This window comes from Abramis brama, assembly GCF_963993115.1.
Source record: "Abramis brama genome assembly, chromosome: 14".
In the NCBI taxonomy this organism is placed as follows: domain Eukaryota; kingdom Metazoa; phylum Chordata; class Actinopteri; order Cypriniformes; family Leuciscidae; genus Abramis; species Abramis brama.
In genome coordinates, this window is record NC_139976.1 from 37248403 (window position 1) to 37392581 (window position 144179).

At 37.9% G+C, this 144179-nt stretch overlaps 2 protein-coding genes across 5 annotated transcripts in view; both read right to left on the reverse strand.

Moving 5' to 3' along the window:
- Positions 1-362: 362 nt before the first annotated feature.
- pemt (phosphatidylethanolamine N-methyltransferase) lies at positions 363-87922 on the reverse strand. Of its 3 annotated transcripts, none has more exons than XM_084134581.1 (8): positions 87901-87922; positions 87701-87810; positions 84098-84205; positions 53744-53859; positions 39930-40075; positions 31614-31725; positions 5786-5860; positions 363-832 (listed from the first exon to the last, which is right to left on the reverse strand). In XM_084134581.1, exons 3-8 carry the CDS (start codon positions 84203-84205, stop codon positions 778-780), a joined length of 612 nt encoding a protein of 203 aa, XP_083990707.1. In that variant the 5' UTR covers positions 87701-87810; positions 87901-87922; the 3' UTR covers positions 363-777. The 3 variants fall into 3 exon arrangements, with proteins under 3 accessions (XP_083990707.1, XP_083990706.1, XP_083990708.1); XM_084134580.1 differs by having other exon boundaries at positions 87701-87768; positions 87847-87918; XM_084134582.1 differs by lacking the exons at positions 84098-84205; positions 87701-87810; positions 87901-87922 and adding an exon at positions 64173-64411.
- A 40079-nt stretch (positions 87923-128001) lies between these two features.
- The window catches only part of rab26 (RAB26, member RAS oncogene family), a 93906-nt gene continuing 77728 nt past the window's right edge, over positions 128002-144179 (reverse strand). The window contains exons 5-8 of one of the 2 annotated variants that reach the window (XM_084134584.1): positions 132844-132909; positions 132608-132664; positions 131639-131715; positions 128002-130270 (exon numbers count right to left, since the gene is read on the reverse strand). In XM_084134584.1, the coding sequence (XP_083990710.1) occupies positions 130168-130270; positions 131639-131715; positions 132608-132664; positions 132844-132861 (255 nt within the window). In that variant the 5' untranslated portion in view covers positions 132862-132909 and the 3' untranslated portion in view covers positions 128002-130167. Of the gene's footprint in view, positions 130271-131638; positions 131716-132607; positions 132665-132843; positions 132910-144179 lie in introns of those variants that run through there. The other variant, XR_014608909.1, reaches the window with a different exon arrangement.

The following is a 144179-nucleotide window of genomic DNA, read 5'->3' on the forward strand; positions in this document are numbered from 1 at the left end:
ACATTATAAAGTTTAGAATTTAAGACATAAATATTAGTATTGCAACACCAGTGTGAATGTAATGTGGACATTTATCATAAATAAAAGAGGTTAGAGTCCAGCTACAAAATCAATATAAAACACTTACGAATAAAACATTAAATATTTTATTTACTTTATTAGCAATTTACTTGCATGTCATGTTACCGTTATCTGACATCAAAGAACTAAGAACATGAAAAACGTGTTGTTGAATTATTGAAGTATTTAAATTAAACTTCAATTAAAAATTTCACATCTAAACGGTTTGGCTGACAAAAAAAAATTTGGGAATCCCTGATCAGTGCCATTAGAGTAAGAAGGAAAAGGCAGAAGAGTGTGTACATACTGAAAGATAAATCAGGAAGCGTCCATTTATTTTACCTTTGGAAAGAGAAACGTGCATCCGCAAATAACACAGAACAAAGTACATTCAGTTTCTGAACATGAAACAAATGGACCCTAAAACGGCTGATTTCAGCCTGAATGTGAATTAGGAATAGATTGAGGAAATACAAACACACTTTATGGTTATGATATGTGATGTCAGTGAGGAGCAAACTACAGATTACAATTGGAAGATTGTCATTGCATTCACGGTTTGTCTTCCGTGTAACATAAAATCTTAAACATTGCGGTAGAAGTGTTGATCATCTATGTGCTGTGCATCCGTCCGTCTCCATCCATGATTCACCATGCAGGAGCACGGATCGGGAATCTGGTGTCGTCGTTACACACACACACACGTGCGCTTCATCTTTATTTGTGCTTGCAGCGCTGGCTCCTCTGCCGATAGATCTCCTCAGTGAATGGTCTGCAAACATGACACACACACACACACTGTAAATCTCAAGAAGTGCTGTAAGTGTACCACCCTGTGTGAGTGTGTGAGTGTGTGAGTGTGTGTGTGTGTGTGTGTGTGTAAGAGACGCTTTCCATAAATAGGTCAGATATAAGGCCTGCAACTCTATAGTCAATGATGACAGTAATTATCAGTGAAATGAGGTGCTTGACCTTCAGAAAACATATGAGCAGTTTTATGGTCTATTCATTATGCCATATATATATATATATATATATATATATATATATATATATATTCCACGACACAATCGGCGCAATAGCTAATGATTATGTCTCATTATAAAAGCGGAAACAATTAACCTTAAAAACCTATTGCCACACGTTAGCCTGGGAAAACCCAGACAACTTCCGGCAAATTTAGATTTGCTCTGCAAGTAGTCTGGCAAAGAGCTCATTCAAGCTCATTTCTAATCCGTTGAAATCGCGGCACCAATCAGAAACGTTGGGGCGGGCTTTACACGATGACGATCGCTCTGATTGGTTTTAGGTCTATCCAATTGCGCCCAGAGACATTTGAGCGACGTCCGTTGGTGACGCCCCTTTGGAAATGAGTTATTAATGAAGCTTTGCCAGACCATAACTCAGTTACTACCGAGAATGGTCTGGTTTTAACCAGGCTAGGTCATACAGATAAAAGTAAAACTGTAAAGGGTCTATTTTTTTTTTTTTTTGTGTAAAAAACAAATCATTGTGCTTTTGTAAAATAAAGAAAACAAACATGCTTTCTGCCGTCACGGTTTCTTTCCATTAATTTTTCGGAGCGCGTCACAAAAATGAATCTAAACTCAGCGTATCGGCTTCTAGCAAGATCTTGTGTGCTTCTGAACTCTTGTTTTGGGTTGGCGTGTAGATCGTCTCTTCTTCTTCTGCTCTTTTACATGTTGTGGCGGTTAGCAAACGGTGTTGCATTACCACACGCGCCCCCTTGTGGACTGGAGAGTGAATCGTCTGTGACTCAATGTATTCATCGACTGACTGTATGAACCGAATACAGGATGAATACATGCATCATTATACTCCTAATATATACAGTCAAACCAACATTTATTCAGACATCTTCAACATTTCTCACATTATCACAGTTTATTCGCTATAGTTTAGAAAATGGTAATAAAATATGAGCAGAACTCAGCTGATATTTGACTTGTTTTGTCCGTCCTTCTGTTAGACTGTCTCACACATGAATTATGTTGAATATCTGTCAGCTGTTAAATTTAACTACACAATTAGATAATACCAGTTTAGCTCAACCAATCACCAAGCAATGCTTCATTGTGCTCAGTCTGTGTGTAAAAAGAGCATTAGCAATTCAAGAAAACACACTTAAGAAAACATGATCAGGTCAAAGTGTCTGGATAATTTTTGGTCCCAAATGTTTATAAATTTTACTGGTATTCACTGTATGAAGAGTTTTTGGGTATAATATATCACAGTTTTCTTTTTTTTGCAATCCTCACTTACATAAATTAACTATAGTGTCCTGCACACACTAGTGAAAAAATATAAAAAATGATATCTGGTGTCTGAATCATTTTTGGTTTCACTGTGTATATATATACAGTGAGGAAAAGAAGTATTTGAACACCCTGCTATTTTGCAAGTTCTCCCACTTGGAAATCATGGAGGGGTCTGAAATTGTCATCGTAGGTGCATGTCCACTGTGAGAGACATAATCTAAAAAAAAATATCCAGAAATCACAATGTATGATTTTTTAACTATTTATTTGTATGATACAGCTGCAAATAAGTATTTGAACACCTGTCTATCAGCTAGAATTCTGACCCTCAAAGACCTGTTAGTCTGCCTTTAAAATGTCTACCTCCACTCCATTTATTATCCTAAATTAGATGCACCTGTTTGAGGTCGTTAGCTGCATAAAGACACCTATCCACCCCATACAATCAGTAAGAATCCAACTACAAACATGGCCAAGACCAAAGAGCTGTCCAAAGACACTAGAGACAAAATTGTACACCTCCACAAGGCTGGAAAGGGCTACGGGGAAATTGCCAATCAGCTTGGTGAAAAAAGGTCCACTGTTGGAGCAATCATTAGAAAATGGAAGAAGCTAAACATGACTGTCAATCTCCCTCGGACTGGGGCTCCATGCAAGATCTCACCTCGTGGGGTCTCAATGATCCTAAGAAAGGTGAGAAATCAGCCCAGAACTACACGGGAGGAGCTGGTCAATGACCTGAAAAGAGCTGGGACCACCGTTTCCAAGGTTACTGCTGGTAATACACTAAGACGTCATGGTTTGAAATCATGCATGGCACGGAAGGTTCCCCTGCTTAAACCAGCACATGTCAAGGCCCGTCTTAAGTTTGCCAATGACCATTTGGATGATCCAGAGGAGTCATGGGAGAAAGTCATGTGGTCAGATGAGACCAAAATAGAACTTTTTGGTCATAATTCCACTAAACGTGTTTGGAGGAAGAAGAATGATGAGTACCATCCCAAGAACACCATCCCTACTGTGAAGCACGGGGGTGGTAGCATCATGCTTTGGGGGTGTTTTTCTGCACATGGGACAGGGCGACTGCACTGTATTAAGGAGAGGATGACCGGGGCCATGTATTGCGAGATTTTGGGGAACAACCTCCTTCCCTCAGTTAGAGCATTGAAGATGGGTCGAGGCTGGGTCTTCCAACATGACAATGACCCGAAGCACACAGCCAGGATAACCAAGGAGTGGCTCTGTAAGAAGCATATCAAGGTTCTGGCGTGGCCTAGCCAGTCTCCAGACCTAAACCCAATAGAGAATCTTTGGAGGGAGCTCAAACTCCGTGTTTCTCAGCGACAGCCCAGAAACCTGACTGATCTAGAGAAGATCTGTGTGGAGGAGTGGGCCAAAATCCCTCCTGCAGTGTGTGCAAACCTGGTGAAAAACTACAGGAAACGTTTGACCTCTGTCATTGCAAACAAAGGCTACTGTACCAAATATTAACATTGATTTTCTCAGGTGTTCAAATACTTATTTGCAGCTGTATCATACAAATAAATAGTTAAAAAATCATACATTGTGATTTCTGGATTTTTTTTTTTAGATTATGTCTCTCACAGTGGACATGCACCTACGATGACAATTTCAGACCCCTCCATGATTTCCAAGTGGGAGAACTTGCAAAATAGCAGGGTGTTCAAATACTTATTTTCCTCACTGTATATGTGTGTGTGTGTGTGTAGAACAGAACAGTCCAGACCAGACTGTCACTTGGTGGTTTTTCTTTCACATCTGGATTAAAGTGATGTTAAAGTGATGTTGGCGCCCTGTGTTTATGCGGGAGACAGAGTTGTGTGTACTTGAGTCGGATCATCCCAGCTCTATCATCATCGGTCTGCTCGCTCAGGCCACACTGCTGAGAAGCTGTTGTTGTTTTTGATTTAGTGCTATTAAAGTTCAGTTCTCTCACGGCCACTGTCGCCATAGAGACTTTACAGTGTATGTGTGAGTATATTCCCACATTTATTCCTGTCGCTATGGAGAAAAGTGGGCAGGTTTTCTGCTTAACCCTTTATTGCCGAGATCAATCTTAGAGCGTCTCAGACTCAGAACTGATGTTTTCTGTGTCTCGGATGTAAGAAAGGAAACAAGACCATGGATGTGTGTCAATAACATACATTTCATTCCACCCCCACTACATTTTTAAAGCTATAATATGTACGATTTTTGTTATAAAATATCCCCAAATCCCCTTGCACAGTGTGATATATTTCCTGCAGTTGTGTACTTACAATATCCAAAAAGTTCCCAAAGATTTTTAATTTAAATAATGGCTCGTCCCGGTTCACTTGTCGCCTGTCAACGACGTAATTTCCGCATTATCTCTGGTTTCCGCTTGTCATAGTAACCATGGCGACAAACGTGGACAACCGCGTTACGTCTAGCGGCGCGCTCATGCTGTTGTTGTTTTGTTCAAACATTATGGACCATGGCAAGCAGACTTTGGGACAAAAGGAGAAATAAAACGAGGATCAGTATCGGTGGCGATGCCGCGCGATAAAAGGTTGTTTTCCATGTTAATCAGAGTGTTTGTCCTAACCAGCCGTGACGATTCTGTTTTAGAAACGGTTTCTATTTTTCTGCGACGTCGCGCTGGAACAACAAACACAAAGTGTGGCGATGATAATCTCAGGTGCTGTTTATGTGCTTTATTTAATGTTAAAAGCGTGTAATGTGACTCTGAATATCATTTAGTGCTCCAGCTTTGAAGCTGTAAAAGCAACAATGGATAATTCACCTCAGATCTTCAAATCAAACAAATGGAAACAAGAACGTTCAAATTGTGAACAAACAAGTGTATTCTTTGACAAAGACTGTTTTAGTAACTCAGCCTATGTATTTTAATAATGTTTAAATGGTGTAATATTTGTGAATTTGATTATGTAGCGACTTATCCATTTTCTTGCGAGTGTCGTCAAGATTACTCTCTGGTGCCGTGCACTCGCCGCGAGACTCCGCCCACACGCTGTTCTGATTGGCTGACTCCGCACACACGCTGTTCTGATTGGCTGACTCCGCCCACACATTGTTCTGATTGGCTGACTCCGCCCACACATTGTTCTGATTGGCTGTGGGTTTTGATTGATTTTGACGCATCTCACAGTCGCGTCGCGTCTAGTGTGGACAGACACATTATTTGTTGCTGGAATCTTATCGCGTCTGGTTAGGACACACATGCGCATGACATCACCGTTTTCACTAATTCGCATTTTTGTAGTTTACATGGAGACAATAATGGCATAGGTTTCAAAAACTTTCACATTGAAACCAAAAGTTTGTGTTTTCAAGCCCCCAAAATGCCATTGTCATGTAAATGAACACATCAAAAAATTTAAGTTTTCAGTTTTTAGTTGAAAATGTGTGGTGTAAACGGCCCCTGATTCTGATAACACACTTACCCTTCGCATGCAATAGCTACTCTGTAGGAAACGGCCACCACTGCGGTCAGGACCACCCCTATAGGACTGGCATTCCTAGTGCACACACACATAAAGAGACAAACACACAACATGTTCACTTAAAGGGTCATGAAACCCTGAACCAAATTTTCTAGATTTTAACAGAGGTATGTGTGTTGAACGCCATTGAAGACAATGTTAGCATCTGTTAGATTTAATAGTAGGGGGAAAATGGTTAAATATGAGTTTTTTCCGCTATTTTCATCTTCCGGGTTTAAAATCTTCATCGTGTCCACGTCACAGCCAGAGCACTATAGTACTTTGATGACTCATCGGTGTCTCATAATTATTCTTGAGACTGAGTTTTCTTATCCAATGAGAAGACACTTGCTCTTAATTATTCATGACACCACGTGGAACTTTCCAATGACAGACATGTCAAACTGTGATATCGCGTAGTAGATGAGAGAGGCAATGATGGGACGCGCGTTTGTTTTCATGGTGCAAAAGTTCCAGTGCATCTTTCCCCGCGATGCTGCCAGGGCTAGACTCTGACTGCGGGCGTTTGGTTGGCCATCAACCACGGACACATCTAAACTATGTGTGTGTAGCAACTAGGGATGTCCAGATCCGATCACGTGGTTTCAGACTCGATCGGAATCGGACGTTAACTCCCGATTAGGACTCGGATATATATGTATATATATTCTTATTATTTTTTTAACACATCTATAGTTATGCGGTGGCACAAAGTTAGACCCTTTTGACTCCACACAGAAACAGCAACGTGTGCGGCATGACATCACTTTGTTGCAGAGACGTATGATGTGTAAAACCAAGTGAAAGCGCGGGCGCGCCGCTGTCTCCTTCTTTCCACAAGCGCTTGCTCTCTGTGGCGTCTGTCGTTGCTATGCAACCATGAACTGCGCTCTCCATGATGACAAGGAAGTATCAGCAAAAGATTAATAGATTTCTAGCCCTTGCATTAGCTTTACTACTAGATATATTTATGGAGATGAAAAATAATAAGGCGCCCTGTACAGCTATGATCAGCTGTTCGGCCGAGCACTCAATGTTGTTACACTGCGAGCTGATCAGTTTCGTTGCTGCCGCGCTCTATCACTCGCACACCATAAAGAGCAAAATGGTTTTTAATGTTTCAATTTCTTAATGTTTCAGATTAAATTGACAATTTGGAAGCAGATAATTTCTTCACAAACAGCTCATTATGACTCAAAATGATAGAATGCTGCACCTACACTCGATAGTGTGAATAAGATCAGCGAACGCTAACCACTGCATTGACAGCGTGAAACATATGATCGGTCTACAGTAGGGGTGGTTAATCTGTCTGATTTCCCAATTCGATTCGATTACGATTATTGAAGTCCCGATTCGATTACAGTCGATTTTCGATTATTAACGATTCTCGATTAGTGATTATTGATTTTCCATTTCACAACAGTAAACGAAAATACACTACAAAGTGATTGAAGTATTAAAAAAAGTCAGCTGCTGAATTACTTAACTCTTTTATTGAGTAACAACAACTCAAAGCACTTTCTGTGTCGTGTAGTTATAACTTCAGAATTATTTGTATGTAGCTTATGTTCTGTAGAACACAGAAATGAATACATCACATTGTGTTGTGACTCATCAAGTTGAACTAAACAATAACAAATAAATGAAAGGCTTATTTCCTTTAGGAAGTAGATCAGAACCAACATACTGTAGAAATTGGACAATTTTCTTCTAGAAAGACAAGGTGTTCAGGTGGAGGAAGACTGCAGGTTGCAGTCGAAACATGTCAAGGTAAAGAAAAAGTTTTTTCTCCACCTGAACACCTTGTCTTTCTAGAAGAAAATTGTCCAATTTAATCATTAAGAAGACAAAATGAACATTTTTGAACAACTTACTGTAGCTTCAATTAGTAACATACAAAGCCACTCTTATACACAACTAAATAATAAAGAGTTATGACTTGAAATGTTTGCTGTATACTACAATCAAAAACAGCTTATACAAAAAAAGTGAATGAACATCTGCAGAGAGCACAGTCAAAATGTAACTTTTTGTGACTGAAATTGCACATAATTGCAGTATAACGTACGTATAACAGATCGGTTTACACAGTGTACTGATGTGAAAACTAAACAATACAGAAAACAGCTCTCAAACAAAAATACTAAATAGGTAACAATGAAATTGCCAATTTTACATGCGTTAGCTTTTAACGAAGAAGGTGCCGTTCGAATTTGGCGCTCAGCCATCATGAGTCTGTTATGTATGTGCGCGTCTCTGTTATTTGCGCGCCACAGACTGTCCGCGCACTCCACGTCCGCTTATAGTTCCGCCTTTTGCGTTCCGTCAATATTACGTTATTAGAAAATATATATATATATTTTTTTTTAGAAAATCGATTTTTTGACATTTGTGAATCGATTCAGAATCGTCCACGTCCGCATCGCGATGCATAGAAGAATCGATTTTTTCCCCCACCCCTAGTCTACAGCCAGGGCTCAGCGGAAGACAGAGAATTAAATTCGAAAATAAAAGACAGTTTGACATTTTTTCTCGCATCTGTGAATTTATTTTAATCATTTGCTCTGAGATGAAGCAAATATATTTGTGCGGGAATATCTCGCACTATAAAAGCTAACCTTGCGGGAATGGTTAATTATGCGCAATCCCCACATTCCCGCACCGAAATTCAAGCCCTGCAAAAGTGAAGAATTTATGTTATTTATTACATAAATGCTTGTTCAAGCTACCTCACAGAAGTGCTCTGTTTGTAAGATTTGTTGAATGTTAAAATGAATTAATTAAAAAATAAGGAACATACTGGATCTGTTTTTTCGCTCTTCTTTATTCTTTTTTTATGTATTATAGAAGTATCGGATCGGGACTCGGTATCGGTAGATACTCAAAATCAAATGACTCGGACTCGAGGGCAAAAAAACCTTATCGGGACATCCCTAGTAGCAACCATAGACTGTAAAAAAAAGATGGACGATGCCCCTTCGCTCTCTTCCATTGGTGAGAACTGAAGCCGCCAGTGTCCCGATATGGCGCTGACATCTTGGAACTTGAGTCTGCGCAGTAGCGATCTCGGGACCAGACTTGCACAGTAGCGATCTCGGGACCAGACCTGCGCAGTAGCGATCTCGGGACCAGACTTGTGCAGTAGAGAGCAGGAAGTAAAGCCACGAAATCAACGCTCCGCCCTCACTCTCGCAGAATGCACTCTCCCTGAGTGCACTTTTTTAAAAATTGATTGCAGTACGACAAGAGGCTTGTTAAAATAAAGTAAATACAATCTCCTCAGTCCTCCGAAGATCCTGAAAAAAATGTCCGTTGGTGCTTCAGTGACTACTTCGCTCAGAGAACCTGTCAATCACAGCTGTCAGTCATGACGTTACACCACCGCATCACGTAACTAACTAAAAAACAACTTATTTTTGAAACAGACACTTGAACTCACATCAGCGTGATAAAAACGACAGCAAATGAAAGAAACCACCTTTGGAAAAAAGATATTTGAAGTGTAATTAAATTGTTTAGTTGGTCTCACGTCCCGTTGAATAACACGGGGAGGCGGGGCTTATGACCTATACTAGGACCAGCCACCGGGGGGCGATCGAGGCGTTTTGGCTTCACTTTTCAGGGCTTGTGCGGCACGCTTGGTAGCAGCAACCATTCAACTGGAGAATGGTGGACTTCGGCCTTGTACACCAATGCAGGTTTCGTCTTGCGAGTGATGCGGTCCTGAGGACTTTTCTATCGCTTCAGAAGTGTGTGTGTGTGTCTAAAATGTAACCCTGACCGTTTTACTTGCCTTTTGTTAAATAATCACTCGTTATTAAAATTGAGATATTTAGATAATACCTCAAATTGTATGGAATGTATGCTTAATTTGTGCAAATTTCTATGTCGCCGTCCATCTTTATTATGTGGGTTTAGGGGGCGCGTAGATCTATGATCTATCTATTTATATGTTTTAAATACAATTATGATTACTGAAGGCTAATATATGTAGCAGGGCATTCAGTTACTTTTGAAAGGACAAAAATAAGGTGTCAGTGTATTTCATTAGACTTTAACTTTGTCAGCTATAAAAAATCTAGCATTTCCTCACGTTTTACCACTGATTTTTAGTGACAGTCGATATGCATGGGCCACTGGCGATGACAGTGGCCCATGCATATCGACTGCCCCCCCCCCCCCCCCGCCCACTTGAGCTGAAAGAGGGGGGTTTCATGACCCTTTAAGGCAAGACATGACAAGCTGAGCCAGAGATTCTTAACTGGTTTGGTCATGGGACCACATTTTCCCATGATGGTCATTAAAGGATTAGTTCACTTCAGAATTAAAATTTCCTGATAATTTACTATCCTCCACATCATCCAAGATATTCCTGTCTTTCTTTCTTTAGTGGAAAAGAAATGAAGGTTTCTGAGGAAAACACTCCAGGATGTTTCTCCATATAGTGTCTTCAATGGGGTCCAACGGGTCGACGGTCCAAATGTGAGTTTCAGTGCAGCTTCAAAGTCTCGACACGATCCAGCCGAGGAATAAGAGTCTTATCTAGACAAACCAGCGGACATTTTATAACAAAATAAACATTTATATACTTTTTAATCACAAATGCTCATCTTGCACGTCCACGACTTCACGTAATCACGTTGAAAGGTCACATATGTTCGCGTTCCATCTCATTTTCTCCTCCAACTTCAAAATCGCCCGACATCGTTGTTTTACCTTTTATTTTTTATTTTTGGTGAAGGGCGTTTGACTTAGTCTTTGCACATTCGCTTTGTAAACACTGTGTCTCTTCCTCCTACGTCACGCGTGACTTTTCAACGTGATTACATAATGTGTGGCGCATCACAGCTAGTGCAGGACGAGCATTTGTGTTTAAAAGTATATAAATGTTTATTTTTGTTATAAAATGGCGGATGGTTTGCCTAGATAAGACTCTTATTCCTCGGCTGGATCGTGTCGAGACTTTGAAGCTGCACTGAAACTCACATTTGGACCCCATTGAAGTCACTATATGGAGAAAAATCCTGAAGTGTTTCGACTGAGTTGACCTCTGGTTACTTAAGAGTATTTGTGTTTCAGTCTCACCCTGACCTGATTTCTACAATTGTTGAGCATAAAATACTGTCAATTCCTGCGTATATTGTTGTACTCTCCTCCCTCCATTCAGGAAAACACCTTTTGATATAAAAACGTAATTGAAAAACATTTGTAGGTCAACACAACAACTGCAGTGCTAATGTTATACAACCAGACAAAAGACAGAAAGGCCACAGCGTCACAATTTTTTGGTAACCAAAGGTGCCATAAGGAAGAATCTGAAGAAAATACATTTTAGATGTAATTATCTATATGAGGCCATAAGCAAAAATCATAAACATGATGCAGACAAAGGGTTTTACAAATCACTAGTGTTCAAAAGTTTGGATATAGGTTAGATTCTGCTCTTCTGTTCACCAAGACTGCATTTATTTGATAAGCAAAAACAATAATATTATTACAACTCAAAGTAACTGTTTTCTATGTGAATATATAGTAAAGTGTAATTTATTCCTGTGATCAAAGCTGAATTTTCAGCATCATTACTCCAGTCTTCAGTGTCACATGATCCTTCAGAAATCATTCTAATATGATGATTTGATGCTCAAGACACATTTATGATTATTATCAGTGTTGAAAACAGTTGTGCTGCTTCATATTTCTGTGGAAACTGTGATGCATTTCTTTTTTTTTAAGGATTCTTTGATGAAATTCAACAGTATTTATTTGAAACATAAATATTTGTAACATTATAAATGTTGTTATTGTCAAAATTGATTAATTTAATGCATCCTTGCTGAATTAAAGTATTAATTTCTTTTTTTAAAAACAACAGAAAACTGTGCAAATCCGAAATCTAATCAACAGACATACACAAGAAACTACCTTTAGAATAAAATGAATTGTTTAAATCGTTTACAAAGAACTATTTCAGTAGTTTGGAAGATATATCCATATCCCAAAGTCATAGAGGCTTGAATGACTTTGGTAAAGTGACTCAATTGTGAATCAGATTTTAACTTTCCCTTCACAGAGATGATCATTATGAGCTCAGCATGAGTTCTGGATCATTACACGGCATGCTCGAAGACTTTGCATGTTTAATATCTGAATTATGTCCCGAACGCTGACACTGAAAGGCAACATGCATGAAAAATGAAATCTCCATTTAATATGAATGACTATTAGCCTGAAGTAGGGCAAGAGCTGTCGTCATTCAGCGGGTCAGTGTGAAATAACACAGACTGTTATTTCATTTTGTTGATAAAGGCCAGAGATTGAGAAAGAATGAACAGCATATTGTGTTTGACGGATTGACTGATTCAAACAAGGAATCAGAATATGTGTTGCTTTTATGCAACTGTTATGCAACAGGATACACACATTAACTTATATAAACATTTTACAGAAATTATTCACCATGAACCAATAAGTTAAAACATTAATGCACACATTATTACGGAATTGTATCCAATCAGAAACCAGAAAATCTCTTTTATAATTGAATTAATTTAACATGGATCAAAAGAACAGCAAATGACAAAAACTCAAAAATGTCTGTCCTGTCAATTTATACATTTATTATTGATAAATAATCTTCAGATGGAACTAGAAGATCAGCGATAAATTCTTTACCATACAGAGAGAGAACGACAGAAATTACCTTCTGGACGATACCATGTTTCATTCATTAAACAAAAATCTTATTCTTATCTATGCAATGCAAAACAATCACATTCTTATTACTGTAATACAAATAAACAATTATCTTTTATAACTTGTAACTCTATATTACAGTAATGAACATCTAAAAAAAATAGTGCAAGAAGAGTGCAACAGTTCCAGAAGTAAAAAAATTCTCCATAGAAGAAAGGATTATTAAAGATGTCTTATAAACCTTTAAAAGACAGGCCTTCTGTGAACTACGAGGTTGTTAATTGATGGTATTTGCTTCTTTTGAAGCCGTCAGACTGTTTAGTTTTAAAATAATCATGTTTGACAGTGGAATTCTTGGTAAAAACTACATTACCCATGATGCTGTGCAGAAATCCCACCAATCAGAGAGTCGCGGCAAGCAAAATGCGCCAATGAATCACTGCGAATGATGTAATCGAGTCGATCTCCCTTCGCTCTCAAAATACTTAAATGTGTGTATGCATACTTTGCAATAAACAGTTAACATTTTTAAATGAGTAGATTTGTTTCTCCACCATTTTTAACTTGAATATGCTGTTTGCAATGCTTCATGGGATTGTAGTTCTTTGCCTCAGTAAAGCTGTTGAATTCATAGTCTTGTACCTTTGCATTTTTGTTCGACTTTTAAATTTGTTCGATTTTCCTTGAAATCAAGGTTTTTAACGTTGTTAATCTCCAAGCTGATTGGCTTGGTTCATGACTTATAATTAGGGTTGTTCCGATTCCGATACTAGTATCGGAAATGCCGCCGATACCAATAAAAATTCTGCCATCGGTATCGGCGAGTACATCTACCCATGTACCGATCCGATACCATTTTATTAAACAATACCTAGTTATGCACGCTAGCTTTGCTTTACGCTGCAAATCGGAGATCAATTCTTCTTCGCTGCTCTAAACAGTGGTTGCTTGTGGCAACACAGGAAGTTGTGCTGTTGCCACAAGCAATCACTGTTTAGAGCAGCGAAGAAGAAATGAAAACGCACATTTTCAAATGCAGGCGCGCGGCAAGCGCATAATGTAAGAGACGCTGGCGCCCAACATCAAATGGCAAACGTAATGAAAACGGAACAAAACTGCGCTACTTGTTATTTTGTGCTTCACGGACCATTAAACAGTTTGGAACAATGCAGCGCGAGCCGATCTTGATCAAGCTAACTGTTACACTGTTGCTACACAGCGCTAAGAGATCCAGTGAAGAAAGCATTTGAATTCGCCACTGAAGTAATAACATCGCTGCGAGATCTACGTTAGTGAGAAGCATTCACATTCTCCGTTATTAACGGATCAAACAGCGCTGACGTGGAAATCAGGAACATTGTGCTTTCAAGTAACGTTACGTTGGTTTTATTTTGACATTATGAATAAAATTGCTGCCCTCAAATGTTAATCTGAAATAAAATAAACCTTTGTTTATAACTTAACTACTACAATATTACATTTCATTTTTTTTTTATAAGGAGCTTATTTTTGTTTTATATGTCAATTATAGCTCCAACATTGCTCAAAGTAAAAAATGATCATACTTTATGATGTTAATAAAAAAATAAAAAATGTAAATCAAGGAAATTTCTCTGGCATTTCTTTCTTTTTGCTGTATTGAAAACGTACCGAACCGTGACACCAGTGTATGGTATCGAACCGAACCGTGACACCAGTGTATGGTATCGAACCGAACCGTGAATTTTGTGGACCCTTACACCCCTATTATTCATATATCATTTTTTAGATTCCTAGATTTATTTGTTGCACTTTTTTATACAGTTATATTGTAAAACTAAAATACCTTTTATAAAATAATTCTATCAATTCATACAGGGCTAGTATGAATTGCAGCTGTACACACACACAGGTATCGGATTAGTACTCGGTATCGGCCGATACCCTGAGTCCAGGTATCGGAATCGGTATCGGGGAGGAAAAAAGGGTATCGGAACATCTCTACTTATAAAGCTTTAATGAAGACTTTTTTTTTAAAAATCCCTATGGGAGAAATGAATGGAAAAAATACTTCCGGAACCAACGCCGCTGAAAAGTGGACGGGCGCTACAACACTCTATTGAGAATAATGGGAATTACAACAAATTAATAAACAAGTAAAGTAAAAAAAAAAACTGGTAAAACTTTCAGGCGCATTACAGTGATGACCAGGAGGGACATATAAAAAAATAAATAAAATAAAATAAAATAAAATAAAATAAAATAAAATAAAATAAAATAAAATAAAATAAAATAACAGGAAATTATACTTAATTTCATTTATGCATAACGTCCAGTTTTTTCTTTTGATTTTTCGGTGAAATGCACGATGTTATTGTGTGATTCCCTCATTTTCATAGGGTCAGGCTGACCACTCACGTTTCTGCTCCACTTCTCTGCTCTCATTCATCTTTTACTGTCTCTCCCGACAGATGTGACACTTCACATCCTCTTAATGATTAGCAGAAACTGATGAAACACACACGGTGTGACCTGGTTAACGCTCCCTCTTATAATCAGAGCACTCTTCACATTTACAGTCTGATATTCAATCTTCTTCTGCACAGTTTATGGCCCTCGAGACAAAGCTCTGGCCATTGAGAGGCTGATGCAGGAGAGCAGCGTCTAATTCACACTAGTTATTTGCAATGAAAAAAGTGATTTATTAAAGAGCAGAAAATGATTCAGCAGTGAAAACATATAAAGCATGAAAACTCGGAATTAACATGCACCAATGCTACATTTTCTAAAAGCCATAATCATTTGTTAAACAAGTATTCATTACTTCAATGAGCTCATTGTTTCTGCATTAAATTATTACATTGTTTAAATTAATGCATTTTTCGCTAACTGTGATTTGTATATGTACATTTCTGAAATACATAACTTAGACAGTCACCTCTGATAACAGATCACTGTAAATTAGTAATGTGGACTCATGCACTTACTGTAAAGCTGCTTTGAAACAATGTATATTGTGAAAAGCGCCATACAAATAAATGTGAATTGAAAACATGATTAACAAGACTCACGTGCATACTTGGCAGAATCTGTTTCACTTTAACCACATACTCTTTTAAAGCTTAACCTTACGCTTCCCATAATAGAGAGTTTACTTATTCAAAAGAACGGATATTACATTTGCACATGATTTGACCTTTTCCTTGAACTCATTTCCAGTGCAAGTGCATTTATAACCTTCTGGGAAACATTCATTTAAGCAAATACATCCCTAATAGCATTTGACTTCATGTGTCCTTTTATAAATGACCACCTACACACTTCACAAGCATCTGATTCGAGTCATTAGGCTTAATCACATCCTATTGGCCAATCAGAAAGAGAATATCGCATTAAAACAGTGATGTCAAGGTCCTTCACTTCTATGCTCATGCCGTTGGGCCCAGTAGAATGTGATATAGATATGGTTATTAACTAAACGATAGCCTTCGTTGCAATAAATGTTGATGGACAGCTCAGTCTCGACCCAATTTCAGCCTCGTATGGGGAATAAAATATTGGAGGGAAACTGGGTCAGTGTGCTTTAAGGAGATTTCTATCACCCTCATGTTGCCGGGTGACTTTTAGACAAGCTTAGTGTGAGAAGCGGATCAGTTACTGTCAATGAGTTGAACTGGATCATCAAGATTCATGAATGAATCATTTGTGAACCAATTGCACATTGTCTGTCAGTCTGTTCATCACACACAGTTATCGTAAGACTTCAGAAGAATATACAGAAGAGCATGTGTCATATAGACTGCTTTATTTTGATGTTTTTATGATACTTTTGCCTAGGAAGGCAGCAATATGAAAATTATTAAATACGTTGTAAGTTGTATTTTGGATACCATATATCTGTAATTTGAGTTTTAAAAAATCCTTAAAAAATCCTAAAGATATTGTTTGATAAGTGAGATCTGTGATTGTACTCCTTGAAAACCAAAAAAGTAGTGCTTGAAAAGTCCTTGAAAGTCCTGGAATTTCTTTTTACAGAATCTATACGAACCCTGATATTAAAATTAAAATGAGAACGTACAATTGTGTGTTTGGGACGTGGATTTTAATGGTGAGACTTTTGTTTTTGTAATCAGGCTCTCAAAAATTATATTAAAATTTGAATTTAGATTTGTCTATCCATTTTTTTTTATCCAATTGCACATTGTCTGTCAGTCTGTTCATCACACACAGTTATCGTGACTTATTATATACGACTTCAGAAGAATATACAGAAGAGCTTGTGTCATATAGACTCCTTTATTTTTATGTTTTTATGATACTTTTGCATAGGGATACACCAATATGAACATTTTGGCTGACACGATAACCGATCATTCTTTATATTTGAAAGCCGATAACCGATATATTGGCAGACAAATCTAAATTCAAATTTTAATATAATTTTTGAGAGCCTGATTACAAAAACAAAAGTCTCACCATTAAAATCCACGTCCCAAACACACAATTGTACGTTCTCATTTTAATTTTAATATCAGGGTTCGTACAGACACTGTAAAAAGAAATTCCAGGACTTTCAAAGACTTTTCAAGCACTACTTTTTTGGTTTTCAAGGAGTACAATCACAGATCTCACTTATCAAACAATATCTTTAGGATTTTTTAAAACTCAAATTACAGATATATGGTATCCAAAATACAACTTACAACGTATTTAATAATATATATTAAATACAAGGTTTAAAATGGCTATTATTGCTCATTAAATCATATTTTATATTATAATGCTGGCATACTTCGTGTGGAGAAAAGGTCTGATGGGGTTTAACAGACGGGCTCCAGTGTTCATTTTGCGTGAAAAGATAGTATTTGTGTTTTTAGAAAATTTTAATTTATATATATTGTATTTAAATAACTCAAACACTTTCAATTTCAAAAAAATCAAACTCAAGTACTTTAAGCACCTTAATTGTACGAACCCTGTTTCATGAAGCCGATATGACGGACTTGCGCTGCACATGTTGCACTTTTCTGTATTTTCCTTTTTTGTGATTTCAATCATATTTCAAGCAATATAAAAAAACATCATGTTGAACAGTGGCATCTGAAGTGTCTCAGCTGAAGGAGATAATATATTATTTATCGGCTTTAATATATCAGACAAATTTTCTTATCAAACCGATAACGATAACATTAAAAATAAACATATATCGATCGATACCGATATGGTGGACGAAATATCATGCATCCCTAACACTGTAAACCCGAATAAGTTGGCAAAACTCAATACATTTAAGGCAATCAGTTGCCTCATAATATTTAAGTTTCAAATATTCAGTTTAAGTAAGCAGTACTTGCAGATTTTTATTTTGTACTCATACACTTTTTGAGTTCATTAATCCATACATTTAACTTAAAAATTTCATGCAACCTCAATGTGAAAATTTGTGTTATTATAAACTTATAACAAACTAGTTCAATAATGCTAAGATGATAACAATAGCATAGTTTGCACTTATTGTATGAATGCTGCAATATAAAGCATTGACGTTCTCAAACCAAGCTTATGCATCATGATGGGAACTCAATCAACATTAACAAAAAATCTTCTAAATTAGCATAACACAACATTAATCACTACTAAATCTCCCACTTAACATTAATCTTGCACACAAAAAAACCCCCCATTATATAACACTTAATTTCAGCATTTACTCTCCCTTTCAAGTGCCATGGGCAAAGCATGCTGGGAAATAGAAATCCCAGCCCAGTTTCAGTTGAACTTAAGTTCGTCTAAATTAAAAGAAATAATTTCATAGAATTCAAAATAATGAAACAGTTCAGTTTACTTAAAATATATCAGTTCTGTGAACTTGAAAGAAAAAGAAAGTGCTAAATACTCATAAAAGTTCATTTGACTGAACTAATTAGTTTAATTTAAGTTCTTCCTACTCAAACCAATTAATTATTTTGAGTATTAGGGTTTACAGTGATGAAGGTCAAGCATTAAAAGGTCCTTGTTCACTGTACACCACATACAACATATATAATATGCAATTCAATTACATAAATCTTACATTTATGCAATCCAAACTTAAATAACATGAGACTGAGTGAATAATAACAGCTGTCAACTTTTCCTTTAGGACTAATAGAGCTGTGACACTAAAGCTCATGAAATGCTCCTTATCAAGATTCAAACATCTTTTTTTATAATTCTTGTGCACACTGACCCACTTCTTGAGCTCCGGATGCTACAATAACTACCAAATTTGCTTTAAATGGCCTCCTGCTTGCCGTCCTCACATATACGTACTCCGTTATCTAACACTCGGCCCTTCTGCTTGACTCGAGGACAGAAGTAGGTTAATCTGATGACGGTTAGCATGTGCGCACCTCCATCTATGCTCCGTTTATGTTGCATATGGAGGCAAACAGGCACAATCTGCAGACTTTTCCCAGTTTTATGAGCTGATTTTGGGACATAATCTGTGGATTGGATTTAAATATGGTAAAATGTGTTACACTGAGTCATACTTTTACTGTTAGCTGGTCAAAACAGACTGAACACCATAAGGGGAACGTTTTTTATGAAATTAATATAATATTTTCACTGTAATATTTAGTATTTTGAAGGGATTTCATCATACTAAACAATATTTATTATTTTCTTTTAAAATAATAAAAATATAAAAACTGACTGAAAATATTTTTATGAATAGCCTATATATCAAATAAATATACGATATTTGTTTTCAATAATATTTACACTTTAACATTCTGTATTTTGAGGGGATTTTATGATACTAAATTAGTGTGTGTGTATATATATATATATATATATATATATATATATATATATATACACACACAGTATATATATATATATATATATATATATATATACACACAGTATATATATATACAGTATATATATATATATATATTTAGTATAGTTTATAATATACAGTATATATATATATATATACACTGCATAATAATTTACTTATTTGCAATTTAAGATAAGACCATAAAAGTGTGTGTGTGTGTGTGTGTATATATATATATATATATATATATATATATATATATATATATATATATATATATATATATATATATATATATACACACACATTCATACATACATATACATACATATATATATATATACACACAGAGAGAGAGAGAGAGAGAGAGAGAGAGAGAGAGAGAGAGAGAATATTTTCACTTTAATATTTTGTATTTACAGGGGATTTCATGGTACAAACCATATTTACTTCTAAATTAATCAACATTTACATTTAAAACAATACAAAATATAAACAAACAAACTGAACAACATAAGTGTAACTTTTTTATATATAAAATGAATATACTACATTATATGATATTATATATACAATATACAAAATATTCTAAATTTTGAGGGGATTTCATCATACTGAACAATATTGATTTCTAAAGTATTCACCATTTACATTTAAAATAATATTAGAGAAAAACATGTTATTCTAATAAAAAAATACTACATCATATAATAAAAACGTAAACTTTCCTGGTCTATGTTGACTAAACAGTAGCAGATGATTAAATATCCCTGGGTCTGTCGCTAAAGGCATAATTAATCTGAGCAAAATGAGCATGCAGGAGATGAATGTGAATGTGTGCAGGGCGCTGTGATTGACAGCTGTTGAGAATGCTCTGTGGACACAGATTGCATCGCTCACGCTACACTGAAATCACAAAGCAAAACCATTCTCACTGCGTCACAGCTACTGATACACATCTACTGACAAACAGATGCAATTTCAATTACTTTACTGAAAAAAAGGTCTTGCAACCTCTTGTGCTTTAACAAAGAAATATTCCTCTGAATAGAAGCTTGAATTCATACAGTTACACGAGAGGCCAGCTGGCATAACACACTCTCTGCGCTCAAAATGCCAGGCAAATCAGAGGAAACGTGGAGAAAGATGATAAATTCAAGGTAAAACTTTAAAACAAATTAATATAATGAATGCATGCTAAAACCCTGAAAATTATTACTTCAAAATTACCAAATAATAGTATAAAAATTCACAATAGCATGATTAGAAAATGATGAAAATTAAGATCTGATGGCCAATCAAAAATATAGATTATTCATTCATTTTCTAAATTCAACTGGCATTGGCAGGTTTGTTAAAAACGTTTAGAAGTAAAATACATAAAAATTTCTCTGCATAATATTATTTGATATAATAGTCAAATATTATCTAAAATAATATCAAATAATGTATAACATTTAACAGTAAGGTCTCATTAGTTAATGTTAGTTAATGCATTACTACATGCAAAATACATTTGTGACAGTATTTATTAATCTTTGTTAACATTAGAGATACAAATGCAACTGTTAAATTCAAGCAAAAATGTTAAATAAATGAATATATTGAAAGCATGCTAAAAACCTGAAAACGAATAATAACAACAATAGCCAAATATTATCTGAAATAATATTGTGACAACTAAGATTTTGATGGCCAGGAATGAAATATTAATGATCCATATATTTCAACGTAAACAGTGAATAAATGATTTCCCCCAACAGAATTATTGCAAAGCATTAGGATGTAAGAGTGTGTGTGATTGTACTTCACTAAGCATGGGCGGTAAGAAACACACTCATCTGACATTTCTTTTCACTAATGCATGTGAATCCAGACGCACACACACGAGAACACGATCTTCAGATCACCTGGACATGCTTAGCACAGAAAATAAAACTAGCACAGAGTGTTCATGCTCTAATAACACACAGATTCTGCCTGAGAGAAACTGCTGACGACGACTCGCATTGGTTTATCATCAGGACTGATCGTCCACATTAGTGTGACTGTATGCCGGTGATCATGTGATGTGTTTTAGCCCTTCTCTGGCACGGTTTCACGACGTACAGTCAAACACACATTTATTCAGACTCCAACATTTCTCACATTATCACAGTTTATTCACTAAAGAAAAATGGTAATAAAATATGAGCAGAACTCAGTTGATATTTGACTGGTTTTGTCCGTCCTTCTGTTAGACTGTCTCACACATGAATTATGTTGAATATCTGTCAGCTGTTAAATTTAACTACAACTTTTTTTTTAATGAAATGAATATACTATATTTTTTCCTATAATATTGTCATTGTAATATTTAGTATTTTGAAGGGATTTCATCATACTAAACAATATTTATAATTTTCATTTAAAATAATAAAAATATCAAGACTGAAAATATTTTTATAAATATATATCAAATGAATATACTATTTGTTTTCAATAATATTTTCACTTTAATATTCTGTATTTTGAGGGGATTTTATGATACTAAATTAGTGTGTATATGTATATATATATATATATATATATATATACAGTGCAATGCATAAGTTAATACACCCATGCTAAAGTTGACTAAAAAGAGGAATAAAAAATCATATTTTGGAAAAATTAGGAAAAATCCAACCTTTTAGGACACCAATTTTCTTTGTGAATGAATAATGTATCGTAAATAAATAAATGTTCTTCCTTAAAATACATGGTGCATAAGTGAGTACACCCCTATGTTAAATTCCCATAGAGGCAGGCAGATTTTTATTTTTAAGTATTTTTTTTAAATTAATTTTTAGGATACTATGCATCCTGATAAAGTTCCCTTGGCCTCTGGAATTAAAATAGCCCCACATCATCACATAGCCTTCACCATACCTAGAGATTGGCATGATTTTATTTCAGTTAGCCTAAAAGCTAGTTTGATTTGCATTGAGAGATGATCTTATGGGAAGTACCCCATGCCAATCTCTAGGTATGGTGAAGGCTATGTGATGATGTGGGGCTATTTTAATTCCAGAGGCCAAGGGAACTTTATCAGGATGCATAGTATCCTAAAAATTAATTTAAAAAAAATACTTAAAAATAAAAATCTGCCTGCCTCTATGGGAATTTAACATAGGGGTGTACTCACTTATGCACCATGTATTTTAAGGAAGAACATTTATTTATTTACGATACATTATTCATTCACAAAGAAAATTGGTGTCCTAAAAGGTTGGATTTTTCCTAATTTTTTAAATTAAGGCATTAAGTTCAATTTCCAAAATATGATTTTTTATTCCTCTTTTTAGTCAACTTTAGCATGGGTGTATTCACTTATGCATTGCACTGTATATATGGTATACTGCATAATAATTTACTTATTTACAGTTTCCATTTAAGATAACACCATAAGTGTCACGGAATAGTTGAACGTGAGACGAGGATTCAAATGCAGAATTCAAATGAAATTTATTAGTGACTGGCAGACAAGGTACAAAACTCAAAAACTCAGATAGCAAGCGAGAAGGAAACACCAGGAACGAGTAACTTGGACAAACGAACCAGCACAGGACTACAAACACAGGGAGGCTAAATAGGGGAACAAACAAAGGAGGGTAACGAGAAAGACAGGTGGGACAAATAAACCAATAATCAGATAACAAGATGGGAGGGGCTAGACAATAGACAGGAGAGCACATGGCACAAGGAAATAACATGACAGCCATGTGCTCACAACAGACCAAACAACACAAACACATGACAAACCGGGAGTGTCACAGCTCTGTCACTAAACGAGAAAAAAGAGAAAGAGAAAACCCAGACAAGGGTGACAGAACTGTGGCAATAAGTGTATATATATATATATATATATATATAGAGAGAGAGAGAGAGAGAGAGAGAGAGAGAGAGAGAAAGATTTTTCCCTTATATTTCCCTTTAATATTTTGTATTTACAGGGGATTTCATGTTACAAACCATATTTACTTTTAAATTAATCAACATTTACATTTAAAACAATAAAAAATATAAACAAACAAACTGAACAACATAAGTGTAACTTTTTTATATATAAAATGATTATTTTATATTATATTATATTATATATATATATATATATATATACACAATTAGATAATACCAGTTTAGCTCAACCAATCACCAAGCAATGCTTCATTTTGTTCAGTCTGTGTGTAAAAAGAGCATTAGCAATTAAAGAAAACACACTTCAGCAAAACATGATCAGGTCAAAGTGTCCGAATCATTTTTGGTCTCAAATTTGTATAAATCTTCACAGTATGAAGAATTTTTGGCTATAATATGTCACAGTTAATTTATTTTGCTATCCTCACCTACATAAATGAACTATAGTGTCCTGCACACACTAGGAAAAATATATATAAAAAAATATCTGGTGTCTGATTCACTGTAGGCTTTTAGCACAGAGCCAAACTGGGATTTCGGGAAGAGCTGACGGAGAGCAGGGAGATTTGTGCTCTTCTTCTGTACAGCCATGATGCTATTCTTAACCACTACGCCGTATGACGTCACATGTGTGTCCGGACCGGGATGATGAAATAAAGCAGCTGCACTGCCAATGAAATCTGATTTTAAAATCGACACAAATGTGGTTTGTATTGGATTGGTGTAAACGGGATTTATCCAATGAGAGTCAAGAGACTGTCGAGAGACGCTATTTTTGTGTGTGTGTGTGTAAATAAAACATAATACTGAAGTATGTTTTACAAGGAAATTCTATTTTTAGTTTTTCCATTTCAACAGTTCGTGTTTAATTCAATGTGTGACTTTTATTGTTTGTGAAATTTACTAGCAATTTCTGGGAGAAAATTCTTTCTAAACTAAATTTATTTCATTTCATTGCAGAGCTCTGACTCAGTGACTCTTTTATTATATATAAAAAATCATTTGTGGCTTTGATTAATTATTCATTTATGTGACTTTTATGATGTGCATCTAGTTACACGACAATTTTTAAGTTTAAGGTTTTTTTTAAAGAAATCAACAATTTGCAATAAATTGATCAAAAGTAAAGAAGTTTATTATGTTTTGCTGTCACTTTTGATCAATTTATTGCAGATTTGATTAATAAAAGTGTCAAATAAATGCTGTTCTTCTGAACTTTCTATTCATCAAAGAATCTTGAAAAATAAAATGTATCAAGGTTTCTTGTTTTCAACACTGATAATAATCATAAATGTTTCTTGATCATCAAATCAATGTGTGAAGTTTTAGCTCAAAATACCCCACAGATATTTTTATATAGCATGTTAAAATTGTCACTTTTTGAGGGTGAGCAAAAACGCACCGTTTTGTGTCTGTTCCTTTAAATGCAAATGAGCTGCTGCTCCCGGCACAGGGGGCTGAGCTTGTGTCCTTTTTCTGTCTTGATAATCTATAAATCATGTTCAGGGGGCGGGGTTTATGTAAATTCTAGGGTTGGTGATGTCACTAACCCGGGAGGAATGTGGTGTAGTCTCTACCAGCCGTTTGTTGTAGTCCTTAAAAAGCGATTTCTTTAAAAGCAAATATCTCCCTTTGCTTTGAACTTTGAGCGTCGTAACTTTGCAGATGTTGTTTATGCTCAAACAGCAACATTACACACTAACTAAAGTTAGAAAAGTCAAATCATAATCAACCACAAATAAACCACATTTAAGCAAATAAATGCAGCCTTTCTGAGCATGAAAGATTTTTTAAAAAAATATAAAAAAAATCTCTTACTGACCCCAAACCTAAACAGTAGTCTATATTATTGTTTTTTACAATAAATACTATATATTAATTAAACTAAACATACAATGTTATTCACATAAATAAAAAATAAAATAAAAAAACAGCTTGTTTGAAAGTGGTTGATATATGTGGAAATGGCTGTATGCCTTTGTATTGTGGGAAAAGGAACATTAGTGAATCTTCCAGTGAATGAATAAAGATTCAATGGAAAAGAGGAGAGGATAAAGCAGTGAGCAAAGCATGTGTTGGCGAAGTTAATGCGTGGTTCCTGAGAAAGAGAGCTTGGAGACATTAACAGTGAGTGTGTGCATTGCGCATGTGTTGACGTCGATTAATGGAAGAAACCTTGTTAGCTTTTTTCTTTGGTCACTGAAATGTACTAGTAGAGGAGGCTTTTTAACAATGCCTCTACTTACATTAGTGCAAAACTTTCCTATATACAATTCACTGAAGTTTCAGCTGAAATAAACACTAGTGGCAGTAAAACACCAACAACTTTTATTCCTATTGACACAGATTATTTATAAAGACAAATTTCCATGTGGTTCCTTGCACAATGCTGTTATGAGCTCAAAACAGATTTACAATAGTGCATGGTTAGTTAACTAACAGACGTTTTGATTGAACTTTTAAAGATCCCTCTGATAATATTTAAAATGCCAGATGCTTTAGAATCACAGAGCTGCTGTAATCAATAATGTACATCTAACTCAGAGATTAGGCTCTAAATGAGATCAGTGATTCAGCTCACAACATGATGATCATGTCAAAACATAACCAACACCTGATCACAAAAAATAAAATCATAAAAATCAAGGGTCAACAGCCCAACCAAAGCAAACACCGATCATCATAATGATGACCTGGAAATGGTGACTCTTTCCATCAGTGATCAGTAATGTAAAAAACCAAGACCACAGCACGCACATCATCTGCAAAAATATGCTCAGGGTTGGGTGCACGACAAGAGAAATAATAAAAAACAGAAAATGTCGGCACACCAAAGCCCCAAAATATGCAAAAAATTTAATAGTGGACTCACACAAGGGTTACGTTTCAGGTATGCAGGCTCCCCGTCACATAATTAAAAGTTTAAAAGCCTTTGTAATCACAGGTGAATAATCAAGGATCACATGACACTTGGGAAAAAGGAAAAAGACAAAAAAGAGAAAGAAGAAACGAAAAAGACTAATATATTTCTGTTTGAAAACACATCTTTTTCTCTCCGTTTTGGCGTTCCGTCCACATTGAGACGGCCTTTTTATTAACGAAAGTTTAGTGTGACGCATCTTGTACCAGGTGATGTTCATGTGTATACCGGTGTTGTGCCTGTTATGTGCTGTTCACTTTCACACAGTTGCTAAAATATGTACATTTACACACTCTTCATATCACAGTCCTGCAAAGATGACAGAAAATTCACTCGCATTTTCTGTCCTGCGGTGAAACATGAGAGCAGTTTTAGACCAAACACATAATGGTGAGTGAGATCGACCTGGACGATTCAGTGAATGCTGAGATATTTTGCTAAATAGCCAGAAGAATTGCGTGATAACTTTATTATTTATTTTTTTGTGAGGGTTTGCGCATGTTCAGTAAGGTGAATTTAGCGTTTTTCAACGTTTCAGTGTGGATGAGAATCTTTTGGAAAACGCTAGTGTGGATGGAGCGCATTTTTAAACGTGTCCGGATTCATGTACCTGGGCTACCTTGCTGAATGGCTTGCCAAAACGCGCACTATGTGTTCTCATTAACAATAGATTTACGTTGCAATCTGATATCTGATAATAACCCCAGCAACCACCTGTGCACGTATCATAATCATGAACAATGATATAATCCTTATACTCTTATTGACAAGAGAAAAGCTTTTGAGACGATAAAGAAAGATCTGAAATCAACCGCGCACATTAAGCATAGCTAATGAAAACATTGCCCTTGGAAATAATGAATGCATCATTAGAGTTATGCAGAAAACATGGTAACCACATTGAAAGCGCAAATGCTTATTTCACTTTAAACTTTTCTCATATCCATAGCTTAGACGGTATATCCTTCCAGCGATTACATAAAAAAACACGATAGGGTAAATGCTGCAGCTTATATGCTTAGTAAATCACTCCACAAAACTGTTAAACATAATTAGAGCTGGGCGATAATATATTTTATATTTTGTGATGATACAAGCAATCAATCAGTTGAGATTTGCTATGACGCTTTACATAGGCGGATAAACTTCATATTCAACTTTATATAAAGACTATACAACTTTAAATATCAATATCAACTTTATACAGTGATGTGCAATGATATAGTTTACACGTGACCATATATCATATCATGCATACTGTTAATAAGCACTCAAAACGATTACAGTATTGGTCACTGAGCATGCAAACATTACATGCATTTGCAAATAGACAAATTTACAATCTGACCAATTAACCTTTACATCCCGACTCCACACACACGCTGCCATGCTGGTGATGTGATGATTCATGACATGACGTAATGTGTATAAACGTCCAGAGAGACGCTGGCACAAGTGTGTGAGGGTCAGGGCCAGGGGGCGACACGTGTCCAGATCTCTCTCTCTCTCTCTCTCCACGCGTGTTTAGCTGCTCTTTCATCCCTGGGGTGTGTGACGCACAAACACACGGACGGGCCGCGCTGGACTCCATCGATTTCAACCGAGACGCAGACACAGACACAGTGGCCAACAACGTACAGTTAAGAGGTTTACAGTTTAGGAGAGCATTTGCTCCATCGCCGGTTGCCTAGCAACCAAACAAGCCTGGTCACTGTTGTCATGGTGACCACACAAGTTTTTTAAAGTCTCCGCAACCAAATAAATAAATGCAGTAAATGTTCAGGCGTCGAGCAGCAGCAGCTTTCTTAGTGTCGTCAAACATTCAGTACAAAATACACCCGATTATTGTATATTATCAATGAATATTCTTACAAATATATATTGCTTTAAAAAAAAATCAATCTATCTGTCTATCCATCCATCCATCCGTCCGTCCATCTATCATCTATCTATCAATCTATCTATCTATCTATCTATCTATCTATCTATCTATCTATCTATCTATCTATCTATCTGTCTGTCTGTCTGTCTGTCTGTCCATCTATCCATCCATCCATCCATCCATCCATCCATCTATCTATCTGTCTGTCTGTCTGTCTGTCTCTGTCCATCTATCCATCTATCATCATCCGTCCATCCGTCCATCCATCCATCCATCCATCCATCCATCCATCCATCCATCCATCCATCCATCTATCTGTCTGTCTGTCTGTCTCTGTCCATCTATCCATCTATCATCGTCCGTCCGTCCATCCATCCATCCGTCCATCCATCCATCCATCCATCCATCCATCCATCCATCCATCCATCTATCTATCTATCTGTCTGTCTGTCTGTCTGTCTGTCTCTGTCCATCTATCCATCCATCCATCCATCCATCCATCCATCCATCCATCTATCTATCTGTCTGTCTGTCTCTGTCCATCTATCCATCTATCATCGTCCGTCCATCCGTCCATCCATCCGTCCGTCCATCCATCCATCCATCCATCCATCTATCTGTCTGTCTGTCTGTCTGTCTGTCTGTCTGTCTCTGTCCATCTATCATCGTCCGTCCATCCGTCCATCCGTCCATCCATCCGTCCATCCATCCATCCATCCATCCATCCATCCATCCATCCATCCATCCATCCATCCATCCATCCATCCATCCATCTGTCAAGCCATCTATCAAACCATTCAACTTTAAAATATTTTCAACATTTTTTAATCTATAAATGACAGTTATGGATTTAGTTGAATTTTAATTAACTTTACTTCTATTTCCTAACTGAATTTAAACAGCATTCTACATTAAATTCTGAACAACCCAGATGCAATACTAGACATAAACACAAACAATGCTACAAAAGCACCTGTAATTTTGTTATTTTGGCACAACACTCATGGCTTTTATAATGGCAAAGACACAATAAATGTTTCAGAACTCCGACTGCCGGCGCTGCTGTAAAATGTCCAATAAAAACTGACATGGTGCTAGCAATGACGTACATCCAAATGCGTAAGTTTTGTATAAAATAAACCTGATTCTTGCATCATTTTAAGTCGTTTTCAAATTGCACACATTGCTTTCTCAGCGGGAGGCTCTTTCAGCTTTTTTATTGGCAATAGTGAGTTTTATAAACCTTCATCACTGCGTTCACAGGCGTCTGTGTTATTCAGGCGAGAGAGTAGCCAGAAATAGCAGCAGACGCTCCTGAGAAATCCATTAGTGCAAATAACATCTGCTTTGCTCCAACAGTTGTGATGGGATCGTGGAGGGATAGAGATGCTGTTCTGGGGATGTTGGGAGCGGAGTGTGCTTTATTAACAAGCTCAAAGTTTAGAAGTGCAGAAACACATGTGGAGAGCAGCACGACTCCGACGTCTCGCCATGATCGAATACAAGATGATTAGCAGACTCTTGTTTAGTGTTGAACTCGGACTAAAACGACTGCTGGGACTTCGTGGGGTTTGTGTTGATGTGTACATAACAGTACCGGTCAAAAGTTTGGAATAATAGATTTTTTTGTTGTTGAGTTAATGTATTTTAAATTTGATTTATTTCAGTGATCAAAGCTGAATTTTCAGCATCATTACTCCAGTCTTCAGTGTCACATGATCCTGATGTTGAAAACAGTTGTGCTGCTTCATATTTTTGTAGAAACCGTAATACATTTTATTAAGGATTTTTTGATAAATAGAAAGAATAGCATTTATTTGAAATAGAAATCTTGTAACATTAATTGTAACATAAATAACATATTAGATGTCTTTACTGTCACTCTTGAGCGATTTAATGCATCTTTGCAGAATATTTGAAGTCTCCGTGAAACGGAAGTACCTGCAGATTTTTTTATTTACACATATACATATATATATACAGTATATAGTGACGTACATCCGAATTATAAAAAAAAAGTCTATTTTTTAGGGTAGGAATTATCCATGGGTTGTTGATTGGATGGTGAGATGTGGGCGTGGAGCTTGAAGGGGCGGAGTTTATGAGGACTAAATACTGGAGAAGCCTGTTGATCCACTAAGATCCAGGTATGACATTTTAATTAAAGTGCCCCTATTATGCTATTTTAAAGCTTCCTAATTTTGTTTTGGAGTCTCCTACAACAGGTTTATATGCGTCAAAGGTAAAAAAAACATACATTTTCTCATAATATTCATTGCACATAACCTTATTTCTCAAAGAGTCTAAAACGACTCGTCCAAAGATTCGGTCTCTCAAAGAGCTGCTCTGCTCTGATTGGTCAGACGGCCCAGTCTGTTGTGATTGGTCGACCGCTTACTGCACATGTCGGAAACGAAACACCCATTACCATAATTGAACTTCGGCTCCAGAGGCTTCCTAAAGCTCAGCGATTGTACACTTTAAAGACGATGACACTGATTTTAACACATCAATCTGAGCGCGAGTCCGAAGATAAATATTGGAAGAAATAGTTATTCAATCCAAACCTAACAACACAACACAAACCAACTACAGTATTTGAGGGCGGGGAAAAGTAGACATTGTTCACGGGCAGCCAATGAAGAGCATAGACTTGCATTATGCAAATTTGTTAAATTTTTACTAATGCTGTGAAACGATTAATCGCGATTAATTGCATCCAAAATAATAGTTTGTGTTTACATAATATATGTGTGTGTACTGTGTATAATTATTTTGTATATAAATACACACACATGCATGTATATATTTAAGAAAAATGTCTTACTTGTATATAAAATTCATATATATATATATATATATAATATAAATTATGTATAAATATATATACAGTATACATGCATACTGTATGTGTGTATTTATATACAAAATAATTATACACAGTACACACACATATATTATGTAAACACAAACTATTATTTTGGATGCAATTAATCGCGATTAATCATTTCACAGCACAAATTTGTACACACGAATGTAACGGAAGTAAGATTGGAATTACTGACGACTCGTTTCGGCAGTTCAGAATCGGTTCTTTCTTTTGGGACAAAATAACTACATTTATCTGCAATTTGATCTTTGAAACTTTGCAGATCTTTTACATTCACAAACTGCTTTATTACACACTACATGAAATGGAATATTCATAAAAACATAATAAGGGGACTTTAAAAACTACAAAAAAAACAAAAACAAAAAAACCCCTAATGCATTGGATTCCATTTTTCGTAATAAGATCTATAACATGCATTTTGAAAATAGATGGTGTGAATTTCCATTTCATGCTGACGTAAAGAAATATTTACTATTTCTGTCACCAATCAAATAAGTACATATGTGACATCGATCATGTGATCATTCTCAAATCATACTGAAGAACATGATCATTACAAATACTAAGACATTCTGAAATTGTTTATCATACAATATGATACCAACAGTAAGAAATATTTTCACTAGAAATGAACATGATTATGAATGGACTCACATTAAGGCCAAGCCCAGGTAGTTAGCGGTGCTGCCCCAGTACATGGGGTTCTCCATCACATTAAAAGGGAAACTGGTCACCTTCTGATCCATGAGGATGCCGAAATAATCTCCTGTTTAAAGATAAAAACAAGCGTGAATAACTCCACATCATTCACAAGCACACTGAATTTCACGTGCGGTGTCTGAAACTTGAAAACACTGCTTTCACAGGCAGAATACGACAATACATATTCCTTCCTGGTCTTTATTCCTCTCTGTTAGCTCACTTTACACATTTTCTATAGTTGCACAATTAAATGTACAATAACAAAAACTGCACAAAACCGTGATGTGTGCGCCATCTTTATATTCTGCAGGGACTTTGCTCTCAGACTCTAGTTTATATTATTTACATTAATTAAAAGTAAAATACACCACTGACAAACCAACAGATTTCACACTATAATATCAATTTGTTTTTAAAAAATATTTTTAAAAGACACACACACACACACACACACACACACACAAGCGCTCACACACACTCACTCTCACTCACACACACTTACACTTACACTCACACTTACACACACACACACTCACGCACACATTGAATCACCTAAGAATGACAATTCTCTCCCTCATGTCGTTCCAACCCCTTTAGACTTTCATTCATCTTCGGAACACAAATGAAGATATTTTAATGAAATCTTAATGAGATTTCTGTCCCTCCGCTGAAACCCAAAACTTCAAAACTTTCATAAAGAGAGTTATGTTTCACAGATCGCTGATCAAAGCCTAAATTAAATCTGTTCGTCATATACAGTTTCAGAAGACTTGGATTAAGCCGCCCGATTCACGTGGATTTATTTTACCATCTCTTTATGAACATTTGTATGCATCAGAGTTTTGGTGAATAGTCTTCGTCGACATGCACAGGCGGAATCATAATTCTTCATTAAAACGCTGAATTTCCGTGAGAATGATTTGCTTGAATCAGTCGTGTGTTCCTGGAAATATGTCTTCCTGCTGAGTTTAATTTCCAGCTAAACTGCCTTATCTGGTCTGTAATCTTCAGTTATGAAGCAGCACAGACGGATCCTTCATGTCACACAATCTTGTTTGTCTGATTCAACAGTTGGCAGAAAGATTGTGTGTGTTTGTGCCTGTCATTTGACCCAGTTTCTCAGTTTGATTAATCATCCTGTGTTCTCATTATGATATTGTTAGCTGTGTGTGTGTCTCAGTTTGAGTTAGTTTGCTGTCCGGTATTGTGTGTGTTAATGTGTAGTTTTGGCTCGATTTCTCCTTTTTCATTAAAAAGACTCTTCGTAATTTTTCTGACTCGTGTGTGTATTTCTACACGTGACAATAGAGTAATTGAAAGAAGCATTAGTTAATTTATAAATATACTTTTTTTTAATTCTTTTTTTAAAATTATGTTTCCATTCCAATTTTATTTTCTAACTTGTATTTGTTCTAGAATCTAGATCATTTAGAAATAAAAAGGTAATATATGAAGGTAATATGATAATGTTTATGTTTGAGTGTGTGTGTGCGCATGTGTCTGCATGTGTGAGTGTGTGTGTGTGTGAGTGAGTGAGTGTGTGTGAGCACTTGTGTGTGTGAGTGTAAGTGTGAGTGTGAGTGTGTGTGTGTGTGTGTGTGTGTGAGCACTTGTGTGTGTGTGTAAGTGTGTGTGTGTGAGTGTAAGTGTGTGAGTGTAAGTGTGTGTGTGTTTATGCAGTCTTTCTAGACTTCCGTGATGCATTCGGCTCATTGCCGCATGGCGTTATGATTAAAGCCTTAGACGAAATGAACCTACCCAAACCTTATATCAACATGATTAAGGATATCTGCAGAAACTCCTTTATCCGGGTGATCTGTGGAGACCAACTGACTAGCCCAATCCAACTAAGAACCGGCATCAGGACAGGCTGCCCATGGAGCGCAGTAAACTTTATTCTAGCCCTTAACCAGTGGCTCAAGTGGCTGTGCCTCTGCTCCCCCTCGCACATCAGATCGCCAAACCCTGTCCAGGCCTATGCAGACGACGTCCAGGTGTCATCCAGGGATGAGAAAGTGATTAAAACCATGCTCTCCCATACTGATAAATTCATGCGATGGTCCGGACTAGAGGTGAAAAACACCAAGTGCGCTGTGTTTTATGAGAGACGCAGTGGAGGCACCAGGTGGTATCAAGCCAAGAAAGACAAGCCACCCTTCTTTTTCCATCATGGGCAATGAAATTAAAGTGTATGCGCGCCATGAAACCTACTGCTACCTTGGACACCGGTTCAACATCGCGGGCGAATGGGAAGAGCAAATACACAAACTTAGCAGTGAATACTGCACAAGGCTGGACATGGTGGATTCATCCCCCCTCCCTGTCGCAATGAAACTACAGGCCATAAGAGAGATTGCCCTTTCCAAAATACAGCATCTCTTTGCAAACATGCATATCCCTAAATGTATCTTAAATGAGCTGAATAATAAGACTGTAGGCCTGGTAAGACGCTGGATAGGACTAAATACACACTCGACAAGAGACGTCCTGTTTCACAGGTCCAGAGAGGGAGGGCTGGGCGTCCCTCATATAGAGTGGGTGTATGTTGCCGCCAGAATAAGTAACCTGTTAAGGATGTAAAATAATGATGACGCAGCCGTGCGTGAGCTTGCCCGAGCCTCACTTCTACTGCATCTGGGGAAACGCAAGGTCCCTCTTTCTACATCAGATGACGCCAGCTTCCTCGGGTTCAGAAGAAAACCCAATGGAAAATTGGACACCAACACACCAGGCTTTGGCGTGCGCTCGGACTGGCTGGACCTGAATGACCTCTGCAACCGCGCAAATATCCGACTGCGCTGGAGGAACACAGCAGGACAGTCGGCGGAAGTCAATAAGAACATTGTCACAGATTCAACCATCACGGCAGAGGCAACCATCACAACTGGCGACAACATTCAACTCCTTGACACTCAAAACATCAGAAGGACAATAATCGATCACTTCCATTTGCGTATGATACAGCACTGGACAGTAGGGGTGCACGATTCAGAAAATGTCACGATTCGATTCAATATCGATTTTTAGGCTCAAGATTCGATTCAAAATCGAGTTTCGATTCAAAAACGATTCTTGATTCAAAAAAACGATTCACAGTATGTAAATGTTAGGGGTGGGAATCTTTAGTAACCTCACGATCCGATCCAATTCCAGAATGATTCTTTATCTACTCCTCCCCCCTCCCCCTTTGCACGAGTATATTAAACCACTTACACGGAGTCGCACAGCCGCATGCGCGAGCAGTCTACACAAACAAAGCGCGCGTGTCAGCATTTGAAATTGAAAGCAGCCTTCTGTTAGTCAGGTTCATATTTTAAATATACAAGTCCACTGCATTCCAAACCAATAAATGATGACTTCGTAGAGCATTTGTAAGGAAAATACCGAAAGGCGAGACAGCACACTTCAAGTGTAACGTAACATCAAACAAAGCGCGCGTCTCTCACAGCGCATCCTGTGCAATGAAGCCTGTGAATGTCCTTGTAATTCGCTTCAACCTTTCCGAATTTATGAAAGATTATTTTACGGAAAGTTTGATTGGTGTATGTATGTGTGTGAGGAATTGGAAGAAAGCAGATTACGGGTGTTTCTAAAGCAAACAGCGTCATCGCATATCTGGTTAAAAACAAAGCTCTCAGAATCGATCCAGAATCGTTGGAGAGAGAATCGCGATGCATCGATGGATCGATTTTTTCTCCCACCCCTACTGGACAGGCCTACGCCTACAAGGACAACTGGCCTGCCTGCCCTGTGCCGACCATAACGTATCACACACAGTTCTGAAAAACACAGCCCTACAAGATGACATCCACAGATTCATAATTAGAGCTCATCTTCAGGTACTACCAACAAAGTCCAACTTAGCAACATGGTTTCCATCTGCACATGAGCCGTTTTGCCTGCAACATCACAGCCGGCAAAGAGAGACGATCGCGCACATCCTTAATGGCTGCTCTGCCTACAAAGGACTGTACATCGCGCGCCACGACCGTATAGTTGCACTCTTAGTGAAGGAGCTCAGAGACAATGTCAACCTTACCACAATCCATTGTAACGAAAAGATCAAGACAGACTGGTTCTCCCCCCCACACGAACAGTGCGCTACATTGGAAACTGCCATAAATCACTTACCAAATACACCTGACATAGTTGTAATTAATGAACACACCAAAGCCGTTACAATAATAGAAATTGGTTGCTCTTTTGATGCTTACATGGACACCTGCTATGCTTCAAAACTGTTGAAATATCAACCATGGTACAATGTTTTCAATAACTTTGGCTACTCCTGTAAAGTTATTGCCCTCATTTTTGGTAGTTTAGGCCATGTGCACAAGTTGTGTGTAAGAGGCCTGCAGATCTGTGGACTTCATAAGAACAAGGCCAAAAAACTGACCAGATATTGCTCTGTATCAGCAGTAATCGGTAGCCTCTACATATGGAGGCGTAGGTGCCACCGTTACCCTTAATGTGCATAATGGACTGAGATATTGGCTGCTGTTGTACACCTTTGTCAAATTTGGATTATGCCATGATATATGCTTATCTTTTAATTAAAATAAAGAATTTAAATGTGTGTGTGTGTGTGTTGTCCAGTGGTCAACACCAGTGTTTTTTCAGGTCATCCTAAAGAAAGATTGTTCTACTTCCACTGTCTCTGCATCCGGTCTCGAGAAGAGCAGAACATCGTTCCCATCGGGACTGTGTGACCCGACCCGGCCAGATCCGGGGTTTATCTTCTTCCTCTCTTCTCTCTGACCCAGTTGACGACAAAAGGTTTGACGGTAACGATTGCTCTTATAAATACACAATACACTGCACAGCTGTTATGATGGAAAATATGATGCATTCACAAGTACAAAGCAATGATAACCTGAAACCTCATGCAAAGAATTATGCAACTCTTCTTTCTTTCTTTCTTTCTTTCTTTCTTTCTTTCTTTCTTTCTTTCTTTCTTTCTTTCTTTCTTTCTTTCTTTCTTTCTTTCTTTCTTTCTTTCTTTCTTTTATGTCCTGAATGATGCTCAACCCAGATGCAATGCTAGACGTAAACACAAACAATGCTACAAAAGCACCTGTAATTTTGTTATTTTGGCACAACACTCATGGCTTTTATAATGGCAAAGACACAATAAATGTTTCAGACCACCGACTGCCGGCGCTGTTGTAAAATGTCCAGTAAAAGCTGACTGACAGCATGACCTGCATCTCAACTCTCTTCTCCGAGTTCATGACTGCGAGTGTTGCTTGACTGTGATTGGTCAGACACAGGAGTCAGAAACACCTGGAGAACTGAACTGGTCAGTATAGGTCAGGTGTAGATGTGTTAGTAGATCCTCACAGAACATCAGGTGCCTTTTAGATGTGCTGGATTAACACTGTTAAAGGGAGAGTTCACCCAAAAATGAAGATTAGCCCATGATTTACTCACCCTCATCCTAGGTGTATATGACATCCTTCTTTCAGACGAACACAATCAGAGTTATATTAAAAAATGTCCTGGCTCTTCCAAGCTTTATAATGGCAGTGAATGGCTGTTTCTGTTTTGAAGCTAGTTATTTTATATAATAAAGTTTTAAATATGGATATTTTTCTTTTATGATGGATAGATGCACTTTTATGACGGATAGATGCACTTTTATGATGTATAGATGCACTTTTATGATGGATAGATACATTTTTATGATGGATAGATGCACTTTTATGATGGATAGATGCACTTTTATGATGGACAGATGCACTTTTATGATGGACAGATGCACTTTTATGATGGATAGATACATTTTTATGATGGACAGATGCACTTTTATGATGGATAGATACATTTTTATGATGGACAGATGCACTTTTATGATGGATAGATACATTTTTATGATGGATAGATGCACTTTTATGATGGACAGATGCACTTTTATGATGGAAAGATGCACTTTTATGATGGACAGATGCACTTTTATGATGGACAGATGCACTTTTATGATGGATAGATACATTTTTATGATGGACAGATGCACTTTTATGATGGATAGATACATTTTTATGATGGACAGATGCACTTTTATGATGGATAGATACATTTTTATGATGGACAGATGCACTTTTATGATGGATAGATACATTTTTATGATGGATAGATGCACTGTTATGATGGATAGATGCACTTTTATGATGGATAGATAAACTTATGATGGATAGATAAACTTTTATGATGGATAGATGCACTTTTATCAAGGATAGATGCAGTTTATGATGGACAGATGCACTTTTATCAAGGATAGATGCACTTTTATCAAGGATAGATGCAGTTTTATGATGGACAGATGCACTTTTATCATGGATAGATGCACTTTTATGATGGATAGATGCACTTTTATGATGGATAGATGCACTTTTATCATGGATAGATGCACTTTTATCATGGATAGATGCACTTTTATGATGGATAGATGCACTTTTATCATGGATAGATGCAGTTTTATGATGCATAGATGCACTTTTATGATGGATAGATGCACTTTTATCATGGATAGATGCACTTTTATCAAGGATAGATGCAGTTTTATGATGGACAGATGCACTTTTATCAAGGATAGATGCACTTTTATCATGTATAGATGCACTTTTATCATGGATAGATGCAGTTTTATGATGCATAGATGCACTTTTATGATGATAGATGCACTTTTATCAAGGATAGATGCAGTTTTATGATGCATAGATGCACTTTTATGATGGATAGATGCACTTTTATGATGGATAGATGCACTTTTATCATGGATAGATGCACTTTTATCATGGATAGATGCACTTTTATCATGGATAGATGCACTTTTATCATGGATAGATGCACTTTTATGATGCATAGATGCACTTTTATGATAGATAGATGCACTTTTATCATGGATAGATGCAGTTTTATGATGGATAGATGCACTTTTATGATGGATAGATAAACTTTTATGATGGATAGATGCACTTTTATCATGGATAGATGCACTTTTATCATGGATAGATGCACTTTTATCATGGATAGATGCACTTTTATGATGCATAGATGCACTTTTATGATAGATAGATGCACTTTTATCATGGATAGATGCAGTTTTATGATGCATAGATGCACTTTTATGATAGATAGATGCACTTTTATCATGGATAGATGCAGTTTTATGATTGATAGATGCATTTTTATGATGGATAGATGCAATTTTATCATGGACAGATGCACTTTTATGAAAGATAGATGCACTTTTATGATGGATAGATGCACTTTTATGAAAGATAGATGCACTTTTATGATGGATAGATGCACTTATGGACTTCAAAACAGAAACAGCCACTTACTGCCATTATAAAGCTTGGAAGAGCCAGGACATTTTTTAATATAACTCTGATTGTATTTGTCTGAAAGAAGAATGTCATATACACCTAGGATGAGCGTGAGTAAATCATGGGCTAATTTTCATTTTTGGGTGAACTATCTCTTTAACCTCGGGTCGAGATCTGTCCCCTAAATATGGACGAAAGCCTGTAGATGTGCACAGAGCACTGAAAGATGACCCAGTTATTCATTATAAAACTGAAACTACACTGTACAAAATTATTTTTCTAAGCTTTCAAAAGAGTTTCCACAATGTTTAACTCAGCAAGGATGAATTAATCAAAAAGTGACAGTAAAGACATTTATAATGTTACAAAAGATTTCAAATAAAAGCTGTTCTTTCTTAACTTTCTATTCATCAAAGAATCCTGAAAAATAAAATGTATCAAGGTTTCCTGTTTTCAACACTGATAATAATCATAAATGTTTCTTGAGCATCAGATCATCATATTAGAATGATTTCTGAAGGATCATGTGACACTGAAGACTGGAGTAATGATGCTGAAAATTCAGCTTTGATCACAGGAATAAATTACACTTTACTAATATATTCACAAAGAAAACAGCTGTTTTAAATTACAATAATATTTCATAATTTTTGCCAATAAATGTAGCCTTGGTGAGCTTAAGAGACTTAAAATAAATGATACCAACCCCAATCTTCTGAACGGTAGTGTATGTATATGCATAAGTATATATATTTTTATGAATATGTATATGAACATGTACAGTATATGTATATTAATATGAATATGTATATGCATATGTAAATTAATATGTATATGAATATGTACAGGATATGTATATGAATATGCATATGTATATGTATGGAAGGTGAGAGAGCTGTAAGGCTGGATGTGGTACAGAAGGATCAGTGAATGTATTTACCCAGGAAAGTGCCAGTGACACCCAGAGCCATGAAGCTGCTGATGACGAACAGAGATCCCAGTGTGAGGAGAGCGGCTCCAGTGTAATACACCTGAGCATTATCCAGCAGCTCCCAGCGAGACTGACCCTTCATGGCCACTGTAATGCTGAGAGACACACAGAGACAGAGACAGATCACTAAAAACATACAAGTCCAAATATAACCAGCCTGTGTTTGTTTGGTCACGTTATACATAATGATGTGAATGCGACGCGAGTGTGTTTTGCTAGTTTCAGCCCGACGCAGTTTTCATTTTCACGTCCTGTGCCACGTTGTTTAAATAGCAAATGCATTTGCTCTCATCTGTGGCCCATGTGCTGCTGGTCTGAGAACGAGTGTGTGTTCAGGTGCATTGTTGGTGCATTGCTATTTTGAGGAACTGAAATAGACTGAGCCATTGTCCAACAAAAACCTGGTCTAAAGTCAATGGCGCAATATTTTTTTTGTTATTTAAAGAGCGCGTTAGTAATGTGCGCCTTTAGGCGGGTCCACAATGCGTGTACACTTTGTCCTGTAGATGGTCTGTTTGCGCTTTAACCTCACACACACACACAGCTTTATCCTCGTGCACGAGCAGATCTGTCTCCTCTCTAGAGACACGTTCAGTTTTTCCGCTTGCTAATTCCGTCATGTAAATAGCGAATCCGCCATGACCCGAGCGCAACTGGCTTTTAAAGGGAATGGGAGATGAGACTCTGATTGGTTTATTGCACATAAAGCCCAAAACACACCCATTACACATTAAGAGAATAGAGACAAAATACCCAATTACTCATTAACAATCTCATTAAGAGAATAGAGACAAAACACACTCATTACTCATTAAGAGAATAGAGACAACTCTTTTAGTCCATGCGCCGGGAACGCTGATCAGTTTTCCCGTCGTTAAACTAACAAAAGTGGATTCGGACACGCTGTAAGTGCACTTTAGCAGTGCGCTTTAGACCATGTGCTTAGATTGTTGAAATAGGGCCCTAGGTGTGTAACGGTTCACTGTAAAAAAAAATATATATATATAAAAAGACGTACCGTCCTCCACCCACTGTTTGGCACTCACCTGCATATGGTTAAACATATATAATCATAAATCTGCTCAGTGCCGGTCCTAGAGTTCTGGGGTCCCTGAGCGAAACCTTGTGAGGTGCCCCTGTCAGTGCCTTCATAAAACCCCCAAAATGACCCGCAACCCCATGTTCTTTCAGAGCAGTTTCACTGTCAACAAACAACTGTGAGTTGAAAGTCATTAATACAATTTCACGATTAGTTAACCTTGACAGCTGTAATAGTAGAAACGTGCTTAAAGTTTTCGAGAGAGTTCAACATGTAATATTTACACAGCCAATCACAACAGTGGGCGTTTACACTGAAGTCTCACAGCCAATCACAGCAGTGGGCGTTTACACTAACGTCTCACAGCCAATCACAGCAGTGGGCGTTTACACTAACGTCTCACAGCCAATCACAACAGTGGGCGTTTACACTAACGTCTCGCAGCCAATCACAGCAGTGGGCGTTTACACTGAAGTCTCACACAGACACACCCCTTTAAACAGAGCGTTCAAATCAGAGGATTACATCAGGGTAGGAAAAATACCTTTTATTTCTAAATTATGACAATTTTTGAAATTGATTTTAAAAACCATACTAACATTCTAAGTGCACCCCAGGAAACATTATAAAACATGCAGTTCATGACCCCTTTAAGAGACCCACTGCTCTACTTTCTATTATGTTCCCCACACGGAAAGAGAGGACAGTTCGAACACATCTGGACTTCCAGCTGACTTCTACATTACTGTGGGTAATTTTCACAATCAGCAGGAGAGATGTTCCCACACAGTCCCGACTGACAGACACTTTCAGAGTGATTATCCCCTCCATCTCTCTTTCAGGCTCTTACACCAAAGCTGAAAACACATACTTGGGACTTGTACGTGACAAAGAGTTTTCAGAGTGTTTTCAGGGCTTCTGGGTCACGGCTACATCAAGAAAAGTCCCCATGAAATCAAAATATATATTTGTTTTGCATATTTATATACTGTTAAATATCTACTTTTTTCCCCTCTCTAAATTGTATTTAATTGTATATATTGCACTACTGTTGAATGCCTGAGCCTCAACCAAATGCATTTCAATGAACCTTTAGATTTCTTTGAGAAATCTTGAATCTTGAAATCTTAAACTTGAATATTTATCATTCCTATTTTTTATTGAAAATTGCAGTATTTATTCTAAGTTATTTATCGGAGCACATCATTGTGTTAATAATCTTGAATCAGAATAACTTTCTCTTGCAGCATCTCTTCTCTGATGATGTGGGCGGGGCAACCTGTCACTCACATGAGATCAGCCAATAGCAAACCACAACCATCCAATCAATTCCCACGGACAAAATCAAGCCCCGCCCACATTTGAACTTGTTCCAGAAGCGTTTCACCCAGATATACGACACAAAAGAGAAGAAAAGACCAGCGCAACCTCCCTTTCATGCCGACTTTAACTACATCAACAGGAATAAAGATGCACTTTTAAGGTAAAGTGGCGTAAAGTTAAAGGTAAACAACTAAAAGTAACTAACATCTTTTTTTAAAGGCCAAACCCCAGAAATTAGTTGCATTTAAACAATACAATGCAAGAACATATTTAAAACATTCAATGCATCATTAATTCTCCAAATGTGATTTTTTAAAAATATTTAACTTGTGGTTATGCTTGAGTTTATGCACCTGTTTTTTAGTGAAAAGTTCATTCAAGCTTATTCGAGGCATAAAAGCTCAAAATGAAAACCCTCCATGGGTCAAAATAACCGGACCACATCTCTCACATTGTGTTCAATCATTTGAGCTGGAGAGGATTTTCTTGTTATTACCCACAATAAACACGTAATATCATCTAAATTATTTTTCAATATAAAAATGGTCTCAATCATTTTTTAAGAGAAAAATGTATTATACTAAAATCAAATGTATTTAACATACATTTATTTTATACTAAGTATACTACAAATACATTTAAATGTATGTACTTAATATAAATTCCCTGCAATTGTACGTTTGATCTACTAAATTGATTTACTCAAAGTCTGCTAAATTGGAACAACTAATTTTGTACGTAATGTACTTTAGTTATCCGGAAATAGTGCTGAAGTCCAACTAAAGATACACTGAAGTATATTTGATTGTGCTAAAGTGGAACTATTGCAAGTATACTTCAGGTACACGTTAAATATTGTGCATTTAAAGTATTATATTAAACAGAGATCATACTATCCTTAATAATAGTGATATTAAAACACATTTTTGACTTAGTATTAAGAAATGTGCATTGTGCAATAAATAAAATTTTAATTATAATATTTATATCAGTAAGTGTGAAGCGATATGTCAGTAAATATGTTATGTATGCTAAGTATGTATACTTAGTATGAAATAAATGTATTTTAAATACATTTTTTGAATGTTTTTTTCTTCAATAGACACAGTTGATACTATATGGATACAAGATACAAATATATCCTCCTGATGGGTGTACAATTATACAATCAAAAGTATACAATTTTCAGCTCTTTATTTAAAGTTGGATTTAGTATATCTAACTTTATCTGTATACAAAATATGACTGAGGCATGAAGATATTAAGATATTATAAACATTAACATCATGATATTCTGTAAAGCTGCTAAAATTATGTGTATTGTGTACAGTATAGCTGTAAAAATGTACATTTATCAAGCTAAAGACAGTCAGTTAGTCAATCTGAGAAAATTTTCATTTTCATAAGTGAAAAACATCATGGAAGTGTTGAGTCAAAGTTTTAATAAGATGTTTTCCACAAAACGTAACATTTTGAATGAAAAAGTTCAGCTTTTGTCGTGATGCTGAAAGCCACGAAGCGTATTTGAAGAGCTGTGGGCTTTATTCTGTGGAAAGCCTCTCATAAGCAACCCGTTCTCAAGAGAAACACAGATATTTGTGAGACACCCACACCAGCGACGGTGCTAAAGGTCCTGCATTGGTAAACTACACCTGATAAAGGCTTGAGAAATCCTTTTGTAGCGGTTATGAGCTTCAAGAAGCTCTGTTGATCAGGCTTTATTTCAGGCAAGCAGGTTTTGTTGTGGTTGCCCACTGAAGAGGTCAGGTCAGACCAAACCCACACAGGAACTTACTGGAACATTTGATTTCGATGTTTACGCTTAATCAGCAAGGTCACAACGTGCCGTGCCTTCTTTTTCTGACTCTGATGCCTTCAGTAGGAAACACTCAAAACGGTGGCCATTTTAAATCACAGCAATGAAACTGAACACAATCTATAGCCGTGTTTCCATTACAGATTTGTGCAGATTTACTTTCTAAATGTCGATAAAAGACTATTACAAAATGGCGGTTTCCATTAACCGATGTTATGCGACTAAAACATAGTTTTTTCCTCTCACAATAAGTCATTATAAAAATCATGGCGACGGATGTTGGTAGGTTTATGTATATCTCAGCCGCCGCACTAGCCATTATGTTTAATGGAAGGAGACGTTTTTTCCAAGCATTAATGGTAAGGAAAGACCCTTATACTGGGAGCGGCTCATATGAGGAGTTTCTGGGTGTTTCTCACTCATTTCTGCTTCGAGGTCTTTATAAATTGTTGCATTTCTTTGTTGTTCAGAATCCAGTATTCCCGTGATACTTTTGTCTTTTACGAGTTTAATAAATAACTTTGTCTCGTCTTCTGTCCAGTCATACCGCGCCTTCTTTAAAGGAACACGCCGACTTTTTGGGACTTTAGCTTATTCACCGTAGAGTTAGATAAGTCCTTACATACCCTTCTCATCTCCGTGCGTGCCGTAACTCTGTCTGACGCACCCACCGCTAGCCTAGCTTAGCACAAAGACTGGAGGTAAATGGCTCCAGCTAGCATACTGCTCCCAATAAGAGACAAAATAACGCCAACATTTTCCTATTTACATGATGTGATGTGTATAGTCACAGCGTGTGCAAATAACAAGGTCACATGAGACACAGACATCTTCTAACCGTACACATACTGGGAACTATATTCTCAGAAGGCGAAGCACTGCTACTTCTGCGGAGTGATTTATGAGTCACTTATTGGGAGCAGTATGCTAGCTGGAGCCGTTTACCTCCAGTCTTTGGGACCAACAATGTCTCAGTTATCAATCTTTTTTATTTATTGGTACCTTGGTCTATGTTGTATATTTAATTGTGCATGCTCTTTTCCCCTATTTTTATACTTCAGTTGCATTTGCCGTCATCTAACTTTCACAAAGGGTTAGTTCACCCAAAAGATTTGAGATTTTCGTTCGTCCCGTTTACACCTGTATTTAGTGTCGTCCTTTAGTGATCCGATCAACCAAAACGCATCTTAATACCAGGACCTTTAGGAGCGAATGCACGGATCCAATATACTGATACTGATACACATGCATTTACTTTCTTAGAATGATTTCTGAAGGATCACGTGACACCGAAGACTGGAGTAATGATGCAGAAAATTCAGCTTTGCATCACAGAAATAAATTATATTTGAAAGTATATTAAAATAGAAAAACATTATTTTAAATTGCAATAATATTTCACAATATTACTGTTTTTTTTTCTGTATTTTTGATCAAATAAATGCAGGCCTGATGAGCATAAGAGACTTCTTTCAAAAACATTAACACAGATTTTTACTCGCATATGTATATATATATATGTGTGTGTATATATATACAGTGCAATGCATAAGTGAATACACCCATGCTAAAGTTGACTAAAAAGAGGAATAAAAAATCATATTTTGGAAATTGAACTTAATGCCTTAATTTAAAAAAATAGGAAAAATCCAACCTTTAAGGACACCAATTTTCTTTGTGAATGAATAATGTATCGTAAATAAATAAATGTTCTTCCTTAAAATACATGGTGCATAAGTGAGTACACCCCTATGTTAAATTCCCATAGAGGCAGGCAGATTTTTATTTTTAAAGGCCAGTTACTTCATGGATCCAGGATACTATGCATCCTGATAAAGTTCCCTTGGCCTTTGGAATTAAAATAGCCCCACATCATCACATAACCTTCACCATACCTAGAGATTGGCATGGGGTACTTTCCATAAGATCATCTCTCAATGCAAATCAAACCAGCTTTTAGGCTAACTGAAATAAAACCATGCCAATCTCTAGGTATGGTGAATGCTATGTGATGATGTGGGGCTATTTTAATTCCAAAGGCCAAGGGAACTTTATCAGGATGCATAGTATCCTAAAAAAATTTTTTTTTAAATACTTAAAAATAAAAATCTGCCTGCCTCTATGGGAATTTAACATAGGGGTGTACTCACTTATGCACCATGTATTTTAAGGAAGAACATTTATTTATTTACGATACATTATTCATTCACAAAGAAAATTGGTGTCCTTAAAGGTTGGATTTTTATTCCTCTTTTTAGTCAACTTTAGCATGGGTGTATTCACTTATGCATTGCACTGTATATATATATATATATATATATACATACATATATACACACATAGTATAAATGTCATCAGACCCTCAGCACGTGAGTCAATGAACGGGAGACGATCAGACATAACAGAATATCGACTGCTGTCACGTTGCATTGTGTTCGTTTCGTGTGCATTAAACTCGGGTGGCACTTCTGAGAAGAGTTTTAATGTGCACTCTCAGAAAGACAGGAGACAAACAGAAAATAAAAGCATATTTTATCAAGAAGGGCTTGTTTATTGATTGTTCTGAGCTTGTGCGTCAAACTTTAAAGCTCTCTCTTTATATTGACATGTCTTGAGAGATGAGGAAAAAACACAGACGAAACACTCAAAGGAATCAAAGGAAATCTGCCTGTGAAGACTCTTGTTTTTTTATGTTTATGAGATCACACAGTGCTTTATTTTCCCAAGATAAAAAATCACGATGTGCTGACTCAGCAAAAGCTCTTCACAAATTCGAATTCATTCAGGGACGGAACAACACACCAGATAAATGTTCGTCGATCACGTGATAAAAAGGTGCAGAGTGGGCATCTCTAAAACAGTGCAGTTGGAGGAAATTAAATATATTATTTATTTAAATTATTTAAATAATTTATTTATACAATTTTTTTTATAATTTATAAAAAAAAATTTTTTAAATTACTCTTCACGTATTAAATTCATATGTATGTCTCGTCTTGTAGCTAATGCTTTTAAAAATATTAGTACCTCTTGTTCTTGTTGCATTGAAGAAAAGTTAAAGGAGACATATCATGCTTTTAAATCGTTCCTTTTTACATATAAATCATACATTTGTAGTCTATATAAAGCGGAACTGCAATGCTTGGGTCTGAATTCCTCATTATTATAGCTCCACAGGCCCCTTTTCTACCCCTTTTCTGATGTGCGTCTGAGAGCAACTCGTTTTGGTGCGGTCTCTTTAAATACAATTGAGACACTTCATACCCCGCCCACACTCGGTTCAACTCCACCCCGTTCGGCCATTTTTGTAGTTTGATAGCAGAGATACGATTATCTAGCGGCACAGAAACGTTTTATTCACACGTTATTAACAAAATGTCAACAACGGAAGACTTGTCCAGCCAGCCTTACATGTTCGAGCCAGAGTCGGAGCAGGAGCGAGATGAAAATGAAGACGACGAACCTGCAGAACAACGTCTTCATATGGATGTATCGCAATGGTGTGTACTGTATTTACACATGAAACTTTGGTCTTCCGACCTTTTACCACCGTGTCGATTTATTTTGATTAATATGTGCGAGGGAGAGAGAGCAAGACAGCGTCTAGTTTGGAGACGGTGATGTCTTGTTTACACTTTCGCCTGGCTCTGAAGAGAGAGAGTGCGCGCGCGACCGGGTCTCTCTCTCTGCTCGGTCTTTCAGTTAAACATGCGCCCTGTCACAAGCGTGGCAGTTCATCTACATTAGACGGTGTAATGAAGCGTGTGGGTTACTACATCCAACAACCGAACATTTTAACTTACCCTCTCATAACTTCTGCATCCTTTAGCTTGGACTACAAAATTGCAGCGAGAAATAAAAATGGCGGATTGCTCGAAGTGTTGGGCCGGAAGTCAATGTCCTTATTTGGCAGTTCCGCTGCAAATACTGTGACGTAATAGTTCAAAAAACGTCATAGATAACAGAAAAATCGGAACAGGTTGAAAAATATGACCAAAACAGAATATAAAGATATCAACGAAGCACCCGAAGAGAATAATTTCAACTTTTCTGTACTTCTAAACACTCCAAATATACAACAAAATGTATTTAAGGGCTAAAAAAGTGGATTTAGCATGATATGTCCCCTTTAAGAAAAACAAAGTGTTTGAATTTTATAAGTCTGTAATTAAAATAAGTTTTTTTTTTTTTTTACAGCTAGTTATCCAGTCATGAATAGTATAGGTTTCAAAAGCATTCCCTCCTGCTTTAAAGTGAAGGGGAAAAAAAATATCTCAGTGATTGAAAATTGGGTGACATCAGTATGAAAAACAGGACAGTTTGTGCCGATGACCCATTTACATGATTAGATGATGACCATCTTCTGTTCCTCTCCTGAAAATACTCATTTAGACGTGCGGCAAACCCAAGAGATGAAGATGAAATGGCCTTAACCTCAATCATTTTTTATAAAAACATCACTTACATCATTGTTCTTACATCATTTTTCACAGAAAACCTGATTAATCTCTGACACACAGGTGTGTAATTGGCCAAATGAAGGTCAGTGAAATAAATGGGCTACATTTTCAGGTACACACACACACACACACAGCAGATGTAACAGGTTGAGTCAGGTCAGTTCTTCGCATTTCATGTCAGATAATGGAGTGACAGATGAGGATAGCGTGGACGTGAGATCACAGAACTCTATATAACACAGGATACAATAGAGACAAATGCCTGATGAGAGAGAATGAGAAGGTCATGTTCGGGTTATGGAGAGACATGGCACAGTTTTACCATCAGAAATTACTATCTTGTAAGGTGAAGGAAAGCTCATGTGTGAAAGCATTATATATGAATACTTCTAGTGTTATAGACATAGTCTGTTATGTTTACACAAATTAGACACATAACTATTTGTTATATTTAAAGCTGCAGTCCGTAGCTTTTTTTGGGTTAAAAATTATCCAAAATAATTTTTTGAACAAGTACATCACCAGCCAGTGTTCAAAACTCTCTGCTTGCCGTAGCTCGACTCAAAACGGTAAGCTTGTAATAATGTTTTTAATTCCAGTGGAACTGGTGGATTTCAGCGGGAAATTCGAGCGTGTCTTTGTGTCATTGTGTCGACGCCCCCCATGAAGAGAGGGGTGGGGTGGGGGGGCAGTTGCTCATTATCATTTAAAGAGACATCCACCGAAATGGGTCGCTGTGAACAGAGCTATTTTTGAGGAGGTAAAAGGGTGTTGTTTTACACAACATTAAGGAATTTTAACCAAAGTATATTACAAACTTTACATGAACACCCTAAAGAATCATACCAACCTGTGGAAAATGGGCATCCGATGACCCCTTTAAAGGAGTCGCGCCTTAAACATTTATCAATTCAGACAGAGGGTCAGAATGAAGGTTGAAAATAATGGTTATTCCACAATATATTCGTTTTTTTTGTGTGTGTGCAAACTTTTTTTATTAACATTATAAGTGAACCTCAAGGAACATATTAAAAGAATAGAATAATCCACGTCATGACCCCTTTAAAACAAAACCACTGCCTTACTAATAATAAACCTGCTGCTGCAAAGCTATAGTCAAAAATATTGGTAGACATGCATTTAGCTTTTGAAATTCTTTTCCTTTTGTCATATTTTCTGTTGCTAGTGTTTTATAAAAGCAATATGCAATTGCAGCCATACCGGCGATTCTTTGCATATCGTGCCTAACAACCTTCAGCTATTGAAAACTACATGTTTTCTCATGGCTAATTGCTTTTTTACAGTCTAGAACAGAACAAATGAGTTTAACATTGTGTGAGAACATGGTGACAGGTCCAAAATTAGAGAAATGAAGTGATAAATGCCCTTAATTCCTCAAATTAAATAAATGCACTGAGATCCATGTTTAATTAGGTGCTGAAATTGTATTTTGGCAGAACAAACTGCACGTAAAACAGTCTAGCATTATCATGATAAATCAATAATAACCTCATAGGGAAAGTTATTTGTGCTTTCAACGTGAAATTCTGCTTTAAAAAGGCATCAGATAGCACTGGGGTTCTGAAATGAGGCAAAGTCACAGTTAAAAAAAACTTTTATTTATTTATTTATTTTAAAAATCAAATGTAAATTCATGTCCTAGTTACACTTAATGTTGTCACATTTTCCTGGTTAAAAAAACATTTCTGTACATTACATCCAAAAAAAAAAAAAAAAAATCTATTTTGTATCTTTACATTAAAAATGTAATTAATGTTCTATTTATTAAAACCAAGTAAAAATCTCATCCAGTTAGTGTTTTAAGCATTTTTACATTTATTCCAAAATAATAACTAAAAGGCAGTAATAATTTAAACAATATATTTTATTTGTGAACTGATGTTCTTTTTTTTGGATCATCTTTAATTTCACCAAGCTGATCGCTCACTAAAACCCCCACAGTTTCGAGTTTGATTTTGGCGTGACGTAAAGACATGATATTTAAGTGGCTGAGTTGTTTACTTTTTAATTAATCAGTCTTCCCATTAGCACCGTTAATTTGTTCATTCAGACCGATTCGCAAACACACATGAAAACAGGAGGCGGGATTTATTGTACAAACCAATCATATCCATTCATAACCAATTATGTCATAGTGCGATGGAGGCATTGCCTCGTCTAATGTGACTTTCCCCCATTCATTCTCAATTACTCCCCCCCCCCCATCCCCATCTTCAGAGACTCTATGAATAGCTTTCATCCGCAGCCTTTCAATACATCAATTCTTTTAGGATTTGTGTGCAACCACAGTGTAATGAATCATACACAATAATAAAGACATTATGCATGCATTCAGATTAATCACTAATGTAAATCTAATTATAAATGGAATGTGGCTGAATATAATAGATGTTAATCCACATCCCCAGCTTTAGCTGGGTCTGTTTGGGGGATTAGAAATGTGTTCAGTGTACCGTAACAGAATCTCTCCCTATAGACCGATGCATGAAAATTAAAAGATGTGCTTGTGCAAAATTCCTCCTCTGAAAGTCTAGCTGACTGTGAGCAGCATACAGTAAATCTTCTTGATGCGATTTTCAACAGGTTGCACATTTACTTGAAACCTATATATATTATGCATTATTAAAATATTTGCAATGCATTAATTATGTCTTGTAATGGACCTCATAATGCATTGAATGAATAATTATTATCAGGGCATGGCATTTAAAGGGGTGGTATAATGCCCTTTTTAGAAGGTGTAAAATAAGTCTCTGATGTCCCCAGAGTGTGTGTGTGAAGTTTTAGCTCAAAATACCCCACAGATATTTGTATATAGCATGTTAAAATTGTCACTTTTTGAGGGTGAGTTTAAATGCAAATGAGCTGCTGCTCCCGGCACAGGGGGCGGAGCTTCAAGAGCTCTTGTCCTTTTACCTCACACACACACACACTGACATTTTCTAAAAACTTTTAGCCTTTTATGTTCAAACCGGAGTCAGATAAAGATGGAGAGACTCGAGAAGAAGTGACAACATGTAGAAGCAACAGGACATTTCTGAATGGTTAGTTGGTGAATTTATGAAGCTGATGTGTAGTTATCTTCTAGTCATCGATTAGCATATTCTGTCATGATAATCTATAAATCGTGTTCAGGGGGCGGGGTTTATGTAAATTCTAGGGTTGGTGATGTCACTAACCCGGGAGGAATGTGGTGTAGTCTCTACCAGCCGTTTGTTGTAGTCCTTAAAAAGCGATTTCTTTAAAAGCAAATATCTCCCTTTGCTTTGAACTTTGAGCGTTGTGATTTTAAAAGTGAAATCATAATCAAGCATCCCTTTACCTTTTTTGCTCACCATCCACTGTGGCTAGTGGTTTTCCAAAGTTACGAACCACTTGACATTTTCATGCCGCTCTATGATTTTTTATAATGAATTATACATAAAGGCTTCAAGTAAAGTGCAACCACACATAATCAGCTGAGCATTATGGGAAAAAGCACTCTGGTCACATATAAATCAGATTGTTCGTCATTCTGTTCTTGGTTGAAAGCAGGACTCTTGGCTGAGACTGAAAGAACAGATGCTAAGATTTTTCTCATGCATACTTTTTCATTAAATCCTGTCTTTTTTTGAACTAGTACGTCAGGCTTGACTTCAGATCCTTAAAGCACGTTGGCTATTTCTCTCGTTCTTTTCTTCCTGTCTCAGTAAGAAACCCGCACGTGTAACAGTAAATACACAGATGGCCATTTTCCATTGGCATGAAAACAATAATCATACAGTCACAGTAACACAGCCCTGGCAGGTCGTGCGCATGTAAATTAGGAAGGTGGAAAAAATAGCATCCCAAGAAATGCCGCTTTATTAACAAGAGCTGGACTTTTCCACAGACTTCTTAAAGAATTCCTGTAGGCCCTTTTCCCCCTAAATTTCATTTCATTTTTTTTGTTCTACTGGATTTACATTTTTCTGAATTCCTTTTTGTTTTTTTGTTTTTTTTTCATTAACATTTTTCTGGATTGCATTTTAATGAATAAATTAAAATGTAGTCATTAAAAAGCATGTAAAATTAATTGAGATCATGAAACGTATACAATTTAACAACAATTTATTAAAAGTTGAACAAAAACAAAAATTTTAGGGCCCTGTGAAATCCATTTTATTTTTTCCCAAATTCTGTTTTAATTATTTAAAAAATGATGAATAATGTCTTAATTATTTTAATAATTAAAAGCAGGTCTATTTTTCTCTCTTCTGACCAAAGCTATCAATTTTTTTTCCTCTTTTTCAAAGAGTCATAGAAATGCTACTTATTATTATTATTTATTTTTTTCGTTTGCTATAATTTGGGTCAAATAGGAACATCATGCAATTAACAAATAGCTATATAAGAAAATGAAGGTTAATACAAAAAAAACAATTATAAAATGCATTCAGGTGAAATACACCAGTTAATTTTTTCTCTGCATAAAAATGTGTCTATTTACATTAAAAACAGTGCGGTCCAGTAAAGTGTGTTTAACAGTCATAGGAGTTTGACAAGGAAGGCATGATGGTTGTTTCAAAGTTATGTGCCTGAGTTAGATCATACTTCTGAAATACCCTTTTATAGATATACTTCCTTGCATGATAACAAAAGGCATCTCAATTTTGGAAAAGTTAGCAAGCTCAAAGTGTCCAGCGTAACAGGATTGATCCTGATAGTGATTGAGCAGAAGCATATTCAGTGTGCAACGCTCTCAGAACGGGGTAGAAAATAGCACCAGCTTGTCTAACACACACACACACACACACACACACACACAGAGAAAGCTGCTGGTTGTCACATGCAACGTCGATGACACCAGAAACGAATGCTGCCATGGCAACGGCGAGATACTCAGGAGAACCAACCCAATGAAATAAGCACGGCGAAAGTGCTGGTGGTCAGATGACCGCGTCAGACAGATGCCACAGTATTATTATTATTGATGGAGTCAATAAAAGGCGGAAAAGTAAACAGTGAATCTTTTGCAAAATGGTGCAAAATGGGTCACTTGATCAATTTACAACATTATTGATGGCGATACAGAGTTGAGCCGTGACAATAAATAATAAAATAATGCACATGTGGATGTAGTTACCTGTGGCTACGGTACACATTGAGGAGGAGGATGAGGAGAGCGAGGGAATAACAGGCCACATACGGGCCGCCGAAGAGCCGGGTCAGGCCTCGAGTCCTGTGCTCCCATCTGGCAACCTGAAACACACACACACACACACACACACACACACACACACACACACCTGCTTTAATGAGGTTCTGAGACACATTCTTTATTATCAGAGGGCAAATATAACATTTTTGACCATTGAATCGGAAACCACCACAAATCTAGTTGTCATCTATCGGTGAAAGAAACTTGTACAACTAATAAATGTCCCATTATAGTGAGAAAGACTAGAACCTTATATAATATTAAAAGAAAGCCCTATGATGCTATTCTAAAGACTCCTAATGTTGTTTTTGAGTCTCCTATAACAGGTTTACATGCATCCAAGGTCAATAAAACACTAATTTTCTCATAATACACATTGCAGCATCAGCTCTTTTCTCTCAGTGTCTGAAACGGTTCAATCAAGGATTCAGTCTCTCTAAACCCCCGCCTCTCTGAGAGCTGCTCTGCTGTGATTGGTCAGAAAGCAAACGCTCATTATCATATCTGAATCTCAGCTCTTGATCACAGTGATACGAACAGTAACGATGGCGTGGGTTTTACCGTATCAATCTCATCAAAGTGGATTTGCTTTGTCAGCAGAAACAGCGTCTTCTCGACACGAACAACACGAACCAAACTCTTCCAGTCTCAGATACACTACAGTGTTTGAGGGCGGAGCTAAGAGACGCTGTTCAGCCAATCAAGACCAGAGGCGGGCATTATGCAAATTAGTTACAAACCTGATTCAGCAGGAAGTGAGACTTGATTACTGACGACTCGTTTCAGGCGGTTCAGAATCACTTCTTTCTTTTAGGAGACAATAACTACATTTATCTTTGATGTTTGAAACTTTGCAGACATTTACAACCAGTTATATAACACTACATGAAAGGTTATATCCGAAAACAGCATAACAAGGGCAGAGTGTTACAATTAAAATTAAAACATTAACCCTATTTGATGTCTAAACTATTCTGTACCTATTAGATAATTAGCAGTTTCATTGCTTTGATATTTCAGTGAGTGAGACAAATCAGTCTTTAACCTCAAATAATTGCATCACAGTTTCGCTTACGGGATGCTTTTTTAACATTATTGAATGAGGTCACTTTTCATTACTATCCAGTCCAATTCAACCATTTTAAATATGAATATTTTTAAATTGCATTCGTATAAATAAAAGTTATTTATTGGCATTGATGGTAACATGAAGATTTAGATTAATAAAATGTTCTTCACACTTCAGAACTGTTCACACACACGCACGAACACACAATATAAAATCATGCAGTCACAATTAATGTTATAATATAGAAATATACTTATTTTTGATGCATATATGGTAGATTGCATGGCAACACCTGAAGTTAAATATAACCTTAGGTTATCTTGTTTAATTACTGCTAAATATATTTACAATTGTTTGCATATTTCATAAAGAATTGATGTCAAGAATATTCAGCAAGTCAGATCAAGTCTCTTCATCATATTCTTTTATGGATCTCTCTCACAATAATTGAAGCGACCTGTCCTCACACAACCTAAGTTTATGTTACTCTTCCAACATGCATAATGTACAAACAACAGCCCGTTTCCAGCTTTTGAAATCATTAATGCTTCTTCTCTTCCCTCGTCTCTTTCTTTCAGGAGCCTCTCCAAACACACGCTGAGGTTTTGTTTGTAATCGCTCTCATGACTGTATGGATATTCATAGTCCGTGCCTGTATTATGGGCTCTTATCTGAATTAGAGCTGCTGAAACTCATAATTCATGAGCAGAGAGTCTCTCTTCAGCGAGTCCCGGTTCAGCCCGGGTCACGGCACCAGCGATTACAGCTGATAAAATGATTAAGAGTTTCGTGCAGCGCCTAATGAACAACTTCTGAGGACGATGAGAAGCCAGATGGTGGTTATGCACTGAAACAGTTTTACTGGCAGATATAGTAACACACACTTGTTTTGCTTTGCAAATCCTGCGGGTCAATCCAGGTGACTGAGTCTGCTAATTGGGAAAAATAAAAGTTCTGAGTATTGCATGCTCTCGAAAAGCAACGCTAATGGAGAGACTCATATTTCACAAGATGGGAATAAATGAGAGCAGAACGTGGAATAAAACAGAAATTTTTCGAGGTGTTTTGCCAAATAAATGAAACCAACAGCTGTAAATCAGCTCAGAAACGTTACTTTCAGAAACAGAAAACCCACAGTTGCATGTTGTTTTTATCACTTAATTTAATCATTATTATAATTTAAGGAGTTTTACTTAATCCATGAATTAGATGTACATTTCGAACATAATTCAATCTGAATTCAAAGGCTGTTGTAACATCCTTGTTTAAAAATGTATATATACACATGCACACTACCAGTCAAAATGTCGAATAATTATGATTTTTTTAAAATGTTTTTGAAAGAAGTCTCTTCTGCTCACCAAGGCTGCTTTTATTTGATCAAAAATACAGTAAAACAGAAATATTATTACAATTTAAATAACTGTTTTCTATGTGAATGCACTGTAAAATGTAATTTATATATATATATATATATATATATACTGTATATATGAAGAGTTCAGATGCAAAAGCCTCTAAGTGCAGTCTGAAATTTTCTTCTAGAATGATCATTTTTATCAAGCTTGTATATTTAAGCTCAGTAATTTCACTTGCATGACAATTAATAGGTAATTTTCATTGCCATTTAAGTGAATTTACTGAACTTAAATATACAAGCTTCATAAAAATGATCATTCTAGAAGAAAATTTCAGACTGCACTTAGAGGCTTTTGCATCTGAACTCTTCATATACAGTATATATATTACCTGTCAAAAGCAAGGGAGGGTCATGTGACACTGAAGACTGAGTAATGATGCTGAAAATTATATCACTGGAATAAATTACATTTACATTACGTTTGACTATATATACTTCCTTTTTTGTAACATAACTATATAGTGTAATTTAGATACATTTACTTGACTGGGACTCAAACATCAAACTAAATTGCAACTATTATCCAAAACCTGGGCAAATGCTTTGGGAAACTATTGGAAACGCTGAGACTGGAAACTGGAACCAGGACATGATTACTCCATTCTGTCCTATAATGAAAGTGGAGATTTTGGCACACAGACGTTCCAGACACAGTTGCACAATTTGTTCGTTTCATAATCTCAATCAAGGGTTTTTCGAGTAACCAAGTGCACTACATCGAAATTATTTGATTACTGCTTCTGAAGAACTTATGGATCGCTAATAAGCTCGTTCAATGGACTGAACGTCCTCGTCCTGTATATGGAAATCAAAGCCAGTGGCAGATGATGATATTAATATGATGATAATGCATCATTAGGATTCAATTTTAAGCAGTTGGACCGAAATCCATCCAGTGGTGTGTGTGTGTGTTAGTAGAGTCCAGTCCTCATTACAAGTGTATTATGCACGCCGCCGCTCAAACAGAACAGAACAGAACATGCAGCGATGGCATGAATGACATCAGGACGCCACCATGATTATGAAAGTGTTGCTTTGGTCTGCAGAGGGACACTTTTGACCCAATAAACATGAACGTGCTGCTACAGATGTGTTTAGTAATTATAACAGCGAAATTTCAACCTTTCAGTTTTTAATCACTTTCAGTTTTCAGGCACAAAGACAAAGTTACACATATGAATAATTATAGAAACATTATGATATGGTAATTCTATTTTGTGCACATGCAGTATTGATGTACGGCCTAAGAAAAATGGACACCCTTTATTTAAATATTAAAAAACTTGAAACTTGGTGAAACGGATTGCTCTGAGACGCCCCTCAGAGGGGTTGAGAATCCCAGCGCCGCTACGTTTCCGGGTGGACACTGAGATAAGGACTCGCCTGAGACTAGAACTCGCTGGAGACCGTTGCGCCCCGAAGCACACGAGGTGATGGGGTTGGCAGAACGGCCCCTGACGGCACCGAAGGGCAGTGGGCACCGTATATAATGAGGTGTTATTCATCCCCCCCCCAGGAATTTCACCATTTATTTTCTCAGAATGAAATGCAGCCAAATATCAACCAGACAAGTAGAAACTGTAAGTCCGGCATCCGACCAGCGCGGAAGGTCTCTACGTGTTACTGTCTTTTCTCGTGGCAAAGTATTTTTTGATTAAATGCAATACATTTCCTCATATGTATTTTCTCGTTATTTCATCTGACTCCATAAATGAAAAGGTTTTAATGATATCTGTGGATCATTAAATGTGAGCGAATGTTTGACTATTCTTTTTAACTCTTTACTGAAAATAATGTTCAAATAATCAAATGTAACAATTTATTATGTCAGGTAAATGTATCATGCCAATTTCATAATCAGTTCAAGGATAACCAATACAATAACAATAAATGCTCTGGAATAAAGAGAAGAGATGCGAACACAACATTAAAATACATGATGCTAAGAGTTTCGGTCACTCTTAGCATCATGGGCCAACTTGAGTTACAAAAAGGCCAAGAGCCCTTTGCTGCATTTCATTATATAGACAGAACCTCTTTCACATGGAAACATGTGCTAACAATTGAAATTTGCATTCAGAGGTTACACCTTTTGGGTGTAGACCAACCCTCCTTGTGTGCCAGTATTTCTAAACTCTTAAAAACCTTACAAAATGGTCTAGGTGAAAGGCTGAATATAATGTGTGAATACAGACATCAACTCAGATGAGTATTTAAAGGTCCCGTATTATGCCCCTTTTCATAAGATGTAAAATAAGTCTCTGATGTCCCCAGAGTGTGTATGTGAAGTTTCAGCTCAAAATACCCAACAGATCATTTTTTACAGCATGTTTAAAATGTCATTTTTTGGGGCTCAGAAAAACGCGCTGTTTTAGTGTGTGCCCTTTAAATGCAAATGAGCTGCTGCTGGACGACCCAGGGGGCGGAGCTTCATGAGCTCGCGCTCAGTCTCTCAGGACAATTTCATCTCACAGAATGATGATAATATCAGAAACTCTCAGTAAAGGTGTTCATTTCGAGTCGGACAATAATGCCTACAGAGTCAGAGTGCTGTATAGAGATGAAACAGGTATAGTTTAGTAGTTTAATTACGGTTATAACGTATTTGTCATCTGCTTGTATGTATCCATTATTTATTAATAGCCTACAAGTCTGCTGTTTCGGACCAGGTCCGAATGATGATCAAACATATACTGATGAGTTTAATAAAGTTTATTGTACATCACACAAAAGATGAAGCGTCAGTTTTACTTCAGAAAATCACCGTAAGAGCTGAGTAAACACAGTAAGTTATAAGAAGTGCGCAAGTACATAAACGAATTTCGGTAGAGTTGAGGGAGCATTCCTGTGGGCGGAGGTTAGTCAAAAAACTGTTCTAGTGACGTCATTAAAGAAGGAAGTAGAGGGATGTAGTCCAAACGGGCCGTTCGATGTAGGCGACTTCTGTTAAATAAAATATCTCGCTTGGCATTGAACTTTGAGCTTTATAATTTTACAGATATTATTTATGCTCTAACAGCAACATTACACACTAACTAAAGTTTGAAACATGGGATCACGAAGAACAGGACCTTTAACATTTAATTTCATCACAATTAAATGCAGCCAGAAATCAATCCGATAGAGAACTTGGTCTGGATGAAAGGTTGAATATATTATTTTCATACGTAGCCTACTACTTTCAAAGCCAGACAAATATTTCATTTAATTTCTCAAAATTAAATTCATATTATAATCTCAAACACAAAAAAAGAACCATAAATAATAGTCTGCAAACACATAATTAGTTTGCACACAATCATAAGAGAAAGAGAGAAAGGGGAATTCCAGTCTGCTCAGTTCCCTGCGCATGTATATATTGCGGACACTTTGCCTCAGCAAACGCGCGATCCAGGCCAAATAATCTTTATTCTTTAATCTTTATTAATCTAACAGGAGCAGAACTAAAACTCTCGATAGTGCATATGTTTCACGTCCCCTTTTACTAGAGCTGACCGTGCATGCTCCACTCCCAGACAAACAACACATAAATCATGTGTGTCCCCACTCGTAATGAAGCGAGGGCAGAGAGGAACACACACGATCCAAAATGCTGTTTGCTCGCCATTATATTCCTGTCTAGATATATAATATGCATGTGGACAAACAACAATAAATAGACAGAGACAGTTTCGCACAGAGCGCTTGCTGAAGACACAGAAGTCCTGCCATGACGTCACCCCTATACGCCATTGGACTGATTACACAAGTGCTTCACGACGCAATCACGCAGAGCGTTCACCTCGACACAACGCGAGAACTGCCATATATACAGTACCATACAGATAATTTGTTATTGCATCATAATTTTTTGATAATTTTGTTGCAATAGCTTACAGACAGAACAGGGAGGCTTTATCTGAATTGTTGAACTAAATTTACAAAAAAGAGAGAAGTAAACAGTCATTAATAAAATAAGAACAAATTAACAAATTGCAAACCATAGCTCAAATAAATACAATAGAATAAAGAGATACATGAAATAAACATGGCTTTAAGATTTTCATGTGAGTCCAAGCGTATATTCAGGTATGAAATCCTGCAGAAATTATAATGTAAAGTAACACTGGATAGCCTTTATTGTAATAATTAAATACAGATTAATGCTTACAATTAAAGTAGGGATGGGAATCAATTAAAAAAAATTAATTGCACAATTTGCTGTAATTAATTGCAATTAATTGCATTTCCCCCAAGCTTGTAATCATCAATATTTAAACTTAGAATCACCTAATTAAATTAAACAACACAGGAAAAAAGGAACAGAAAATAGCCCTATATTAAAATAATATTAAACATCAATATATTATTCTTTTTCAGTAATCAATCAACATAATCAATTTAACAGATTTATTTTTATTTTTTATACTAATTATCAAAATAAAATATAGTCCTACAAAGCTATTATTACCAGAGCATGTGATCAGAGCAGGTCATTTTACCATTGTTGCCCAGCATGACTATACCAGCTCAGCAAACAGAAGTCTACTACTGCACTGAAAAAAATTTGGAGTAGGATTTACTTGAAAAAAGCTAGGCAACTTTTTTCACTCAGAAAATGCTAGTAAATTTACAAAGATTTGCCAAGTAAAAACCTAAACATATTCATCAGTAGCTTTAATTAGAAATCTTTAAGTTAAATTTACTTGGGAATATGGAATTAAGTAAACTTTACTTAACCTAGTTAAGTGAAAGTAACACAGAAAATAAGTAATTTTAACTAGTAAAAGGTTGATTAATATCGATTTAGTTGAAATTTCCTTTGCATTACATTTCACTCAAACAATAATATTGAATTATACCAGTCATTTATAGTATGTGCTTTACTTAGATTATCTAAGTAATTTATACTACAGCATGTCAGATGTTAAGCATCATGTGAATGCAAAGACCTCAATACTTGGTAGACAATACACAATGACGGTAACATTTGATGGATCGTTTTTGTGTTTGAATGTGTCATTTTGAGCAGAACATTTACTCGAAATGTCACAAAATGGCAAGTTACTAATCCTGACAACAAAAGCAATGATAAAACAGTGTAAATACAGCTGGAAACCAGTGAAAAATTAACCTCATTAATTATTCAAGGTCCAGTGCATGATGGGAACCCCAGTATCAGAAAAGCTGAGTAATTTTTACTTAATTTTATTGAGTTGATATTTACGCTTTCATTTCTACTCGCTTGAATTAAGTACTGATATGGAATTTACTTCGTTTTTTTAATTCTTGCCTGAACTAACTTTTTCATGTAAATTACATTGTTTTTTTTCAGTAGTATTTACTTCAAAAAATCATTTTTTACAGTGTGAGAAATTTCACGTTATTTGAGCGAACTTTGCTTTTCCAGTGCGTGATCGGAACATGATTGGAGCGTTTGGGCCGTTAACGACAGAGCAGAACACTGAGCAGTGAGCGCAGCGCGCCGACACACACACACACGTTATGCGCGGCGCACACATGGAGCGGAAAAGACCCGCTCATGAAAGCTGCACGAGAGTAAAACCTGATCGTGATCGCCGAACATGGGGCGGGACGGAATATTTCCGGCTTTTTCAATAGCAGCCGCAACAGGAAATCATTAAAACGAGGCACAAAAAAAAAGTGCTGCGACAATTGCGTTATTTTTTTTAGCGCGTTAAACATCTCAAATTAATCGCAAAGATTAACACGTTAATTCCCCCAGCCCTAAATTAAAGTCAAGAGCAGTGAGTGATTTTCTCTTTGTCTTTTGTTCTCTGATTAACATGACAGACATCCGCAGGTTTATTAGGCTGCTGTCACTTTAAGAGCGTACGCACGGATCCAATATACTGTTCCACAACTTGCGTTCTCTCGACTATTTACGTTCCAAAACTGACTATATTTACCCGAATACTCGGCAAGACGGACATTTTGACATCATTTTGTATGTATTTGACCGTTTAAACACGAGAAGACACAAAAAAGTTAATTTGGTACTCGACAGCTGTTTGAGAGATCACTTACATATTGATATTTTTGACAACACTAAAACCAAGATGGAAAATTGACATGTAATTCAATTACATAAATCTTAAATTTAGGCCTAAATATGTGGGTTGTAATGGAGCATAGCTTATTCCTCTTACCACAAGAACTCAAAAGACGATGGCGAGTTTAACACACGTCGCCTGGGATGGATGGGAAAAGATCTCAATCAGTATAAACGCACAATCTGAAAGGTGAAACGGCATAAACAGTGGCGTTTTGACACTCTCTTGAACTCAATCTTCTAGTGACGCACGCAACATCTAGCCTGCAGTCTGTAATTACACTGAAAATATCCGTAATTAAAGTCTCGTTACGAGACCATGCTTACGATGACTCATAGCTACATTTTCCAGTCTCAAACCAACAAAGATTCACAAGGCTATTAGGCACTTTGTTAATTAAATCGTTCTGCGGCTTCGGAGAATGACAAGCCCCCCACGCAAAACACAAATATATGAACTAAACCACTTAGGATCCAATTAAGATTTACTAAAAACGGAAATTGAATACCAACAGTGCACGTCAAGTAGCTGACAAAATGCTTTAGCGTCCATATGTGCAATAAAGACAACATAATTCCAGACAACATGCGTCTTTGTTATATAAGACAATCTGCTGATGCAATGACAAAACTTTTACTTTACTGTCTGTCTGTCTTTTAGAAGAAAGCATGCATTACAGAAGAACGGCTGGCAAACTCTTGTGGTGAGATCATTCGGCTTACAGAATGTCAAGGGACAAACTGGTATTATTAAAACTGATTGAAGCGAGTAAAATGGGTCTGTGAGGGGTTTCTGTCTGTATTACATCTGTGAAAAGTGTTAGTCGGAGCTTTTCTCAAGGGTCTGTATCTGTGGCAATCTGACATCAAGGTAAAGTATGAACTTGATGATCCGTGCATTGGCATCATGATTTCATCAAATGTCAATGTAACCTGGGGTTTCGCTCATACTCAGAAGAACAGATCACCACTGGAACAAAACATGCATTTATGGGAGATTTCTGCAGCAAAACTTCAGTCTCTCTCTTCCTATAATGCTCTGGTCATCTTTCATCATGAATATAAAAGAGATGTCTAAGAGAAAGCATTAAGAGAGATGCACACGAACACAAACCAGGACTGGACTTTCTTTGGAAACATGCTAATGTATTTGGATAATTGTGGACACTTCAGTCACACTTTGAAATGTATGAATGTCATTGCATTAGATACAAAATAGCACATACTTTTTCTTTTTTTTAAAATCTTGAAATAAAATAAACATTAACTGAAATAAAACTTAAACTTATTTTATTTCAGCTAGTCACCAAAGCAACATTTCTCATTTTTATTATAAATGTAATAAAATAACTAAAACTTACTATATAGACATATTATAAAAATCTAAAAATTCTAATAAAATTTGATTTTAAAAATAAAATAAAATTTTAAAAATATATAATATCTCAAAGATAATAAAATAACACTGCTACAAATGTTTGTTTTTTCAGAACTAATTTCAACATTTAAAAAAACGTTAAAAAAACTTCCTTATGTGAAACATTTTACTTAAAAATGTGAATCTTAATGACTGAGTAAATAAATAAATAAATGACTGAAAAAATAAAATTGCCTGACTGAATAAATAAATTAATACATTAGAATATAAATTACTGAATAAATAGATTAGACTTGCCTTGATTTATTATTTGATATTTATTAATTAATGGATTATTGGATTTGATTGTATATAATGCAAATATATTCATACATATATTTTTAAGTGTATATTCATACATTTGCCACTTTCTTTCTTTTGTGAACCGTTCCTCACCCATCCATCCATCCACCATTTGTCCATTTCTCCTCCATGCTTCTCTCATCCCCTTCTCTCTGCTCCAGATCAGATTCTAAAGGCAGGAGTGTGTGGTCTGCATCTCCTCATCTCCAGAGCTCGATAAAAACCCTTATGTAACGTAATCCTGCTGTCTAATTGGGCACACAGCTTCTCCATCCATCTTCCCTGTTGCTCTTTCCATCAAAGAAGCCTTTCGCATTCGGTTTACAACATTCCTGTAAAGCGAACACAGGAAACACTTCAAAATACTGCATTAATATCACACTGAGAGCGCCGTTTGATGTAACACACATCAGCGAAAGCACACTGGATGCTTCAACACATGTGATTCAAGTGCTTTACACGACTCTACGTTATGTAATATGCAAAACGAGGTAAAAAACACGAGAATGCATGAAATATTAGAACCACATCAGTTATTGATCAATAGTTAACCATATTGATTCAATTTTTTTTTTTTTATAGTACAGAACCAATTATCGGTGTTCATCCATTACGTGATGTAAGAAATAATTGTATTATTATGCATCCCTTCTAAACGCATATGTGATCAGAAATTATTATTAGATACAACTAGAAGCATACAGTGAGGAAAATAAGTATTTGAACACCCTGATATTTTGCATGTTCTCCCACTTAGAAATCATGGAGGGGTCTGAAATTGTCATCGTAGGTGCATGTCCACTGTGAGAGACATAATCTAAAAAAAAATATCCAGAAATCACAATGTATGATTTTTTAACTATTTATTTGTATGATACAGCTGCAAATAAGTATTTGAACACCTGAGAAAATCAATGTTAATATTTGGTACAGTAGCCTTTGTTTGCAATTACAGAGGTCAAACGTTTCCTGTAGTTTTTCACCAGGTTTGCACACACTGCAGGAGGGATTTTGGCCCACTCCTCCACACAGATCTTCTCTAGATCAGTCAGGTTTCTGGGCTGTCGCTGAGAAACACGGAGTTTGAGCTCCCTCCAAAGATTCTCTATTGGGTTTAGGTCTGGAGACTGGCTAGGCCACGCCAGAACCTTGATATGCTTCTTACAGAGCCACTCCTTGGTTATCCTGGCTGTGTGCTTCGGGTCATTGTCATGTTGGAAGACCCAGCCTCGACCCATCTTCAATGCTCTAACTGAGGGAAGGAGGTTGTTCCCCAAAATCTCGCAATACATGGCCCCGGTCATCCTCTCCTTAATACAGTGCAGTCGCCCTGTCCCATGTGCAGAAAAACACCCCCAAAGCATGATGCTACCACCCCCATGCTTCACAGTAGGGATGGTGTTCTTGGGATGGTACTCATCATTCTTCTTCCTCCAAACACGTTTAGTGGAATTATGACCAAAAAGTTCTATTTTGGTCTCATCTGACCACATGACTTTCTCCCATGACTCCTCTGGATCATCCAAATGGTCATTGGCAAACTTAAGACGGGCCTTGACATGTGCTGGTTTAAGCAGGGGAACCTTCCGTGCCATGCATGATTTCAAACCATGACGTCTTAGTGTATTACCAACAGTAACCTTGGAAACGGTGGTCCCAGCTCTTTTCAGGTCACTGACCAGCTCCTCCCGTGTAGTTCTGGGCTGATTTCTCACCTTTCTTAGGATCATTGAGACCCCACGAGGTGAGATCTTGCATGGAGCCCCAGTCCGAGGGAGATTGACAGTCATGTTTAGCTTCTTCCATTTTCTAATGATTGCTCCAACAGTGGACCTTTTTTCACCAAGCTGCTTGGCAATTTCCCCGTAGCCCTTTCCAGCCTTGTGGAGGTGTACAATTTTGTCTCTAGTGTCTTTGGACAGCTCTTTGGTCTTGGCCATGTTAGTAGTTGGATTCTTACTGATTGTATGGGGTGGACAGGTGTCTTTATGCAGCTAACGACCTCAAACAGGTGCATCTAATTTAGGATAATAAATGGAGTGGAGGTGGACATTTTAAAGGCAGACTAACAGGTCTTTGAGGGTCAGAATTCTAGCTGATAGACAGGTGTTCAAATACGTATTTGCAGCTGTATCATACAAATAAATAGTTAAAAAATCATATATTATGATTTCTGGATTTTTTTTTTAGATTATGTCTCTCACAGTGGACATGCACCTACGATGACAATTTCAGACCCCTCCATGATTTCCAAGTGGGAGAACTTGCAAAATAGCAGGGTGTTCAAATACTTATTTTCCTCACTGTAAATAAAACACGCATACTTGTTCAGTCAATACATTTTCATTATTTAAACGTAATGACACTAAGGTCTCATAGGTCAATGCATTAACTATTTGAGCAATAGATTTGTTACAGAATTATTAATCTTTGTCAATGTTATGAAATTCAGCTGTGCAGTGTTAGTTCATGTTAGCTCAGGTGCATTACATAAGATGCAATGTTAAAATTAACTTTAACTAAGATTAATAAATGCTATAAAAGTATTTTTTTTTTCATAGTTTATGCTAACTAATGTAGTTGACTAACAAATGTAACCAATGTAATATATGATAATTTTTTTAAAGGGGTGGTTGATTATGATTTGACTTTTCTAACTTTAGTTAGTGTGTAATGTTGCTGTTTGAGCATAAACAACAGCTGCAAAGTTACAACGCTCAAAGTTCAAAGCAAAGGGAGATATTTGCTTTTAAAGAAATTGCTTTTTAAGGACTACAACAAACGGCTGGTAGAGACTACACCACACTCCTCCCGGGTTAGTGACATCACCAACCCTAGAATTTACATAAACCCCGCCCCCGGAACACGATTTATAGATTATCACGACAGAATATGCTAATCAATGACTAGAAGATAACTACACATCAGCTTCATAAATTCATCAACTAACCATTCAGAAATGTCCTGTTGCTTCTACATGTTTCACTTCTTCTTGAGTCTCTCCATCATTGTCTGACTCCGGTTTGAACATAAAAGGCTGAAAGCTTTTGAAATTTTCAGTGCATGTGTGCGTGAGGTAAAAGGACACAAGCTCTTGAAGCTCCGCCCCTGTGCCGGGAGCAGCAGCTCATTTACATTTAAAGGGACAGACACAAAACGGTGCGTTTTTGCTCACCCTCAAAAAGTGACAATTTTAACATGCTATATAAAAATATCTGTGGGGTATTTTGAGCTAAAACTTCACACACACACTCTGGGGACATCAGAGACACTCTTTACATCTTGTGAAAAGGGCATTATACCACCCCTTTAAAAACTTAGGGTTATACCTTGTAATTTACTTTCTTTTTAAAAACAAATCTGAACGTGAGCATGTTATAAAATATTACATATACTTTATGTAAAACGCATATACTGTAGACAACAGATGAAAAATTACAAGAAAAAAACTACCCACATTATAATATAAAGACATTCATCCAGTATCAGATGAATGATCACGTCCAGAGAAACTTGCTGGTGCACTTTCTGACTCACATGCATTTTAGGGTTAAAAAAAGTGCATGATTTGTCCTTGAGTTGAATGATAATGGTGCAAATTAAGCATTATGTCATACTTTAGATCAAAATTGCTGATAAATGTTGCATGTGATGCATAAGAACACAAGCAGAATGGCCAAACACACACACACACACACACACACACACACAGTAAATCACACTGCCAAGGCTTTTTAGGTCAACAAGAACAAAGACAAAGGCTTTATCACACATACTAGAATAACTTTATGATATGAGCGATTTCACTGGAGGCAAATGTGCTTAATATTATAATATTATAAAAATTTCAACAAGTTAAATTTGTCTCCTGCAGAATGTATAAACCAACTTAGGAAGAGACTGATAACACTTTACAATAAGGTGTGTTAACATTAGTAAATGCATGGATTAATACTAAACTACTTACTATTAAATGCAATAAAATATTATTGTTAGTTCATGATAACTAATGCATTAACGATAACCATGCATAAATGCATGTCAACAAACCTTATTGTATAGTGTAACAAGTGGAATGAAGTTACCATGCAGAGATCTTTTGTTTAATACTGTATTTTACGTCAATACAACAACAAAACTCCTCAACATCATCATGTGAATCTGTGGATTCTTCTTGACCATCTAAAGTCCTCAAGGCTTTTTCTACTGTGTCCGTGCGCATAAACAGCTGACGACGTGTCACACACACAGCATGTGATGGGGTTAATACACACTTTTGCCAGAGAGATTTCAGTCGGTGTTTTCCTCTAATGAGTTGACAGACAGGAAGACTCCAGAGGGCCTACTTTAAAATCTTGTTATCATTTATCATTTTGAAGATCAAGAACACATGGCTGAATAGAAGAGCAGATGCGTTCGGTGGATGGAGAGACGAACGTGTGATAGTCAAGTCCCCTTCATTTATACAGCGCTTTTAACATTATAGATTGTTTCAAAGCAGCTTTACAGTGATAATAGGAAATTACAGTAATGGAGATTGTTTTGGCTTTACAGCAGCTCTAGAATAAAGTTATTGTCCAGATAAAGTTAAGTTTTGATTGATTCACTTCCGTTGCAACGATCATTAGTTATTAACTTGGGGGCCGCTTACGCGACACCATTTTAACAGAAAATAGAAATCTTTTAATGCGCTCTGGCCGTTCATTTGCACGACAACAGTGTTTGGAGAACGCAAACTTTGAAATAAGTTCCTAGATGCGAGTTTTGAAAAACGTTATCATCTCCGTGTACACTTCAAAAACGTGAATCTGCGAAAACGTTGACGGCGTGCACATGCATATTACTATTAGTCTATAGATAGAACTAATAATAGAGTTCGTAATAGAACTGCATTTGCGCTGCGCCATGGCGGATTCGCTATTTACATGGAGGAATTAGCAAGCGAAAAAACTGAACGCGTCTCCAGAGAGCAAACGGACCAGCTCGTGCGTGAGGGAAAGCTGTGTGTGTGTGTGTGTGTGTGTGCGTGAGAGAGAAAGGTTAAAGCGCAAGCAGACCATCTACGGGACAAGCTGGATTCCACCATATCTTTATGTACACAATAATAATATTTTATATTGTAATCCTTTTATTTTTAATGTTTGGCTAGTTTGTGTGCTGCTGGGCATCCCTGTGTGTGTAATAAGCAGAGTGTGTGTGTGTAATAAGCAGAGTGTGAGGGCGTTGTGGACCCGCCTATAGGCTCATATTACTAACGCGCTCTTTAAATAACAACAAAAATATTGCGGTCTATTTCAGTTCCTCAAAATAGCAACAGTCCATCAATGCACCTGAACACACACCTCGTTTTCAGACCAGCAGCACATGGGCGCACAAATGGGCGCAAATGCATTTGCTATTTAAACAACGTGGCGCAGGACATGAAAACGAAAACTGCGTCGGGCAGAAACTAGCAAAAAACACTTGCGTCGCGCTCGGCGTAGCATTGCACCGGGTGTATGATAGGGCCCCAGTCTTTTTCACCGCAACTTCACCGTTTAGACAGAGGGTATGAACGATTGTTTTCCATATCCATTTTCTTGAAAAGGGGCTTAACTTGTCAAACAGTGGCAGATTTTTCTGGACCTTGGTAATTAACTATTCAACAATGTCGTCTGCCATTTTAAAAGCGTGAGCCCATTAAATTTGAGTGGATTCTGATTGGCTGTCAGTGCTTTATCGTTGGACAGCTGGAAAAAAATCGTTGTAAAAGTGACCCCAATGATAGCGTTCCTTATATCTTTATTGTTATAGTTGTAGTGTGAACTCTGATATTCTTTACTGATTCTTAGAAATGATTTTTAGAAACTATACCTTAATCGTTATTTTTATAGCTATCGTCCTTGGTGTGAAAGGGCCTTTAGTCACAACTTCTAGCAACTGGAGTGCCTCAGGGCTCGGTGCTGGGACCGATTCTCTTCTCCATCTACATGACATAACTAAGATCTGTCATTCAGACACATGGCTTTTCCTATCACTGCTACGCTGATGACACTCAACTCTACCTCTCATTTCAGCCGGATGATCCGACAGTCGCTGCTGGATGAAGGACCACCACATTCAACTCAACCTTGCCGAGACAGAACTGCTTGTGGTTTCGGCCAACGCAACACTTCATCACAACTTCTCCATTCAGCTTGGCTCATCAATCCATAACTCCTTCCAGGACAGCCAGGAGCCTTGGAGATGTGATTGATGATCAGTCAAACTCTACAGACCACATTGCTAGAATTGCCCGGGCCTGCAGATTTGCCTTATACAACATTAGGAACATCAGGCATTTCCTATCAGATCATGCTAAACAACTCCTTGTTTAAGCTCTTGTTCTCTCCAGGCTGGACTATTGTAATGCTCTTTTGGCAGGCCTTCCATGTACTGTCAAACCTCTGCAACTGATCCAGAATGAGCCAAAGATCACGTATGTCACACCTCTCTTTATAAGTTTTAGGGCAGCCCCCCAAAAGTCGACTAACCGTTAGTCGACTAGAAGAGGCTTGGTCGACCAAAATTTTATTAGCCGGTTAGTCTCAGAAAAAATGTTCGACGGTCACTTACGTAAACCTTGTAAACCTTTAATGCAAACTGTAAAGGTTCTACTTTTATTTCTGTAAACTCACAATAACAACAAAATAATGTGCTTTTGTAAAATGATGAAAACAATCAGGATGCGTTTTCTGCCGCCCCGGTCTCAGTGAACCGAAACTCAGTGAACCGAAAACAGACATGAGGAATATGTCTATAGAAAGCTGGAAATGTCTACGTTTAAATGAACCAATTCAAATACAAAATATATATTCTTAGATTATGTAATTCATATGAAATGTGCATATAGGCGCGTCCACTACTGCGAGTCAGCCTTGTCGATGTCATCACTGCAGCCGAAAACACAGAAAACATTATCAATAAATTATTAAAATGTTAATGACACTAATATAAAAATATAAAATGACAGTCTCCCATTCATAATCATTACGTTTTCCGGTGCGCTGTGGCAAGCATTATGCATGCGTTTGAGCGCTGATGTATTATATAGGGAATTAACAACAACAACAACAACAATTTTATTTGTATAGCACATTTAAAAACAACTGGCGTTGACCAAAGTGCTTAACAAGGCCAATAAGGGTAGACAATACAAGCACAAAACCAGCAAAGATACACATCAAAGAGAAAAAGTCGGACACATCAGGGTATATTAAAAGCTAGTGAAAAGAGATGCGTTTTCAGAGAAGATTTAAAAAGTGTCAGAGTTTGGGCAGATCTGATATTGTGGGGTAGGCTATTCCATAGCTTGGGTCCATAAGCTGGGACCTGATTTTTAATCTGGTCCTGGGGACAGAAAGTAAGTTCGAGTCCCCCGATCTTAGTGATCTTGACTTAATTTCTGGATGAAGCAATTCAGATAGGTACTGGGGAGCTAAGTTCTGTATAGTTCTGTATAAATTAAAGGCTCATTATTATGATTTATGGCTTATTAATTAGTCGACTAATTGCTCTAAATGAACGACGACTACTAGCCGACTAGAAAAATATTTAGTAAAAGGCAGCCCTAATAAATTTACATTGGTTTTCAAAAGTAGTGATTCTGGATATATATATATATATATATATATTAAACATTTTCCACAAATGTCTGGAAATTGCGACCACATATTCATAAAACTATAAGATCATTGATATGAGCGTCACACATCATCGGCCAGCTGTTCCTGGAATCACTGTAAGCCAGAAATGTTTCATTTATTCACATATTCAGAGCCAAGCTCTCATTTCTTCTTCTGTGAGGCAATCAGTGGCGGCTCTTCATCAACATTCAGGTATTTGAGGTCAGCACTGATATCATCACTTTTCTTGTTCTTTTTTTGGAGTAAGCTAGTCAAATGTTTTATTGACTCTTTAAAGACTGCATGAAATGGCTTGATGAGCACATGTGTGGATGTAAGTCCTATTAAAAAATAGACATTGGTAAATGACACATATCAGACGCCTCTGCAATTTTGTTCTGTGCTGATGGCCTCAAATAAATTAGAGAGCTTTGATGTTCAAGTGTTTGATTTTGGGGGAAAAGATCTAACTGTGATTTTTCTGTTAAAAATTAAAAACTTAAATGCGCTTTAAAATGCGATTAAAAAACATTCCAGGTTTGCTCTGCTTGTTCGTAGGAATGCACAAGTTGGCCAGAATTTCAAAATATATATATAAAATATCAAAATGGCTATAAAATATTATGATATTATTATGTTATTATTATTGTTTATTATAATAAAAAATAAAAAATAAAAAATAATAAATATAAAAAAATATTTATATAGTAAATATAATAATAATTATATTATTACTTCTGACAATTATTAATATTGCAATATTTAACTAAAATAAAATATAATAATAATAATAATTTTAACTGTAAAAGTACAATACTAATATTTCTTAATTTTATTATTAATATAATTAAATAATAATAAATATAATTACTAAATAAAAACAAAAAGAATAATTACTATTATACTGAAAAATAAAAAAGTATTTAAGAAAAGTAATATAATATTAATTAAAAAGAATTATATAACAACTGTAAAATTCCAAAAGTAATATTTATGGCTGTCTTAATTTCTTCATTTTCAAATGTTAAATCATCAAACTTTTATTTTGGTGTTTGTCATTAGAAGATGGATGGCATGTGTTGCACGTTTACAAACTGACATTAAAGCGACTCGCAGCATTTACTGTAAAAAAATAATTTTTGCTTTAACTTAAAAAAGTAAGTTACCTGGTTGCCTTAAAATGTTGAGTTCATTGAAATTAAAAATTTGAGTTAATACAAAGAAGGAGATTGGTTTAATCAACAGAATCTAAAAATATTACGTTATCTGAACCACATTAATTATCTAAGTTGATTTGACAAAAGAAAGTTGTGATAACAAATCATGAACATCATGAGCTGCTCACATGTAAACGAACAAAAGTTTCACTCTGAAACACACAATGCATATATTTATTTCAATCACAGCCTTTGGGATGATAATCACACTAAGCCATTTTATAAAGAAATTAAATGAAGAATTAATCGATTTTAAAATAAAAATCCACATTCTAATGCAAAAAGGTGCATTTGAATGTTAGGTGTGTGTGTCATGCGGCCTTTTCAGATTAAATGCAGCCCTAATAAGGACCCTTAGAAATCCACTTATAATTGTATACAGTACAGTACAAATTATATATTCTTTTTGAAATCCCTTTCACTTAAATTGATCCCAGCATGAGATTTTCCAAGCGTCTCTTCCATGACGCAGTTTCATGCCCACGTTAGGCTGATTCAGGCTGAGGTTTGGTAGAAAATGCATCCAGAAATGGCAACCTCTTCGCATCTACTGAGATGACGGCATCCAAGAAATCAATTATGCCTCTATCAGTCAAATAAAGAGGAGTAAAGTGCCAATTAAAACTTCATGCCGCTGGCTGGCCATGATTTCTACCATAGAGAAGAGAATAAAATGGAAAATATGAAGTTAAATATAGACGCCATAGAAGTAAAATCTGACTCACTTACTGAAATGCAAATATATATACAGTATATATAAAGTTTAAGTTGATTTTTAATGTTTTTAAAAGAATTCTCTTTTGCTCACCAAGGCTGCATTTATTTGAAAATACAAAAAATAATAATAATAATATTGTGAAATATTATTACAATTTAAAATAACTGTTTTCTATTTTAATATATTTTAAAGTGTAATTTATTCCTGTGATCAAAGCTGAATTTTCAGCATCATTACTCCAGTCTTCAGTGTCACATGATCCTTCAGAAATCATTCTAATAAGAAATGTTTATTATTATTATCAATGTTGAAATCAGTTATGTAAAAAAAAAGAAGAAAGAAATTCAGGATTCTTTGATGAATAAAAAGTTCAAAAGAACAGCATTTATCAGAAATAGAAAGATTTTGTAACATTAAACACTACCGTTCAAAAGTTTGGAGTCAATACGTTTATTAAGCAAGGATGCATTAAATTGATCAAAAGTTACAGTCAAGACATTTATAATGTTACAAAATAACTTTCTACTCATCAAAGAATCCTGAAAAAAAGGGGTAGATAACTGTTCAACACTGATAATAATAAATGTTTCTTGAGTATCAAATCATCATATTAGAATGATTTCTGAAGGATCATGTGACACTGAAGACTGGAGTAATGATGCTGAAAATTCAGCTTTGATCACAGGAATAAATTACACTTTACTATATATTCACATAGAAAACAGTTATTTTAAATTAAAATAATATTTCACAATATTACTGTTTTTTCTGTATTTTTAATCAAACAAATGCAGCCGTAGTGAGCAGAAGAGACTTTTTTTTTTTACATTAATTACTAGTAATTACAATAATTACTTTTCACTGGTAGTGTATAATTTATAATGTAGGCTATTTTTTAAATATTTATAATATATTTTTACATTTTTCAAACATATAATTTTTTTCATCAAACATAAAATTTTAATTATAAATTCATATATATATATATATATTCACATAGAAAACAGTTATTTTAAATTGTAATACAATATTACTGTGTTTTTTTTTTGTACGTTTAATCAAATAAATGCAGCCTTGGTGAAAATAAGACACTTCTTTTAAAAAACCTTAAAAATCTTACCAATCCCAAATTTTGAACTTTTGAATATGTACAGTACAGTACAGTACATAATATATATATATATATATATATATATATATATATATATATATATATATATATTATACTGTACTGTATATATTCAAAATTATATATATGAATAAATGAATAAATAATCAACAAAATAAACAATAAAATAAAATACAAACAATTGCAATAAATGAATTTCAGAACACAATCTGAGATCTCTGTGTTTCTGGTACAGCCAGACGTCCTTTCCTAAAGACTCATTATTTCTCAAACGAGATCGAGTCCCGACTGATGGTGTCGGAGGAAGGAAAGAGGGATGATAAACGGATGTGGAAGTCCTGCAGTTCTGTGGCCCACACGAGTCTCACACACACACGGCGAGGGTTTGGAGACAGTGGAGCCGCCGAGACGTGAGAAACGAGCCAGACTGTATCAGGACGCTACTATTACAGGCACACGTCGTATTATTAGCACACTTCCACACCAGAGCTTTAGCTGCACACACACACGCTTGACGTCACCGTTTCTCGGCTGTGTGAAAGCGTCTGCTTGAGAAGATGCTGTGATACATGTTTAATGATTTAAAGGTTTAATTCATGTCACTTGCATAAGTTTAATACTCTCATACGCTTTTAGAAGCCAATAATACAATACAATATAATAAAATGTACCATTAAAGTCTTTGTAAACAAATATTGCACAGGGACTGAAACATATGTATACTTGAAACTTTTTGGTTTATTATTTTTAGTCCACATCCCATTACCATTGCTGTGTATTTGATAAGATTTATTTAAAAAAATATTGAATCAACATTTTTACATTTTCTTTATAAAGAAATTTCTGAATCATACAATGAAAGATACAATAAAAGTTTTTTTAAACAAATATTGTTAAATATTAAAATATTTTTCTTTTTGGTTTAATATTTCTAGTCCACTTCCCAATAACACTGCTGTATTTTATAAAATGTATTTTTAATATTTTTATTTAATATATATATATATTTAAAAAAAAAATCATCAAATGTTACATTTTCTTTAAAAAGAAATTTGGGAATCATAGAATAAAATGTAAAAAAAAAAAAAAGCTTTGTAAACAAATATTGCATATAAATACGCTCACCTAAAGGATTATTAGGAACACCTGTTCAATTTCTCATTAATGCAATTATCTAATCAAACAATCACACGGCAGTTGCTTCAATGCATTTAGGGGTGTGGTCCTGGTCAAGACAATCTCCTGAACTCCAAACTGAATGTCAGAATGGGAAAGAAAGATGATTTAAGCAATTTTGAGCGTGGCATGGTTGTTGGTGCCAGACGGGCCGGTCTGAGTATTTCACAATCTGCTCAGTTACTGGGATTTTCACGCACAACCATTTCTAGGGTTTACAAAGAATGGTGTGAAAAGGGAAAAACATCCAGTATGCGGCAGTCCTGTGGGCGAAAATGCCTTGTTGATGCTAGAGGTCAGAGGAGAATGGGCCGACTGATTCAAGCTGATAGAAGAGCAACTTTGACTGAAATAACCACTCGTTACAACCGAGGTATGCAGCAAAGCATTTGTGAAGCCACAACATGCACAACCTTGAGGCGGATGGGCTACAACAGCAGAAGACCCCACCGAGTACCACTCATCTCCACTACAAATAGGAAAAAGAGGCTACAATTTGCACGAGTTCACCAAAATTGGACAGTTGAAGACTGGAAAAATGTTGCCTGGTCTGATGAGTCTCGATTTCTGTTGAGACATTCAGATGGTAGAGTCAGAATTTGGCGTAAACAGAATGAGAACATGGATCCATCATGCCTTGTTACCACTGTGCAGGCTGGTGGTGGTGGTGTAATGGTGTGGGGGATGTTTTCTTGGCACACTTTAGGCCCCTTAGTGCCAATTGGGCATCGTTTAAATGCCACGGCCTACCTGAGCATTGTTTCTGACCATGTCCATCCCTTTATGACCACCATGTACCCCTCCTCTGATGGCTACTTCCAGCAGGATAATGCACCATGTCACAAAGCTTGAATCATTTCAAATTGGTTTCTTGAACATGACGATGAGTTCACTGTACTAAAATGGCCCCCACAGTCACCAGATCTCAACCCAATAGAGCATCTTTGGGATGTGGTGGAACGGGAGCTTCGTGCCCTGGATGTGCATCCCACAAATCTCCATCAACTGCAAGATGCTATCCTATCAATATGGGCCAACATTTCTAAAGAATGCTTTCAGCACCTTGTTGAATCAATGCCACGTAGAATTAAGGCAGTTCTGAAGGCGAAAGGGGGTCAAACATAGTATTAGTATGGTGTTCCTAATAATCCTTTAGGTGAGTGTATAATATTATCACATAAATATTTAAAAATTTTTTTTACTATTTTTAGTCCACTTCCCAATAACAATGCTGTTGGATTATTTTATACAATGTATTCTTTATTTTACAAATATTCTTTATTTTATTTTTATCAAATTTTGGAACATTTTGGAACATTAAAATGTATAATAAAAGTCTTTGTAAACAAATATTGCACAGGGGTAGAATTCCATGAACATTTTTAAATATTAAAATATATTAATCCCATTAACCACAAAGCTGGTCAGTGTAACCCCGCACACACACTCATTTTCCATATGTTTTAATAGTTTATTGCGTTAACTTGTTTGGGGCCCGCCACCCAAACGATGGTTTTCAAAGCTAACACACACGGACTAAGAGCCACAAAACATTTAGAAATGCACAATGATCCCAAATAATCATAATTAGATTATGCAATGATCACAATGTGCCCTGTTTCTGCATATGCCAGCATGAGGAACAGAACAACTGCTAATCTCAGGATCTGTGTGGAACTGAAAGGTCACGGTGAAGGAGAGGACATCTCGATCCCCTTCACACACTCTTTCTACTCCAGCGGGAGAACACAGGGACACAGTGTGTTCCCGCTCGGAGGGAAAATGAACCTGAATGTCCATGTTTTTCCACACCTCGCACCTTCAGTTCCCTCAGCGCTAACGAAGTCTGGCATACGATTCCTCACGTCGTGCAGATCCATAAACTAAAGTTATGCATCGAATATTTTTAGGAATTTTAAATATGAAATATGATCATTTTATAATTACAGGTGTAATTTTACATGGTCTGATTTAATTTGTTTAACATTTAAACTACCAGTCAAAGGGAACATTTCTTATTATTATTATATGTTTTTGCTGATTCATATTTTTGTAGAAACCGTCGATATGCGCTACCATTCAAAAGTTTGGTGTAGTATGATTTTTTTTTAAAGAAATTAGTACATTTATTCAGCAAAGATGCATGAAATAGATCAAAAGTGACATTTATAATGTTCCAAAAGATTCAATAAATAAATGCTGTTCTTTTGAACTTTCTATTCATCAAAGAATCCTGAAAAATAAAATGCATCACAGTTTCCACAGTGTTTTCAACACTGATAATAATCATAAATGTTTCTTGAGCATCAAATCATCATATTAGAGTGATTTCTGAAGGATCATGTGACACTGAAGACTGGAGTAATGATGCTGAAAATTCAGCTTTGATCACAGGATATAAATTACAGTTTAACATATATTCACATAGAAAACTTATACAAGCTTTTATACATTATTTCACAATATCACTGTTTTTACTGTGTTTTTAATCAAACAAATGCAGCCATAGTGAGCAGAAGAGACTTTTTTTTTTTTTTTACATTAACTTAATTACTCCAAACTTTTCACTGGTAGTGTATAATTTAGAATGTATTTTTAAATATTTAAAAATATTTTAGATTTTAGATTTTTTTCATCAAACATAAAATGTTCATTTTAAAGAAATTTTGGAACAATAGTTGTTAGAACAATATACAGTTATTCAAATTATGGCTGACATAAAAGAGGTTTGCAATTTTTTTTTTTTTTGCTGAAAATTACAATTTTGCACAAAGTTTGCAAAGCATAAACATTAATTATGTAAGGTACAACACGGGCATTAGTTTAAAAAACAAAATCCTTGTTGTTTTTTATTGTCAGTATAAAGTATAGAGCAGCTTCTGCATGACCTCTCGCTGCAAGCCTCTCACACACATTTCCTCTGAAATAACACTGCGTTTCGGCACTCATTTCTTTAAAAGGAACCCTAATGTTTGCTTGAGAGTGCTGAAGGCTGTAACTAAAAAAGAAATGGCCAAAACTTCTTTAGAAGGACTAAACACTCTAAATGGTGTGCACTTATAAAGCAGCGTGAAAGCAGGGAAAGTGCTAAAAGAAGAAAAACAACAAACAGGTACAGATGAGTGTTGGGAAAGAGGTCACTCAACGCCGTGGTTTAGTGTGTGTGTGTGTGTGTGTGTGTGTGTGTGTCTGCTTAAACCAAGAACACCATTTGCAAACCTGCATCTATTAAAGATCTGCTGGTCTAAACATCTGACCCAAGATCAGCTCTTAAATCACCACTCACTGTGTTCAATACAAGCTCAGCTGAATCCACAGCATTTGTGACAATGCACACAATTATCAACAACAAAAAAAAGCAAAATTACAGAGGAACTGAAAATTTAAGCAATGAATATGAATGTGGCCAATTCTTGGAGGAATCACGTTTATTATTTTATAAAATCTCTTTAATTCTGTTCAAATGTGTTATTTGAGCTGCACAGCTGTTTAAAACATCATTAATATATACATTTTGCTAAACTATTTCTTGTTTTACATTAAAAGTAGGTCTAAAATTCTACAATTGCATTTTTATGAGAGCAGTAACTGTAAAGGTGGGTTATTAATGTAATATTATTTCTATGTTCAGACGAGTGAATGGGTTAACTTACCAGTTAACTTTATGTAGTGATTTTAGCATTTTTTTAGAATGTAATGTTTACATTTGCACTTGAATTTATAGCACAGATAAATTCTTACATATTGTGTATCGCCATTCGGCCCCTTAAAAATATGAGATATGATTTTTGGTTCATATCACCCAGCCCTTCATCGTATTAGCATAGAAAAGGTGAATAAGTGACTTGTGTTGTGTATATTTATATATATATATATATATATATATATATATATATATATATATATATATATATATATATATATATATATATATATATATATATATACATATATAAAAATGACAAAAACATGCAACAAAATTACTAAAATTAAAATGAAAATTATACAATAAAAACTAATTAAAAAAGCTATAGTAATAGTTTCTCTCTTAAACTAAAATAACACTGGTTAAGAGCTGAATGATTCTGGATAAATTGAGAATCATAATTTCTTTTCTTTTTTTTCAAACTGAGATCTCGATTCTCCCACGGTTCTAAACAAACAGCAAAAAACAAACAAAAAAAACACGTAATTCACTATGAATGGAAGTTCTGATGAATGGAAATTGCTGCAGTCCATTTAAAATAAAATCGTGTTAAAATCGTTTTGAGTGAATGATTCAATGACTCATAAATTCTTCACTTGTTTCATTACTGGATGAATCAGCATTTTTTGCATGAATCTCTTGAATGAATGATTCAGTGACAAATACATTTTTTAACAGTCACTTGTCGCCACCTACTGGTGTAACGATGTCACTGATCCAATCGTCATTTGAAGCATTACAAGTTTACTTTCAATGGGGATTTTGATCGCTCTATTTTGATTGCTACCATACACATCAGTGTTTATATCCAAACTATAATCATTTAGTGTGGTTTACGGTTTTGAAAAGACTGTTTGTGAAGCTGTTTCATATCTATACATGACGACGGCTCTCTCTGGCTCAGCGGCTAATAATGTTCCGGTGTTAACAGGCGAGTCGTTGTCATTTAGGAATGAGATCGCATGGGCGTTTGCATCAAGATCGTAATATTTTAACGATTAATCTGGCAGCTCTAGTTAACACGCATATTTTCCTAAAACAGTGAGTATTGTAACATTGTAACAGATTGGCTCCATTCACTTCCATTGCAACTTTAGAGTTTAGCTTGGAGTGAGAATTATGGAGGAGGGATGGGGGAAGGGGGGAGCGATTGGGGGGGATGTAAAAAAAAAATCTTGCATCACACAATAAATGTATTGTGATTGTCAAAACATTTTAGGTTTAGTGACAACATGTTACAATGTTTATATGGTACAATTTCTGGTAAGCTATGTTTTTTTATTATTGCCTGACACAAGTTTCACGATTTCAATTCAATTCAATTCTTGTGATTTGATTTAATATTGACTAATTTGGATAAATATTAGATAAGACGTTCATTTTTCTCAAGAAAAAAAAAAAAAAACTCACCTAATGCTGTAACACCATATTATGGTCATTAAATGGCTTTCCTGAGGTAAATGTGACATAATTGTTCTCCAGCTGTTTTATTGACCTCTTTCCGCAGTTGAAAAACACTGATTGATCGATATCATGTATGAGGAATATACATTTCGGTAAGTTGTACTGTATCTTTCAACATTGCTCATTGGTGTTTATTTACTATTAGCTAGAGATGATCGGTTGACGTGCCGCTAGCGATCTGTCACGTCACATTTACAAGAGCCGAAACGGTATTTACTGTTTGAATTTCGTGCTAAAATTGACAGAATCTGAGAGCTGAGATTTTTTTTAATATCATAAGCAACCTGCTCTGTCTCTGTCGGTCTCCGTGTCCTCTTTGCTTCGCGATTTTTCTGTGCGTGAGAAAATGGATGTGTGGCGTGAGAGCGTGTGGAAAGTGTCGATCGCGTGAGAGTTGGCGGCTCTGAAACTGTAAGTGCTCACTGTAACCCAAACTGAAGCTTTTTTAAAGAAAAGGAGTGGAAATGGATTTGTGGTAATCAACATTTTCCCAGACAGCAACATAGTGTCGAGTTAATCTCAATCGACTGCATACATGTGGAAAATCAGACAGCAGCTTAGCGTCGGCCCAGATCCGGCCCACATCTGGCACATGTGGATTCAGTGCGTACCAGATGTGGGCCGGATCTGGGCCGACGCTAAGCTGCTGTCTGATTTTCCACATGTATGCAGTCGATTGAGATTAACTCGAATTGAACCCGGAAGATTCCTTTAAAAGCATCCCACTTGTACACGCTTTTAGGATAACTGGGTCATGCTAACCAGCCCAAAACTGACCACCTCTCCTACATCTGTCTCACGCAGATCCTGGATCAGACTTTGAAAAATTAATAACTCCCTTAGCAGCACAACCTGACAGCAAAACAACCAGTCTTGTCCATAAACCCGATCCACCAGGGAAAAGGGACAAAGAAGCCACCCAGAGAGAGTGATTCTGATAATACGCAGCTTAAAGATTAGTCGAGTCCCACAATGCACCTGGCACACAATGGCACACAGATCTGTATTATCCACAATGACAGCCCAGCTCAGCATGACAGATGACTCATATTCACAGATAATAAAGTCATTTCAGAGATGCAGTGAAGTAGAAGAAGGAAAATCTCTTGAGATACCATGTGTTAATGTGACGTGGTGCGAAAATATCCAAGTATAGCCTACATTCGGTGACTGGAATATGAATTATGAATGTGTAAGATCATTTTGATGTCGTAAGTGTAGTTATGAGATATTTTTAAGATAGACCGCACTGGGTTAACATTGCCAAAGCAATGACACCTCATGAAGTCACAATTAAAGTTGTAAAGTGATTAAATTTACACTAGTAACACTTTACAATAAGGTCCCATTGGTTAATGCACTAAGTCACATTAACTAAGAATGAGCAATACATTTATGACAGTGTTTATTCGTCTTTGTTAACATCAGTTAATAAAATACAGTTCATTGTTAGTTCATGACAGATCAGGTTCATTAACTAATATGGTAATACTTTACAATTAGGTCAAATTAATGCATTAACTAACAATTAGGGATGAATCGATATGAACATTTTGGCCGATACTGATAACCGATAATTCTTTATATTTGAAAGCCGATAACCGATATATTGGCCGATAAATCTAAATCAAAATTTTTAAGTAATTTTTGAGAGCCTGATTACAAAAACAAAAGTCTCACCATTAAAAGCCATGTCCCAAACACATAATTATAACATTCTCATTATAATTTTATGTAGTCGATATGACAGACTCGCGCTGCACATGTTGCACTTTACTGTATTTTCCTTTTTGAAGTGATTCAATCATATTTCAAGCAATTCAAACCCATCATGTTGAACAGTGGCATCTGAAGTGTCTCAGCTGAAGGAGATAATACATTATTTATATAATAATTTATTATTATGTACATGTTAGTTGTCATTGCATTAAGTAATGTTAAAAGATACAACTTATACTTATTAAAACTATACATTTTAATAATGTATAGGTAAATGTTGAAATTAGATTAGCAAATGCTCATTTTCATTGTTAGTTCATGTTAACAAATGGAACACACATTTAAAATGTAGTTTTTCTCCTCTAAAAATGTACAAAAAATATTGATGACTCATCCTGCACTACACAGATTTGCGTCCAATCAAATGCTCTCTAAAATGAGAATGCCCCTCCCACAAACTAGCAAGTAGGAGGTATCGTGGTTCACTGCTGTGATGTAACCCGAACTACATGTTTCAGAAGAAAATGCATAGACACACACAGGAAATAAATCTGAAAATCAAATGATTTCATGGGGTTTTTCCATTTAGGCATGTGCAAAACTATAAATTTTAATAATCATCTAGTCGGTGGGTTGTCTGAATGACTAGTCGGTGTTAAGTTAGTATAATTAGGCTGTGTCATGCATAGCAGCCCGCCGTCAGAAGTGTTTCTGAGGGATTCATGCAAATCCTTCAACAACAGCCTCTTTGAGAACATAACAAACAATTAATAAGAAGAATTTATAATAAGAAAACACATCTTATATGACTTTTATTTCAAAAGAGGCCTACTCACAGCATGCAAGTCCTGGAACCATGAAATAAAGCTATAACTGCCTATAAAAAAACTATAAAAATACTCCCTTCTGTGACTTCTATTATACTTTAGATTAGAATTGCATCTGTGCTTCAACAACACTTTTTACACGGTCATAAGGTATCATTTTTGTGACTTCAGTTCTTCTGTGCTTTCCTATTTCAAACAAGAGCAATCCGTACAGCATTCTCAATGGTTTATAAATGTTTTTAATACTGAGACTGCGAGAGGACAACCGAAGTCGGACTAATGTTTATAAATGTTATGCAAGAAAGACATGCTCACATAACCGCGTTGCGTGAGAAACACAGAGTCATGCAATTCATGATAAATATAACCTGGTGGTGATAGTGCCTTCAGGTTGAAGAGACACAGCGATAGTGACTCACCACATTCCAGAAGAAAGGATTGAAGATGATCGCAATAACAGCCACGCAGAACCTGGGCTCTGTCAGGTCCATTAACCTCGACAGCTCTGTCAACACGGACACGTCCATCTGAGGAGAGAAACACACCACCAAACAAAACAAAAGTGTGTAAGTGTGCACTTCTAGGATATTTTAGGTCAAATACAGAACATGCGTACCTGCAAACTCATCGCTGGTCTGACATCGAAATAGGCCAGTCACGTGATTCATGCAAATCGAGGGGTTTTTCTTTATATAATGATTGATTATTTATTATTATGTTCATGTTAGTTGTCATTGCATTAAGTAATGTTAAAAGATACAACTTTTGATTTTAATACTGTATAGGTAAATGTTGAAATTAGATTAGCAAATGCTAATTTTCATTGTTAGTTCATGTTAACAAATGGAACACACATTTAAAATGAAGTTTTTCTCCTCTAAAAATGTACAAAAAATATTGATGACTCATCCTGCACTACACAGATTTGCGTCCAATCAAATGCTCTCTAAAATGAGAATGCCCCTCCCACAAACTAGCAAGTAGGAAGTATCACCATTGCTGTGATGTAACCCGAACTACATGTTTCAGAAGAAAATGCATTGACACACACAGGAAATAAATCTGAAAATCAAATGATTTCATGGGGTTTTTCCATTTAGGCATGTGCAAAACTGAGTTTTATTTTATTTATTTATTTATTTATTTATTTGGGGGGGGGGGGGGGGGCAAATATAAAAAAGCAATATTTTATGGTATTTTCTTTTCATCTAACCTCTGTATGAGGCCTAATAAAGTAGTGTTTATACTTTGTGTAAGGGGTAACCGCTGTATTTCTGCTCTTCCATAAGCGCCACCTACTGTCAGAGATTAGTATTTTCATTCAGCCCGTCTGCCTTTTGGTTCAGACCAGTTATATATAACACACATAGTCAGTTATCAGGCTGAAACACGAGATTTATCAATTTTTAACCTTTTTGTTTTTGCCAAAAACTTGTATTATGTCACCTATAAAATTCTTTAAATCAGTTTTATTACAGTTTATGTTGCCATCGACGTTGGTGTTGCTTCAAAACATAAACAACATGTGCTTCTAATCTAATATCAGAATTTTACAACACATCAAACTGTGTTGTCGCTCATTTATAGCATAACTTTAGCAGTTTACGTCGCTTCACATTTCATAAAACTTGTGTGCATTTGAGAAGATTATCATGATGAACAAAATGCGTCAAGAATTAAACTTTTCTTGGTCACTGCAACAAAGCCAAACCAAAAATCCTATTGACTTTTTTGTTGAGGGCATTACAATCATAACATGCTGATTGAGCAACTTTATTTTCTTCAGATCTGAATGTTACATTTGATCATTATAGCAGGGATTATGTAAAGAGACTTGCCCTGTATTAATTACAGTGGCAGTTTTCACAACTAGACAAATAAACGCAATTAAATCCATTTTTATCTATCACCCACATTTACGCAGAAGACTTAATTTTGTTGCATCCATACCATTTTATTCCCTGAGGATTCTCGTATTATGCAACAAACTGTGATTTATTGACGCCATCAAGTACAAAAGGGCATTAGAAAGGAACAAAGCGGCCTTTTAAACACTTGCTGTGTGAAGACTGCTCTTTGTTTATGGAAAGAGGGGCTGATATTGCCCTGAGCGATGTCTCCTCTTCTAGTCTCAGTAACACACATTAGATAGGCCAACAACATAAAAGCCCATTGACTGCGTTTACATGCACAACAGATTTCAAATTAATCTGAATTTGCCCGTGGTCTGATTATGTAATGTAACACATTAACCTGATTAACCACATTAACCTGATTAACCACAGTAAACTGATATTCTGTATCCTTAAACTCTGACTGGCATATATTTCTGGTCCAACACACCCGTCTGGAAGTTTCTACCAATCCTGAAGACCAGGAGCCTCGTTTATTACGGTTGCGTTCGCACAAAACAGGCCCTGAAACAGCCGTACGCCACTTCTGATAAGTTGTGATTTATAAAACCAAACTTGACGGGAAAATCTGATCTGATCTGAGGGACTGATGAAGGAAAACCACTTTAAATCTTCATTATGAGTCCTAATCATAAATACAGTGCATGTTCACAATTTAAATAAATAAAAGAATGATTTAAACGATGTTTTACATTTGATACATTTAGATTAAATATGCCATTCGCATTAATGGAGTTAAGCATTTACATAACATGAAATCATTACAGAGAAGTAAAAAATTTTATATTCTGATAAATAGAAATATTTATAGTGGATGCGATGCTTTTGAACACTTTTTTTTAAAATGTTTTAATGTTTGCTCAGCGCAGAACTCGTGATCTGAGAAAATATTTTCATGCAAATAATGATCAATAATGCACAATAAGGCCTGTTTCCATTAAAAATATAAAGCAATTGAAAATACTATTTGGGCAGTGGAAAATATTCAGAAAAACTTTCTCTGAAATGTATTTTATACTATTTGATTGATTTATTCAAAAACAAGGCGAGGATAGGCAACTAAATTCTTTTTAGCAATGTAATGTGACGCACATCCGTATCTCATATTTTTCAAATGTCTTGTACAGTTAAACATGGTATCACGTGGATGAATATGCATATGCAAATGATATGCACATGAGGATATGCATAGTAAAACGAGGCGCTGTAAGCTCATATATGGTTATTTCGGGGAGGAGATAACAATATATAATGTGCACACAATCTTCCACTGACTGGGATTTAAAAAGGGAATTTTGCGCAGGTTCTGGCGTGCGCACGGTTTTTGGCGTACGCCATTTATGGCTTTCGGGTGCACGTACACTTTTAGTGAGGATCCTACGCAGTTTTATAAATGAGAGCCCTGGTTCAAGTCTGCAGGATTGGATACTCTTAATCATTTCATTCAAATATTTATTTATATGTGCATATCTAAACACATGTAATTTTGTGTGATGTTAGATACAGAGACAGTGAAAACTGTCCTGAAAACGAAAAAAAGAAAAAAAGTTTAAATATGCAATTTCAGTTGCCAAAGATGAGTTTAAAAGGATAAAATTATTGGGGACTTTAACTGTATAAGCTACACCCCTACTTCTGTTCTGTGAAGCGTTTACTACGGTAAAGTTGGCTGAGTGGATCTGGTATTCGGAGCTGGTGCGAGTGAGTGGAGGCGGGGCAAATTTGCATATTCATATATACACACATACACTAAATGAAGCAAGGGTGTAGAGTTACATTCAAACTATTTTGAAGACATGAAGACATTTTTTTCACTTTTTTTTTTTAAATATGTTATTTTGGTGATCAAAGATGAGTTGAAAAGGATAAGATTATTGACTACAGGGGGACTTTGACTGTATAAGCTCCGCCCCTATATCTGTTCTGCAGCTGAAACAAAATCATCAGATTGTGATGACAGCGCGTGCACAAACAATCAAAAGCACGTTAAACAATTACATTAGGAAAAAAAAAATACCACGACGCAACTATGATGATAAACGAGCAGTGTGTTGCTGTTGTGTGATCAGAGAGCTGGAACTACAGGCTTCTGCAGTGAGATGATCTGACCTGACTGTAATCCACGTTATTCAAGCCTCCACAGCAGTCCAGTGCGAGGTTTCTGTCGAACAGCGACTCTGAATCAGACAAACAGTCTGCTCTCTTTCAGGAACATGTCACTGGCATTCAGAATAAACGACACACACTTTTATTACCGTAATTGGTGAGGAACTTTCAGCATGCAAAACACAGCGGACATGACAGTTTACCTTTGACCTGCTTCAGTCGCCTGGAACTCTGGGAAATGGAGTTTTTAGTCAATCAAACGCTTGAGCACGATATCAAATCTGTTTTATGTAGGGATTTATTGACTTTGTTTTGTGATAGACTATTAGTTCACTCGTAGGAAGCAGTGTATTGATGTTCATCATCCTGAGACTGAGTTCGCATTGGTCTTTGTTCTTCTTCTTGTATTTATTTCAATACTGAATTCAAATTGGTCTTCTTTCTTGTATGTATTTGCATAACGAATTGTGTTTGGTCCTGTACACACTACAGAAGATGCATTCAATTTCTCAAAATTTTAAAATAAAAATTTTCATAATTATCATTTTACACCTACAGGCACTGGTAAATATTTCAGTAAATGCAAAAAAATATACAGTATATATATATATATATATATATATATATATATATATATATATATATATATTAGTTTTGTTGGTTCTCAAACCTGTCCTGGGGTCCCCTGGACACATTTGAGAACCACTGGACTTTAGAGCATAAGAAACAAATGGGGTTAATATTTTTTTCAAAAATGTCCCCCAAAATGCCTGATAAACATGATTTAAGTCCCGATCTCCTCTATAGACATGCATGAAATCAATGCCCTGTTTTGTAAAGTCATATTTTACATTTACCCATAACATTGTCCTAAGATGTTGATTTATGACAAAAAATTAGAAAATTAGTCAGATTTAAATTATTATTACAAAATGTGGTTACACTTTATTTTAAGGTGACATAGTTACATTATACTTAGCATAAATAGTAATATTAATTAACTACATGTACTTAGAGTTATGGTTATGGGTTTGGTTTAGGGTTAGTTACTTGTAATTATACATAATTTACTGTTATTACTATAGTAATTACATGTAGTAACGTCACCTTAAAATAAAGTGTTACCCAAATTACCATATTTCCATAAGAGTGCTAAATTTTACCGCTAAATTAATGTCAGTCATTTTTAAAGACCAAGTAGAAGTTGTTGTGTTGGTGAAACCTCTGAAAAGCCCTAAATGTGCTCTTTAAAGGTCATCCAGACTTAAAACTATGACATGTTTGGAGAAATTCACTAAAATATAATGTATAACAGAGGACAAAAGTCTATTCCGTTACAATGATTCTCATGAATGGTTGAACTGAATGAGTTCACATTCAGCCAATGTATTTTTAATGTTGCCACATTCACCCAGAATGTGGCATAATATTTCAAAATATTCATTCACTTCTTTTGCAAAACATATTAAGTATTTATAACTAATAATTCAGTTACGTTGGGCTGTATTTACACAATTTACAAAGTGTTCTCATAAATTAAGCATGTGCATATAAACAGCATCTTTAAGTTTACTGAGGTGACAAATGTTCAAGAGCATTTGTAGGCTATTGGGTGATTATTAGTTGTTATTTTTGATGACTTTATGTTCTCGAGTGGGTTATGCGAGCATGTTTCCCCCCATGTAAAGTCAGGGTAGAGTCATCAATGATTCCCTGTGAGTCACTTCACATGCCAGAGATACAGACGGGGAAGAAGGATAGAGTTTAGTGGATAGATAGAGAGTGGGTTTGAGTCCAGTGTGCGTCACGTCCCTCTGTCCTGATCCTCTTCTCTTTTGCAAACATCAAAAACGGCAAAGAAGATAATAAAAAGAAGATTGTGAAGGAAAATGTCATGCTGACACAGCATCTTATGATATGAATGTGTGCTGCTGCTCAGAATCTCATATAGAAATGAAAAAGTCAATGTGTTGCAATGCTTTTTTTAATATGTTTTGTATGGTGCAATCCATCCTTGATTTAAAAATCTCAAAGTCCCCCTGTAGTGAAATTCAAGCTTTTAATGTTGTTTATGTGTCTATGTGGTGTTTTTAATATGCTTTAAGACAAACCACGTGTAAATTCATAAGTCGACACCATTGCTGAGTATTTTCTCCTTAAAACTGCAGTGAACCAAAGACAGTCTCAAAAACACGCTTTGAAATCGCTGGTGTTTCTGACGTCACAAACTACCTTGTAACCAATCAGATCAACGTGTGATCGTCAACCAGTGGATCTCTGAGCTGAGGGAGTGAGTGGAGGTGGGGCTCATTTGCATATTCATAGAACCGCGCATACTAAATGAGGCAAGGGTGTCGAGTTACATTCAAGCTAAGCAACAACAAAAAAAATATTTCAGGGGAAAAAACTTTTAAATATGTCATTTTGGTGATAAAGATTATTCAGGTGAATAGAGATAAAATTATTGACTAAAGGGGGACTTTAACTATGTTAATGATTTACCACTGCTTATTCTCATTTAACTAAGCTTTGTCTCATTTCTCCTATATGTGCCTTAAAACTAAAATACATTGTTTTTAATTAAGCAAATAAATAAAGATGCACAAATAATATAGTTTCTAAATTGTGTTTGCAACCTCATATACTTCCATAATTTAGAGTGAAATGGTATATTCAATGAGTAAAAATGTTCATTTTGTTATTATTAGACTGTGACCATTATTTAAGAGACGTTAAGGTAAAAAGCACTTTATTCATGATTCATTCGTGTGGATTGTACTCTTGGATTATCTATGTTAGTGTTTTTCAAATAAACGTGTGCTTTCACTTGGATTCTCGCCTCTCCTCATTCCTGCTCATGTTACAGATAAAAGGCATTACACATAAAAAGCAGAGTGACAAAGAGTACAAAATGTCACTCTGAAAGAAAACAGAAAAATGAGGCTGATGTGTCCAGATGCACAAAATCAGTCTTTCTCATTTGAGCCGAGCAACCCATTCACTGGCAATCAGTCCGGATCCTGCCAGCCATGAAAAGGCTCTATTTCGGGGAGCTTTAGGTGTTGCTTTACCCGCATGAGTCCAATAAGAGCCGATAGTTCAGGCGGTTCGAGGACTGGAACTCATCAGGCCGTAACCATTGAGAAAAGACTCTGATAAATGCCTTTCAGTTCGCTTGTTTTGTCCTGTCAGTGCAGGGTGGTTATTTTCGGAGGAGAGCACTTTTACATTATAACCAGCCATGTGACATTTTGAATCAAGCCGCTTTGAAAGAGTCATTGCCAAAATCAGTGTTGCTTGGTCATAATCGTCACTTAAAGAAGTCGTCATTTATGCTAACTACAGGGTTTGCATTCCAGTGTTGTAGTCAAAACCGAGACCAAGTCCAGTGTGTGTTGAGATTACAACAAGACCACCCTTACAAAAAAGTTTATTTTATAAAGTATACTTAAAGTCCCCCTGTAGTCAATAATTGTATCCCTTAAAACTCATCTTTGATCACCAAAATTACATATTTAAATGTTTTTTTCTTGAAAAAAAAAAAAATCTTCATGCCTTAAAATATCTTGAGTGTAACTCGACACCCTTGCCTCATTTAGTATGCGCGGTTCTATGAATATGCAAATGAGCCCCGCCTCCACTCACTCACTCAGCTCAGAGATCCACTGGTTGACGATCACACGTTGATCTGATTGGTTACAAGGTAGTTTGTGACGTCAGAAACACCAGCGATTTCAAAGCGTGTTTTTGAGACTGTCTTTGGTTCACTGCAGTTTTAAGGAGAAAATACTCAGCAATGGTGTCGACTTATGAATTTACACGTGGTTTGTCTTAAAGCATATTAAAAACACCACATAGACACATAAACAACATTAAAAGCTGGATTTTCAACACAGGGGACTTTAAGTAAAGTTCAATAGGCCTGGTTTCAGGGTTTAGATTAAGCCAGGATTAGGCCTATCTAAGTATTTTTTATAAACGTGCCTTAGCAAAAATATATAAAAACATTTAAAAAAATAAAACCATTACTGATGTGCATCTTGAGACGAAACAATGGCACTAGCATATTTTAAGATATATCAGTGCAAGTTGCTTTCAGTTAAAACAGCTCAAACATGCATATTTTTAAGTATACCTCATGTAGTAATATACTAGTGTAGTGAATATTCTACTAGGGACTAAATTGGCCCACTTCTTAGTGTATAAAAGTATACTTTCATATATACTTTATGTATACTTTAACCCTGGGTTTAACCCAACAAAAAATACTAAAACTAGTAAAACTACTATTAAAATGAAAACAGAATTAAAAAAACAAAACTTTTTAATTCAAAATATGAATAAAACCTAAAACAGTAAGAGATCCCATTAGTATACATTAGTTAATGCATTAACTAACAATGAGCAATACATTTGATACAGTATTTATTAATATTTGTTAACGTTAATAAAAACACAACTGTTCATTGTTAGTTCATGTTAGAAACATTTTTGATTGAAATGATGTTGAAATAAATATTAACTAGGATTAATAAATGCTTTAGAAGTATTTTTGTTATTAGTTCATGTTAACTAATGGAACCTTATTGTAAAGTGTTGATGCTAAAATAACACTGATAATGACGTACGTCCATTTCTCTTTATTTCAGAAAGTGCTAATCTAGTTTTGTTTGTGAACAACCTTTGTGTTCAGCTGTTGAGTATTTCTGTCCTTGATAATGTTTTGGACAATCTGGAACAGAAAGAAAAAGTCTTATCTTCTAAATCCATATAAGTGCAGTAAATGCAACTGTACAATACTGACCACAGATATATGCTGGAACAAATGATTCATTTCAAGCCCCTGTAACCCATTATAAACATGTGCATTGCTGAGAGGGATCAGGTGGTTCTTTCTGTCTTCGTGTGATGCATATAAATAGAAGTTACTTTGGATACATATGTGGGTGTACTAAGGTAAAGATATGATGAAGTTTTCCCAGCAAAACTTCTCCCGTGGCTTGCGGAGTCACACTTTTTTAATTTCTTTCACACAAACATTTACAAGCTATTGCGCCCATTGCCTTGAGGTAAAATAAATAAATAAATGTAATAAGTATTCTGTTGTGTTATATAAACAGCATTGGTAAAATACAATTCTAAAGAAACAACCATCAATATGCACCAAGGACAGTGGACTGTGTTTAAACCCCTCCAGGGAACTTTGTGTTTTGGTGTTTGCGTCACGCATGGAAATGCAGGGAAGGATCGTTGAGTTCGAACTGGAATATTTCTCAGTGCAGATCCAGTTACATCCCGCTGGTCAGTCCACTGGGATCCGGCTCTGTTAATATTGTGATGCAGTTGGCACAGTGTGTGTGTCGCTATCAGCTGAATATACAGAGGAAGATGAGCAGAAGAGTGTGTTTCTGACCTGCGTGTGAATCATCAAGGCTTATGGAGATTCGGGCTGATCCCAAACTGTTATTTTCCCGCGGACTGTTGTGTCTGACTCACGGTTTTTACTGTCTTTAAGTTTCATAGCGGTAATTTTGCAGAGGATCACTGTACAGGTAACATGATGAGACAAGACAGACGAGACGTGATTATTCTCATGCTGTAAAAGTAAAATAAAGTAGGCCTACTACTTGCATTTCTCCTGAAATGCGTCTCTATAGCACGCACATTGTATTTATCGTGCAATTTATACGCGAAAATGAGTTTTCACGTGCATAAGATGCACTTTATGGCACGCACTCCACACCCCCAATGTGTTTACAGTGCGTATCATATGCAGGTAAAAAACTCATTTTCACGTATAAATTGCACGTTCAATAGCTACAATGCGTGCATTAAAGACGCATTTCAGGAGATCAATCCAGTCTCATGGGAAACACATTCAAAATGAGATTACTTTGCTTCTTCAACGTTTCGCGACACTTTCGCGTATCTCTTCATGAGATACGACCTAAACAGTTTATAACCACCTCCAATTAATAAACAACACAGGGTAAACTTGTTCATATAAATACACATTAAAATGTAGGCCTACACTAATTTTCAGGTTGGAAAGTGGTATATAGCCTACTGTATACAGATGTTGAGGGATGTTTTTAATGCAAGACACTTAATGTAAAGTATGGACTAGGTTCGTTTAGGATGGGAGCACTACAGAAAGATTCCGGCCAGAGAATCCTTTATCAGCTTTATTTTCAAGATCAGGATGCCAATATACAAGTTCGTATGTATGTGGTCTAAACAGAGAGAAAGAAAAAGAAATAATGCAATGTAGTGGAGCGGCTAAGTGATATAATCGTTCAGTTTATGATACAAGCGTGAAAATTGGCATGAGCAGTCTCCATGGGTCACTTGACAAGAAAATTGTCCGAGCCACTTGAAATTTCAAGATTTTTATTTTTTCAAGATGGCTGACAGCTTAGTGGAGCAGTTAATTGATATTTGGTTTATTTGGTGATACAAGCATGAAAATTGGCATGAGCAGTCTCTGTGGGTCACTAGACAATAAGCCACCCACAGCTACTTGAAATTTCAAGATGGCGGCCATTTTTCAAGAATTTTCTTGTCAAGTGAACCATGGAGACTGCTCATGCCAATTTTCACGCTTGTATCATAAACTGAACGATTCTGCCAAACATAAGCACTTAGCCGCTCCACTAATGGTAAGAATAACTGATTAATAAACAAATAAAGGAATACTATACTATGCTCATTGTCATCATTCACAACAGTACAGTACAGAAAATAATAATTGACGTTAATACAGTGCAACAAAATATGTCACTATATGCCCTTTAATATCTATACTGCTGCACCATTAAGTGACTATGCAGCATAACACTGTATCACTATAACACTCGATGCAGGGAGCACCAAATAAACAGTAAATGCACTGCACTCGAACGCAGAAACATATCTATAAATAACTAACACAAAAATAAGGTCTAAATCGACATATAGAGGGCTAATTATTGCACACAGGAAACATGTTGCATATTACAGCACGCTCTGGCATCATGACTACCAGGGACGTCGTTAGGCCTATTTTAGGGAGGCTGAAGCTACCCCAAAATGTTCCTAAGCCCCCCTAAATGATAAGAACAACAATAACAATTCGATTTATCAATAACCGTATCCTCATTCCTATTTAGACGCAACAAATGATATATATCCAGCTACAAAAAATAGCCGAAAAGTCGGAAGTTGGACCTGCCAACTCTCACGCATTCACCGTGAGACACACGCAACTGACACTTTTCACACGCTCTCACGCCACTCATCCATTTTCTCAAGCACAGAAAAATCGCAAAGCAAAGAGGACACGGAGACCGACAGACTAGACAGAGCAGGTTACTTTATAATATAAAAGAATCTCAACTCTCAGATTCTGTCAATTTTATTACGAAATTCAAACAATAAATACAGTTTTGGCGCTTGTAGGCTAAATGTGATGTGACAGATCCCTAGCGCACGTGAACCGATCATCTCTACTAGCTAATAGTAAAAAAACACGAACACTGTTGAAAGATACAGTAGTAGGCTACAACTTACCAAAATGTATATTCCTCATACATAATATCGATCAATCAGTGTTTTTCATCAGCGTGAAGAGGTCAATAACACAGCTGGAGAACAATTATGTCACATTTACCTCAGGAAAGCCATTTAATGAACATAATATAGGCTATATAGCACGTAGTTGGCAAGAAAAAAAGAGCTATAGAGAGTATTTTGCTAAATATGTGTTCTATATTACATATTTATTATATTTTTACTTATATCATTAAATAAAGTTGTTGTCATTATAATAAAAAACGCATTATATTTAATTTGAGTTACTTTTAACCTTAAATAATACTACCAGCTGATAGGGCTGTCTGTATGTTTACAGAATTGGATGAGTTTTTATCTTGAGAAAAATTAATGCCTATCTTGAGTACCTAATATTTATCCAAATGAGTCAATATTAAATCAAATTACAATAATTGAATTGAAATAAAGCCTGAAATGGGCACTTTTTGTGACGGCAACCCTATCATTTTTGATCAAAGATGTGGCTTAACTTCAGAATTTGAACTAAAATCAGTATTCTTATGATTGCTCTGAACATTTCTGACTAAGTTCAACAAACATTAAATTACTTATTCATAAACTTAAAAAAAAAAATTAATAAAAAAAATAGGTGTGACGGGGTTGAGACTAGGGTAACAGGGTTGAAGATGGTAACGGGGTTGAAGAGACAAATACAGCTAAATATATACATAGTTGTTTTTTACTCAAATTCACTGTAAGATTTTCTATAAACGCAAGTTACAAATACCCTGGGGGCTAAGCCCCCCCTGTCTTCCAATCCTAGTGACGTCCCTGATGACTACACTAATTGGTCACGCAGTTCAACAAATAAAACTAGTTCGCATGAACATACATGAATTTCAAAACATTCATCACAACGCAGTACAAACATGCAACAGTAGTAAAAACTTACTTGCTTTTCATAAAACGCACACGAAAGTAAAGAAAAGGGTCTCTGAGTCTTCTCTCATCATCCCTGAGCACATTTCCTGTCCAGGCGCAGTTCACGTGATGGAGCGTTCAAACGCACTTAGAAAACTTCAGCGCTGAACAAATAGGCTTTCAGACACTTAATTGCATTACAAATCAACTAATGTTGATTTATTGGTTAAATTAGAGAATTTGTTCTTCCAAAAATGAAAATTATCTCATAATTTACTCACTCAGTCGCCCTCAAGCCATCCTAGGTGTAGCCTATATGACTTCTTAGCTAAGCACAATCGGAGTTATATTAAAAAATATATCCTGGATCAGGGGGTTTACAGTGTCCTATATCATTACAGTACAGTGGCGGTTCTAGGATTTTTCTGTAACAGGGGCCATTAAGGGGCCACATGTTACATTCAGGGGCCAAATACAGGGTACATTCAAGCACACAAAATAATTTATTCAGTACGGTGCAAATACATTTCGGCAGTCATTCCTTTTTCAAACGCTCTAATAAAAAATTATGAGCCAGTAAAGTTCTTAATGATTTTTTTCATTTATTTATACTGTGCATAAAGGACACAATGCACTTCTTTCTGAATTCCACCTTTCAAGTTTCATAATCATGTCGTCGCTTATAAACAGTAAATTATTGTTAATTGTTTGGGGGTGGAATTGCATCTGTGATCGTTGTGAAGAATTCTCCGGTTGCTCTTCTCGTCGATGATTGATGGGTGGGAATCTCTAGGCACCTCACGATTCGATTCGATTACGATTCAGAGGGTAACAACTTCTTTTTTTTACTTTTTTTTTTTACTACTTGGTACTTTTAAAGCAAAGTATTTATAATGACCCATAACAAACTTACTTCCAATACTTCCTATATTAATTTGATTAATAAAACAAATGGAAGTGATTTGGCAAGTCAACTGTAAGGTTACATTTGCCAGCATTTGTCCCAACATTGCAAAGAACCAACAGGAAAATAAATGTGTGCCAGTACTAGCAGCGTACTTGTAGTAAATTACTACAAACTTCAGCATATTCTGAATCTCTAGCATTTAATAATAGACTTCTAACCAACATCCTCCTGTTATTTCCAATGAGCAATATAATCCTTCAGACAAAAAAAAAAACATTTTGCTGTAGCAAATTCACAAACAGTTTTCATTCAAAAATATAGAATTATGTACCAGCAGCTCTCATATAATGCTTGTGGACTTATGCATATTCTGAATAATTAGTAACATACAAAGCCGCTCTTATTCACAACTAAAGAATAAAGAGTTATGACTTGAAATGTTTGCTGTATACCACAATCAAAAAAAGCTTATACAAAAAAAGTGAATGAACATCTGCAGAGAGCACAGTCAAAATGTAACTTTTTGTGACTGGCATTGCACATTGCAGGGCAGTGTAACGTACGTATAACAGATCGGTTTACAGTATATTGATGTGAAAACTAAACAATACAGAAAGCAGCTCTCATACAAAAAATACTAAATAGGTAACAATGAAATTGCCAATTTTCCATACGTTAGCTTTTAACGAAGAGGGGTGCCGTTCGAATTTGGTGCTCAGCCATCATGCGTCGGTTACATAGGTCTGTTATGTGCGCGACTCTGTTATGTGCACGCCACAGACTGTCTGCGCACTGCACGTCCGCTTCAAGCCTCTGTTATACTTTACGCGACCGCGATGGCGCGAGGGTCCGCGTGACGTAAAAATCGTCATCGGGGGTGCGCGCGGAGGCTCGTTGCGGACTGGCGCGTGCCTCCCATTTTTTGTGACCGCGCGGACCAAGGGCGCGCGTTCATTAGGTTAAAACCGCGAAAGAGATGGAAATAACATGGACGCCGAATTTGAAAAAAACGGAAAACGCGTGCATGCTAGAAATAGAACCAATGCCTATTTTTCACACAAGCCTGTTGGAAGCGTTTCCAGGCAAAATAGAATAGGAAAAGATGTTTATATGTCATTTTGACACGAATACATATTAATAAATGTCATTTTGATGTTTGAAAGTGTCTAGGTTTTGACATAAATGCAAATATAAACTATAAATATTTAAAATATTATCGATTATACTGGCCAGACCGATCTACTGCGCATGCGTTGAACGCGTTTACCGAGCGGACCTCAGCAGAAAGTATAAATACAAGTAGTCCGCGTCCGAGCTGTGCGCAGCTGTCGTGTACGCGTCCAAACTGGAGTATAACAGAGGCTTTAGAGTTCCGCCTTTTGCGTTCCGTCAATATTACGTTATTAGGGAAAAAATATATAGGCTATATTTTTTTAGAAAATCGATTTTTGACATTTGTGAATCGATTCAGAATCGTCCACGTCCGCATCGCGATGCATCTAAGAATCGATTTTTTCTCCCACCCCTAGGAACGGGGGCCAATCAGGGGCCAATCAAATTTCAGCAGGGGCCAGGGCCCCTGTGGCCCCGCCTCTAGAACCGCCCCTGTTACAGTATCCTATGTAAGTATAAAACTAATTTTCGCGTAGCCTATAAATTGCATGAAAAATGCAATGCATGCTACAGAGACGCATTTCAGGAGATCAATCCAGTCTCATGCAAAATGATATTATTACATTTCTTCTTGAACGTTTCTCGACACTTTCAAAGTGAAATATCCAGTGAGTGGCACTAAAAGCACGTTCAGTTTTATCCGAAACAGATGAATATCAATCTGTCATTGTTTTATTATTACACATTTGCTGAAGCATTTTGTAAAAATGCATAGCATAAATATATTTTGGGCAAAAAAAAAAGACAAAAAAAAGCATATTATTCCATCAATATATGCCCGTATTAAATTAAATGTTAGTATTATAGTATTAGTAATACAATATTACTATTAAAATTGACAATTTCTCTCAGCTCGTCCAACATCCTGGATTACATTTTTAACTGAGCTTGTTGTGCATGACTTGTTTTTGAAAGGTACATGCAATTTTGCATGAGATTAAAGAAAGGAATCTTAAAAGGCAGCATAATTGCTATGCCAATCTTCCTTAAAATGCTGCAGTCGGGTTTGGTACAGAGACACAGACTGATGAAGATTTAGGCCGACTGTTTTCATTAAATCTCTTCCTGTTTTTGTTTTTTTTCAATGTTTTTTTTTTCCAGTCTATGGTTTTATCATGTTTATCTGATTCTACTTACGCTGTGTGATTCAAGGTTGCTGTGGAAATGATGAGCGTCTCTGCCATGGTTACAGGGAAGAACTCGAGCTGCTATCCTCAGGCCTATAGCTAACGTCAGTGCATCGCTGCATCTTCATGAGAGACGACCCAAACAGGGTATAACCACCTACAATTAATAAACAACAGAGGGTAAGAAGTCATATTTGTGCATATAAATACACACATTAAAATATATGGTAATTTTCAGGTTGTAAAGTGGGTGTATAGAAAGGGTTTAGAGAAGTGGAGGGATGTTTTTAATGCAAGACACTTCAGTTAATAGATGTCGCCATGATTTACTCACACTCAAGTCATTCTAGGTGTTTATGACGTTCTTCTTTCAGACGAATACAATCTGAGTTATATTTAAAAACATCCTGGCTCTTCCAAGCTTTATAATGGGAGTGAATGGTACCTGAGATTTTGAAGCCCAAAAAAGCGCATCCATCCATCATAACAGTAATCGACACGACTCCAGCGGTTAATAAAGGCCTTAAAAGACAAATATCCATATTTATAACTTTATAAACTATAATCACTTTATGAACTATAGTGTCTGGCTTCCGGTAACAGCTGTAAGCGAGTCGAGTTCTGGTGGAAGAGTGACCTCTGACCTGACGCATGACGAGTGACCTCTGACCTGACGCATGACGAGTGACGTCTGACCTGACGCATGACCTCTGACCCGACACATGATGTAGGATGTAGGAGTAGCGTAAGCTCAGGTGAGAGTAGACGACCTCTGACCCGACGCATGACCTCTGACCTGACGCATGACAAGTGACCTGACGCATGATGAGTGACCTCTGACCTGACACATGACGAGTGACCTCTGACCTGACGCATGACGAGTGACCTCTGACCCAACACATGATGTAGGATGTAGGAGTAGCATAAGCTCAGGTGAGAGTAGACGACTTCTGACCCGACGCATGATGAGTGACCTCTGACCCGACACATGATGTAGGATGTAGGAGTAGCGTAAGCTCAGGTGAGAGTAGACGACCTCTGACCCGACGCATGACCTCTGACCTGACGCATGACAAGTGACCTGACGCATGATGAGTGACCTCTGACCTGACACATGACGAGTGACCTCTGACCTGACGCATGACGAGTGACCTCTGACCCGACACATGATGTAGGATGTAGGAGTAGCATAAGCTCAGGTGAGAGTAGACGACTTCTGACCCGACGCATGATGAGTGACCTCTGACCCGACACATGATGTAGGATGTAGGAGTAGCGTAAGCTCAGGTGAGAGTAGACGACCTCTGACCCGACGCATGACCTCTGACCTGACGCATGACAAGTGACCTGACGCATGATGAGTGACCTCTGACCTGACACATGACGAGTGACCTCTGACCTGACGCATGACGAGTGACCTCTGACCCGACACATGATGTAGGATGTAGGAGTAGCATAAGCTCAGGTGAGAGTAGACGACTTCTGACCCGACGCATGACGAGTGACCTCTGACCCGACACATGACCTCTGACCTGACGCATGACCTCTGACCTGACGCATGATGAGTGACCTCTAACCCGATGCATGATGTAGGAGTAGCATAAGCTCAGGTGAGAGTAGACGACCTCTGACCCGATGCATGACGAGTGACCTCTGACCCAACGCATGACCTCTGACCTGACGCATGATGTAGGATGTAGGAGTAGCGTAAGCTCAGGTGAAAGTAGACGACCTCTGACCTGACGCATGACGAGTGACCTCTGACCCGACACATGACCTCTGACCTGACGCATGACGAGTGACCTCTAACCCGACACATGACCTCTGACCTGACACATGACGAGTGACCTCTAACCCGACATATGATGTAGGAGTAGCGTAAGCTCAGGTGAGAGTAGACGACCTCTGACCCGACGCATGACCTCTGACCTGACGCATGACGAGTGACCTGATGCATGATGAGTGACCTCTAACCCGACGCATGACGAGTGACCTCTGACCTGACGCATTACGAGTGACCTGATGCATGATGAGTGACCTCTAACCCGACGCATGACGAGTGACCTCTGACCCGACGCATGACCTCTGACCTGACGCATGATGAGTGAACTCTAACCCAACGCATGATGTAGGATGAAGGAGTAGCGTAAGCTCAGGTGAGAGTAGACGACCTCTGACCCGACGCATGACGAGTGACCTCTGACCCGACACATGACCTCTGACCTGACACATGACGAGTGACCTCTAACCCGACGCATGATGTAGGATGTAGGAGTAGCGTAAGCTCAGGTGAGAGTAGACGACTTCTGACCCGACGCATGACGAGTGACCTCTGACCCGACACATGACCTCTGACCTGACGCATGACGAGTGACCTCTAACCCGACACATGATGTAGGATGTAGGAGTAGCGTAAGCTCAGGTGAGAGTAGACGACCTCTGACCCGACGCATGACCTCTGACCTGACGCATGACAAGTGACCTGACGCATGATGAGTGACCTCTGACCTGATGACACATGACAAGTGACCTCTGACTTGACGCATGACGAGTGACCTCTGACCCGACACATGATGTAGGATGTAGGAGTAGCATAAGCTCAGGTGAGAGTAGACGACTTCTGACCCGACACATGACCTCTGACCTGACGCATGACCTCTGACCTGACGCATGATGAGTGACCTCTAACCCGATGCATGATGTAGGAGTAGCGTAAGCTCAGGTGAGAGTAGACAACCTCTGACCCGACGCATGACGAGTGACCTCTGACCCGACGCATGACCTCTGACCTGACGCATGATGAGTGACCTCTAACCCAACGCATGATGTAGGATGTAGGAGTAGCGTAAGCTCAGGTGAGAGTAGACTACCTCTGACCCGACGCATGAAGAGTGACCTCTGACCCGACACATGACCTCTGACCTGACGCATGACGAGTGACCTCTAACCCGACACATGATATAGGATGAAGGAGTAGCATAAGCTCAGGTGACAGTAGACGACCTCTGACCCGACGCATGACGAGTGACCTCTGACCCAACGCATGAATCTCACCATTCACTCTCATTATAAAGCTTGGAAGAGCCAGGATATTTTTTAATATAACTCTGATTGTGTTTGGCTGAAAGAAGAATGTCATATACACCTAGAATGGCTTGAGGACGAGTACATTATGGGATAATTTTCATTTCATTGGGTGAACTAATCCTTTAAGACAATTGTTTTGTATTACAAGTTTTCTGAAATGTTCTGTTTGAATTTGCAAATGAGGTATTATGCAATTAAATATGCACTAATTTGCATGCATTTGATAAATTGGAACCTTGGATAAAGTCAGGTTTGATTTTGTTGACATATACAGGTTTTTTTTTTTTTTTTTGAGATGGGATTTTGGATGTCTCTGTTTATCACTTAATAAATCAGAAAATACTGTCAACAGAAGAAGAAAAATCCTTTACACCATGATTTAAGGAATTAAAGGCTAATATAAATCAGGCGAATTATATATGAACAAATCTTCAAATACATTAACTGAACTGAAAAATGTGGTGTGTGTGTGTGTGTGTGTGTGTGTGTGAAGCTGCTGAAGCAATGGTTCTTGCAGCAAAAAACAAACAAACAAAAAAAAAACATGGGAATTATGCTTCTAATGCTCTCTCTTTAAAAATAAAATATATAAAAAAAAGCTCAGAGGAAAGAATGACCTCATTTGTGAAATGCTCCATTTGTGTTTCTTCTATCTATTTCTGTGTGGATTACCGTGTGCATTTTTTCTTCCATCTTTTTCAGCAACACAAGATTAGTCAGTCTAGGGAAGGAACTTTGCATATCACTCTTGATGAAAGAAAAAAGAAAACATTAGGAACTATAAAAAGCATTGTTTAAACACGACAGCGAACCTCCAGATCGGACGTCACATGTTGTCGTGATCTTTTCCAGACGCAGAAGGAATAAAGCTGAAAGTTAACACTGCTAATCTAAAAAAATGAGGTGAAAATCTTTGCAAATGACATTCAAAATAGCATGTTGACCAATGCAATATCTGTCATAGTATTAGATAGAAATTTAATTGAGTCCCTGAAGTCTTATTCTGAGGAAATTGCGAATGGATGAATGCCTTTTCCAAAATAACTAAATAAATAAATATAATTAGACTCATTTGAATTACAGATTCAGACAGTCTGCTCAAGCATTAACTCAGTAAGAGCTTCTTATCTGGATTAAGTTCTTGTTTGCATGAAGAGATGTGACAAATTGTCCATTTTAAAATCACAGACCTGTTCAATAATAGTCTCTCTATGATTAATACTAAAGGGCCTATGAGGGTTGCAAAGGTGGATTATGTTATATACCACGTGATATATTTTGACAAAAATAATCAGTGTGAAATAAGCCAAAGATTTAGAAAGTAGACATTTCTCTGACAGAGAACTCTCATTGTTTCCGATAAAATCCTTTTGGGGAAATAAAACCAAATAAGACAACTGTTGACACAGTAAGAGTGTTTTTATTTTTATAGAGGATCTATTATTGTCATGATTCCTGTCTTGTGTTCCCCTTGTCTTCTTGTGTGGACTAGTATGTTATTTTCCTGTTCTGTCGGGATGAGGAGGAGGGGTCGGGATGAGGAGGGGAGGGGGAGGGGATGAGGAGGAGGGAGGGGACGGGATGAGGAGGAGGGAGGGGATGAGGAGGAGGGAGGGAATGAGGAGGAGGGAGGGGACGGGATGAGGAGGGGGGAGGGAATGAGGAGAAGGGAGGGGACGGGATGAGGAGGGAGGGGACGGGATGAGGAGGAGGGAGGGGATGAGGAGGAGGGAGGGAATGAGGAGGAGGGAGGGGGCGGGATGAGGAGGGGGGGGACGGGATGAGGAGGAGGGAGGGGACGGGATGAGGAGGAGGGAGAGGACGGGATGAGGAGGAGGGAGGGGACGGGATGAGGAGGAGGGAGGGGACGGGATGAGGAGGAGTGAGAGGACGGGATGAGGAGGAGGGAGGGGACGGGATGAAGAGGAGTGAGAGGACGGGATGAGGAGGAGGGAGGGGACGGGATGAGGAGGAGGGGTCGGGATGAGGAGGGGAGGGGGAGGGGATGAGGAGGAGGGAGGGGACGGGATGAGGAGGGGGCGGGATGAGGAGGGGGGGGACGGGATGAGGAGGAGGGAGGGGACGGGATGAGGAGGAGCGAGGGGACGGGATGAGGAGGAGGGGTCGGGATGAGGAGGAGGGAGGGGACGGGATGAGGAAGAGGGAGGGGATGAGGAGGAGGGAGGGAATGAGGAGGAGGGAGGGGACGGGATGAGGAGGGGGGAGGGAATGAGGAGGAGGGAGGGGACGGGATGAGGAGGGAGGGGACGGGATGAGGAGGAGGGAGGGGATGAGGAGGAGGGAGGGAATGAGGAGGAGGGAGGGGGCGGGATGAGGAGGGGGGGACGGGATGAGGAGGAGGGAGGGGACGGGATGAGGAGGAGGGAGAGGACGGGATGAGGAGGAGGGAGGGGACGGGATGAGGAGGAGGGAGGGGACGGGATGAGGAGGAGTGAGAGGACGGGATGAGGAGGAGGGAGGGGACGGGATGAGGAGGAGTGAGAGGACGGGATGAGGAGGAGGGAGGGGACGAGGAGGTGAGGAGGAGGGAGGGGACGGGATGAGGAGGAGGGAGGGGATGAGGAGGGGGAGGGAATGAGGAGGAGGGAGGGGACGGGATGAGGAGGGGGGAGGGAATGAGGAGGAGGGAGGGGACGGGATGAGGAGGGGGGGGAGGGGATGAGGAGGAGGGAGGGAATGAGGAGGAGGGAGGGGGCGGGATGAGGAGGGGGGGGACGGGATGAGGAGGAGGGAGGGGACGGGATGAGGAGGAGGGAGAGGACGGGATGAGGAGGAGGGAGAGGACGGGATGAGGAGGAGGGAGGGGACGGGATGAGGAGGAGGGAGGGGACGGGATGAGGAGGAGTGAGGGGACGGGATGAGGAGGAGGGAGGGGACGGGATGAAGAGGAGTGAGAGGACGTGATGAGGAGGAGGAAGGGGACGGGATGAAGAGGAGTGAGGGGACGGGATGAGGAGGAGGGGTCGGGATGAGGAGGGGAGGGGGAGGGGATGAGGAGGGGGGAGGGGATGAGGAGGGGGGAGGGGATGAGGAGGAGGGAGGGGACGGGGAGGAGGGAGGGGACGGGATGAGGAGGGGGCGGGATGAGGAGGGGGGGGACGGGATGAGGAGGAGGGGTCGGGATGAGGAGGGGAGGGGGAGGGGATGAGGAGGAGGGAGGGGACGGGATGAGGAGGAGGGAGGGGATGAGGAGGAGGGAGGGAATGAGGAGGAGGGAGGGGACGGGATGAGGAGGGGGGAGGGAATGAGGAGGAGGGAGGGAATGAGGAGGAGGGAGGGGACGGGATGAGGAGGGAGGGGACGGGATGAGGAGGAGGGAGGGGATGAGGAGGAGGGAGGGAATGAGGAGGAGGGAGGGGGCGGGATGAGGAGGGGGGGGACGGGATGAGGAGGAGGGAGGGGACGGGATGAGGAGGAGGGAGGGGACGGGATGAGGAGGAGTGAGAGGACGGGATGAGGAGGAGGGAGGGGACGTGATGAAGAGGAGTGAGAGGACGGGATGAGGAGGAGGGAGGGGACGGGATGAAGAGGAGTGAGAGGACGGGATGAGGAGGAGGGGTCGGGATGAGGAGGGGAGGGGGAGGGGATGAGGAGGAGGGAGGGGACGGGATGAGGAGGGGGCGGGATGAGGAGGGGGGGGGCGGGATGAGGAGGAGGGAGAGGACGGGATGAGGAGGAGGGAGGGGACGGGATGAGGAGGAGGGAGGGGATGGGATGAGGAGGAGGGAGGGGACGGGATGAGGATGAGGGAGGGGACGGGATGAGGAGGTGACGGGATGAGGAGGAGGGAGGGGACGGGATGAAGAGGAGTAAGAGGAGGGGAGGGGGAGGGGATGAGGAGGAGGGAGGGGACGGGATGAGGAGGAGGGAGGGGATGAGGAGGGGAAGGGAATGAGGAGGAGGGAGGGGACGGGATGAGGAGGAGGGGTCGGGATGAGGAGGGGAGGGGGAGGGGATGAGGAGGAGGGAGGGGACGGGATGAGGAGGAGGGAGGGGATGAGGAGGAGGGAGGGAATGAGGAGGAGGGAGGGGACAGGATGAGGAGGGGGGAGGGAATGAGGAGGAGGGAGGGGACGGGATGAGGAGGAGGGGTCGGGATGAGGAGGAGGGAGGGAATGAGGAGGAGGGAGGGAATGAGGAGGAGGGAGGGGACGGGATGAGGAGGGAGGGGACGGGATGAGGAGGGAGGGGACGGGATGAGGAGGAGGGAGGGGATGAGGAGGAGGGAGGGAATGAGGAGGAGGGAGGGGACGGGATGAGGAGGAGGGAGGGGATGAGGAGGAGGGAGGGAATGAGGAGGAGGGAGGGGACGGGATGAGGAGGAGGGGTCGGGATGAGGAGGGGAGGGGGAGGGGATGAGGAGGAGGGAGGGGACGGGATGAGGAGGAGGGAGGGGATGAGGAGGGGGAGGGAATGAGGAGGAGGGAGGGGACGGGATGAGGAGGGGGGAGGGAATGAGGAGGAGGGAGGGGACGGGATGAGGAGGGGGGGAACGGGATGAGGAGGAGGGAGGGGATGAGGAGGAGGGAGGGAATGAGGAGGAGGGAGGGGACGGGATGAGGAGGAGGGAGGGGATGAGGAGGAGGGAGGGGACGGGATGAGGAGGAGGGGTCGGGATGAGGAGGGGAGGGGGAGGGGATGAGGAGGAGGGAGGGGACGGGATGAGGAGGAGGGAGGGGATGAGGAGGGGGAGGGAATGAGGAGGAGGGAGGGGACGGGATGAGGAGGAGGGGTCGGGATGAGGAGGGGGGAGGGAATGAGGAGGAGGGAGGGGACGGGATGAGGAGGGAGGGGACGGGATGAGGAGGAGGGAGGGGATGAGGAGGAGGGAGGGAATGAGGAGGAGGGAGGGGACGGGATGAGGAGGAGGGAGGGGACGGGATGAGGAGGAGGGAGGGGACGGGATGAGGAGGGGACGGGATGAGGAGGGGTCGGGATGAGGAGGGGAGGGGGAGGGGATGAGGAGGAGGGAGGGGACGGGATGAGGAGGAGGGAGGGGATGAGGAGGAGGGAGGGGACGGGATGAGGAGGGGGGAGGGAATGAGGAGGAGGGAGGGGACGGGATGAGGAGGGGGGAGGGAATGAGGAGGAGGGAGGGTCGAGCTAGCCTCCGTTTTGTTTGACAATACTTCGAACGTCAACAATGACGTCACCCAACATCGCTTAGAGCAGCTTTAACAAAGAATCTGAATACAATCAGTTAAATCATCAGTTCAGTTTTGGTACTTTGTGTCACATATATAATTACAGTGTTTATTTACAGCCAAGAAACTCACGGTCAACTGAACATCTGGAATAGAGCTGTCAAATTAATTTGGTCTTCTGTAATTTAACGAGAAATGTTTCAAATTGAGATCTTCGAGAGAATCATCTGAGAACCAAGAACTTTCATGTTCTCCCCTTTCCCTCTTCCCTCTTCCTTTCTAAGAGAAACAGTTATTAAAATAAACTCAACTACATGTTAGTATACCATTATTATTTTAAACAAGGGCTGGTTATCTACATCTACGAGTTAGACAAAGAGAAAATGTCAGCAGGAATTACAGAATCTGGTCACTCTAAAAAAAATGTTGGGTTGTTTCAACCCATGGTTGGGTCAAATATGGACAAACCCAATCGTTGGGTTTAAAAATGCAATTAAAAAATTTAAACCAACACTTGGATTTGTCCATATTTGACCCAACCATGGGTTGAAACAACCCAACATTTTTTTTAAGAGTGTAATTGCCATCCAGAATATTTGAATAAGGATTTCTTTATAAACGACACAAACAGATCAATTTACAAGCTGAAGCGTCACAGGCATGATCTGCGTGTGAGAAGCCAGAGAGCAGAGAGACAGCTGCACATTACTGACTGATTCAGATCGGCCTTTTCATCGCTACAAGAGCCGCTGACGAGCGCCATCATATCTCATTGTGTGCCACAGATAACACATCTCTGATGAAAAGTGGAGAATATAAAGGGTTAAAGCTATGAATCATCTCGCCCAAATGCAGAGCTTTGTCTGTGTTCACTGTCAAATTAAGCAGTAAATCACACCGACGGAAAGACTGGGCCGAGAAGAGACGTTTCTCAGTCTGGATCAGATCTTGTACATCAATTCATTACTGTTACCTATGCATTAAACTCATTGCACATCACACGTGTGACATGAATGATATCTAATACAAATCGTGCATGGATGAGGTGATCTATTTCGCCTATTAAACAAGTTAAAAATCCCATCTGTACCCAAAATATCACATTAAATCAACTAAAACCCACTCAGAATACCTTAGAAATCAATAAATTGCACCTTTATTTTGAACTATTAATAGAAGAAATAAACACATAAATAAAAAATACAAATGAATAAAAAAAATAAAATAATAATAATAATAAATATATATAACAAAATAAACAAAACAAAACTCTGAATAATCATGCACCAATGCTACATTTCTCTAAATGTCATAATCATTTGTTAACAAACACATATTCATTACTTCAGTGAGTTCATTGTTTCTGCATTAAAGTATTACATTGTTTAAATTAATACATTTTTAGCTAATTGGGATTTGTATATGTGCATTTCTGAAATACATAACTCCCTCTGATAACAGATCAGTCTAAATTATAATATGGACTCATATTCTGTACTTTCTGTAAAGCTGCTTTGAAACGATGTGTATGAAAAGCGCCGTACAAATAAATGTGAATTGAATTGAACATAATGAGTAACACAGCACAAGTTTTGACCTGTGAATCAATCAGTGTGGGTTTTAGATACGAAGAGGAAATAGACACACAAATGAAAGATTAATATACAGACGACTGAGACTTTCAGAGGTTATGAATATGGATATGAACATGATTATTAGAGCAGAACTGCTTCTTTCATTCTGGAGAGAAAGAAGAAGCCTATTATTGTGTGTGATAACAGTTGACAAACCCATGACATTCCCCAGACGTCCTTGTTCATCCTGCCTGATTCAGTAGAGCTTTCATTTCAACAATCCCTTTCAGCTAACGCTAACCTATCAACAAAAGTGCTGCTTTTCCGGCCTGAGTGAGTCACTTATTAAGAGACGTTCGTTGGCTTCTGTTTCCTCTGAAGCGCTGATAGTCGCCCACAGATGTTTATGAGCTCTGGTCTTCTTATGTAACTCTTCTGATTACTGAGATCAAGGCCACACGCTTCTTCTCATCTCCACCTGTGTTACTGTAACACAACCCACTAATTATTAACCCTTGGTGCTCTTCGGTCATCTTTGACCGAACATTTTTATAGTTTTAACTTCATTGGAAGGGTACGAAACTTGGTAAAGGTTTTGGCACTTGCTGTTTGAACACACAAAAATAATCATGGACATGATTCATAAAGGTTAAATGGTCCTGAAAAAAACACTTGTGCTCCTCGCGGTCAAAAATAAGCGCATTGGAAATTAAAGGATTAGTTCACCCCAAAATGAAAATTTCCTAATAATTTACTCACCCCAATGCCATCCAAGATATCCATGTCTTTCTTTCCTCAGTGGGAGAGAAATTATGTTTTTTGAGGAAAACATTTCTGGATTTTTCTTCTAACAATGGACTTCATTGGTTACCATCGTTTTTAAGTCCAAATCAATGCAGTTTCAAAAGTCTTTGAAGTGTTTAAACGGGCTGTACGCGATCACAGCTGAAGAAGAGGTTGTTATCTAGCGAAACGATAGGTCATTTAAAAAAATAAAAAAATAATTTATAGACTTTTTACCTTCAATAGTTCGGATTGAGCTGATCAACAAACGGACAGGGAACTACGTCATCACGTTGAAAGGTCACGCCTCCTCCTTTTTTTCCTTATGTGGCAGAAATGGGCTTCCATAAATAAAATATTAGATGGATTAGAATAGATTAGACACATTTTTTATTAATAATTTTAGAAAGGAACCAAATATTTCACCTCATGCTCATCTGATTTAATTGGTGCCGAGTCTCGTGTACTTCTGAAGCTGCTGATCTGAAATGCAAATTTTCATATTTGTATATATATGTATATTTGCACATCATCCTCATCCTCATCTTCATCGCTCCTCTGAGTCTCTCAGTAATATTGATCACACTGAGGATAACCGCAGGTTCTCTGAGGACAGAATGACTGAGACTGTTACTGATCAACGAACGCTCGTGAGCTTCTGTAATAAAGAGGGGAAACAATCACATATACTGTGATTTATTACAGTGATGTATTATAACACAACAAATAGCCATAATATTATGAAATGTACACACATCAGATCAGCCAACTGTGAGAGTTCTTTACGAGTCTCTGAACTTTGAACTGAGACTGTATTCAATGCTTCCGGATTCAGAGACCTGGTAATGTTAATGAAGACACGCATGTAATATTGTATAAAACACATTTTTATGATTGATTTTTATGATTGATATTTACCTACACAAATCAAAAAATGTATATTATGCATCTAAATTAACAGGAACAAAAATGTTTTTGACAAACTTAATTTTGGTTTCGTTTATGAGTCTTTTTAGCGCTTCAAAGGAAGCTTACAACCACAAATAATAATAAATAAAAAAGTTTTAAAATGTATACAATATTTAATTTAATATTAAAAATAAATGTCAATTTAAAAAATAAATATTAATAATTTTGTCATTATTACATACAGTATTTGAATGTGTTCTGAAGAATCACTTTGACCAGTTCAGTGAGTCGTTACACTGATTCAAACTGATGTGTGAACCGTTGAACGGTTATTCTTGCATGCTGCCAAAGTGGAAAATTATTTTATTTTAGCATTATTGTGCAAAATAATGTTTATAAAATTATATTATTTTTATTAAATAAAATGATTCACCCCTATATCCACTTATAATCATTCATCTATACTCATTTTCATCTTTAAAACAGAACACAGAAATGACCCAAGAGCCTCTAAAGGAATCATTCAGTTCCAGTATTTTTAAATATGAACTCATTTCCACTAATTAAAGGGCCAGTCCCTCTGGTGTTAAAAAGCCTGATGTTTCTTCACATCTAGCTGCTATTAGTTCAAATCCAGCAACACACACACACACACACACACACACACACACACACACACTGCTGCTCAGTGGAATCATTCAGCAGATTTACATTTGGATCCATTTGCAGACTTTTGCATTATGTGAGAGTTTCACCTCTGCGTGACCACTGGCGTTTACAGCTTTCTAAGTTGCTAAAACACTAAACTCCATTCTCTGAACCAAATTCTCAAAAGCCTAAACCAATTTGTCGAATAAATCACTATTTCTGCAAAACCTTAAACAGGTTCAGGGAGGTAAAACACCGCAAAACACTAAACAAAAGTTAAACACAACTACAAGTTGTCATCATTTATGTCATCATTTACACGACCTTATTACTAATGATGTGATCAAACCAACTGTATGAAATATGAGTCAGTTCAGCAACAGCTGACACAGGTGCGCTGATGATATGAACAATAGATGGAAACAATCTGAGAGGAAGAGGAGGAAGAGGACGAGACAGAGTGTGGACAGTGTCAAGGTGAAGCTTTTTCCCTTCAACAATGATGTGGAGAAACTCCTCCGGCCGGACCAACATGAAGACATGAAGCAGAATAAATCTCTCGTACTGACCTTGATTCTTTTCATTTAGAGTTTCTTACTGCAAACGTTTTGGCTTTTGCAGTTGGGTTACTGTATTTTCACAGTGTGATACAGATACTATACAATATTCAATACTATACACTTGCAGTGCATACAATATACAATATATTCACCTTACTGTAAGTTGTCATTACTATTCTTTTTTTACGTAATTGCAAAATTTGTTAACTTTGTTTTTCAGAAACTGCATGCTTTCTGTGTTCTCCATTATTTGATGTAGTGTCTAACGAATGATCTGTAGTGTTTATAATATTGACTTGTATGATCTGAGAGCATTGCTTGATTTTGAGTTCAGATAAAATGGTTTTGAAGCAATTGTTTGATTTTGCCAGAAGAGTCAGAGGTTCTGTGAATGTGGTTTTGTGTTTAAGGTTTAGAGATAGGTGAGTGATGGTTTCAAGAAATGTGCTTTAGCAATAACAGCAGTTGTGAACATGGTGAACCTGTGGTTAGTTTAATCACGGCGTGTTGGAGGAACGGTCTGGTTTCAGCGAGTTGTCAGGCTGTGATTTAGGTGACAGGAACGCTGGTTCGCTCTGGTTTGTTTATCCAGTCTGCTGTTTTAGCACACATGTTCTGTTAGTGCCTCCTAATAGAAACCAGAGCTTAGATGTTCCTGGAAAAGCCAAACAGACTCCTCCCTCTTCACAGTCATCATCATCATCATCATCATCACACATGGCAACATCTCTACGCTCTCCAACACCTGACCAATGACGAGCCTCGGGTTACGCTTCACCCTCGACCTCACGCCGGGGTCAGTGGGTTTCACTGCGCTCCAGGCGAAACATTAGACCACAATATCACAATATTTAAACATTCAGTGTTTGTCCTCCCAGCGTCCTCACTGACCGTGTAGATCTGTCTGAAACATGCACGATTCGGCAAAATTAAAACTAAAATAGGTGACACTTTATTTTACAGTGTCCTTGTTACATATGTTACATGCACTTACCATAATAACAGTAAATTATGCATAATTACATGCAACTGACCCTCAACCAAACCCTAATCCTGTCCTAACTCTAAGTACATGTGGTTAATTAATATTACTCAGTACTTAAATATATAATTACACTGTAACAATGACACCTTAAAATAAAGTGTAGCCCTTTAATTTGAGGTGTCCGTGTTACCATGTTATTATACATTTAAGTATTGAGTAATATTAAGCAAACGCATGTATTTACTATAGAGTTAGGATTTCTGATTAGGGATTAGTAGCTTCTAATTATGCATCATTTACAGTTTTTACTAAATTAACTACATGTAACATCTGTAAAAGGTGTTACAGAAATAAGTTAAAGTAAAGTTATTAAAATTATTAGCTGGAAATAACTAAAAACTAAACTAACTACAACTAAAATAAAAATAAATGAAACCTAAATAGCAATATTTTTATTAAAATAAAAATAAATAAAAAATTGACAAAAGCACTAAACAAAATTACAAAAAAATGTTTTAACTAAAATTAACATGAAAACTTAAAATATAAAAATAAAAGCCAATTCAAAATATAAATTTCGGTCACACTTTAGTTTAGGGTCCAATTCTCACTATTAACTACTTTATTATCTTGCATATTACTAGGAGATTGGCTATTTATTAGTACTTATAAAGCACATATTAATGCCTTATTCTGCATGATCATATTCTTCATCCCTTAATCCTAGGATACCAACCCGATTTTACGGCAATTTGTACAAATTTTACAAGGTGGCTACTTCTTACCATACGATCTCACTCGTACGAATTCATAATACTTTTGCTAAATCGTACATATTTTACGATTTGCCAAATTCGTAGGAATTCGTAGGAATGACCTACCCGACCCCGCCTCTAACCCTACACATCACGTGTGTTTTGACAAAAAGTGAGGATTTCGTATGAATTCGTACAATTTGTCTAAACCCGCGTGATGTGTAGGTTTAGGGGCGGGGTCTGGTCATTCGTACGAATTTGGCAACTCGTAAAATATGTACGATTTAGCAAAAGTCTTACGAATTCGTACGAGTGAGATCGCGAGATAGCATTGATAATCCCTAAACTTAACAACTACCTTACTCCCTATTAATAAGCAGTAATTAGGAGTTTATTGAGGCAAAATTCATAGTTAATAGTAAATAGTGAGAATTGGACCCTAAACTAAACTAAAGTGTGACCAGAAAATTCTATTTCAGTATTTCAGCCTTTCTACTTGAAAATTACACATTTTATTAACACTTAACACTTCGCATTTAATTCAAAGTGTGTCACGGTTCATGAATTCGCTGTCTCTTCCTTGTCTCGTGTGATTGTGTATTGTGCGTGTGATTAGTGTGGGTGTGTCCTCCGATTACCGCTGATCATCAGCGCCAGCTGATTCCACTCAACTCTCCTATATATTCTCAGTGACTGGTGTCTTGCGTTGTCAGATCGTTGTGGTGTCTACCGGTGTTGGTTCCTGTCCTGTTTGGCGTCCTCTCGTGATCTTCGTTCCAGTTTGGATTTGTCTCTTCGTGTCTTCGGTTCCTGTCGTCATCATTACAGTTCTGGATTACAGACTTCTCACTCATCTGCCATCCACCACCTGCCCGGTTGCCCATCGAGGTCCCTGCGTCACTCGCCTGCCCTGTGAGTTGTGTTTGTGTAGACCTGACCTTCACTGTTTATTTATAATAAACATCTTTTACCTGCATCTTGCTTCCTCTCGCATTCATGACAGAACGATCTGACCAGATCATGGAAGCAGCAGGTGGTCCCACGATCAGCCTTGACGAATTCATCGCTTGCAGTATCACTCGGATGGACACACAGGGCCAGAGCATCGCGAACACAGGGTGGGCCGTACAAGCTTTAGTGTCGCAGGTGTCCGAGCTCACCCAACAACTCCAACATCTGAGGAGTCCCGCTGCGCCGCCCACACCGCCAGTTCAGCCCACACCACCGGAGTCGCTCTTCCAGTCGGAACCTCATCTACCTGTACCAGAGGCATATTCAGGAGAACCCAGTTTCTGCAGAACGTTCTTGACCAGGTGCTTTCTCACTGCATCCCCGAACCTTCAACAATGAGAGAGCGAAGGTAGCGTTCGTTTTGATGCTGCTGACTGGGAGAGCAGTGTTATGGGGAACGGCGGTGTGGGAGAATCAGGATCCATGCTGCGCCTCATTCCAGGCACTCGGCGAGGAGATGAGGCGTGTGTTCGACCGGTCGATGGCAGGAAGAGAGGTGGCCAGGGTGCTTGCTGACCTGCAACAAGGACATCGTTCCATGTCTGACTACTCCATCGAATTCCGCACGCTGGCGGCCGAGTGCCAATGGAACGAGGAGGCGCAGTGGGACATGTTCCTGCATGGGCTGGCTGACCGTGTCCAAAAGGAGATCTACGCGCTGGACCTTCCCACGACTTTAAATGGGCTCATCGAACTGGCTCTAAGAGTAGATGCACGACTCTCCAGGATGGAACATCGCGTTCCTCCGAATCGACTACCTGGAGGCACTGAAGGTCCACGGACCAGCGGCGGGGACACGGTCAGCCCCGTCTTCGATCACGAGCCCATGCAGGTAGGGAGAGCTCGGGTTTCCCGGGAGGAGAAGGAAAGGCGGAGGTCCCAGGGACTTTGTCTTTACTGTGGGGGAGCGGGCCACTTCCTGCTCGATGGTGTTTTAAGCCCCCAATGGCTCCTTAGAGGCAGCTAACCCTACCCTCAACCTTAAACCTACCCATCCCCTCGCTGCCTGGAAGGCGCCGTTGGGGGCTTAAAACACCAAACACCCCACTTCCTACACGCCTGTCCAGTAAAAGGGCCAAGCTCGGTAGTAAACGTGAGGCTACTATCGGGTGGGATCTCCGCCGAGAAGACCTCATCACCATCGTCCACGCCCCTCCCGGTAAGACTGAGATGGGCAGCCGGCACACACGACTGTCACACCAGGAGCGGAGCGCAGAAACTTCTCATCCCTGTCACCTCACTTACTCACAGCATATCCGTCAATGCTCTCAATGGTCAAAGACTCCCCAACATTGCACTCACCACCGGACCCATAACACTCACCACATTAGGCAATCATACTGAGACTGTCATTTCTTCTCTTGGTCTCCCCCCTGGCACCCGTAGTACTTGGTCACCCCTGGCTCACGTTACACAACCCCAGGGTGGACTGGCGTCAGCACTCCATCTCCGCATGGAGTACTCAGTGTTTTAAGTCTTGTCTTGCATCTGCTTGTCCGTCTGTACCTGTTTCTGTGTTTCAGGAGGAGGCGGTGGATTTACCTAACGTGCCCGTTGAGTACCTAGACCTGAAGGAAGTGTTCAGTAAGTCCCGTGCTGCTTCTCTCCCTCCGCACCGTCCCTACGACTGTGCTATAGATTTACTGCCAGGTAAGTCTCCGCCTAAGGGCAAGTTATATTCGCTTTCTGTTCCAGAAAGGGAGGCTATGGAGAAATATATTTCTGATTCTCTAGCAACGGGGTTCATCTGGCCTTCCTCTTCACCTGCGGGGGCGGGGTTCTGTTTTGTAGGTAAGAAGGATGGTTCTCTGCGACCTTGTATTGATTACCGGGGGTTGAATAACATCACAGTAAAGATTACTTATCTTTTGCCGCTGATGTCTTCAGCTTTCGAGAGGTTGCAGGGAGCATCAGTCTTCACAAAATTGGATTTACGGAACGCCTATCATTTGGTTCGCATTAGGAAGGGGGATGAGAGGAAGACGACGTTTAACACCCCCAGGGGGCACTTTGAATATTTGGTCATGCCGTTCGGTTTGTCCAACTCTCCAGTGGTCTTCCAGGCACTCGTCAACGACGTGCTGCGAGATATGGTAGATCAGTTCTTATATGTCTACCTGGATAACATATTGATTTTTTCATCTTCTCTCCAGGAACAGGTGCAGCACGTCCGACGAGTACTTCAGAGGTTGTTAGAGAATGGGCTTTTTGTCAAGGTGGAGAAATGCGATTTTCATGCACAGTCTGTTTCTTTTTTAGGATACATCATCTCGTCTGAGGGAGTGCGTATGGATCCTGAGAAGGTTAAGGCTGTGGTAGACTGGCCAAGTCCAGATTCCCGTAAGGCCCTACAGAGGTTTCTGGGGTTCGCCAATTTCTATCGACATTTCATTCGCAATTTCAGCCAACTAGCCGCTCCTCTGACTGCCTTGACCTCCCCCAGAACTACGTTCAGGTGGTCCGATACAGCGGAGGCTGTATTCGCCAAACTGAAAAGTCGCTTCACTTCGGCTCCCATCTTGATAGCCCCTGATCCTTCACGTCAGTTTGTGGTGGAGGTCGACGCGTCAGAGGTGGGGGTAGGCGCAGTTCTCTCCCAACGTTCTCCCACAGACGACAAGATGCATCCGTACGCGTTTTTGTCCCATCGTTTATCTCCTGCCGAACGTAACTATGACATTGGTAACAGAGAGTTGTTGGCAGTCAAGTTAGCGTTAGAGGAATGGCATCATTGGTTAGAAGGGTCGGGGGTACCTTTTATTGTCTGGACCGATCACAAGAACTTGGAATATATCAGAACCACCAAAAGACTCAACTCCAGGCAGGCTCGGTGGGCTCTTTTTTTCAGTCGGTTAGATTTTTCTCTCTCGCACCGCCCGGGTTCCAAAAACATCAAACCCGATTCTTTATCGCACATTTTTGACCATTCCGAACGCCCGTCCGAGTGCATTTTACCAGAGACCCTATTTGTCTCCACACAAATGGGAGATCGAGTCGAAGGTCAAGACGGCCTTAGAAGGGGTAACGCCTCCGCCCGGTGGCCCACCGAATCGTTTTTTTGTGCCGGAGGGATTACGGTCTGACGTTATTCAGTGGGGGCATTGTTTTAACGTGGCTTGTCATCCAGGAGTTAACCGCACCAGTTTGTTTGTCAGGCAACGATTCTGGTGGCCATTAATGGCTCTGGTCCCACATAGCGCTAGATTTTATCACCGCCCTTCCGCCCTCCCAGGGCAAGACGGTCATTTTGAAGGCGGCTCATTTTATTCCCTTGCCTAAATTACCCTCTGCCAAGGAGACAGCGGTGACTGTAGTAGACCACGTTTTTCGCTTACATGGCCTCCCGATGGACGTGGTTTCCGACAGGGGACCCCAGTTTGTCTCCAAATTTTGGCGAGAATTATTGGGAGCAACTGTCAGTCTGTCCTCTGGGTTTCATCCCCAGAGCAATGGCCAAACCGAGAGAGCCAACCAGGATTTGGAAAGAGTGTTGCGATGTTTGGTATCCAAGAATCCTTCCTCCGGGAGTCATCAGCTTTCAATGGTTGAGTACGCTCATAACTCGTTACCAGTGTCATCCACGGGCCTATCTCCATTTGAGTGTAGCTTACCAGCCACCAGTTTTTCCTAGCCTGGAATCCGAAGTCGCGGTCCCCTCCGCCCACGCCTTCGTCCAGAGGTGTCACCGCACATGGACCAGAGCCCGTGAGACTCTGCTCCAGGTGGGGGCACGCACCAAGGCTAAAGCCGATCGCCACCGGTCGAAGCCTCCCGTATACGTCGTTGGTCAAAAAGTGTGGCTTTCAACCAAGAACATTCCGCTCCGCTCCGTTTCTAATAAATTAGCTCCCAAATTTATTGGCCCATTTACTGTCACCAAGATCCTGAGTCCGGTGGCAGTCCGACTCAAACTTCATTCCGTCTTTCATGTATCCAAATTAAAACCCGTGTTTTATTCTGTATTCTGGACTCGAGACAGAGGGGACGCGGATTCCAGTACCTGGTGGACTGGGAAGGTTACGGTCCGGAGGAGAGAAGTTGGGTACCTGCTAGAGACATACTGGATCACTCCCTTATAGATGATTACAATCGACAGGTAAGAGTGTCTGCGTACTGTCACGGTTCATGAATTCGCTGTCTCTTCCTTGTCTTGTGTGATTGTGTATTGTGCGTGTGATTAGTGTGGGTGTGTCCTCCGATTACCGCTGATCATCAGCGCCAGCTGATTACACTCAACTCTCCTATATATTCTCAGTGACTGGTGTCTTGCGTTGTGAGATTGTTGTGGTGTCTACCAGTGTTGGTTCCTGTCCTGTTTGGCGTCCTCTCGTGATCTTCGTTCCAGTTTGGATTTGTCTCTTCGTGTCTTCGGTTCCTGTCGTCATCATTGCAGTTCTGGATTACGGACTTCTCACTCATCTGCCATCCACCACCTGCCCGGTTGCCCATCGAGGTCCCTGCGTCACTCGCCTGCCCTGTGTGTTGTGTTTGTGTAGACCTGACCTTCACTGTTTATTTATAATAAACATCTTTTACCTGCATCTTGCTTCCTCTCGCGTTCATGACAAAGTGTTACTGGCTGTTTCTTTGTTATGTTTTGTGCAACAGTTTTAAAGTGGATCCTATTTTTCCCAGTTTACAGTGTTTGAATCCATCATGCTTTACTTATTCCTTGTTCGTGTTAAATTCCTTGTTCGTGTTGTAGTGCGTTAACTGTTACTGAAACTAAGAGCGCATTCACACTGTGGCTTACTCATCCTTTGCATCATTTTTGAGAAGATGAAGTTGTATTATACTCTTATGTTATATGATTAATCTTTCATGCATTTGGATGCGTTTGGGTGAGTTACAGTTATGCAAAGCAATTCAGCTTCAGCTCAAGTGAATTAATCCTCAACATTATCAACTATCACTGGAATATTTGAAAATATGATATTCTAGATATTTCTTCTTCAAAAGTGCATTGATTGATAATATCTTGAAGTGTTATTCTAACAATATGTTTTAAAATTATGTTCTGAATTTTCTAAATCAAAAATCTTTGCCTGTAATAATATAATAGATGAGATTAAGCTGATGTAAAAGCTGATACAGTTATATGGCTGTAATATATTATTCAATAGGGAGTGCCAGTGTTTAAACAGGTTTAATTTTTCATTAAATTTGTCAGAAAGGGTCTCAAATCAAGTGGCAGGGGAAAAATCAATAGCCTTAACAAATAAACATTAAAATACAAACATCTAGTCTATTGTAGATATTTCTGCATCAATGAACATCGTTCAATTAAACAATACGTGTGCGTTTGTAAAACAAAATGATATCCAGCTATAGATCTTCTCTTTGAGTTTCTACAGACAGGAGGACTTAACCTTTGACCCCGAGGGAAACCTCTGTCAAATAAATGTGCTTCTGAAATAATCCTCACATGTGACTCTCCCTGCATGTGTGTGTGTGTGTGTGAGTGTATTTGCATTTCAAGCCTTTAGATGAATCATGTATTTTCATTGAGTGTATAACCGTTTGGTTACTCTGGAAAAACAAATATTCTCGGCGGGTCGTCCTCTCTGGATTTCCACGGAGCATGATGACCTTTACTCAAACCAAATAATGGAGAGGAAAGAGCCGTGTGTGTGTGTGTGTGTGTGTGTGTGTGTGTTTTAGTAAAAAACTTAAGCGCTTGTGGGAAGTAAAAGATACAGACTGGTGGGCCGGAAAGCACTTGGAAGTAAATGACGGAAACCAGTCAATTTGTCACGGTTTGGGTTTTCTTGTCACTGTCATGTTCCTGTGTCTTGTCATGTGATTCCCTGTTTGTCATGTGATCCTGCCATGTGTCTTGTCATTGGTTAATCGTCTGATCATTGTTCACAGGTGTTCCCTGTCTTGTAATTAGTCTATGTATTTAAGCCCTCATGTTTGCGCTGTGTCCTTGTCGAGTATTGTTTGTTCTATGTCCCAGATCCAGTTTCTTGTTTTCTAGTTTAATGCCACGCCATGCTTTTCTTTTATGTTTGATCTTGTTTTTTAATTGTTTTGTTATTAAAGTTGCGTTTGGGTTCTCAACCAGCTTGCCTCCAGTGAATCTTTTGTAACAGAATAATACATAGACTAATTACAAGACAAGGAACACCTGTGAACAATGATCAGACGATTAACCAATGACAAGACACAGAAACATGACAATGACAAGAAAACCCAAACCGTGACACAATTCAGCTTCACAGTTACAATCAGGAAAATAACATTCAATGATGCAAACTTCATCGGTAACACTTCACAATAGGGTTCAACATTAGTGAACAACACTTCTGCAGCATTTATTAATCTTAGTTAATCTTAATTTCAACATTTACTAATAAAATGAAAGGTTGTATTAGTTAACATTAGTTAATGCACCGTGAACTAACATGAACAAACAAACAGCTGTATTTTTATGAACTAACATTTACAAAGAATAATCAATACTGTAACAAATGTACACTGATAAAAATGATTTTGTGGTGAAGTAAATACTACAGAAAAAAAAAATGTAATTTACATGAAAAAAGTTAGTTCAGGCAAGAATTTAAAAAACGAAGTAAATTATATATTAGTACTCAATTCAAGCATGTAGAAATGAAAGCGTAGAAATAAACATTATAAAATTAAGTAAAATTACTAAACTTTTCTGATACCGGTGTTCCCATCATGCACTGGGCCTTGAATAATCAATGAGGTTGATTTTTCACAGTTTTCCAGCTGCATTTACACTGTTTTATCATTGATTTTGTTGTTAGGATTAGTAACTTGCCATGTGACATTTGGAGTTCATTTTCAACTCAAAATGACACATTCAAACACAAAAACGATCCATCAAATGTTACTGTGATTGTGTATTGTCTACCGAGTATTGAGGTCTCTGCGTTCACCTTACGTGTAATATTTTATGTGTATATGGTGTCTCACACAATATCTATTGTATGTATTAATTACTTAGATGTTTCTAAGTAAAGCATATACTTTAAAAGTGTGGTTTAATTCAATGTTATATTGTTTGAGTGAAATGTATTGCAAAGGAAACTTCAACTAAATAGATATTACTCAACCTTTTACTAGCCAAGTTAAAATTACTTATTTTCTTTGTTACTTTCATTTAACTTAGTTAAGTAGAGTTTACTTAATTCCATATGTGAAATTTACTTAAAAAATATGTGTGCAAAAAACTTGCCAAAGAAAAATTAAGTAAATTTACTAATTGTTTTTTTCAGTGTATTGCTCTTTGTTAGTTCACATTAACTAGTGTTAACTAATGAACCTTATTGTAAAGTGTGACCACTTCATCAAAAACTAACATTTAATATCTTGTGCATTTGTGCTGTTGCATGGATTAAAGAGCATTAAAATATCTTTTTTTTTTTTTTTTGATGAACCAGTCGTTCATAGTCCTTCAAGGTTCATAGAAACCTGGGTGTGCTCTTTGATGACAATCTTTTTTTATTTGAAATCCACGTTTCTAGTATCTGTAAAAACGCATTCTTGCATATTTAAAATATATCTAACCTACAACATATGCTCTCAATGACAAATGCGGAACAGTTAGTTCATGCGTTCATGACCTCAAGGCTAGATTATTGTAATGCTCTACTGGGTGGTTGCCCTGCACGCTTAATAAACAAACTACAGCGGGTCCGAAACGCAGCAGCTCGAGTTCTTACCAGAACCAGGAAGTATGACCATATTAGCAGTTCTGTCAACACTGCATTGGCTTCCTATTAAACATCGAATTATTACTGATTACTTACAAAGCACTAAATGGTTTAGCTCTCCAGTACTTGAGCGAGATCTTAACGCATTATAGTTCTTCACGTCTATTGCGATCTCAAAATTCTGTTTGCTTAGGTGTGGACACTTAATATTCAACATCTCCTGCATTGACTCCATTATATGAGAATTGAGCTGGACGATGACATCACGGTTTCCTCCAGAGTGGCTGTAGAGATAAATTAACTAAATTAATAACTTTTTTTTACAACAGAAATGAACCATCACTGAACTTAATCTGGACTATGACACTATTTTCTTCTGGATAAACAATCTTTGTTGCATTATTTTCCTGTTATCTCTGTAAAGCTGCTATGAAACAATCTGTATGTAAAAAGCGCTGTATAAATAAAGGTGACTTGACTTGACTGTGTGTCCCTGCTGAAAATAAGCTTAAACCAGTCTAAGATGTTTAGCTGGTCTTGATGGTTTTAGAGACAGCAAGCCACAGGATCATATAACCACACAATATTAGCCCTCAGATGATGAGATTATGAGGCAGTGCTTGTAATAATTAACCTTCTGAATAAACCAGTGAAACCATCATATTTTGACGCAACACCGTATAGTAATACACACAGAATCATGGTGCCACTCATATTTTGTAATGGACACACATAAAAGAAACGTGTAAGACCTTTCTTATCTATTTCTGCATTTCTAATCGCTGACTTTAACACGCATGTGTGTGAGGAATAAAAACAAAGTGCACGTGACCAGAGGAAAGCAAACACTGGTTTGCTATAGAGACGGAGCTCATGATAAAACCTCCTCCTCCTCCTCCTCCTCCTCCTTCACATCAACCTGAGCAAACAAACAAACCAGCGGCAGACAGAGTGACACGGCTCATGCACACACACGCTCAACACACACACCACTTCATTTCAGCCAGCATGTTTACTCTTATGCATCAGCAAAAAATGGGTATAAAACATTTATTTCATGCATAAACACAGCATAAATGCACAAGAAATGTAATATTACCATTCATGAACACGCAACATTTTGCATGTCATGTCTACTTGTTTACATGTTTGATCCAAATGCAGAAAATCACACTTTTCAGCAACTACAATATGTTAGAGTTGAAATACTGTAGAGAAATAATGCAGGCAAGCTGAGCATTGATGCATCTCACAGGAATCAGCAGCGCTGCTGGACCGTGTGCTGGTGTGTGTTTGATGGCTAATGTAGTCTCGAGACAGTTTCTCATGTGCAAACGTGTGTTGTGTGTGTTTAAGAAGATAAGCCTCTAGTTTCACCACGGAAACTCTAATTTCATGAAACCAAACAGGTGTAGCAGCGCTAAACCATTAGGTAGAGTACATTTAGACCACACACACACACACAAAAAAAATACAGTAAAAACAGTAAAATTGTGAAATATTATTAGAATGTAAATCATCAGTTTTCTATGTGAATATATAGTAAAGTGTAATTTATTCCTGTGATCAAAGCTGAATTTTCAGCATCATTACTCCAGTCTTCAGTGTCACATGATCCTTCAGAAATCACTCTAATATGATGATTTGATGCTCAAGAAACATTTATGATTATTATCAGTGTTGAAAACAGTTGCTGCTTCATATTTTTGTGGAAAACGTGATACATTTTATTTACTTTGAATAATAGAAAGCTTATTTGAAATTGAATCTTTTGTAACATTATAAATCTCACTTTTGTGTATTAACTGACCACATACTTTTAAATAGTAGGATGTGTGTTTATACGCATATACTATATTTTTTTATACTATATTTACTATTATATATACACTGTATATAATATACACTATTAAATGTGCTCTGGAAACTTTTACTGTACAGCAGAAGACGAGTCTTTCCAGTTTTTCATGGTTTCTGCTGTTTCTGCTTACTGTATATCTGGATCTGATTTAAATTATTATTAGGTAATAGTTGAGATTTTTGAGCAACACTGCCCTCCTGTGTTTAACTGAAATATGAGCGTCATCAACAGATGGATGGATGGATGGATGGATGGATAGACACATAGATAGATAGACAGACAGATAGATAGATGGATAGATGGATGGACGGATGGATGGACACATGGATAGATGGATAGATGGATGGATGGATGGATGGATGGATGGATGGATGGATGGATGGATGGATGGACACATGGATAGATAGATGGATGGATGGATGATGGATGGATGGACACATGGATAGACACATGGATAGATAGACACATGGATGGATGGATTGGATGGATGGATGGATGGATGGATGGATGGATGGATAGATAGATAGATAGATAGATAGATAGATGGATGGATGGATGATGGATGGATGGATGAATGGACACATGGATAGACACATGGATAGATGGATTGGATGGATGGATGGATGCATGGATGGATGGATGGATGCATGGATAGATAGATAGATGGATGGATGGATGGATGATGGATGGATGGATGGATGCATGGATAGATAGATAGATGGATGGATGGATGGATGATGGATGGATGGATGGATGCATGGATAGATAGATAGATGGATGGATGGATGGATGATGGATGGATGGATGGATGGACACATGGATAGATAGACACATGGATAGATAGACACATGGATAGATAGACACATGGATGGATGGATTGGATGGATGGATGGATGGATGGATGGATGGATGGATGGATGGATTATACTGTATTAATATATTGTTATATTGTATTAATTCTATCAACAGGTCGTTTCACTGGATGACCACAGAAGAAACTCATACAGGTCTGGAACAACATAAGGCTGAATAACAACAGAACATCTTTGGGTCTTTAAGAGCTCTGATTCACTTCATGTTTTCGACTGAGCATCTAAAAAATTCAAATGATAAAATATGTCATTAAAATATTTCCCATGGCAGTTCATCAAGAAGCGCATTTATATAGGAAACTTCATGAACAGAAATGCAATAATAATAATAGTTTCCACCAGTAATAACATTCCTATCAAACACACAGCTAAAGGAAGAGGATTTGATGTTGAAGAGAACACACACATTGACATCATGTGACCCTGATGGAGATCCTGATGACCAGAAGCTCCAGCGTGACATGTGCTCATGAAACCCTCCATAACAAACCGCTCGAAAACATCTGAGTTAATGTGCTCCACCTGAGAACGCCAGAGAGACATCACGACAAACAACACGAGCACAGAAACAAGGTTTCCAGGGAAAGGTGATCTTGACCCCGACGACCTGCAGGACAACCGTCTTTACCGGGTCATTTACTCTCTATGAAAGATTACTGGCGACGTGATTAACCCTTGGGTGCTGTTCCTGTGGCGCTCACTAATGACTGTGAACATTTCTATGAAATAAATGTTTTTTATTTAATAATAGACGACACTTGGCAAATTATGGCTGAAGTGAAAAAAAGTTTAAAAAAGTGAATTTGAAAAGTGAAAGTTATAAAAAATTTACATGTATTGTTATGAAAAATACACAAAAATACATTTTTTAATTGAACAGCCAAAAGACCAGCTTGAGAGGAGCACAAGTGACACTTACACACCAGACACACACACACTCAACTAACCCATGCCACCACACACCAGACACACACACACTCAACTAACCCATGCCACCACACACCACACACCAGACACCAGACACACACACAACTAACCCCTGCCACTCACACACCACACACACACATAACTAACCCCTGCCACTCACACACCAGACACACACACACACACACACACACACACACACACACACTCAACTAACCCATGCCACTCACACACCAGACACAAACACACACACACACACACACTCAACTAACCCATGCCACCACACACCACACAACTAACCCCTGCCACTCACACACCACACACACACATAACTAACCCCTGCCACTCACACACCAGACACACACACACACACACACACACACACACACAACTAACCCATGCCACTCACACACCACACACACACACACACACACACACACACACACACACAACTAACCCATGCCACTCACACACCACACACACTCAACTAACCCATGCCACTCACACACCAGACACAAACACACACACACACACACTCAACTAACCCATGCCACTCACACACCAGACACACACACACACACACACACACACACACACAACTAACCCATGCCACTCACACACCAGGCACACACACACACACACACACACACACACACAACTAACCCATGCCACTCACACACCACACACACTCAACTAACCCATGCCACTCACACACCACACACAAACACACACACACACACACTCAACTAACCCATGCCACTCACACACCAGACACACACACACACACACACACACACTCAACTAACCCATGCCACTCACACACCAGACACAAACACACACACACACACACACTCAACTAACCCATGCCACACACACACACACACACACACACACACACTCAACTAACCCTTGCCACTCACACACCAGACACGCGCGCACACACACACACAGGACTATAGGCCAGTAATGTATTGGCCTTACCTGGCTTCTTTATTGGTATAATTATTGCTTCTTCCCATATCTTGTTATGAGGCAGTGGTAATTTTTCAAGACTTTCTTCACTTGTGTGTTTTATCATGCTGTAAGGTTGGAGGTCAGGCTCTTTTCAACTTATACAGCCGCAACTTCTCTCTATTTACGGATATGTCGACACGCACGGGCGAGTGACGCGTGTACGCAATTTCCCGCTAAAACCATCCCGACCAGTCTATAATATAAAAGGCTTACCAGGTGAAAAGGTGAACCAGGGTAAGACAAAACGATGTTTTGCAAGAATCATCGATAATGCATTGAATCATTACATTTAGTTAATTTTGAACAAAAAAATAAATACAAAATGCACCTTTAACAGAAAACTATACGTTATTTACCATATACAGTAGGCTACATAAAAATAAATGTGCTATTTGCTAACCAAATTTCGTACGTTTTATAAATGACTAAAAGGAAGGAACCTGCCAGTGCTGTTCAAGATAGCATGATCTTCTTGTTTATCATATTTAACCTGCTGAAATAATTATGGAATTTCATAAAATAAGAGTAGGCCTACCGGTAATTGCTTGGATTAAGTAGCTTCTGATTGTATTGTTCTCTTCATTGTAATTTGCTTTGGATAAATAAATTAATGTATACTTGATATATCACACTTCTCTCTGTGAAATCTGTTAACAATAAAAGCATCGTTTAGAAACAGGCAATAATAACTTAAGTATAATAATGGAATGATGAAGGAACTTTGGTTTCCATGTTAATTTCGTAAGGAAGCATAAGCAATATGATATTGTGTCCACGAGGTGTCGCTGTTAGATCATATTAATGAAACTTCAATTCAGAATTCAACTTTATTTTTGGGAATACAATACACGTTACATGAAAACCTTGAAAAAAAACAACAACAACGTGGAGGTCAATAGAAAAAAGTTCTGTATATCATTGCTTGTCATTTCTGTGATTTTACCTGGTCATGTCATTTCTTCATACAGAGGGGAAATACACTGAGTTTATCTTATATACATTAGTTGATTTGTGGTCTAAATTCTCTGAGAAGCTAAAAATGGCACATCAGTACAAATTTGAATCTGAACCACAAAATATTCATTTCAGGCTAAACACTGGTCTTTCAGTAGATCCAGATGATATAAAAAATGAGAACAAAACATAAAAACAACGAGAACAAAAGTGCAAAAGGCATAGTACTCTCCAGGTCAAAACTCTTCAAATGAAAATATTTTTACAGCACGATATAGTAAACGATCTACAGTACGCATAGTATCTTGACATAACATCAAATCGTTAAATTCTGGCACATCCTGAACATCACTTAAAGCAACTAATTTCTAGTTAAAGCTTTCTATATATTTAGCGAACAGGACAAAAATGTAAGGCATTCAACAAAACATCAATCATGTATTATGCAAACTAAGCGCCATATGATATTTTTCATATGTACATTACATACATTCATATTTCCTATTAGTTTGTATTTTATGAAAAGACATTGACAAGAGAATATAGTAGCACTTTATTTTACAGTCCTGTTCTGCATGTACTTATTACAGTAATTACAATAACTGGGTAATAACTACCCTGAATCTACCCCTAAACCTAACCTTAGTTACATTATATTACCAGTACTTTCTTATGTAAGCACAAGTAAGGGAGCAACAGAGGTTACTGTTAGGTTTAGGGGAAGATTTAAGGTTAGTAGTTATTACTCAGTTATTGTAATTACTGTAATAAGTACATATAGTGCATGCAGAACAGGACTGTACAATAAAGTGCACCCGAGAATATGATTATGTAGCGTGTGTGTGTTTCTGAAAGTGTAAAGAGCCTAATGTGTATATGGATGAGCGCTTCTTTTGACTAACTTCATCAAACTTTACATCCATGTTAAAACATCTTATTATGTCACATGATCTGTTCATTATGGAAGCATGTTTCAGTGTTTCAGTTTCAGAATAAAAAATAAATAACGTAATTGCGATACAATTCTGACTTTTTATCTCAAGAGTTAATAATAAAATATAGTCGCAATTGCGAGTTTAAAAAATAAAGTCACAATTGCGAGTTATAAAGTCAGAATTGCAAGAAATAAACTTGCAATTTTTACTTATTTTCCTCAGAATTGCATGTTTATATCTGACAATTCTGACTTTATAACACGCAATTGGGAGATATAAAGTCAGAATTGCAGGATATAAACATGCAATTCTGAGGAAAAAACGTTTTTTTTTAGAATTGGACTTTATAACTCATAATTCAGGTTTTTTTAACACGCAATTGTGAGATAAAAAGTCAAAGTTTTATTCTGTGGCGGAAACAAGCGTCCATCGGTTCATGACCTCGATGAGTCTTAGAGTAATGAGTGATGGTTTGTACACAAAATAGAGAAAGTCTGGCTTAAAACTATGCTTTAAAAACAGAAAGATTAAAAAATAAAATAAAAATCAGCCTTAAATATAATAAGCAGAGTTCTAAGAGAGAAACAAAACAAGAAAATAATAAAATAACATTCACAAGAAAAAAAAAGCATAATCTGTATTGTAAATGTAACTGGACTTTTCCACACATATTTAAATGACTGATTTTGCACGAATGAGACTGAAAGCACAGTTAGGTCTTTGCTAATTGTGATTATCTCTGCGTTTACCTTATAACACACATCAGAAGAGAGTGTATGATGGGTTATGAGATCTGCTGAACACATTCACAGCTGCTGGAGGAGGCGGGTCAGAAGAGTCCGAGAGTCTGACGAAACATCATTCTTCCCTGTGTTTATCAGGAGTGTAAATATTAACGCATGTGCGACTGCACCGACGACTGCTTGCTTCTCTGTGTGCGCGCTGTGAAGAGCATGGAGGTCCAAAGAAAGAATACAGCGTTTGAAAATGAAAGTCTCCAGAGACAGAATATCTGACAGCATCCAATGAGTGCGAGAGAAGAGGATGAAAGTGTAAAAACACACACACACACACACTGACAGAAGCGGGTTTATGAGCGACAGCATCCGACTCCCTTCATCTCCTTGTTAACAAACTCCTGCAGCTGAAACTTGGGCTCGTTCGGCTCCTTCATCTCCCTGTGCTTCAGATCCCTGAGAGAAACATCACATTCCTCAGGAAAACTCAGGAAAACTCAGGAAAACTCAGCGAGTTTATTTGCACACATCTTTAGCACAAGATTCAACGAAGGAATTAGGAAAATCTGGTAATGATGCAAACACACCTACAAATTAAACACAAATTACACCGTGTAATATTCCTCGGATTACTGTGATCTGATGTACTTTACTGGGATTGTCCAGAATCTGTGATCCAGACACTTTAATCGGCTGTTTAAACGGGAAAAGCTGCATGTTTTTCTCCATTATTAATCAGTTACTTCTACAACATTAAATGCATCAGGCAAAAATCTGTACATTTTGTGAATAACACACTCTTTATTTACAGTAAAACACGTGCTTGCTCTCAAACAGAATTGAATGCATAGTGTAAAGCTTTTCATGCATGAATGTTATTGTCTGAGACATATTCCTGAAATCCTGACACACTTTTGCATAAAATCTTGTAAACGTAAAGATAAATCCCGCTAAGCTGTGTGTCTGGAAACATGGTGTTTTGTCCATCCCTGATGAATTAATCTGCCCTTCCCTTCCCGTCTGCTTTCCGAACACACCGGGAAAACAGCACTACATCTGTGAATAAGATCCCGTTTAACACTCATTTACACAGAGAAGCTGTGTTTGCACTGACACTGAATTAGTGCTAGTAAAGCTCTACACAATGCATTTTTAGAGAGAAAGTCAAAATGTGTCTTCCTTTTGTAGAACATACAGACACTTATTAACATTAAACATGATGCATATTTACTGTAAGTCACTGCCGATAAACTTTTGCTGTATGTTTACACAAAAAAAATCCGTTTTTTTTTTTTTTTGATTGTTAGTTTTTGAAAGGAGTCTCTTCTGTTCACCAAGGCTTCAATTATTTGATTAAAAAAATGCATTAAAAACAGTGAAATATTATTAGAATATAAAACAGATGTTTACTATGTGAATATACAGTAAAGTGTAATTTATTCCTGTGATCAAAGCTGAATTTTCAGCATCATTACTCCAGTCTTCAGTGTCACATGATCCTTCAGAAATCATTCTAATATGAGGATTTGATGCTCAAGAAACATTTATGATTATTATAAGTGTTAAAAACAGTTGTGCTGCTTCATATTTTTAGTGCCTTGGTGAGCATAAAAGACTTCTTACTTCTTAAAATCTTTATTATTCCAAATTTTACAATGCATTGACATAAACTGGTTAAATTGGATTACGGGTGGTTTAATGAATAAGACGCAGCTCATGTTGTGGCAAATCTGAGGATGTTTTCTGCTGCCAATAAGAGTGTGATATTCTCAGCTCTATTAATCATGCACAGATTCTGTTTGGGCCTGAAAGCGAGTGACTTACTTTGCCACAGCAGTGAAGGACAACTCCACATTCAGACCTGATTTAGCACTGGTCTCCATGAAGGGAACGCCATACTCCTTTAGAGAGAAAGAGAACATTTGTCTTATTCCTTACAATATGCAGACACAAATGAGCCATGAACATAATGCATATCGCGATCAGTGCTTCAGAATTACTTTAAAATGTCCCTATTATGCAGTTTTAAAGGTCGAACAGGTTTACATGTATCCAAGGTCAAAAACACTTTAATTTTCTCATAATACACATTGCAGCATCAGCTCTTTTCTCTCAGTGTCTGAAACGGTTCGATCAAGGATTCAGTCTCTCTAAACCCCGCCTCTCTGAGAGCTGCTCTGCTCTGATTGGTCAGAAAGCAAACGCTCATTATCATATCTGAATCTCAGCTCTTGATCACAGTGATACGAACAGTAACGATGGCGTGGGTTTTACCGTATCAATCTCATCAAAGTGGATTTGCTTTGTCAGCAGAAACAGCGTCTTCTCGACACGAACAACACGAACCAAACTCTTCCAGTCTCAGATACACTACAGTGTTTGAGGGCGGAGCTAAGAGACGCTGTTCAGCCAATCAAGACCAGAGGCTGGCATTATGCAAATTAGTTACAAGCCTACACAGGTTCAGCTGGAAATAAGATTGGAAGAGTGTGTGTGTGTGTGTCTTATGCATGAGTAATTTAAATGCAATAACCTCTCAAAGACAATAAAAGAGGCTAAATAAGGCAAGAGATTTGCATTAATCTAGTCTGCAGTGTAAGTGTGACGGGATTGTGAATGTGACAAAAAAAAATGTATGAGTGAAACCTGCATAATGTGATGCCGGTTTGATGTTTCCCATTTAAAGCTGCATTTAGATATTTTCCCTCATTAAAAAGATTTTACACCAAGAAATTCATTTTTTTAAATGTCTACATGAGTGTGTAAGTGTGTTTGTGTGTTGATATAACACACCTTGGCCAGTTTCTCACCCTCCTCTCTCTTCACAACCCTTTCATGAGTGGCATCAGCCTGAAAAATCAATCAATAAACAATGCATTATGTATTAGCTTTGATTTCTAATCAATGTTTTCTATATAACTTATTTATGAATTGATGTCATACATGCATGGCACAATCCAAATATAGAAAGATATTAAGGTTTCAGATCAGGAAACAGTGAAGTATCTATTTCAGTAAACTTTACTCACCTTGTTCCCCAGAAGCATGATAACTACGTTCTGCTGAGCGAACTCATTAATCTCTGTGAGCCAGGCCTGCGGAAAGAGAACAACTCACTGTGATTGGATTGTAAATTTACAGGAAATTACCGTAATCTCAGATGCAGCACTTATATTGTTCTATATCTTGTTTAGGGTCTTGAATCCCTGAGCAAGAAAGAGAAAAGCAATGTTTTCCAACACAAGAAGAAAGGGCAGGTCATTTCAAGGAGTGTTTAATCAATGAAAACGGCTGGGGTGAGTCTGCAGTCACACTAAGAGCTAAGAAGGAAAAGGGCATTCGGGGGGAGAGAGAGAGAGAGAGGGGGGGGGGGGGGGAGAGAGAGAGAGAGGGGGGGGGAGAGACTTTAACTTTAAGATCACTTTATTTACAAAAACATTAAAGATTTACCATTTTTAGTAAAAAATAAAACTTTTAAAACCAACTAGAATGAGAGCAATGGATTTAAAAAAACGAACAAAAAACACAGAATCTCGACATAAAATAGCAACAACAAAAAAAAGATTTCCCCTCTTTTTCTTATATTTCCTCTACTATCAAAACTCATAAATTTGCATAAAGCATAAATTTGGAGACATCCATCAGTGTCAAAAACAGAGAGAGAGAGAGAGAGAGACCTCAGGTTAATGAAACACAGTGAAGGGTTGGAAACACCCTGAGTCTCATAATCATCTAACACGCACCCCATAATATTAATTAACTACATGTACTTACTAGTAATTACAGTAAAATTAAATTAAATTAAATTAAATGAACTCCGCCATGGCCGGTCCCAAGCCCGGATGTGAAAGGAGGAGGGTAAATATTTTTTACCCCGTAAAAAACACCGACGCTACAGAAACGTCAACAAGAAAATCAAATGACGCCTGACAGTGAAAGCCTCCTGGAAGCTATCAGGCCGACGACCATCTTGTCTACCAGGACCACAACCACCATCGGAACATGGAACATCCGCACCATGTTCGGGAAAGACGGCACAAGTAGCAGCCGAGATGAGGAGCTGCAACCTAACGATGTTGGGAATCAGCCAGTCCAGATGGAGTGGTGCAGGCCAAAAGAGACTCGGCACCGGAGAGCTAGTGCTGTTCTCAGGACATGAAGCCGACGCTGCGCCTCACACCCATGGAGTAGCCCTGATGCCGTCCAAGACTGCGGCAGCACATGGACCACGGATCCTAGCAGCTTCCTTCAGAACCAGGATGAGGAGAATCAATATGGATGTCATCCAGTGCTACGCTCCAACGAACGACAGCGACGAAGAAGATAAAGAGGACTTCTAAAGCTCGCCATAGTCCAGAACCGTCCGAACAGAAACATCATCATAGACTTCAACGCGAGGATACGAGGAGATCATGGGACAGCAGGGTATTGGCACAGGGACAGTCCAAACAAAAAGATGAACATACAAATGAATGAGTACAGAGTTGTGAGAACGCTCAGAACTCATGATACATTTTAAAAAGCACAGCACACAAATCTGCATATTACCTTATGATACTCACTCAGGAGTGCCGGTTCACACAGAAAGCATAATCTTTCAAAGCGAAAACACAAGACGGCAAACGCGGGCAGTGGAACGGGGGGAAAACACAAGGTCTCGAGGCACATTTTAGTTGAACTTATTTTAACTTGAGTGCTGCGTTTTGAGAATGCTGTGTCATGCGCGAGACGCGAGCACAACAGTTAAACACGAGTAGTGCGTTCACACTGAAAAACAATGGAAAAGTAGCAGAGTGGAATGGCTGACGTTCTGTGTGAACAGCCTCTATGCCGATGAATGCTTTAATCAATACATCTATATTTAGTATTTTCACATGCATTAAATGAGTGTCAAATCAGTTCTGAGATGCTGGTCCTCAACCAGTGTCACGTCACGTAAGCGAGATCAGCTTATTGCCTTATGATATATTAATTTCTTTTAGAGTCATAAAACCCTATTCGACAACATCAGGAAGTTCTGGGCCCAAAGAAACACAATCACAAGGAGTGGCTTTCAAAAGAGACTCTGGAGAAAATAGAGGAAAGAAAAAGGAAGAAATCAATAGCCATCAACAGCCGTACAAGAGCAGGAAAAGTCAGGGCACAGAAGTAATATACAGAAGCTAACAGAAGCATAAAGGAGAGCATAAAAGCAGACAAGAAGAACTATGTGGAGTCCTTGGCCGAGGAAGCAGAAACATCAGCCCACAAGGGGAACATGAGGGACCTGTACAGCACCATCAAGAAGCTGTCCGGCAAGTTCAATTCGCTCCGTGCACAATATGGCGACCGTTGACGTTCGAACTTGAGTGTGTGGGCCAGTACTTCCGGTGAAAACTTCCGGTGATCTGACAGCGAGAGCGAGAGACAACAGCGACCGAGTTCCATTACCAGAGATCATTTTTCACAATGAGTGTTTTTAGGATTCAAGAGAGGCGACTTGCCTTTCAGACGGTGACAGCCTCAGCACTTCATTGTTGTGTGCCGTTATGTACCGTTTTGTCACGTTACAACAAAGAAGTCAGCTTTCATGCATTCCCCGTTGACGCTCCCCGTGGGCTGAGTGGATGCAGAAGATCCGGAGGGATGACTTCAACCCGACCAAATTTTTAAATGCATATAATTTTCAGTGCATTTCACCTGTGCGTTTCTATGCTTTCTATTACTGCATTTATTTTGTGCACGTAAAGACCGTCTGTTTCATAAATCATTATCTGTCTGGTGTTTATAAGCAGCACATACAGTATTTTACTACGTGTAAAATATACACAAACTTAGCTATATTAAATTGTTTGTGGTACCTACAGTTAAAAATGTAAATGTAAAATATGTGATGATAATATTGATCGAGCAATTGATGTAAGTAAGTGAAAATATACTGTATGCGCAGAATTGAGAAAATAGTATTTATGGAGATAAACTGTAGCCTATCACAGAGCAAACATGTGAATATTCACGGTGCATTTTATGCAAACAACTCTAATCGTAGTTGTAACTCTATATTTACAGTAGGCATAACTGTCATTGCGTATGTGTATGCAGCATGAGTCAAATACAATCTTCTGTTCGTGAACAGTTTTATTTTATTAATCTGACTATGCATCCGTGCATTTAATTGCCATTGGCTCGTGTGATAGTAATATGGATCTTAGTAGTATTTTAAGTGATATAATTGATTCTATAAACAACTATAAGAGATCATTTTCGGCTTTCTCTGGCTCCCTGCACCGGGCGTAATGCGAAACTGGAAGTGTCTACCCACACACTCGCTGATCGGAAATCCAAAATGGCGGCCACGTGCAACTAGCCTATAAGCCTGAGAGACCAGTGAAGAGCAAAGATGGGCAGACCATACCTGAGGAGGAAGGACAGAAGAGAAGATGGGTAGAGTACTTGTTAAACAGACCAGCGCCACAAGACCCACCTGATATACGGACAGCGACCTGCCAATCAACTGCAACCCGTCCACGAAAGAAGAGATCCGCACGGCTATCCAGCGGCTGAAGAATGGGAAGTCTGCAGGACCTGATGGCATTCCAGCAGAGGCGCTGAAGGCCGATGTGGAGACCAGCATGGAGATGTTCCACCCACTTTTCCAAGAGATCTGGAAAAAGGAGCAAGTGCCGCTAGATTGGAAGGAAGGTTACCTTGTAAAAGGAGACCTCAGCTGCTGCTCCAACTACAGAGACATCACACTGCTGTCCATCCCAAGCAAAGTATTCAACTGGGTGATCCTCAACAGGTTGAAAGAGACAGTAGACCCTCGGCTTAGAGATGAACAAGCTGGTTTCCGCAAAGATAGATCTTGTACCGACCAGATTGCAATGCCGCGCATCATCCTCGAACAGTCACTCGAAGGGAATACACCTCTCTACATCAACTTCACTGACTACGAGAAAGCATTTGACAGCGTGGACAGGCAGACACTCTGGAAGCTTCTACGGCATTATGGAGTACCCATAAAGATCACCGATATCTCATACGACGGACTGTCCTGCAGAGTGATCCACGGCACACAAGCCACGGACAACTTCCAAGTGTGGACTGGCATAAGACAGGGGTGCCTGCTTTCTCCTGTCCTGTTTCTGCTTACTGGGTCATGAGGACATCAAGAGATCAGAGAAGGAACGGTATTCAGTGGACCCTATGGAAACAGCTGGACGACCTCGACTTCGCCGATGACCTGGCACTTCTCTCGCACACCCAGCAACAGATGCAGGAGAAGACCAACACTGTGGCAGAGAACTCCATACGCATTGGGCTGAACATCCACAAAGGGAAGAGCAAGGTCCTCAAGGTCAACGCAGCCGACACAGCACCCATCAAGCTGGTACCGATGCAGACGTACGAGTGCGTATCGGCAAGACAAGAACAGCTTTCCAGCAGCCGAAGAAGGTATGGGACTCCAGTGCCCTGACCATCCACTCCAAGATCAAACTCTCCAATCCCATCGTGAAGCCAATACTCCAGAAACATAGAGAACAACAGCCTCAACCACCTGCCTCAGGCGAATCCTACGAATCAGATGGCCAGTTACCATCGGTAACAGGGAACTGTGGGAGAGAACCAGACTGCAGCCTGTAGAGAGAGAAATCCTCCAAAGAAGATGGCGCTGGATTGGCCATACCCTCCGGAAACCTGCTAACAGCATCCCCAGACAGGCGCTCACCAGGAACCTTCCAGGCAAGAGAAAAAGAGGCGAAACACCTGGAAACGAGACTTGGAGGCAGAATCCAAGAAAATGGGACTGTCATGGGGACAACTGGAGAAACTGGCCCAGGACCGGAACTGTTGGAGAGCTCTTGTTGACGGCCTATGACCCAAACGGGACTAGAGGCGAATGATGATGATGACTTACTAGTAATAACAGTAAATTAGGCATAATTAAAAGTAACTAACCCTAATACTAACCCTATAGTAAGTACATGTAGTTAATTAATATTACTCAGTACAATGTACAATGTGTGTACGTATATACATACATATATACACCTGTCAATGCGTCTCTTATCAACTTAAAAGGGTTGAAGAGACTGTTTATTATCGGCTGCTTATAGAATAAATAAATAAAAGACATGCAGATCTTCAAGCTCTGCAACAAGTGTTCTCACAGCATGAGCTTTTCAGTCACGTGTGTTTGTGACAATGCAGAAGACAAAGAAGAAACTGTCTCATGATTCTGCCGGATCCGCTGGTTCTGTTTGATCTCGATCTTGATCTCGATCCCTTCGGTCTAAGTGTTTCTCTCTCTCACAGACTGTGGAAATGTCTCTCTCTCACAGACTGTGGAAATGGGTCTCTCTCTCCACGTCTCTGAAACTCACTCAGCCTCATTTGCATTTGAAAAGCGTAACAGTGTTATTTAGCAAAGCCTTGTACTATATCAGTGCATGAGTTTATTTCCTCCCGGGTCTGAAACAAGCGAACGAGAGTCGTTTGATCCCTCGACTGTGTGTGTTTCATGTTCTGCTTCCAGGCTTTATTCAACTACAACCAACAGCAGTCCACAGATACGCTTGATTTTCTTCCATATAGCCCAAAATATATTTATTAATTACGGCTAAAAGGATGTCTTATGTTTGATTTGTGTTATTGTGTCTAAAAGGGACACGGCATATTTCGAGAGCCTTCTGGCCTACAGTACGGCTCCGGCCGAATGTAATTTCACAGAAACATTGCAGTTGTTTTGTTTTCTTAGTTAAAGCACATTATTTTTATGTTCTGATTACATTATGCACCTTAAATGCAATGCAATTCTCTTCAGATAAAAGAGTCACCAAATGCATAAATGTAAATGTATTTTTATGTTTTGTAGAACATTTTTAAGATGTTATGCTGTGATGGAAACCAAAATGAAGGGCTTGAAATGAACTATGAGGCATGATGTGTTAAGAAAACATCATGAAATCAGAGTAAATTTCACTTTTTTTATCACAAATGCAAAATGTGTTATTTTAATATTACAGTAGGTGTGCTTTGTAGAACATTTTCAAAACTTTGTGCTTTGACGGTACCAAATTAAAAGCAAAATGCAATGTTGTTAAAACGTTTTGTACTTGCTGGGAAACTGCTGTCTAAATCTGGAGCGTGTGTGTGTGTGTGTGTGTGTGTAAACAAAAGCAACACTGTTTCATCTCATATTAAATTATTTCCCTTCACAACTTTGGTAATAACTTGAAAACTCACAGGAGATGCAAAAGTGGTCAAACCCTCAAAACCCCGGATAAATGAACCTTCTGTAAAATCATATCAGGCAAAAAAAATACAAAATAGCAAAAATAGCAGCAAAAAAAACAATTTCAAATCATATCGTTTTTGAAAAAACACTAAATTTCAGCCAATGCTCTATGGAATATTTGGTCTTTTCTTTGATATTGCATAAAAACAGACAGCACAGATTATAAAATGATGCTCACTGCGTCAGAGAGACCGACTTTAAAATGATTTAATTGAGTCGTTGTGCGAGTGTTTCACCGGTGTGACAGATGAAGATGAGCGTATCAGGAATCTTTATCGTAATGGAGGCAGACGCCGCTTCGCCACACTAACCAAGAGTGATAAATGACACGTATTTACAATAAAACATGACAAGAATATAAATGGAGGGAAAAGAGAATGTGGCAAGCATTCAGAAAGCGTTTAAAACAGACGATGAAAGGGAGGATAATGTGAAGTTAATCAAAGTAAATGGAGATAAACACGACTGAGAAGAAGAAACAATTAAATAGAATTAATTAAACGTTTAAAGATGTTATACCAGGAGCGATGGAACAAGTGAAATGAATAAGAGAAAGAAGACAGAAAGAGGGAATGATGAACACCAGGCTCAGACCAGGGACCTGAAGACATATTCATCTTATTTAGCAACGCAGATGGTAAGTAATGAAAGCAGTTTGTCACGCTGTAAAGATACTCATTATTTTAAGAAGTTCAACTACAGTAAAACTAGGAAAAGTGCCCTAATGTTCCTTAAGAGAGGAATATCAGAGCAGAATATCTCAGGTTAAACAATTATATCCAGTTAAATTATGGTAAAAAAAAAAAAAAAAAACAGATATAAGAAGAAGCAAAAAAATTTAATATAATCAGATGTAATGTGTCACGAGGGACTTCTAAGGAATATCCTTTTACTGTTTTTGACTATATTATATGGCAATCTAAAGTATTTACTTCCAAAAACAATACATTTTACATAACTTTACAGTAAAATTATATGAAATGCAATTTTAAAACATTTATAATTTACAAAACTTTTCACGGTATATGGTAAATCAATCAATAGGTTTTTACTGTTGCACTTTTCCAGGAGACTGTAAGAATACAAAACATTACAAACATAGTTTTACAGTGTAGAACAAAAATAAGTGTTAACTAAATATATTGCTAGAAAACAATCCTCCAGGGGCTTGATGGCACAGAGACTCTCACACAAGATATTCTTGCCAGTCAGATCGTTCTAATCTTGCTAATTTCCTTTGCAACGGTTAATTTAAAAGTGATTTTTAATGAAGAAAATTTTTTTTTAGCTGTTTGCAAACTCTAACCTCCAAAACAAAACTAAACTAAATCCATGCATTGAAAATGTAAACCATGCAATCTGACTTACACTGCAAAGACACTTTGGATAAAAGCATCTGCCAAATGCATACGTGTAAATGTAAAATGCTAAAAACTTTGAAGAGCACTAGTGTTGGACATTTATAGCTGGAAAAAATAAAACAACAAAAATAAGAACTGTGACAGCATTAAAACATCATTTTACACTAAATGCAACAAAATAAAACTAGAACAAAATAAAATTTTAACTAATATTTTCTAGAAAAAAAAATGTTTTTCAGAGATTTAGATCGTTCTGATCTATTGAATATATATTTATGCAATGATTGATTTCAAAAGTGCAGCATTTTAATGAAAAACAGCTGTGAGCGTAAACAAAACAAAACAAAAATTGCATTTGCAATTTACAAATTGTATTGACAAAAAAAAAAGAAAAAAAGAAAAAAAAGAAGAAGATCTGGCAGCAAATTTAAGTGGCCATAAGCAAAGATGACAGATTTCAGATCGTGAACTTCCTGCCATTGAAATTAATGGAAGCGCTAACAGACAACTTTAAAGGGATGGTATAATGCCCTTTTTACAAGATGTGAAATAAGTCTCTGATGTCCCCAGAGTGTGTGTGTGTGTGTGTGTGTGAAGTTTTAGCTGAAAATACCCCACAGATATTTTTATAAAGCATGTTAAAATTGTCACTTTTTGAGGGTGAGCAAAAACACACCGTTTTGTGTCTGTCCCTTTAAATGCAAATGAGCTGCTGCTCCCGGCACAGGGGGCGGAGCTTCAAGAGCTCGTGTCCTTTTACCTCACACACACACGCACTGAACATTTAAAAAACTTTTAGCCTTTTATGTTCAAACCGGAGTCGGACAATGATGGAGAGACTCAAGAAGAAGAGACAACATGTAGAAGCAACAGGACATTTCTGAATGGTTAGTTGATGAATTTATGAAGCTGATGTGTAGTTATCTTCTAGTCATTGATTAGCATATTCTGTCTTGATAATCTATAAATCATGTTCAGGGGGCGGGGTTTATGTAAATTTTATGGTTGGTGATGTCACTAACCCGGGAGGAATGTGGTGTAGTCTCTACCAGCCGTTTGTTGTAGTCCTTAAAAAGCAAATATCTCCCTTTACTTTGAACTTTGAGCGTTGTAACTTTGCAGATGTTGTTTATGCTCAAACAGCAACATTACACACTAACTAAAGTTAGAAAAGTCAAATCTTAATCAACCACCCCTTTAATGCATGCACATCATATCGGCCTCTACTGTACATGCATGAGCTGTGATGATCCGTTCATCAGTCAAGAATAAAGAGGAAGACTGACTCGATCCTCGTCCACCTCTGAGTCCACAGTCATCTCTGCGTCTGCTCATGCGTTCGGCTCTGACTGCGGGGAAGACTCGAGTAACTCACACACTCCACGACCTCCATCTGCTCTATTCTCCCAGTCTCAGGGTTTTGTCCAGGATTCAAGGTTTCTGCTGGGTCTCCTGATGGTTTGGATCAGTGTTCTTCTGAATATGTGAGGGAGAGACTGTATTTTCCTCTCTTCATCTTCAATCTATTTCCTCCGAAGGGTTTCATCTCTTGCTTTCGCTCACTGTTACATGAAACCTGCTCTGAGTTTGATCCATAGTGACATTTACGGCCAGTTAGAGCTTTGTTTGTCCACACACACACACACACACACACACCTTCACTCTTTTTATTTGTATTTATTTATCTTTTCTGTCTTGCCAAAAATGTCCTTTAAATATAGTGAATATTTTGTAGTCACATTTCTATGTGGCAACTGTATTTTCTCATGCAATACATTTAATATAAAGTTAAAATACACTACCGTTCTAATGTTTTTGAAAGAAGTCTGCTCACCTAGGCTTTGATGAATAGAAAGTTCAAAAGAACAGCATTTATTTGTTATTATAACATTATAAATGTCTTTACTGTCACTTTTGATTAATTTGAATATCATTAATAAAATGTATATAAATATCTGACTGACCCTAAACTTTTGAACAGGGGTGTTTTCATATTTCATTTTAATGATATGTTAATATCATTAATACCAAATACCAATACCAAATACCAAATGTTAATACCAAATTTTAATTAAATGGAAGGTTTTAAAATTTGTAAACACATTAATATCTCAAAATATTTAACTGACTATCAAAATAACAAAAGAAAACATTGTAACATTAATAATGATCATCATATTTTTGTTAACAGTGTCTTTTAATTTAAACATTTGATGTTGATTAGATTAGCACTGACTCTCAGCATTATTATTTTTTGATCACTGTAATATTTCGCAAATTCCATAATTCTGTCACTCTTAGCTAATACTGTAGTTTATTAATGTGTTTATTGTTGTTTCTGACATGCATTTACATTATAGGCCGTGTTATGCTTGTGAATATCGAAGCAAGAGATAGTGTTCGATAGATATTCTACTAACTATAAGTAACTTTGCAACTACATAGTATTAGTAGACTGTTAGGTTAGGGTTCAGGTTAGTAGAATAAGTTGACAAGTAGTTGCAAAGTTACTTAGTAGAATAACTAAAGTGGACTGTTGAATTAAAGTGTTACCGGAAACCCAAACTTTCAAAAAACCTTCTTCTATTTAAAATGATCAAACTTTACTAACTCGCACACCGCTCACAAACTCTCATTAGGAGGATTCGGATAAACCATCATTCATACCATCAAACTAATTTGTATCTTCGCCCTTCCACACCCACACAATCCCATAACCCCTTTCTGAATTAGCAGCACACACATATTGTTGTAATATAATATGCTGCAAATGAATATATTGTTATGAGATAACCTTTGTGCGAGACAGGATGAGGAGCAGCAGTGAAGTGAAGCGGAGATCGTATGGTTACTGTGTTTAATGGCTCTACTGTAATCATCAGAGTTCTTCACACACAATCGTGCGGATGATTACACACATCTGAGACTGATCGAGAAACAGTTTCAACAGCTGAGGAACATCAGACTTCTCCGTTACGACGCAGCCAGGAGGATTCATATGGAGAAACTAATTATAACTCTGTACCAAGACAGGCATGAAGAAATTATTAAAGATGTGTGTATGTGAGATGAATCAATCAAACCATATAAAATCTCAATCATTATCTATGTTATTATAGATTAGTAATACATACTGTATACAAAATTGTATTACAGATTTATTTATGCACTAAATACTCAAAGCTTGTTTTACACACCATGTTTTTCAAAAAGATTTTGCTTTTGAAAGCATTTTTTAAAATAGAAATCTTTTGTAACATCATAAATCTCTTTACTGTCACTTCTGATCAATTTATTGTGTTCTCGCTGAATAAAAGTATTAATTTCTTAAAAAAATATTTAAATATCTTACTGTTCCTAAACGTTTGAATGGAGATTTATATACATATAATTATCATGTTGAATCACTTTTTGGTAACTTCTATGCCGTATAAATCTTACTCACAAATAATGTAAATCTGTGACAAACCAAACTTTAATCAATAAATTTGTTTATAAATTTGTCAATAAATTTGTTAACAAATAAATAAATACATATTTATATTTCAAAATATATAAATTACTATCAAAATAACAAAAGAAAATATAGCTAGTGCATTATTAATATTTTGTATCTTATTTTCATCAACAGTCTCTTTTAATTTAAATAATTCTTAATTTAATTATGCGTACCAAGGGTGCATTAATTTGATTATTGAGTAATCTTGTGAAATATTATTACAATTTA

Bases quoted from the DNA above. Each gene is read 5' to 3' on its own strand.
- pemt (XM_084134581.1), bottom strand. From the start codon at position 84,205: ATGGACGTGTCCGTGTTGACAGAGCTGTCGAGGTTAATGGACCTGACA. The intron at 31,726-39,929 runs GTAAATACATTC...ATCTTTAAACAG, and splicing joins TGTCACTGGCACTTTCCTGG to GAGATTATTTCGGCATCCTC. The intron at 833-5,785 runs GTAAGTGTGTTA...TCATGTTTGCAG, and splicing joins GTAGCTATTGCATGCGAAGG to ACCATTCACTGAGGAGATCT.